This window comes from Magnolia sinica, chromosome 5 (genome assembly GCF_029962835.1).
Source record: "Magnolia sinica isolate HGM2019 chromosome 5, MsV1, whole genome shotgun sequence".
Taxonomy (NCBI): Eukaryota; Viridiplantae; Streptophyta; class Magnoliopsida; order Magnoliales; family Magnoliaceae; genus Magnolia; species Magnolia sinica.
The window spans coordinates 6,379,866-6,524,044 of NC_080577.1; the positions used below are offsets into that span (position 1 = coordinate 6,379,866).

At 39.7% G+C, this 144,179-nt stretch overlaps 7 protein-coding genes and 2 pseudogenes across 12 annotated transcripts; 2 read left to right on the forward strand and 7 right to left on the reverse strand.

Moving 5' to 3' along the window:
- Positions 1–607: 607 nt before the first annotated feature.
- On the reverse strand, positions 608–17,905 carry LOC131245269 (uncharacterized). Its single transcript, XM_058244606.1, has 14 exons — positions 17,623–17,905; positions 15,964–16,125; positions 11,935–12,000; positions 11,588–11,731; positions 11,313–11,426; positions 10,497–10,598; positions 10,197–10,382; positions 5,952–6,041; positions 5,731–5,865; positions 4,596–4,718; positions 4,393–4,478; positions 2,947–3,559; positions 2,769–2,846; positions 608–1,982 (listed from the first exon to the last, which is right to left on the reverse strand). The coding sequence occupies exons 1-14, from the start codon at positions 17,890–17,892 to the stop codon at positions 1,032–1,034; spliced, it is 3,120 nt and encodes a 1,039-aa protein (XP_058100589.1). The 5' UTR covers positions 17,893–17,905; the 3' UTR covers positions 608–1,031.
- Positions 17,906–28,187: 10,282 nt separating this feature from the next.
- Positions 28,188–30,479, reverse strand: LOC131245271 (trans-resveratrol di-O-methyltransferase-like; annotated as a pseudogene).
- Positions 30,480–38,481: 8,002 nt separating this feature from the next.
- LOC131246903 (uncharacterized) lies at positions 38,482–42,141 on the forward strand. Its single transcript, XM_058247370.1, has 6 exons — positions 38,482–38,610; positions 38,724–38,893; positions 39,346–39,431; positions 39,597–39,646; positions 40,094–40,098; positions 41,738–42,141. Exons 1-6 carry the CDS (start codon positions 38,498–38,500, stop codon positions 42,139–42,141), a joined length of 828 nt encoding a protein of 275 aa, XP_058103353.1. The 5' UTR covers positions 38,482–38,497.
- Positions 42,142–54,202: 12,061 nt separating this feature from the next.
- LOC131245272 (trans-resveratrol di-O-methyltransferase-like) lies at positions 54,203–57,594 on the reverse strand (annotated as a pseudogene).
- A 17,911-nt stretch (positions 57,595–75,505) lies between these two features.
- On the reverse strand, positions 75,506–80,561 carry LOC131246904 (trans-resveratrol di-O-methyltransferase-like). Its single transcript, XM_058247371.1, has 3 exons — positions 80,526–80,561; positions 78,092–79,033; positions 75,506–76,359 (listed from the first exon to the last, which is right to left on the reverse strand). The coding sequence occupies exons 1-3, from the start codon at positions 80,559–80,561 to the stop codon at positions 76,057–76,059; spliced, it is 1,281 nt and encodes a 426-aa protein (XP_058103354.1). The 3' UTR covers positions 75,506–76,056.
- A 2,946-nt stretch (positions 80,562–83,507) lies between these two features.
- On the reverse strand, positions 83,508–85,384 carry LOC131246905 (NAC transcription factor 29-like). The gene is made up of 3 exons (XM_058247372.1): positions 85,216–85,384; positions 84,593–84,885; positions 83,508–83,990 (listed from the first exon to the last, which is right to left on the reverse strand). Exons 1-3 carry the CDS (start codon positions 85,382–85,384, stop codon positions 83,508–83,510), a joined length of 945 nt encoding a protein of 314 aa, XP_058103355.1.
- A 14,703-nt stretch (positions 85,385–100,087) lies between these two features.
- LOC131245273 (uncharacterized) lies at positions 100,088–114,216 on the reverse strand. Of its 6 annotated transcripts, none has more exons than XM_058244613.1 (2): positions 113,352–114,216; positions 100,088–100,344 (listed from the first exon to the last, which is right to left on the reverse strand). In XM_058244613.1, exon 1 carries the CDS (start codon positions 114,045–114,047, stop codon positions 113,379–113,381), a length of 669 nt encoding a protein of 222 aa, XP_058100596.1. In that variant the 5' UTR covers positions 114,048–114,216; the 3' UTR covers positions 100,088–100,344; positions 113,352–113,378. The 6 variants fall into 6 exon arrangements, with proteins under 6 accessions (XP_058100596.1, XP_058100593.1, XP_058100591.1 ...); XM_058244610.1 differs by lacking the exon at positions 100,088–100,344 and adding an exon at positions 100,484–101,260; XM_058244608.1 differs by lacking the exon at positions 100,088–100,344 and adding an exon at positions 100,484–101,311.
- On the forward strand, positions 100,772–101,823 carry LOC131245275 (homeobox-leucine zipper protein HOX20-like). Its single transcript, XM_058244614.1, has one exon. The coding sequence runs from the start codon at positions 100,772–100,774 to the stop codon at positions 101,276–101,278; it is 507 nt and encodes a 168-aa protein (XP_058100597.1). The 3' UTR covers positions 101,279–101,823.
- A 20,417-nt stretch (positions 114,217–134,633) lies between the features above and the next one.
- LOC131245276 (zinc finger protein MAGPIE-like) lies at positions 134,634–137,002 on the reverse strand. Its single transcript, XM_058244616.1, has 4 exons — positions 136,785–137,002; positions 136,548–136,686; positions 136,004–136,400; positions 134,634–135,791 (listed from the first exon to the last, which is right to left on the reverse strand). Exons 2-4 carry the CDS (start codon positions 136,660–136,662, stop codon positions 134,924–134,926), a joined length of 1,380 nt encoding a protein of 459 aa, XP_058100599.1. The 5' UTR covers positions 136,663–136,686; positions 136,785–137,002; the 3' UTR covers positions 134,634–134,923.
- Between the last annotated feature and the right edge of the window lie 7,177 nt (positions 137,003–144,179).

A 144,179-nucleotide genomic window follows, 5' to 3' on the forward strand; every position in this document is an offset into this window, starting at 1 on the left:
ACTAGAGCCAGGGTTCCCAAGGACCAGGGCCTGGCTAGGTAAACCCCTCCATAGATCTAATACTTGGTGACTCAACACAAAACTCGGCCGAGTCAACTCGACTCAGTGAGAACTCAACCCGAGTCACTTATTGGATTGGTGGACATCATTTTATTGTTAAAAATGAAAAAAATATCCAACAGTCCTATTTCCGTGAACAAGTGGTCCACGTTTCAAAGATTAGGATTGTTCAATCTAATTGATTTGATTTGAGTTAATATATGCCACCTGTATAAAGTTCTGCATGCCTGAGTATTATATAAGGCCTAAAATCAAAATAGAATCTGATAGGCAGTAGATTTGCCACATACAACATGGTGGGTCCCATGAACTTGGGTGTTTTTCTGGCTGGCATCAAACAGGAGCTTTCGACCCGACTTGCAATTTAAGCAGGTGGGTCCAAAATTTGGACCAGCTGGAATGGGTCCAGTCACAAAGTTTGAACCGATTATTCAATGGTTCGTGTTTGGGACGTACCAAAATCAACCACGCCCAACCCAACTCCGTTCTTTGAATTCGATCTGACCACAAACCCAACCCGTAATTAGTGAAATAGTTAATTACTACAGAGGCTAGAAGTGATTAATTAGTAATTACTACGAGTCTAGTAAAAATTGAGAATTTTACAGAGCTACTTATAATTTGAGGGTTGATTCAATGGGGCCCACGTACAATAAACAAGCAGGACGAGAAAAATAGGGTAGGAGTTGGACGAATAGCTGAATAGAAAGACATTTGAGCCATACATCAGGCAAGCCTCTCACTTGGTATGATCTTAGACACAAAATCCTCCTCCTACACATCGGTTGGGTGGGGTGTGTATATGATCTAGATCGTTGATCCTAATTGTTCTAACCATCGCCCTTTGCTTTGCCATGTTCATGAGCACATGTGCCAGTGGCACATAATCCAATCAACGGTCCCATTTACGGATGGAAATGGGTACCTAAGCAAATAAAGAATAATCCAGGGATCATCCTTTTGCAGAACTCTCATGCAGCCTTTCTTTGACTCTCCTTGTGAAAGTTTACAAAGAGTGGAGAAGGCTTATAAAGCATTCCTCCACCACATGTTGCTTTCGAGAAAATACTAAAACTATCTCTGGGACCATGACCAAGGACGAGCCCAGCACGAGGGGCAAGCCGCCCAGAAAAACGGTTAACTGGGCGCACGCTTAAGATACTTGCACTCAAGGAAGGGTGCAAATCCCGGCCCAACAGGCGTCGTGGATCCTTTGCTTCCCGTGTGAAGGGCTTGCTTTCCAATGTAGTTTCATTTGAAAAGATAGAGGTCATCTCCTGTTGAAGTGCATGTGATTTGCCTTGAGTGGATTGTAGCTGCAAAGACGAGGCTTCTGCTTCACAGTCAACTGCCACTCGAGTTGCTTGTTCGGTCTCGATTGGGCCCTTGAGAACCTGGTTCGTAGTTGCCCTCTGTTCATAGTTCGATTTCATTAGTGTCTCGCTGTCTTTTTCTCTATCTCCGACCTCTTCCTCCAACAGCTCAGCCTTCAAAACAGCATCTGATGTAGAGATGTGCAGCCTTACAGCTTCATCTATCAGCTCAGGCTTCTGTCTTTCTAGACTGTCGACATGCCTCTCAGCTCTGTCAATCTGTGCTGCTTTTTCCAATACCAGATGCTGAATGTCACTCTTTTCCTTTTGAGCACAGGCTGCTTCCGCCCGAGCTTTATCGGCCAGTTCGGTCACCCTTTTCACTTCATTTTCAGCAGTCCTGCACCTTTCTTTTGTTTCACTGAACCTCTTATACTGAGATTGGTACTGCTGCTCCAGGTGAATCTTTTCTTGCTTCAGCATCTGTGCCTCTTTCTCATGCGAATTAGCTGTAGCCTTGGCAGAATCTAACTTCTCATTCAACTCCTTGATTTCAAGTTTCAAGGTCGAAGTTTCCAGATCATTATTCTTCAGTTTCGACTCAGCAGCCTACAATATGTTAGCACCAATTATAAGAACACCAACTGTAACATCATAAAATTTTGATTTTCAAAGAGCCCATAAATTACGCAAACCTCACGTGTGTGGGGCATCCAAACTGTGCATCAGGTGGTCCGATCATGCAGATAACATGTACTGAATATTGGACCAGTCAAATTGACAGGAAGGCACATGTACAAAAATAAGGTCCAGTCTTAAGCAACGTCCATGTCGCCGGTTGAATGTATTGATGTATTTTATTGAGCCCTTAGCCGCTACAATACATTATTTACATACCAATACAATGCTACGCACTGCTTCAGTGTTTGTGTTTGTTTTTTTAATTATCTTTTTTTATTATTAATGCAAGGGAAAAAAAAACAAAAAACTTTCAAAGGGTAAAAAAATAAAATCCAGAAAGAACAGTTTAAAAGATTCTGGAAATTAAAATCTAATTTAACATGTATATCAAGATTATTCACCTAGAAGAATTTAATGCATATTGTTCAGATTCATCCAATTTGGACCAACAAATCACGATAATTCCTGATACAACAGGAAAAATTCCCTTATTTGAACACTGGATTTAGGAAGAATTGCCAACAGTCCACATCAACATACGTGAATGGCGTGGCAGATGAATGGACTAGTCTCATTTTTCAGCTAGGTCTTCCACATGGTGGGGCCCAACTGATGCACGGATTTGATGCCCGAGACAGGTGCAGGTGCAGAGAGGTGTCTGTTGGCTTGGCAAAACTCTACAAACTTAGAACAGACAGTGATGATAGATCTTACCTTCAACTCCAAACTCAGACCCGTTAGACAATCCTCAAGATCTTTTATCTTGGCTTGCTTATCCTTAATTTCCTCGTCCTGTCATTAGTTATTGAAAGTAATTTTAAAACAATTATTTGATGACCAAAATATTACACGAAAGCGGATGATAAAAGAAAAATGAGAACCAACACTTCACCTTTCCATTCATATTGGCTGAGAACTCTTCCCGCAGAGCATCTTCCCTCTTCTCTCTGTGTTCATTAGTGTGTTCCCGGATTCTCTCTGCCCTCTCCAAAGCTATTTTAGCTTCTGTCACAGCATTGTCGTATTTCTGCTTCCAATCCGAAGCCTCCACCTGAGCGAAGATGGCTTGTTCATGAGCAGCAGCTAGTGTTGCTTCAGCAACATTGACTCTGGATCTAAGAGCTGTTATTTCAGCATTCGCCAACTCTTCTTCAGCCTTCCATCTCAAAGAACTCTCCTGGTACTCTCTTTTCCATTCTGAGGATTCCAATTTAATAGCATCAAGAGCTTTCACTAGGCTCGAGCACCTTTCCTCCAATGAGTTGCACTGGTTCTGCAGATTAGACACATGGCTCCTATAGTCATCCATCATTTTATGCTTATCCTGGATGGCTTCCTCATTATGCCTCAAGTAGTCAGCTTTGTGCTTCTCACATGCCTCCAGTTGCTTTTCAAGCAATCCCAATTTGTCTTCCCTAGAGCAGTACTTCGACATAAGGGCACTCTTTTCTGATCTGTTTTGATCAAATTGCTTCTTGACAAGGTCGTGAATTGGTCCCTCCAAACTGAGAAAATTAATAGAATCAAATTAGAGGGTGCATAAGGAATTGATTGAGATCACTGTTTTAAATATCGATGATATCGGCCGATATGTCCCACGATATATCTTGTATCCCACCAGTGCGATATGAAACACACAAGTAGTGCAATATATCCCACATGTTCAATCTAGTGAGCATTTTTGAATTTTGATGCTCTTATTTTTTGTAATTCATGTTAAATTAGTGTTAAATTATTACAAATTCATGATTTTTCATGCTTTGCACGAAAAATCATGGATTGGGAGTTGCAATTTCGAGATTTGGAGAAGATGGGCCGAGTTTTGATTTTTTTTTAAAAAAAATCAAAATTTCCCAATTTCTCACAAATCATTTGCAATCTTTATGTTCAAACATCACATAAAAAATGTTTGTAACCTAATCTAGTGTTTCTTCTTTTGCTTTTGAATGTATTGTTTGTGTTTCTACACATCTTACATTTACAAATTATATGAATAGACATTTAATATACTTGCATCAATTCAGTTAGACAACGCATAGATTAGGACCCCATACAAAGAAAACCTATTATGTGTACTTGTTTTTTATAGTGTTTTGATTTATAAGTGTGTATTGATGTCTTTTTTAACAATCACCGAAGTTTCATCGAAAAATTCAACCAATTTCCCAATGTTTCCCCATGTTTCCAACAACAACAATGCATTACACGATACAACCAATATATCCCATGCGATAACTGATACGTGCCCATATCCCAAGAATGCGATACGTAACGCGATACTGATATTTCGAACATTGATCGAGATGATAAGCATGGACAACAGGATGATGAAGCTAACCTCCGTCGTAAAAAGGTGGCCAGTTTTTGCCATTTTCCTGGACCATGAGATGATGTTTCGTACTTCAAGATCAAACCACTCAAAACCTGAAGAGTAGAGAATATTTATATGACAAACTAACAATGGTAAGAATGCAATTATCCAAGGAAAAATACTTCATTAAAATCTAACATGGAGAATAGATATGATCAAAAATAGCTTACTCTGACAACATGACCAAATTTTGCCCCAGGAACATGACATGCTGCCTGCAACTTCCTTTCCATGCCTTGTATTGTGTTTGAACACATCAAATCAGCCTCCATAAAAGCATTCCTTTTGTAGTCCTATACCAGAGGCCAATCCAAATCAATAGTACCACAATGAATGCAAAACATTATTAGCCTCATGCATAATGCAAATGAAATCATAAGAAAGCATCATAATGTTCAAAAAGAAAGGCAAAGAAAATCCTAAATGGATAACTTTATTGGAGGTATAGTAGAATTATCTATTCATTCATACAGAACTTTCAGTGAGGTCTAAGTAGAATCATGAATAACTGTTTGAGCTAAAAGTTAGAAAGCTAACCAGATTACAATAAATCATAGTTCAGATGATAGAAAACTAGACTCAACTCGATGTTTAGCCAGGTCGGGTCAACTCAAAGGCAGGACCAAGTCTTTGCTTGACCCGACTCAATATTTAAATAATTAAATATAGAGCACATACAATGGGTGTAAAAATTAAAATTGTTGTAAATATCTATATTATTAAATACCCAATATAAGATGTAGCGGTGCCTTGTAGTGCGCTGGTAGTAGGTACACATGTTGAAGGAGAGGTTGCTTATTCGATTCTTTCTGGAGGCATACTCTGTTTCACAAAAGGTCATACAGCTAACTGGGCCACTGATTCGATCAAGTCACAACAAGTCGACCGAGTTTGCAAGCAACTCAGACAAATCTTGTAGTGTCCCGACTAAATCACACCCGTCAGCAAGTTTCCAAGAGACTCAGCTCAAAATATCCTCAAGTTGAGTTGACTCAGCCGAGTTTCAAGTTGACCCACCTACTGAGTTTCAAAAGACTGCATTCCGACTGCAGTGAAGTGATACCATAAACATCAAACCAAAAGCGTAAAGCAGTTGACATTCTTGCATTTCTCTAATTCTGCAAAACCTTATGTGCATTACATAGTTCATATAAAAGGAATCAACAATACATTTGTGGCTTGTGCATATGATATATGATCCTTTCCAATTCCCAACAAATCTTCGAAGCCTCTTGATATAACCAACATGGATTAGAGATTGCACAAAACAAAAGAACAATTCCAAAGAATGAACTAAGTCATCACCTCAAATGCCTTTCTGAAAAAAAATTGGAGAAGCTTTTCGTACTTACGCCGTGCTGAACCAACCCCTACGGCACTAGCACTAAACGCAGCTAGTGATTTTTGAACAGCATCCTCGTGGGTCTCTCTTAGAATAACCTAAACATGGTATATAAGTGTATCATGAATATTGTCAACAATTTTGTAAATAGTTACTGCAGAATGCAGACAGAAGTTATACTTACCTCATCAGGAGGCTTTGTGCGGTCAAAAGCAAACATATAAAGTTCAGTAGCTGATTGATACGCCCTCCGACATTCTGCTTCTTCAACACTCTGCGAAAGGGAAGTAACCGAATTATTCCATCTTAGTTGAAAACACAAAACCTTACACTAAGACAATTCGTTCACCATCATCATCATCATCTAAGCCTTATACCAACTAATTGGGGTTGGCTACATGAATCCTTTTCCAGCATTTCACTCTAGCAAAGGCCATAACTTCAGTTAAACTGTAGGTTATTGAGTCTGTTCTTACCACCTCCACCCACATCCTTTTGGGCCTTCCCCTTGCCCTTTTAGAGCCTTCAACTTGTACCAACTCACTCCTAACCGGTGCAACTCTTTATCTCGATTGCACATGACCAAACCATCTAAGTCTACTTTCCCTCATCTTATTCCCTATTAGTGCTACTCCTAAATTCCCTAGAATGCATTCATTTCTAATTCTATCCTTTTCTTGCCACTCATCCATCACGACATCCTCATTTCAGCTATGCTCATACTATGAACTTGTTCCTTAACTGTCATACATTTTGTTCCATAAAGCATGGCTGGTCTTATAGCTATCTTATAAAATTTCCCTTTCAGTTTGAGTGGTGCAACGCAATTGCATAAAACTCCAAAGGCAAATCTCCATTTCGTCCACCCACTTGAATTACATGGGTAACATCCTTCTCAATCTCTCCACTCTCATCAGCCCAAGATATCAAAAGTGTCCATTTTGGAAACTTTTTTTTTTGGGGGGGAAACTTTTTGGTCAGCAGTCTTAACTAATTATCTGTTCATCATATTTTTTATTTTTCATTTGTCAAGAAACAGTTGTACAGAGGTGTGGATTTGCAAGTGCAAAACAAACTACAAAACCTGTAATGTACACAATAGCATCTATATTTCCATCTATTAATGTCCAATTTCTGCAAAATACAAGGCTTCACTTCTAAATCTTAGCTTTTACAATTCCACAAGCTCCTCAATTCTCAACCAAATTAGAAGATTTTCACTTTCATTTTCATAGGATCGTAGAAAAATTATGAAGATTCCCGTGAATCCCATCTCAAAAAACACACAAGAAAGGGGATAATGAAAAAGCTCTCTGGAAACACGATCTGTAAGTTTTTCAACTTTAATAAAACCTTGTGATAATGTTCAGCGTATGCAACCTATATGGTAATGATCGTGGAAAAGCAGTGTCATGTTTCATTTCGTCCACTAGTGATGAGAGTATTGATTCGATGAAATATTAGCCTGGTACTGGTTAGATGTTTCAAATGTTTAACTCAAAACATTGCAGATGTAATGGATCATCAGGTGAATGAATATAGAATGCCAATCATTCGATTCTTTTTTTTATTGGTAACTTTTTAGGGGTTTCTACATCTGTATCTTTGATCTAGTATCACTCTAAACCAAGGTATTCAATAATGGTAACAGTGCAGCCGTTAAGATATGGGTTGGAACAGCTGTTATCGCCCATTAACGGCAAAAAATCAAACTGTCACAGGCTTGTATCAGCCCATTACAGACCATTTTTCCATAACGGACATTACAACCCCATATCACATAATGGGTCCCACTATTACTGTTACATAAAGGCCGTTACAACTCTTACATAACCTCTTTCGATTACCATGCTCTAAACATTTTAAAGCCTTACACCCCACAGTTCAGTCAAGAACAACCTCTGCTCTACATTCTTTCATTTATATTGTTTTATTTGTCAGTTACTTTTTCATTCCTTGAAACATTGTATAAAATTCATTCCCAAAACTTACAATATAATTAGTAAAGCATGATGCAATTTAACCTACAATGGCTGTGTCCCAGGTCTTGAGCTCGGATAGTATGGCAGTAATACATTCAACCACAAATAGGCAGTTTTTTAAATAGCTATGCTATGTAGTGTGCATCTTACACTATGTAGCACAATAGCTCATGAAAATAGCTTAAATCATGTGTAGCCTATGCTACATGATAATTTGCATACACTACATGTTACATAGATTATGCTACACGCTACGTGGCTCACATTACAAGTTATTTTTCACTACAACACTAAATTTTATTATTATTATTTTTTTTGAAAGGAAACTATAACAGTGTTTTCAATGATTTGTTACAGTTTTCTATTTTCAATAAAAATTAGTTAATCTATTCAATAATTTTAGTATATATAGTTGATCATTACCCTTTCCTATAACAATATTAATCAATTTCATTGCTCTTCTTTGCCTTTATACTTGATCATTACCCTTTCCTATTACTTTAGGTTGTGTTTGGTTGCACCAAATATCATGAAATTTTGTTAAATTTCATTATTAATCAGTCTAATTTGGTGCAGAATAGCATGAAATTGGTGCAACCAAAAGCAACCTTCATTAAAAATTTAGAAGTAGGTAAGGATATTTAAAACATTGCAAATAGGTAAGCATATTTATATATCATGTAGTATTTATTTGGAAAAATTAATTGAGTGATCTTGTTATTGTTCAAAATAGGGGTGGCAGTGGCGAGGCTACGGCCAGGTTGTGGTCGGCCTGAGCCTGGAACTAGTTCCATGAGCCCTGGTCCTACTTAAGCTTAAAAGGCCCTGGCCCTGGCCCTAATTGAGCTTAGAGGACCCTGGCCTTGTCCTTAGCTGTATAGGGCCTAGCGAGGGCCAACCTTGTAAGAGAGTCCATTAGCCCCACTAGTGGCAAAGAAGCAAACAAGTGGCTGCTAATGGGGAGTTATGTGACACTCAGCAGAGTGTGATGGTTATATAGATGCACTTTGAAATTATGCAAGTGTTAGGTATTAACTCATTCAAAACCTGCCAAATCAAGGGGCCCACTGAAGATAGGTTGTAATTCCAAAATCAGATTGGTTGACTGATCCTATCCTCTGATTCATGGACACGTTGTGAATTAGGACTGTCATCCATTTCAATTGTCAACTAAATGTGCACCAATCAGATAAATGATCAATTCCATGAAGATTTTGAGATATCATTCATCTAAACTGGAGCTCATTATTTGGATCAGTCAATTTAATCTACCTATATGCCCTGCTTCTAATTTCTTATTGCCTGATTATTTTTCCCATTACTAATTGCATAACTTTGTTACATGAAAGAAGGTAGGAGGCCACAAGCATGTATGACATAGTTCATGTATAGTCGTACACCTTTACACATGCATCTGGTTGGTTACATTATTTCGACACCTCGGAACAAATTTCAGGCCTATCAGCTAAATCATATTTACAGATATTTACAATATAAATTAATAATAATAATAATAATAAATGGAGGGCTAAGAAAACTTTAGGTAAAAAATTTTAAGCTGTTTTGATTTTTATAACATTGTGGCCCACTTGACAAAAGAAACAGTCTAAGGGGATCTAAATGGTGGACCCACGTTATGAACAGCTCAAATCTCATGTTGGATGCAATGCTGGCACAGTTTTCAAGGTAAACAGATTTTATAGACATATTGGCTTAAATACTCCTCTAGTCCTATTTGTATTGGAATTGGAGTCCACTTTGGGAACAGTGTATGATTGTGGGATCTCTGCCTAATGGGATATGAAATGCTTGAGGGAGCCTGCCCAGTGGGATATGAGATGTTGTGCCCATTTTCATGTAGATACATGACAATGTGGAACATTAGTGAAATCTGAGCTTTCCGTTAGATGGGCTACAATGTTTAAGTCATCTATCATATAAATCACAACATTCACAGATCAAGTGGCCCACAAAACACAACACAACCTGGAAGCTAGAAAAAGATTGTTTCATCCATGGCTCAGCTCATCTGATGAGTGAAATGGCCTGATCTTTTCGGCAAAAGATAAACTAACCATTCCGAACAAGCTAGAAGGTTCAGATCTATCATTTATGTTCCATATTGGAATGTTTGTCAGTATGCATGGGTAAGGCTCCGCTCCACACATGTCTAGATTATAGACTACCTGTACTGTAGTTATAATTAGCAATAAACTCAACAGGCCAGGTTGCGCAAGACAGGGCTGAGCTAATCATCATTGGCCCAGGCCTGGGCCTCAGGCCAAGTTTAGGGGCCCAGGCCTATATGATTTTGACCCTCACCCAGAATATTGACATACTTGAGCCCAAGATAATGCACCATTAATGCAAAATAATAACAGCACTGGAGAAAGAAATACATGGGAAAATGACAAACAACAACTATGAGCTATAGATACATCTCTAACCTGCCATGATGAAGATAACGTAGGCACTGCACCATTATTAATGGCATTCAGAAAAGATTGTGTGATTCCAGCAAGAACTGCACCTGTCATTACTGTAGCCCCTACTTGCTTAGGCCTGGTTCTCTCGAAAACATACTTGGTCAGTGCATTTAGGCCAGATCTAAACTCTGGCCGTAATTTGTCCAACTGCATAAGGAAAATTGAGATGCTTACATACTAATTAGAACTACATCCACAAAATGAGGGGAAAGCAGTTGAATAACAATATAGAACTATACAAGGAATTTTGTCTGAACTCACAGAGAATTGATCCAGTCGTTGGAGATCATTTTCCTTGTTTAAAGGTCGCACAAGGGTGAAGCATTCTCGATCAGGGAATAGAGCTCGGATAGATTCCCGAATCTGTCAGTCATTAATGTTCTAGAAAAATTAGCACCTCAACTAGGAAATATACATCAAAGAACAGAAAATGTACATCAGCAAACAGCATTGAAAGGAAAAAAAAGGTTGCCACCCCATCCAAAAGCATATTCTCCACAAGATATTGCTAACTCAAGTCAAGTGGTAGACTGAGTGAAAATACCTCATTTCAACGCCAAGGTCTTGGTATCAATTCCCTAGTGGGGGTGGCTAACAGTGGAGTGTGCACTGACAGTGGGTGTGTACTAACAAGCTAACAAAAAAAAAAAAAAAAAGTGCTTTGGGCCGGTTTACATGCAGGTGTTTCCAATTGAATTGGATATTATCAGCCCTATCCTGGAAGATTGGGATTTTCCTAACTTCCAAACAGGCCCTTAATAAGGCAAACAGATGTGGTATATACGTGCTGAGGAAACAGCGGAACCTAACCTTCCCTCAAATGGATAGTGGAGTAGATGCAACCGGAAAGGACAAAAACATGAGAACCATAGCAGTATCTTTTTTTCTTGCTTTTATTTGAAGGGCCAAACCATAACCAATGATAATAAATAGATGGGTAAATTCCAAATTGTATTATAAAGAACAAAATTTGGATCAAAACTAATCAGTGCACGTGCGTGCGCGCACACACACAATGTTATGTTCATTTGTTAATATTCTCAAATTAATAACCAATGAGGCGAATCCACATCGTACCTCATTTTTTGCTGATGTATCTTTTCCTCCTCCTTGCATTGGACTCAAAGCTAGCTCTAGGTAATCACGAGGAGTTACTTTCCTATTGTCTTCTGCTAGATCTAAATAGAAGTCCTAAAAGTGACAAAGTAAAATCTTATCAATCACCAAACTGAAAGATCCATGCTTTGCCCATAAGACAATAAATATAGTAAACAGAGATAGTTCTGAATAGTAAATACGAATTATTGATAATTTCATCGAAATAAAGATAAAGAGTATCAAAATATAATCACCCTCAAAAGCCAAACAAAGACTGGAGAGAACTGTGCAAGCTCAGATGCTGTGGCCCTTTCCCCAGACGCTCTAAGACGGATATGTTTAGTCATTTCAGTGACAAGAGAAAGGCGATCAAGTGCAGCTTCATCTATACCACCCATCTGATAAAAGAAAGGAAGACAAAAAAGGAAGGTAAAGCTGCATATCCAGTAAACCATGGCAACAAAGTGTTTGGTAGAAGATGGTTTTTAAAGAAAATAATAAGTATAAAACCAAAAGTTAAAAAATAATGATTCAAAAATATGTTCCAGATGCAATGCTCTCCAAGATGAACAAGAAAGCCATGGAGATGAAATATTCCAACCTGGTTATAGATAAACATGCTTGATAACACAACAGCCAAGGAGAATATCTTGGTGCTGTATGTTCCCTGTCAAGAGAAACAGAATTCGGTAAAACAATTCAGTAACAGAATAAGTGGTGTAATAATGAAATTTACTCATTAGTGTACAGAGTAGAAGACAGATACAGCCTCAAAGATTATGAGTGAAAATGGAATCATACAACAAAGAAATCAATGACCGAATACAGTTTCAATTAAGAGTCACCTTGATATCATTGAATAGTATGCTGATGGCTGATGCCTCTATAGGCTGGGTAGCAGAAATCTTTAGGATGACCTTAGGGGTCATCTGGATGCATGTATTGGGGTATCCACATAGAAGTCCATCTCCATGGATCTTTAAATCCTGGACATGGACTTATGTTGATATTGTTGAGTTTGGAACTTTGGATACATAGATAGGGGTGTCCATGGATTCCGACATTTTGTGTTTGGATGAGACCTCCCAGATGGCCTTATCCTGATAAGAAATTCAACAGTGTACCACAGGAGCATATACAAAAGACGCATGATGTGGCTCATGTGCCAAGGGTCAACATGGCACACATTTTTTTTACACACACTCACACCCACGCACACCACAATGGGTCCTTGAACCCATGACCTCTGCGTTGAAACTCTTGAGAGTCTACCACTGATCCATGAGTAGAGAGTCTACCAACATGGCATACATGCGCAAGATGCTGGCCCTGTAGTAAGTGGATCCTAAAATGTGAACTTCGCTCTCTCCTGACATACTAGCAATGTGCCGTTGGGTTGCATCTTCCTGAGTACAGTTGCAGTAGAGATGTGGAGTATAGATCATTATCGTGGAAGCTTTTATTCCAACCTCCCAGATGGACACCAAGATATTCAATTTGTGGACATCCCTGTCCAATGGACACCCCCATCATAAGGGACCATGCAGCCGTCCACTGGAAAGCTCCCTTGGACATGGACAACTAGGTTTTAAGTGGAGCTTTCCACACATCTGAACTACCCCTTAGAGAAGTCTTCAATCAAGGAGGATTGCATGAAAAATACATATTGAGAACTGACCTATGTAACTTATGGAGACCCTGAAAAGCCTAACATGCCAATACAACTGTATGGATATATAATGATATCCAGTGATATTTAACACTTTCTTTAATTGTACTTGGTACATGCATAAGATACAGAAAAAAAAATGTATCTAGACAACTAAAATTGTATTGAGAGATATGAGAAGTATCTAACACTAACAAAATACATGAAGACAAGATAAAGTTAAGGATATCCCTAACAGAAGTGTCAACATGTGTCCGGCACACATCTTTTTTTATTAAGAAAATAGTGTCCTTGTTACATAAGATATAACAAATATATACGATTTCAATATCGAAACTGTCACTCATCCCTTAACATACAAAATATACACCAGACCACCATGCTCACAGTTGCTTCCTTGAGAATTGAGACAGTGCATGCTCATGGGATCTCATAATTTTCTTTGATGAAGGATGGATTTTAGGAAATGATGAGCATATTACATCGAAAATGAAAAGGCCTTTGAGCGAGTGGGATTCTTGTTAGGGTACAGGAAGGAGATATGATTTTGGGAAGATAGGTGGGCGGGGAATCAAAAATTGAGTACACTATTTCCCCATTTTTAGCATGTATTGCCTCGGATCCAAACATTTTGGTTGAGAGGTGCTATTACTCTCATGGCGAGGAAGTTATTTGGGCTCCAAACTTGTAGAAGGAATTTGATCGATGATGAGGTGGAAGAATTGCTAAGGTTGCTGGATTTCGTCTCAAATTGTCTTCCTTTAATCTCAGAGGAAGATGCTTTAGCATGGCTTATCAGAAAATCCGGAAAATTTTTGGTGAAATCCTTCCATTTGAGATTAGATGTGGTTAGTTTTCTGCAAGGTGAGTATTATACAGCGTATGTTTGGCATTATGGTGCTCCATCCAAGGTGGCAGCATTTGCATGGTTGGCGGGAAGAAAAAAAGTTTTCACAGTCAACAATCTACAAAGATGCAGTATGATAAATCCTAATGTGTGTCTATTATGCTATAGAGATGAGGAGTTGATTGACCATTTATTTATCAAATGTCTTTTTGCATTAAAGATGTGGTAGGGTTTCTCACTTTATTTGGAGTTGCATGGGTTATTCCAAGATCGATTGATCAGTTTCTTTTGGCTTGGCATGGAGGGGGTAAAAGCAAGGTCGGGAAACAGCTATGGCACTTATGTTTATTAGCAAGTCTTTGGAACATTTAGCTGGAGAGAAATAGTCACTGCTTTAAAAACCAAAGAAGTCATCTTCTGGAAGTTTTTAATAGGGCAAAAATGAATGTAATCGAATGGGCGCATGCAACTAATGTGTTATCTGCTGCTCATTTTCCAGTTAGACGGTCAAAGTTGTAGAGTATTAACTTCTTTGTTTTCTTTTGTTTTTCACTTCTTTTGTATTTTTTGGCCTTTGGCCATTTCTCAATAAATGTTATTATCGCCTCAAAACATATTACGTCCAAAATGAAAAGATCTTCAATCTTGGATGTGAGAATGAAGCAGTACATGACTAAAGAATCATGCTCCCTTATTGAAAGTATTTTGTTTTGTGCTTTTACTTGGGCTTTTGCTGATGTGCAACGATCATGCAGACATGTCTACCTGTTGCAACTTCCAAGTAGTGGATTGAAAAAGATCAGCGGTGCTCCTTATATACGGTATCGTATAACTTCATGCCCTTAAAATAATCAGGCCTGTTGAGTGCTTATTTAAGATTATTTTAATCTTCAATGTACCCAAGAGTCAATCATAAATTACCTGAGCTCTAATGAATTCCCTAAAATGCTTTAGCTGGCTAGGAGAGTTGTTCCTCGTGCAAAATTTTAAAACCACATGACAAGTTTAATTGAACTTCTATTGCTGGTTATCTTTTCAAGAAGAGAAGGCATAGTAAGAGACCATAAATGCTACTTTGCATCTTCTTGGACAACCCCCATACCTCTTGCTGGATATGGAACCGCAAAAAGTAGGGTTGGACTGTGCTGTCTTATTATAGGTACTAAATTCTTGGACAGATTAGCATATCGGCTGTTAACCATGAGGACATTGATTGATTATTACAGTTCTTAGAAACAGATTCCCATGTTTGTGTTATGATACCTCATCATGAAACACTTTTTTCAGGTCGGAATCATATGTACTTGACCCACTAATATAAAGATCAAGTGGTGCAAGAGATACACCATCCCACATGTGGATCAAGTTGCTCGCACATATGGGACCAGTGTGTCCCACATGTGGGCCTGCATGAGCACGTATGGGACCCCTTGCTCAGACACATAATAACTTAAGTACTAGTGTTTATTTGCTTTGATTATTTTCCTTTAAGCATTGCAATGACCAAGCATTGTAAGCCATAATAAAATAAGAAAGGTAGGTTTTTACTCTTTTTATTAGTATAATAAGCAAGGATGGTATATATATGCACAACCTTAGGTTGAAAGTTTGTAAAGGGTTTCCAGTTGTCCAAGTACGCCAAATAGTTCAGCAAACCAAAGCATTGATATTATGGGCCCCACTTATCCCTCCCTCCTCTCCCTATGTGTGAATGAGCGTGTATCTTTTGGATGTTAAGACTACTACCACAGATGCCAGTAAGGCAGACACATGAACCAAGGAATATAGGACAGGATAAGACATTTTAAAGTATTTAAATGTGATTTAAAATCCTGAACATGATGCATTGTCCATCAAATATCTCTGATGACTGCATAAGAAAACATCAAGCCAATCACTACATTCCGTTAATCCTGAATATCAAACTCACATAAAAGAGTATGGATCATGTCATGCAAGGAATTAATGGTCAAATGGCAGCAACCAAGCAAACAGAAACATCACAGACACAAAAGCAAAACAGTGCTTTCAAATAACCCTGAAAGGAATACCAAAGGAAAAAACCTGAAAAATCACCACTACTACATTCTTATGTGAAAAGGTATGAAGCAAACCGTTTGATCATAAGCATCAATTCCTTCACTGTCCAAGAACAAAAGATAGTACTCAGTCCCATCAAGAGCAGTCTGCTTTAGTGGCACGCTCCACATCCAAAGCCCTTTAGTGCACGGTCGGTGTGTGGATGCAACCTGAAATCCATTACTCCTCCCTAAAAGCTACCGCAAAACCAAGCAAGAAGTAAGCTCAAATAAAAGAGAAAAACAGTATTGCAACTCATATGCATTGGATGGTTTGGCAACTTAATTACAAGAATCCAATTTCACAAAAAGGAAATGGTGAAAATGGCAGTGTGTGTGAAAAGAGTACATGAGCTATGCTCCTGCAGACTACCAGTTGTGAATCTAGCAGTTGTAACACCATGTATACACGTCTTTTGCATATCTGTTGCATATAGCTGTCATTGTATATCTGTAACTGCACATGCCTACAGTACGTGGATAGTACCCTGTATACATATACAATTCATATCAATGCCAAGGATAAGATGTGTCCTCCATTTCATGGTATCAGAGGTCAAATCTGGTCCATTGATCCTACCAAGCAATAAGGGCTGTTCTGCTGTCAGATCTTGACTCTTACCCCTCCTCTTCTCTGCAACCGCAGCACACAACGCCGCTCAATCCCAGCTTCATTTCCAACAGAACCCACCTCAGCTAACTATCACCTCTGCAATTCCAACTCTCTGCAACTCCAGGATCTGGATATCCATTGCTTGCAGCCCTTGCACTGCCAAATGCTGGCGTTTGCATCACTAACTCACTGAATTGCAGCCCTTCCCCTGTTGCGCACTGCCATTTCCAGAACCCATCTTAACGGATTTCACACAACATCATCTGGAGAATTCTCGCCACTGTTATTGCAGCATTTCAGACACAGCCAGGGAAGACGACCCAATCCCTGCTGGAACAGCAGTCATGCTGGATCCTGCAGCTGTTGTTCCAGCCCCCACCTGCCTGTTCACCTTCCATTGTAGATCATGTACTCTTTTCACAGCAAGATCATTTTTTATTCAGAACAATGGAGATCCCTTAATTGCAGTTTGACGCATTTCAACTTGGAAATTAAACCAATGGAAATTAAGGTGGGACTAATCATGGTTTCGCTATTTTAATATATACCGAATTGGCTTTATTGACATTGTTCTCAATTGAACATACAAGGACCACCTTAGAGAGTGTTTGGAAGTAGCTTGGGAATTCTAGGCAAACAAAATCCCATTTTGGTCCAGGAAAAGGGTAAAAATTGATATTCCCTCCATTCAATTTCCATTTTCTGTGTCGCCCCAAACACTCAATCAAATACCAAGTCATCCCACTGGCATGCAGAACCAAATAGAGATTATGAGAGCACTCCCAAAAATACTACCTTAGGGTGTATTTGGTTGCACCAAATATCATGAAATTTCATGATATTTTGACCAACTTAGACTGATTACTCATGAAATTTCACGATATATGGAGTAACCAAATGCACCCTTAGATGCTTAGATTTGTCTTAATGTTTGCAATGCTTAAACATATAATCACCACTTCTACACTAATTGCAAGAATACCTTTGACGAAAAAAAAAAAAACAAGATAACAACAAACATAATTGAATAACAGAAACCCGACAATGCGATTATGGAATTAGAGAAAGAGGGATTAGCAGACCTGATTCAAGAGGAAGCTCTTGCCTTGGCGGGCCCGACCACAGACAGAGACGACACCAATGGGACCTTTGATGAGCTGGAGCTCCGCGATGGCTTCCGGGTCCATACAGAACTTCCCATTCTCGTCACAGTAGACGAAATGAAGAGGACGGGCGGGGCCCACAGAGAGGCTGGAAGGAGAAGGGATAGGGTTTCGTGGGAGGGTTTGGGAAGAAGAGCTCATGTTCTTCGAGGCTGTGGAGGAGCCTCGGAACCCTAACATCTGCATCATCTCTCTCTCTCTCTCTCTCCTCTGTTCTTGCTTGATTGGAGAAAAAAAAGGAACGTCGGAAAGGACGTTTTCAAAATGAGCGAGGGAAGGCTGAGTTCGTTTTGTTTCCGTCGCGATTAACAACTCATTTTGTGTTGCTACCCACATAGGCCCATGCTGCAATGTTCCAATTATTTAAACCGTCCATATTCTCGATACTACCATAGAAAACCTATGACCCCATAAGCACTCTTCATTGATGATAGCATCCTGATTTGTAGATTTAAATTCGACCTACTGAAATGTTTTTATTTCTTTTTTGTAAAGTCGTCTACATAGATTGAAGGTTACAATCATCCATACCACATAATTTTTCTTAAAATGGCCTTTATATCATAGATTCCAGAACATGGACGGTTCAGATTATTTTCCTACTCATCAAGTGGGCCTCTGAGGCGGAAACACACGCTGGAATCTTAGTTGCGACGGAGGCAAATCGAAATCGTCCGCTTGTGGCTTTATGAGCGAGTAAATGTTACTGCGATTCGCGTGAATCGCCGCAAATGTGCCAATTTGGCGCAGGTCCAAGAGATCGTGTCAATCGTTAGCTCTTTTTTTTTTTTTTTTTTCCTTTTAAACGCACGCACACACACCCCCACACACTCACACCGTAGTGGAATTTCACCACCTATGGGTATTCGAACCCTTGACCCGGTGTTGAAACTCCCGAGAGTCTACCACCGGAGCAAGACTCGTGTCAATCGTTAGCTAGGTAGCCACTGGAACTCCCTGGAACATAATCAAGCTAGTCCACTGGTCAGGTGGGCCATCAAAAGATATGTACACGTGTAGCCCTCCAGGTAGGTGGACCATCCTAATTTATGGAACATCGGACGTTCCCAATAAAGCCTTGGTATCGTTTACTGCGCTATGTTGTAACGTCTATGATATTCATCCATTTACGTCTCACGTAAATCATCGGAGCTCAGCTAGGGCTAGTGCTACGAGGACCCGACGTGATGCCTGTATTTTACTCCAACTGATCATCCATTTCAGTTACAAGCCCAATACATGAAGCAGCAGTGAAAATAATTTTCACCATTGAAACCTTCTTATGACCCACCGTGATGTTTATTTGTTATCTAAGTTGTTCATAAGACCACATAAACCAGCATGAGAGGAAACACAAATAATTCCAAACTTCTTTAGCTCCTAAGAAACTTTCAACAGCAAGAATTTAATCGTACTATATGGTCCATTTGAAGTTTGGAATAGAAGAGTACCCAATCCGTGTCCCCAATCTCGTACAACGAGAAAGTGGATAGGACAAACTCAGTACTAACAGGGGCTAGGACACTGTGATGTACCTGTTTTATTTATACCATCTATGTATTTATTTTTTCATATTATCTCGGAGTATGAGCTCCAAAAATGAAATAAATCCAAAGCTCAAATGAATCATAAATTGGAGATTGAATGGTGCCCAAAGCTCAAATGAATCATAAATTGGAGATTGAATGCTCACCATTAGAAACGTCTTAGTAATTGATGAAGTTTTGATTAAGTTAATAATTGTCTTCCCTTCATCTAAGTATATATAACCTCATGAAGAGGTTGTATGGCAAAAAAAACATCACAGTGAGCTTTGCGAAGGTTTCATAGGTGGGTCTCTATGGACGCTGGATCCCAGGAGGGGACTGATTTGAGCTTCCACACGTGCCGATCTCAGGGGCTTCTTTGCAGTAGTGGGTGCTTGAGAAGGGTGTTGTATATGGCTGGAGTCGCGACTGGCCAATTATTCCGATTCCACAGTCGACTGGACACTATAAATACACTTAAGAGAGAGAATATGAAGGTTCTTAATCTTAATATAACTCATTTATATCGACGGTCGAATATTTGAGATGAAGATCGCGGTTACAAAGAAGAAAGGCACCCCATTATGCCCGTACAACCATATGGTCCTTCATAAGATTAAATTATCTTTTAGTATTAGTTCTGGTTCTTGCATGTAGATGATGCAGTGGTGTGTAACACAAATAAACACAAGTTTCTGATTGGCATGATCTACTCTGTTGTTATGTCACAGAGTATATGTTTATACTAATTGGGGTGCATGGATGCTTATATATGCAATGCGATGCGTATGATGTAATGGAGTACCATGTGATATGAGGTGTTAAATGGAACGCTTATGATAGGCTTCAATTTGGGCTAGATAAATCCGTCATAACTCCTCCACTTGTCAAAACATGAACGAATCGACTATGATTTCTAATAGGCAGGATTCAATTATATCGGTAAACTACAAAACATACACCCAGATTGATTAGGTGTAAGATGCAATGCTATGCTAAGTTGATGAATCTGACGAGTAGGGGTTAAGAAGAGAATATGTGTTACATAATGCTAACGCTGGGTTGGATAAAGCTGATCAGGGATTGGATGATTGAATGGATGGATGTGTCGCAATGATGGGATCGAGTGGCTTGGATTGGACTTGGTTGGTTTGAGAGGCTACGATTAAGGTTGAGCTAGATCAAACTAGGGATGGACTCTTTTTTCCACTCCCACTATCCTTAGTAGAAAAAAATGTTGCTAAGATGGCTAAGGAGGCTTGTTGCTTTCTCTTGAAGTATGATTTGATTATCCAAATAGAAGGTTTGTAGGCTAGTTATAGCTCCCAAACTTGATTTTTCTATAATTTCTAATAAGTTTAGGGTTAAAACCAGATTGAGCGGTTGAGATTCCACATTGCCACGTGACACAATCCGGATAGCTAAATTGCTTGGCAAAAGTATGATTTCCGGACAAATGGGTAAACCTTTACATAATACCCATACAAATAAAGGTTGTAAAAGGGAGGTTTGGCACTCTTGGAGAGCTCCCTTTTAAATCAGAAAAGGTGTCATGTGTCGGGTGGCAGCTAGGCCACAAGTTGTCTCCTGCTTTGGCAAGGGATTTCCCACATGTGCGAGGAAGTTTTGGCTACAGTGAGGTTTGCTTGTTGTCTGGGCTATGGATAACTATCAGGCCTATGGGCTTAGGTTTTGGGCTGGTTTAAGGGTTGGGTTGACTAGTTGATTTGACTAAGTTTCACTCCGAGAGTTGACTCGAAATGACTTAGTGAGTTGACTAGGCAAGCTAAGTTTCGGGAAAACCAGGGTTTAGGTTTATAGGGCTCTCTGGTTTTGGATTAGGGCTTGATTTTTGGGTTTGGATTGGGGTTTAGCCATCAAATCAAATCACATTTGTCCAGTCCTAATTGACTTGTTAGCTTGGGGTGGGGTGTCTATAATGTCATTATTACCACTACTTTAGTTCACTTTAGCTTCGATCTATCTTTTTTTGAGCTCTTGATGGATAAATGGCATTGATAAAACACATACATCATAGCGGGCCCCACAAAGTCCCTACCATGACCAAGTCCATCCTTATAGGGACACGATGAAATCTGCTAGCATCATGCTGTATGTGGAAGCGGATTGCATCCTGCTTGTGTCTAAAGGGAATCTGTCTATGTAGGGGTTCTGTGGGGCCCACAGTGATGTATGGGTTTTATTTTTGTTGTTCATCCATTTTTTTCAGATAATTTTAAGATATGAGATGAAAAATAAGACAATCCAAGGCTCAAGTACAATACCATAAGAATTAGCTGTGATAATAACACCCACTGTTGACACCTTTGTGGGGCCACGAGGATGTTTATTTGCCATCGAACTTATTCATAAGGTCGTAGGCCCGAATAAATGAAGACTACACCAAAAATGTCATTTAGGAATGGTTTTAAACCGTTCCTAAATTCCTTAGGAACAGTTTTAAATCGAAAAAAAAAAAAAAAAAAAAAAAACAGAAAAAACTAGAAAAGAAATTACCAATTTAGAAAGTTATATCAAAATCCTACAAAATAGGAAAGTTAGATTAATGTTTAAAATTAGAGGAAACAAAATCCAAAAAATAAAAATAGAAAGTTAACTTCTAAAAATAGAAAACCTAAACCTAATCTTAACCTATTTCTAAAACTAGTCAATTTCAGAAAAATATAACCGTCAGTCCCCGGCAACGGCGCCAAAAACTTGTTCACACCCTAAGTATAGGGTTGTGATGTAGTAATAAACTCGGTAAGACCAAGGTTGAATCCACAGGGACTGAAACCTGGATGTAATCTGAAAATAACCAGAACTAGAACTAGAATAAGATGAAATCTAAATCAGGGGTAAATAGGAGAATAATGATGAATAATCAATTAAAACTTGTGTAAATCAAAGGTAGGGAACTAGGGTGCCATAGATCTACTTGTAGAGATCAGGGAGATCTACGCTTGATTCATGAATTCAACTGGATTTCGAGTCTCATCTTCATCTAGTTGGAAGATATATCACTAAAGCTCGATCTGAACTTCCTTTGATCTAGCTAGTTTTTAAAAGATAAGACAGATGTAAATTAGAATGGATTCCATCACCAAACCATGCCCATGAGATAAAGTAAACAACAGAAATAAATCAATCTACAGCCAATCTAAGAGATGTATGAATGTTAGGAAGGATTCTATCATCCAACCATGTCCAAGGGGTGATGGTGAAAAATAGGGCTTCCTAACTACATAATCACAATAATAAAAAGGAAATACTTAAAGCCATCACAAATCTATTATAATTTAAGTCGCAACAAACCATTAAAAACTAAAGGTATTCCTTAAAATCAAACCAAGATCAACATCACTTTGGTAATGAATCAAAGCCGTAGAGTCTTCTCATCACGCGATAAGCTTCACCTCTTAGCCCTACATGCTTGGACCAGATCTCGCAAAAATCATAACAAAAAGACGGTCAATAATATAAAATTTAAAAAAAAAAAACAATAAAACTATTCTCTCTCTCTCTCATGACGTTTCAGGGCTGACTTCCATTACTGGATTGATCCCCTCTCTTTTATATAGAACCGGCAAGGTCGGCTGAAGAGCTTTCAAAGTAGAGAGGCGGCGTGCACAAAAAGGAGCGAAAACATCCTGCTTTTAAACTCAGTTTGCTCTACTGATTGTCCAATTATTTCAAAACTGACACCATGGATAGAGTTAAGACCAACCTTTCAAGAGGTTGAACAGTCTGGATCATCCATCCGATCCTCTCTACAGACGTGTAGCAGCCCGGAAAATTCGGGCGATTTCCGAACTCGCGGTACCTGCGTAACCCATACGTAGGGGAGCTGTGCTGAAGCTTGGTGGGGCTCACTTCGATTTTATATCGAGAAATCTATGCCGTCCACCCCATTACTATCTAAATTTCGGTCAGGAATGGTGTGATTCCGTTCAGATTCGGTGTGGTCCACGGAGTTCTTCTTGCATTGTCCATCTTCCGTTTGAACGGTTGAAAACCGGATCCCCGCTGCTTCTTAGAAATTGTCCACCTAGATCTTGGTCAGTGGACCTGTAAAAATATAATGGACGGTCCGGATTGGACAGATGAATCGTGATAGTGGCCCACAACAAAGGACCGCAACCCTCTGTTCGACGTTCGCAGCGGCAGAAAACAGGGATTTAAATCCCTTTTGGAAAGGATCGGTCAAAGCTTCTGTTGACCGATCCTTTAGGTGCAGTGTTCATCTAGTGAACTTATACTGTGCACACGCACCATGTAATGTGGGTCCCACCTTGATGTATATAGAAATCCGCTCCGACCATGCGTTTTTCCACCTTATTTAAGAGGTTAAAACCAAAATTGAAGTATATTCAGATACCAAGTGGTTCCCATTTTGATGATCTATGGGTGATTTGTCCATTGGGCCACTTTTACAGGGATCTGGGGGCTGAAATTCGATGTGTACGGTTAATTTATAGTCCTCAAATCATATCTGAATTTTTGAGCCGAATGGATGGTGGGAAACCTATTTGCATTTTAGATGATTTTTAGTCCTCTTTAATGTGACTGACTTGATTTTCTTGGGTTTTTGGTGTGTAAATTTATCGATCTTAGCCCTCTAAAGTCCGTCCTTTGCCTTGGTGATCCTTGAGCATTAAATCCATGCCTTTAGCACCCTTTTTCAGTCTAAGCTCGTAAATTCACCCTGCAACAAAAACATGATTAAAATAGGCTGTTAAGTATTATCATGTACGTAAAATTATGTAATAATTGGGGTCTAATATGCAATATTTGACCATCAACAACACACTCTTCATCTCTCCAATCGTGTAGAATCCACTGCAATCCATTGTTGTGATTGTTAATAATCCTTTCTTGGCCATGTTTAGGATTTGGGTGGTTGGGATGATTTGAAGAGAGAGGGTCCAGTGTTATCAGTGTTATCTTGATCATTAGGCATTCAATATGGTTTACGAAATCTGGACCTTTCATCAGGTGGGGCATTTATCCAAATTCAGAATCTGCTGGGTGATCATAGCTTTTAATTAGGCAAAAGTGGTCAATCAATCAATGGCTAATATCATCTGATTCTGATTCCGACGTGGTAATTATTAAAGATAAATGATCAGGTACTTAAGCTTACCATACTGCCCGTTTCTCCCACCAATGTGTTTCATGTGCAGGAAATCCGGGACATATGGGAAAGGTTGTCCTGATCATCATAATATAACTTGTAATTAAAATCAGGCCAGGCTGTAAGTGGGCCGAAATGAAATAAATGAACAGACGACCATCTGATTCATCGTACAGGGTTTACTCTACAGCATGAATGGATCAACGTTAATTATTTTGACATTAGGCGTTCTACACATGAGGCCAACCTTTTGCACAGACTGGATTTCCTTAAACATGTGACCCATCGGCAAAAAACATGCTGCGTATTTTGAACCATTTACCTTACACAATGCACAAAACTAGATGAACCATCCCAATCTATCCTTCACCTGGTCTAGTGTGCTGTGGACAGATGACTCTACAATACAGTAATAAAGGAGAGTGACTATCTTGGCCAATTGCTAGGGCTGTCAACGGCCGGCTTCGTTCTGTCCAACACCAGCCCAAAATTATTTTGGCAAACCCAAGCCAGGCCCACTTCCGGCTCATGTAAAAAGATGAAAGAAAACAAAAACCATAACCATTGCCATGAAGGGCCCACACTACACTTTATATGCTCATAACCGGTTGGTCTGGCTCATGACCACTTACACATGCTAAATGTTTAGAAATAAGATGCGGGAATTAAAATTCAAATAAAAATCTCAAGTTATTTCAATTCAAATAAATGAAAAAAGAAATTTGCATATCCGATTCAAAATAATCATATTAATTAATCATTTACTTCTTGTATCATCCATGTATAATAGAATGCGGATGACTCATAATGCCAAATATTATTTCAAAAGACTTATGTAAGTACTTTTATTAAATACTATATATGCCTTTATCTCATATATCCATTTTAAATGAACGGTTGATAAGAATACATAAGCTTCTTCATTATTAATTAATATAATATATATAAGAGCTTTGCTAAGCACACACATGTTGTCCAAGAAAGCTTGTGCACATCCATGCATGCAAGGTTTAATCCATCTGCTATCTTGATCCGACCTTTCTGCATGTTTTTTCGAAAACAAAATCTGGTCCAATTAGGATGTGGGTCCTAATATCGGAAATGAGTGGATAAGTTAGGAAACTTCAACTAAATTTTTTAAAGCTAAACATTTGTTTATGCAAACTGTGGCCCACCTGACCATTGGATCAATTTGATTCTTGGGATAGGGCATCAATATATTGTTGTGGCATCCACCCACAACTCTTTGATGTGGCCCACCCAAGTCATGGATTGAATGGATTTTGAGGCCCATGGCCCACTATGGAAGGGTGCACTAATCGATGGTATTGATATCCGGCATACATCATGGTGGGGCCCACCAAGGTTTACCTTATGTTCCTTTTCCACACACACCCAGGGCAGATAGGCCTAAAATTGTTCAAACAATTAAAAGTACGCCCAGACCGTCCCATGGGCCTAGAAGAAGGAATACGCAAACCTTGGCTAAATACGTGCCTAGCCCAATAGCCCATAGGCCGGCCTGACACATTGACAACCCTACCGGTAGCAAAGTTAATTATCGGTCAGTACACCCTGATCCATAGCTCAAGTGGTAGACTGAGTGAAAGATACCTCGTTTCAACACTCGGATCTTGGTATCAATTCCCTGGTGGGGGTAGCTAGGGTGGCTAACACTGAAGTGTGAACAGACCGTGGGTGTACTAACAAGCTAACAAAAAAAAAGTTCCAACGGTACATTAGGACAGTCCAATTCTGAGCTCGGGACAGGTGGAGGCTTGGGCCAACGTGATGTATGAATTCTATCCAGACTGTCCATCTTTTTTTTTTCTTTTTTTTTTAATATCATTTTAGAACACTGGATAAAAAATAAAGGAGATCCAAGGCTTAAATGCACCACACGGTGGGGATTAAATTCTTACCGACCATATAAGTTTTGGATGAAGATGATATTTATTTTTTCACTTCATCCAGGTGTATATGACCATATCAACAGGTTAGGATAGAAAATAAACAATACAATAGACCCTAAGAATGTTTCAATGGTGGAAGTCATTAGCACTGCTGCTTCCTTTGGTGTAATTCACTTGAGCCTTGGATCTGCCTCAATTTTGGTACAGAATTCTAAAATGATATGAAAAAATCGATGGCCGGTGCAGATAGAATTCATAAATCACAGTAGCCCCTCAGTGGCCCCCTGGGCCTCCGCCAGTCCTGGGTTCCTAACAGTTGGTGGTAAGTACCTAATCGGTGCCCCAGCTCCTGTGCTACCCAGACATCGATTGTCTGTCAGGCTATGAAACTTCGTAGACAATTAAAGAATATTTATAGAAGAAATATATTCCATTTTGCTTAGAAACTCTCAAGACATGATTTAGGACAGATGATACATTTTCCTGAAGGGGCAGACTACAGTTTACATTTTCCACCTCTTATTAAACAGTGGCAACTCAAACACCATACAAGCGAGCATGTTTACTCTAATCCAAGGCATCCAATTCGTGGGCTCCATGGTGGGGGAACATAACTCAAAAAACACATTGATAAAGCTATCCTAGTTGCCCAGTTGGTGGCAATTAAACATACGGTAAAAGAAAATGGTCCACCCTCCAAGTTGAACTAGAAAAATCATATTGTAAGATCATCCAATCAATCTAATTTCAGGCTATGCACATTCATCATACAAGCAAGCTGTTCTGTATTCATTATAATATGGTCATAAAAGTCAATATGTATAAGCAATGGCCATGAACGTTACGTAATACAGGGCAGTTAGTTTTTTGGGATCGTATCGACCGCTACGAGAGACGTAACAACCATTATGGGGCATAACGGTTGTTACCATTGTAACAGTTGAAAACATGCCACTTTTTCTATTTATATCTATTTTCTCCTCTCTTTTTTCAACTTTTCTCATTTCAAAACTTTCCTTAGATTATCATATAGCATATTTCGATCAATCTTACTATAATTTTTAGTATTAAAACCTTATATTGAGGCGATTTGTGCAAATAGAAGCTCTGAGGGCCATTGAAAAAAAAAATTAAAAAAAAAGAACTTAAATTTATGTATTTTTTTAATTTCTAATTTTAATGCTTGATTGTGATGTGTAAATATTGGAAACACATACCATGTTCGTAAATTCACTAGACAACCATATACAACACTCTTAACAAAGCGTGGACCATTGCGCTATCATAAACATATTCTAAACAAAATCTGAATATATATTTGGAATATTTACCCCATATGAAGAGTCTTATAGTTGAGTGATTTTAAACTCATGCTAGCTTCTGTTAATTAGATTTATTCATATACTTTAATTATTTAGATGGAGTTAAAGTTTTAATTATTATTTTCATCACTTTTTTATATGACTTACTTTTGGGATATCTATGATGTACAAAATGACGTGAAACTAGTTCCATTTGAAAGCCTATTAAATTAACTCTCTAACGAGTTCAAAAGAATGAGATTAGAACATCATATAATTAAGTTATGCCTGATCTATATGATGTACATGGTTTTGTTAAGATTAAGGGGTATCTTATCATTTCCAATATTTTGTTGAAATTGATGGTTAAAATTAGAAATTACAAAAGATAAGGAAGAGTTTAGATTAATTGGCGTTAGGATTTACTATAAATACGTTTATTGCATTGTAATTGAATATAATGCTAACATAAGCCACCCCTTGTAACCTTTGATGGGAATCATAATTATTAGAAATGTTCCCAACAATTTCACAATAATCCAAATTGTTCATCGATGGATCGAGTGTGCCTCACCATGCATTGGTCATGTCAAGAAGGGAGAGAGTAAAATCACCCAACAATCCTAACTACAAATTCCATTTCATAGAATAAGAGACTAGCATTAAACACGTACACAGAAATAGAGGACCATATATCTCCCACAAGCCCAATGCATAAACACCACTTAATTATAAATCCAAAGGGTCTTCTTAATTCAAGAATCACTTGAACTAGCAACAAACTAAACAACTGCAAAGAATCAGATAATTATGGATAGACCTCGATAATGGACCTCATTCCAAGGACAGGTGAAATCTTGTAGTGAGTGAAACCAGCATCAATGAAGATTTTATGCCATTCGTGCTCGCCCCTCTCCTTGCCGCCTGAGAGAACCAACATCGATAGATCGAAGCAGAACTGTGTCTCAGTCGACTTGTGATCGCCATTTTTCATGTTCATGACCATATCCAGTATAATTACCTTCCCACCCTCTTCTTTAGAAGGGATCGCATCCTTGCACCGTCTAAGAATCTTCACGCACTCTTCATCACTCCAATCATGTAGAATCCACTGTAATCAATTATCGTGATTGTTAAGCACCCCTTGTTGGCCATGATTTAATAATTAGATGAATGGGATGATATGAAGAGAGAGGGTCCAATTCTACCAATGTTATCTTGATCATTAGACATTCAACTTGGTTTGAGTTTATGAAATCTGGACCTTTCATCTGGTGGGCTTTATCCAAAATCAGAAGCTGCTAGGCCATCGTAGCTTCCGATTGGAGGAGCATTGATGACTGATAGACGGGTTGTTTCGTTCTATTGATGACTAATATCATCTGATTGTGATTTCTGACATGGCAATGATTAAAGAGAAATGATGAGGTAATTAAGCTTACCGTACTACATTTTTCTCCCACCAATGTGTTTCATATGTGCAAGAAATCCGGACCATATGGGAAGGTTGTCGTTATCATAATATCACTTGTAATTAAAATCAAGCCAAGCAGTAACTGGGCCACACAATGAAATAAAATGAACAGCCGATCATCTGATCCATCAATCAAGGTTTACCCTATTGCATGACTGGATCATTGCTATTTTGACATTACGCATTCTAAATGACGTGGTCAACCTTTTGAACGGATTGGATTTCCTTAAACAATCCATTGACAGAAAAGCATGCACCGTACGTACAGTGACCCTATGATCCTAGGCCAAATTTATAATTTAAACCATCTATTTGTTTGGACGAATAGGAGACTCTAAAAAGTGTTTCTAAATCTAGGAATCTCATTCTGATAGGGACCACCAACTGAAAATGGTTAAATATAAGGCCCACCAACATATGATTTAGTGGTCCCAACTACTAACATCAGTCAGTCAGTATATCAGACGCTCATTTAGACTGCTTGCTGTAGTGGAACATTCCACTTTGGAATAGTAAACTACAAGTAAAACAAGTATACCTTGAGGAAAACTGCATCCGCACAAGGAATGGACTCAAACATATCCCCTCCAATCATATCTACGTTCTTACTCTTTGGCATGCTCGCAATCACGTGTGGGAGATCAAACATGGTGCACTTCACGTGTGGGAACGCATTGGCGATAGCTCTGGTGGCAGTTCCTGTGCAGCCTCCGACATCGACCAATGATCGCAACCCTTGGAAGACCAGACCGCACTCTTTAACAACTATGCTCATGGCTATGTGAGTATCGCTAGCCATGGCATCATTAAATAAGTTACGATGCTTAGGGCTCTCCGCCAAGTAGTCCCACACGTCCATACCATACCGTGTGCGGTCTTGAAGGCTGTTGGATCATCCCCTACGAGCCAAGTGCTCAAGAAATGCCACGGCATTACTACAACTGGATCTAGCGTCCCCAGCAAAAACGCCGACATGCATGTCGCAGTGTCCTTCAACAGGAGCCTAGAAGGTGGTGCCAGCACATATCCTTCTTCATCTCCTCCTTGATCACCGTTGATTTTTTGTAAGGAAAAGAAGCCCGAGTGGACCAACAAACGCATGATGCGGCCCACATGAGCCGCTCTATCGGGAGCGATCGAAATTGCGGCCACCAGCTGGGAGAGAGTCATGGGACGGCCATAGCTGTGAACGATGTCTGGTATGCCTAGTTGAACGGCACACTTGAGGGACGTGGAAGTAATGAAGTTAAGCACATGGTTCCATATATGGGCTTGGGCTTTCAACACCTCATTGGCCTCATCTCCTTGCATGACCGCCATCGCCATCGCCATCGCTAACACACGTCTCAAACTACTGAGTTGTTCTTCCCTCTTCCTTTAGTGTAACTCACGTTCAAGTTCTGCCTGTTGACGCACCCACGCATACCCATATATAAAGATAGCATACAATGCTCGGGCAGAGAGTTTATACAGCATGCTTTGGCTTTCAGCTAGCACAAGCAAGGCCAGTGATTCAGCAATCCAAACCGATGGAATTCACCATGGATAGCATCTGCCCATGATTTGAAGATCCTAGCTATAAAATATTGATTGAATGTGAATATTTCTTAGTCATCTATTTTTGGGCACCTATCGAATGGTTAGGATATTACAATCTTTGAGATATTTCGCGCATGCTAACTCTACGATGATGCATGCAATATCAACGGCTAAGATAAATGAAATATCTGTCCCGGTTGTACAAAGTGAAGTTGTACCAACAAACTTTGTGCACGAGAATTGCGTGATATATCGTGAATGCGACAGGGGCCTTGCGGGTAAATGTCACGCAACGCAAGTATTGCATCTAACCACGGAAGGGAAGAAATAAAAACCCTGACCTTAATAGTAGCAGCAGCAACAGAGAGACACTACAACAAATTATGGCTTAGCCGACTGATGGGCTTACCCTTTGCCCGCAGCCCGTTTTAACGGCTGCGGGCAAAGGGACCTTTTCTATTAAACAAAAAAAAAAAAAAAAAAAAAAAAACATAAATGCCTATCCATTTGCGCAGTGTCTCCCTATCTCCCTCGTGTTTATCTTCTTTCCTTTTTTTTTTTTCCTTCTTGCAACACCCGGCAGCAGCGATAAAGGTGAAAGCTCTGGAATTTTTCTCCGACCCGCTCCCTCGATTCTCTCAGAAAACCCTACTACCGATTTTCCATCTCTATCTCTCTCTCTCTCACTTTAAATGCTGGAGGAGAGAGCTCTCGTTTGGATTCGCAGATCTCAACGAGCTCACGTTTTCAAAGGCGGACCCGTTTGGTTATCGCGTTCGCATCGGATCTAGGGTTTGTTTTACTTTCTCGCTTCCCGTTTTATCGATTTAAGGTAAGAGCAAACGCAATCTTTTCGATCTCGTCTTCCCGCATTGTAAGGTTAGGGTTTCATCGACCTGCATTATGTTTTCTAAGGTTTTTTGAGTCACATTTGTGTTCTGCAACGATTTTTTGGGGGTTTCTGGTGCTGCATTTTGATGTTGAGATCGTTTCATAGGATTTAAAAAAATAAAATAAAATAAATTTTGTCTGATGTTTTTCATTTGTGCTTTGATGATGTAGATCTTTTGAATATTAATTAATTTATTTTTAAAAATTTTCTTTTAATTGAGGGATTTGAAATTTCTGGGGAGGAGATCGTTTTTTGGTGTAGTTCTTTGATTGGGAGGAAAAACAGAGAAATTGAAAAAAGAAGGGAGTCATGTAGTGGTCTAAGCTAATAAATTTTTTCTTGAATGTTTTTCCCTTCTTTTTGGTTTTTTCATCACTGCATGTGACTGATGCCTATCGTGTGTTTTTCCCCTTGTGATTTGGTTGTTCGATGCATTTACTATGTAATATTTTTTTCACTTACGTCAGGTTTCTTGATTTCTCCTTCCCCTTTTTGGATGGATCAGTGCCTTTTTTTTGAATTAGATTGAGGACCAAACTGCGTTTTTTCTGATCAACCAACTGTGCTTATTTGAATTAGATTGGGGACCAAACTGCATTCTTTCTGGTCAACCAACAGTAAAGGCGGGATTCAGCTTTTACTCGTGTGGATTGATCATCTCATTGGCTTCATAATGTATCTGTCCTAAGTGGGATTCTATAGCAGAGACACTTGATGGTGGGCCAATTAGATTGACAGACAACAAAAAGGTTTCAAATGGCCTTTTTGCCCTATGGAGCCATCATGTAGCTGCTTGGTTTCATCAATCAGATCTATTTCTGTTCAGCAGCTACTTCAGCAGTTGAAACTGATTGAAGCCAGTCTTGAATTGGGAGAGCTTTATGTGTGGTTGCTGTTTCAAAAATAATAGAAAAGGCATTGTCTTTTATGTATTTTCTTTCTTTCTTTCGTTTTTTCTTTGATGTGCTTAAAAACCTCTGTGCTTTTTTTTTTTTTTTATAACAGAACTATGTTTTCTAGATCTAGTTGCTATTGGTACTCAATATCCATTGAATTAAATGCTGACAATCCAATCAATGGATCATCTTATTGAAGGGCCTGGCCAGAATATTGCACCAATCAGATGATTCTTAATTCCTACAGTCAATGGAATTTTATTTTGCCCCTAATTTTTCCTAGACCGTCCGATAGTAGTTTTTTTTTTCTTCCTTGGATTGATATCTATAGGCTAGTAATCAGATGTGTAACATGACGTTTGTGCAACTTGATGTGATCATTGATTGAATGCTATGGATCTCTCAAACTTGTGAGTGTGGCTGCTAATCCTTGTTCTTTAGTGTAACTTTTCCAAGCATTTATTCAAGACTGGTAAGTGGCACGTTCAGTGCCCAGCACTGTATGAAATTTACATGCAATGAGTGTTATGCATGCCCTTTTCATAAGTTTTCAAATTCTAATTTTGATAAAAGCACAACAGTGATTAGGGAGGAAAAAATTACCTACCTTACCATGAAAAGATTGAAAGAGAAATAAATGATTACGGAGAGTGAAAAGATTGTAACATGTATCTCTTTAATAGAATCCTAAAATTTTTAGGAACATTTTAGAAAACAACAGCCATGTTTACTTGTGTTACTACAAGACCATTTTGAAAAGGAAACACAAAATTTATCAATTTTTCAACAAAATATTGAAATGAAAGAACAAAAGATAGAGGACTGGAAGAGTGCTAACCTTTCTGATACGGTTGGTTGCGAGCATTGAAACTATGAATCCAGAGAAATCATGTACTTGTATAAATTGAAGTTATAGGAATAAGGGAAACGGGATGTGTACAACATAGTAAATCGTGCCTTTTGGACCCTAGAGGGGGTGACAGTTTGAATTTTGGAACCTTATTTAAGGAAGACATTAACTCTTCTGAGTTTTTTTTTTTATTGGCATAGACCTCTATAGATTAGTGACACTGCAAGAAAGTGGGCCATTACCGACTCTTTTTTTTGCCGATGACCAATACGTACTGCGGGCAAAGGTAAGAATTGTTGGGCTTCGTGTGGCTGTTGACGATAGAACTGAAATGCAGATGAACTGTTTGATCCTTGGCCCCAAGATATATAGCATACTCATTTTCAGTTTGTGTAATGTTCTGTGATCTAGACTGTTTGTCAGCTGGGCCCCACTTTGGAAGGACCATTGCTTGAAAAATTCTCCCGGATAGGACCATCCTAAGTTCAATAATTTGGCCTGCAAAGTGACAGTTTAGAAGTGAAATGCGGCAATGGTCCACATTCGGCTTTCAATCTGGGAGGGTTGGGAAGTGTAGTCCATCCACAGCAGGTCACATACCCAAGAATATATAAAGCATGCTTGAGTTTTCAAGTTAAGCTTCCTTTATTTCAGGTATCGTCAGATTTCAAGGAGTGGTGTTCACTCCCCAAGTATAGGGTTGTGATGTAGTAATAAACTCGGTAAGACCGAGGTCGAATCCCAAGGGACTGATACCTGTACGTTATCTGAAACCAAGTAGAACTAGAACTAGACTAAGATGTGATCTAAACCAAATAGAATTTAAGGAATAATTTGTGGAATAATTATCTAATAACTTAAGGAATTCAAAGGAAGGAAACTAGGGATTCAGAGGATCCACTTGTAGGGATCAGGGAGATCTTATGCCTGCATCAATGTTTATGGAATTTAAACTGAACTTACTTGATCTGGTTTTCAAGAGATGAAAGGTATATGAATTAGAATGGATTCCATCATCTAACCATGCCCAGGAGACAAAGCAAACAACAGGATTAAACTAATTACCAACCAATCAACAGTGCATGAAAGTTAGGAAGGGTACCATCATCTAACCATGCCCAGGAGACGATAGTGAACAACAGGGCTTCCTGACGTCATAAACATAAAAAAAAAAGGAAAAAAAAATATTCAAAGCCATTGTAGACCCATTGTAATTTCAGTCACAAAAGACCATTAAAGACTAAAAAAAACATTCCTTCTGACTGAACCATACTCAAAGTAGTTCAACAAATTAAATCAAAGGCATAAAAATAGAGTCTCCCATCTCACTACAAGCTTCACCTCTTAGCCCTAGCTAAGAGGTTTAGCCAGACATGGATGGCTGATTCTCTTAAAAATAAATCAAACAAAATAAAATAATCAGAAAAAGAAAAACAAACTCTCTATCTTCTCTCTCTCTCTCTCCCTTGCAATCGTCCAAGCCGAGCATGATCTTCCTCCCACGACTCCCCCTCTCTTTTCTCTTTTTCTTTCTTTTATAGGCTAAAAGGCCGTCGGCTCGGAGAGAGCGGAAACTCCTCACACACGCTGCTGGAGTTGGAACCGTCTTCGCAGTCCGAATCGTAGCAGGAATCGAATTCTTACGCTGTTTTTCCGGTGGGGCCCATTCTTGAATTCAGACAGGAGATCCACTCCGTTCACCGGATTCTCTTCGAAATTTCGACCGGAGATGGTCGGTTTTGGATTAGATTCAGCGTGACCCATGGAAGAGATCAGCTGTAACAGTTGTAAGACAGTCCGTTTGTGATCATTGAAACCAGCACCTGTGCATGTATGAGTGCATAAAGACAACATGGGCTTGGCTAGAGCGAGCCCCTCTGTATGATGGGCGGTTAAGATCGGACATCTGATCATCTCCAGTGGGCCAGGACGATTCGGAACGTCCGGTTTTTCCGGACCGAGAAACAGAGTAGCGTCATTGACGCTGTGATGATAGTGGAGCCCACTTCACTGTTGTTTTGAGAAATCCAAGCCGTCCATTGGATTTAGGACGAAGAACCGTTCGGGAAGGGACAGTTTCAGTTTGATTTTGGTGTGGCCCACAAGCCGGTTCAGTCCACCGTCCATCTTCCATTTTGAACTGCCAGGAACCCATCCGTACTGTTTCTAGGAATTTTGTCACCTAGGGCTTGGTAATAGGGACCATAGGAATATGATGGACGGTCCAGATCACTGATTTTGATGATTGGTGAGGCCCACTACACAAAAACGGACGGACAGCGTCCGTCCGCTGTTCTCCGTGTGCGAGATGGATCGGGTCAGCGGCGCTGACCGATCGTTTCGATTCAGTGCACATCGAGTACACTTATGCACTGTGCACTGGCGATGTTAATGGGGTCCACTCGTGATGTATCTATATAATCCTCTCCGTCCATCTTCTTCTCCTTTTAATTTAAGACGTTGAGTCCAAAATTGAAGTGCATCCAGAGATCAGGTGGGCCCCATATCACTGTTTTGGTGACTGATCTGTCAGTTGTGCCACTTTCAGAGGCATCCAATGGCTGAAATTTTACGTGTACAATTAATTTATGGCCCTCAAGCCATGTATGAATTTTTGAGCCAAACAGATGATGGAAACCCAGTGATCTTGCATTTTGGCTGACTTTTAGGCCGCTTGAGCTTCAGTTTCTCAATTTCCGCGGACCCCTGGTATGAAATTTCGTTGATCTTGGTCCCCTGGAGTCCGTCTCTTGCCTTGGTGCATTCTGAACATTAATTCCATGCTTTTAGCATCTCGATTCAGTCCCAGCTCGCAATTCCACCTTGCAACAGAAACATGATTAAAATGGGCTATTAAACGGTACTATGTTCATAAGTCCAGGCAATAACTAGGTCTGATATGCAATATTTGACCCTCAACAAGTGGGGCCTAAGACTGGATATGAGCTCAAGTTTTTTGCTGATTTATTTGGGCTTATCAGGCCAAAATCTCTTTGAAATTCGTGTGTGTGTGTGTGTGTGTGTGTGTGTGTGTGTGTGTGTGTCACCATCAATGTAGAGATTTAGTTTATGTGTGTGGTCTCTTTACCTTTATTTCCTGAAAACTTGGCTGAGGAGAAGTCTTGTGCTCAACTATGGCTATTATGATTGGATCTGCCCATTTTTGGTTTTTCCTTTGTAATAGGGGACTTCACTTCTTTATATTTTACTGCGTCGATGCTTGTCCATTTCTCTGCACCCAACAATCCTGTATGCAGCTCATATAAAGATGATTTTTTATTTTTTCTTTCTAATTGTTTAGCACATTTCATTTTGGTTAACTTGTCATCTGAAGCTTACAGTTCAAGTTCTGTGATATTCTTACATTTGCAACTTCTTTTACTTTGACTTCTTTATTACTTATATATGCAATTTCTTATTTTCATTTTTTTGATAAGTATTATTGTTTAACACATTTTTTTAAATCATCTTCTCCACTAAACTTTCCTTTAATTGAGTACTAGTCCCCACCAAACTTTCCTTTATGTTCCTATCTCAGGCTAAAAGAAAAGAATGGCCAATTGAGAAGCTGAGGAAGTTTGAGGTCCCCAAAGCTCCAAAATATATTTTCCTATCATTTGTCTAATGGGACATGCACCAATACACTCTGCCAACACTCTTATGTAACCTGTCTTGCTGCAGCAGGAAAAAAATGTAATTTCTATCTCAAAATCCTCAAGCAAATTTCATTTATTTTTTATATTAGTTTCATTTGATAGCATACGAAAGACACGTCTCTTCAATTTATACATTTTCTTGTGGAAGGTCTTTTCTTGTTTGACAGGGAACTTTATTAACACAAGGATCTCTAAAAACATGTTTTCCCAATCTGAGCTACAATCAGATTATAGGACACTTTTTTTTGCCCTTATGTTTGTCATCCTCTGCTCAATGAATTGTTCTTTTGCATTAGAAGACTCACCAAATTCTAGTTATAAATGCAGTTGGAAAGAGACTACGAGGGTGTGTATTCACCTTTAAATAAATCATAAAAAAATATATTCTGAAATGGTTTTCATTCATTTTCTCACAAATCCTCTCAAGAGTAGGCAAAATAGAGAAAAGACCCATTTCAAATTTTTTTTTTTTTTTTGAAACAAATGGTCTTTTTTTGGGTGAGAAGGAAACTCGTTGGTCTTTTCTGTTATGCATCATCTCAAACAAAATTGCATTTACTTGATACATTAGTCTGGGTATCAACCTTGCCACTGCAGATGTTATCATTCTCTATGAAAGTGATTGGTACATTTTCCATTTTGCTTTGCTAGTAGCATTTTAAATTGGTATTTTTTACTGTCTGGCTCCATCTCTCTTATGTATATGCCAGTTTTTCCAGGTTGAGAGAAAAATCAATTTGGTTTATGGTGGTGGAAGGAAGTGTAGGCTAATGGGTCTAATTTCTCATGCTGTTTTTAATGATGGATGCCATGCTCTTGGGTATATATGTTTTTCATTGATCTAATTTTTTGTAGAAAAATAATGCCGCCTAGATGCCTAGCGGTGTTGATAGCAATCAGGTTGTAGACCTTTATCCACTATGCATGAATCTCTTGATGTTCAAAACCATTTATTTGTAGGTTACCACACACATCCTAACAATCCAATTATTTGCTCGTTGTGAAGCTGAAGTAAGAGGCATAACATTGTTGTCATTTTTGAAAATAAGGGGTAGTTGTTCATACAGAAATTGTTTGCTGCAATCAAAATACAGAAATCGTCATCATCCTCCATGGCATGACCCATCCACCTCCACATGGCATAAATGTATATATGGAGATTCTTACATGCAACCTGAACCATCCAAATCATGAGGACTCTTTTAAATCCTGGATTTCAAATCCTCAAAAGGGCCTCTTTTAAAATTCAAGAGAAAAGGAGTGCAGAAAATCCTGAATTTTCAATCTTCTTCAACTGTCATCATTGAAGATTATTGTTGGTTCTTGTTTTAGTGTACAATTTTAGTGCTCTTATCTATGAGCTGGATTTCATAATGCATTGAAGATTATTGGCTGGTTCTTGTTTTTCTTTTTTACAGTTTAGTGCTCTTTTACACAATAAAACAATGTTAGTCTTTTTGTGAGTAAATCTCCGTATCCTTATAAATTTTGAATCATTTTGGTGATTCAGATGCTGATATCGTGAAACAAATGGTGGATGGGCGCCACTCAGAAGATCTTTCATTGGATGATCTTAAACATTTGATGTGGCTGCCATCAAATGAGGGCATTCCATGCAACTGAAAATTTCTTTGGATGGCAAAGATCATCTGAAAGAAGAGATGGCACTGAGACGTGTCCCAATCCATGATGGGTCCACTAGAACAACTGTTCAGATGATCAAAAGGTGGGACCCATCTGTACTATTCCTGGGTAGAGCATAATGCATACCATCTTCCTTGTCAATTTTATGCTTGTTGATTTGTGCTGAACAGGTCTCCCCTTCTCTTCTGTGAGCAGGTATAATAAAACACTCTTAGGCGATAAATTGGGGAAGTTCCCAGCTCCCTTCTTGATGAATACTATTCATTTTGGCATGCAAGCCATTTTATCCAAGGCCATCGTGCGATTCTGGTCTCAAAAGTTGCAACCTAGTGTAAAAATGTCATGGAGGGATTACTTTCTCAAAGGTTTTCCATTATCTCTGCTTCCCATTGCCTGTGTTTTCTGATCTATATTTTTTCATTATCATGAATTACTTAAGAACTATCTATATATATGTTTTCAAGAAGCTGGCGGAGACAGTGCAGTGTGTGTGGGTGATCCAGGGTTCAAACCCTAGTAGTGTTACCTTTCAAAAAGAAAAATGTTTTCAATAAGCAGATGCTTGGCTTTGCCTTTTTTCGTACTCAGGTTTTGAATTTGAGTTTATGTTTTCCTACCTTCACATTACCTTTTTTGGGTTTACCATTGTTAGCATGCATGAGCACTTATGGGTAACTTATATCTGTGCTCCTATGTATCTCTCTTATTGATGAAAACATGCTTTAGCCTTTAAAGAAATACCGTATCACTACTCTGGAGGAGCTGTCAGGTATTGAGGCCAGTTGCCTGATGCAAAGATGTGCTTTCTCTTTTACAGTTGTACCAACGGCTATTGGAACAGCGCTGGATATAAACCTGAGTAATGTCTCCCTTGTTTTCATCTCTGTCACATTTGCCACTATGGTCAGTTGTCTTTTTCTTCTTTGTAGTAATTTTTGTTATGATGACCGACCTTCTTTTGAATAGAATTGTCCTTTCTGCTATGTATGTTGTACACATTACTTATGAAATAACAAGATTCCCAACATAAAAGTGATTATTTATCCTATATGCTCCTTTCTTTTGCAGTGTAAATCCACCTCTCCAATATTTCTCCTTCTGTATGCTTTTGCATTCAAGTGAGTCTCTATTTGTATGACCTCCGTAAATGATATGATTGTTCCATTTGCAGTCTGCTTATGAAAATCCTGCCATGCAAAAGTTTCCTGTATTTAATTTCATTACCATTCAAAAAAAGGAGTTTCCTGTATGTCTTAAAACCTTTAGGTAGTTGGAGGCATTGAGACAACAGACTAAAGTAATTTTTACTGTTTCTTGTTTAATCTTTTTTAGAGTACAATTTGTCTCACTGTAAGGCTATTTTTACGACTATCATGCTACTATCAGGATTCAGAACTTGATAGATACATGTTTTCATATTTATATCGATCCTCTTTTGTTACTTTGATTTATTTAAGTAATTGGATGAAGATGTTACTTGATGTATGAGTCTTCTCCTTGTGGTTTCTTTTCCTGTTTTGTCAAATCTATGGATTTATGGGGGGTTGGAATTGGTAAATCCACAGGTTCTGTAAATCTTGACTATAAAACAAGTTGAGGAGATTTGAAATCTGTGGATTTCACTAATCCATGATCCTGATCCCTCACCCAAAACAACTTAATATGCATAATCAACCTTCATAGGCTTCCTGGTCTTGTTTGCAGATTAGATTAGGCTTTTAGGCCCATGACATGGAGATGCAGCTTTTGCGTCCTGAGTCCATGACTTGGAGATACCAGTTTCTCCAAATGGTTAAACAGCAACAATTTGCATTCTACAACTAGAATCTTCCAATCCATGGGAACTTTTGGTTCATTGGCTAACCATGACCAGGCCTAACATATTAATGGATTGTATCACTAAACCATGGCCCTACTTGCATAAACTAAAAACCCAAATGTGCTGTATTTAAAAACCAAGTTGAAAAATTGGTGGGAACACATCACACTTAAAGTCCTTTAAAGAAGAAGAACATGTATGTTTTCCTCATTAGAGAGTTAAAACTACAATTCATGCATTAATTTTGAATTCTTTCCTCTCTAGCTTTTCTTAATATACAGATGAAGGCATTGCCTTCTTTTTTTGTGATTGGTTCATATTTAAAGATCCTTCTGGTGTTGTTGTTACAACCCAGGCTGAAAATGTAAAGATTCTTCTTTTGTGGGTCACAGATATCTGATGTGGTTGATTAGGAAGTCTGCAAGGTAGATGAAAAGTTCAAGGAAGGAAGTCATGTTCGAGTTCGTGTTCTTGGCTTTAGGCATCTATAAGGATTGACAATGGATGTTTTAAAGGTAAACTAGTTTATTTTCCCCTAGAATAGCAAAAAGTGTGTTTGGTCCGGTCCCATCCACTATTGATCCATTAGATCAGCATTTTGGATTATCTACATGGACCCCACTTCTCCAAAATCAATGGTCATAGTATTACTCTAGATAAAAAAGTTATATTTTTGTTTTGTTTTTTGTCTATTTTCTGACGTAGACCTTGAATCTTTTCTTTTTTGTTTTTGTGTGTGTATGTAGTGTTTCTAATTGTCTTACAAATTCCCTGCTTTATCTTTAAACAAGTGACACTGGCACACTTCCTTTTCTCTGCCATTATTACATTATGTCAAGGTAAATTCAAGACGGATCTGTGTTTTACATGTCACAGCCACTTAGAACACAATGAATGGTGATTTAGAGTGTGAGCTAATTTTAACTGCTAACTGGTGCTGATGCCTTTTACTGCTACACAACTCACCAAAGATCGACAGAAGAAACCAATCCCTTGGAAACAATGGCAATCATTGGCAACAAGGAGATCATTGACATTAACCAAGGTATGTCACCTTTTCTTTTCTTTTTCTTTTTTTTTTTTAACTTTTTGATAAGAAAGAATTTCACCGTGGCTACGGATTGTTGGTGGCCATGACTTCTATAGCTACGGATATAAACCGTAGTAATGTTTTCAAGAGCGTCCTAGGCTTCGGATTTTAACCGTAGCTTCTGATTATGTAGCGGCGGCCACCACAACTGTCAGCAAAGGTCCTGACTACCGGTAAAGCCTTTACCGACTGAGGCTTTACCGGCTGTTTGCTGACCGCGGGCAAAGTATTTGCCGGCGGTTTTCTGGGTCTTTGCCAGCGGTTTTGGCCGCCGGTAAAGTCCATTTTTCTTGTAGTGAGTTAGAGGCGGCGAGAACAGTGAAGACGTTTCCCCTCACGACTTCGTGAAAGCTTACTCAGCTCATCTCAAGGGTTCCGGAAAGGTTGAGCTTCCTCACTGGACCGATATCGTTAAAACTGCCACATTCAAGGAGCTTGCTCCATATGACCCGGATTGGTATTACGTCAGAGCCGCTTCCATCGCAAGGAAGATCTATCTGAGGCAGGGTATTGGAGTTGGTGGTTTCCAGAAGATTTATGGTGGGCGTAAGAGAAATGGGGCTCGTCCACCACATTTCTGCAAGAGCAGCGGTTCCATTCCTCGTCACATCCTTCAACAGTTGCAGAACATGAACATAATTGACATTGATCCAAAAGGCGGGAGGAGAATTACGTCGAGTGGTCAGTGTGATCTTGATCGGTGACATTTGGGCATGTCGTTGAGTCCCGGTCGGATTGTCGTTGCTCCTTGAGTCCACATTTGGGCATGCGTGCTCATGCTTTTGGACAGGTAGCTATTTTTCGAGCATAATTTTGTAGGGTTGTTTTCAGATTTAGTGGGGGATGTTGTTATCAAAGGATTTCAGTTTTTTAGTTATATTTTTTTTTTGGATGAAACATGGTTTTGGAATAGGATTTTTGTTATTGAAGCTTTAAGGAATCACATCCTTGCATGTCAAACATGGTTTTAGGATTTTTGTCATATCTAAAAAAAAATAAAATAGTATTGCATCTAACCCGTCTGCAAGGGGAAGCCGATTGCATCCGAACCCACTCGGACAATAATCCATGTCCGACCAGGGGCTCCTGTGGGCCCACCGTAATATATCTGTTTATCCAAGCCATCCATCCATTTTCTCAGTACATTTTAATAAATGAGCCAAAAATGAGGCAGATCCATGCCCATGTTTTTTGCACAGATTGAAAGCACCAAAGAACAAGGTCAAGATACTCCACATCAAGAGCTTTTGTATTTCTTTCTTTACTCCATCTCTGTGAGGCCCATCACATAAATAGTCCGCATCATTGAAAGATAATCCTAGATCCAAAGGACAAAGTACCCACGTATCTTGTAGCAATACCTTGGGTGCATTCCAGCAAACTGCCAGATGTATTTTCGTGTGAATAACGGCAGGTTAGAATTGACCGGTTGAAAGTATATTCTAGGAATGTTCCATCCATGATGGGCCATCAGATTAATACCCAGGATAGAACAACTACCATGGCCCCAGGGCTAAAAACTAAGCTGTCAGGTTGGGCTGAGGATGGAGGCAGAAGATAAGTTAGCCTATATTTATGAGGATTTAATGTTAGAGCTACATGATAAGTGAGGTCATTGCCCTTTTTGGTTATGCCCACCTGAAAAACTCGTATCGTTCTCCATATGAATATATTCTTCAGTTGTGTCTTTTTTTTTTTTTTTTAAAGGCTAGGAACAAGCAAGGAACTCGGCCTTAATATTATAAAGTATTAAGTTGCCCACTGAACACGGTATCTGGTTTTCATTAATTGTCTTTCATTATTTTCTTAATTGAATATTGCCTAATGTTAAGCCGCACACCACAAGTTGTGCCATTTTAAAGAGTACTTATTTGATACTATGGCAGTGTGATGGTTAATACACATGCACAAAGTAGCTAGATACAGGTGGCATTATCTCCTTGTAAATTACATGAGCCACCGTTGTTAGGTTTTAATCCTTACTGTTACATGTTTTTCATATAACCATCTCATGAATAGCTGGTTGGCTAATTTAGTAAGTCTGGAGTTGTTAGTCTTTTTAACGATATAAATGGGGGGAGTGGATTATCCCTTGTAACAATTTAGTGGGTGATACCCTGACCGTGGGCCACACCTTGATGAGTGTCTTATATATCCACACGTCCACCCGTTTTTCCATATCATTTTAGGATGTGATCCCAAAAATTAAGCAGATCCAAATCTCAAGTGGACCCCACCACCAGAAACAGTGGTGATTGATTCCCACCACTAAAAACTACCCAGGGTCCACTGTAATGTTTATTTTTCCATCCAACCTGTTGATAAGGTTATAAAAACCTAGATGAAATGAAAATACGAAGATCAGCTTGATCCAAAACTTTTGTGGCCCACAATAAGTTTTTAATGGTCAATGACCACAATTTCCATTGGTGCGGTCCACCTGGGATTTGGATCTGCTTAATTTTTTGGATCAAGCTGTTAAATGAGATCAGAAAATGGATGGACAGCATGGATATATACCACATTCATCAAGGTGGGCCCCATACGGTCTAAATAACACCCACTAATATGTTACCAGGTTAAAACCTAATCCACTCCCATTAATTGGGGGTCAAATTTTGGAATGTTTAATTTAATTTTAGTCATATTCCACGTGTACTACAACTTATCGGTGCCTGATCAATGACTATCACACTCAACACGAGAATCATAGTTTTTCTTCTCTTATAAATTACACAGCCTCTCCAAAGGTACGAGGAAACAAGTTATGTTTTAATATTATTAAGATTTTTGATTCATGTATCCAAGTTTTCTTGTATTATTTTTGTGGATACTTTTTTCAATTAAAGAATTCATCTAAAAAAGACATCGACTAAAATACCTGAAATACAAATCATGTGGGATGAGCTATGGGGGCATTGAATCTTTTTGCTGAAACTGGACCATTGGATTTTTCATTTAACCGTCAACTAATGCACATGAATAGGCTGGTTAGCTAATTTAGTAAGTGTGAAGTTGTTGGTCTTTTGGTCCATATAAATTGCATGCCTGCCGAATTTTGGATGGTTTAATTTGTATGCCACATGTACAACTTAACAGGGGCGTGGATTGCATACTGACATCGTCAATAGTAATGTCGCAATTGGACAGTACTTTGTGGGCCCCACATTGATGAACATATTTTATTCATGCCACCCATCCATTTTGTATTATTATCATTTTAAGACACAAGTCCAAAATAGAGGCACAAGTGGAGCGCACCACATGAAAACATTGGGGACTGAATGCTCACCTTCTTAAGGCTTACTGTAATGTTTATTTTTCGTTCAACATGATAAATAGTTCATGAAGACCTGGATGAAGGTAAAACACGAATTTCTGCTGGATCCAAAACTTTTGTGGCCTCTAAGAAGTTTGGAATGGTGGGCCTTCAATCACCATTGTTTCTAACTTTCTGTGGTGTGGTACATAATCTTTTGATATTCCACATTTTAGGGCATGATTTTTGGGCTCACACACAAAAATGATTTGGAAAAATGGATGGACATCATGGATAAAACACAAACAACATGGCAGGGCTCATGGAGCACCGTCCAGTTAGTGAGCCACGTGCTGGTAGGCAAACCCCGAGCAGTGACTATTACGCTGCTCGAGAATCATAGTTTCTCTTCGTACAAATTAATAATTCATTTGCAGAGAGAGAGAGAGAGAGAGAGAGAGAGAGAGAGAGAGAGAGAGAGAGAGAGAGAGAGAGAGAGAGAGAGATTGACTAAGACGCCTGAAATACAAATCGTGTGAGGAAAGAAAGCGGATACAGAGAGAGAGAGAGAGAGAGAGAGAGAGAGAGAGAGAGAGAGAGAGAGAGAGAGAGAGAGACTTTGACTCAGATGCCTGAAATACAAGTCATGTGAGTAAAGAAAGCGGATTGTGTCCTACCGTCCAGGTAGGGGCTCTGTGGGGCCGACCATGATGTTTGGGTTTTATCCACGCCCTCATTGTGGGTGGAACATATATAGGCTAGAATTAACTTACTTTCTCATCTGTAATGTAGTCCAAATTACAATTACTTCATCCTATTTACAAAATATTACCTGTATTACTTTCCTCACTTCAATTATAAACAGTATTAATAGAATTTCTTAGTTAGTTGGGTAATAAATCTTTCTTACCTTATCTAGGGTGGCAATGGGTTAACTGGCCCGACCAGCTTACTTTTCTTAAATGGTTCAAGCTAGAAATTGGACCAGTTTAAGTAAATGGACTAGAATCGGGTTGAGCCCTTACTGACCTGGCCTTCTCATATAAGTTATCCATGGATTGCGCACCAGCCTGACCCGGCTCAACCCAAAGCCTAAAATAAAATAAAAAAAAGAAAAATACAGATGATTTTTCTTTATATGTAATTACTTATCCATTGTTTAGCGCTGGTATCATATTCCATTCTTAAACCTGAATTGGGTCACAGCAGGTTGGCTGAGTCCGAACCATTTACAGTTAAATGAATCAAGTCGGGCTTGATGAATTTTAAGTGGGCCTGATTAGATAAGAGGTTAATGGATAGTGGATCAGGTTTGAGTAATTGAGAAACACTTGAGAGAGGGATGCCCACCCATAATTGTAAATGGGGCCCACCATCCCTTCATCTGCCTAGGATGATGGGGTATGCAAATAACCAGGCAATTTTGTACATCAGGTGGGCCCTACTGAAAACAAGTGTGGGAGTTCCCTCCCTAATGTTTCCCTTACTGTGGCCCACCTGAATCATAAATTAGCCTAATTTTAGTACCTGAACCTAACATGATGTGACGCATATGATGGTTAGAGTGGATGTCAACAACACATCATGGTGAAGTCCACCCTATTTGGCATATTTGGTGCCCGCGAGTCTCTACCGTTCCTCAATCTGCTTCCATAGAAGAGGAAAATATTACAAAGTAATCACCCCAAATGCAGATGAAAGCATTACTAAAGACAGATAAAAGGATTCGTAACCACATCTCACACCAACCAGGTCCGACTAACCTAATGGATGGATTCGATCTCTTATGTATGTGCCATGTAAGCACGTGTGTAGCATGTCCCTGAGCTTTAGTGCACACGTGTGTGTGTGTGCGCTTAGCAAAGTTATTAATTTCATTTTATCACGGTATTCTAGTTTCCATCTCCTTTCTCAAAATAAGGGTAGGTCATTTTGGTCCTCATTAGTAGGTTTAGAGGCACATTTTCGTAAATATAAAAATTAAAGGGTGTTATTTATTTATTTATTTATTTTAAACTTTGCTATTTGTGAGAAAATTTCGGGTAAAATTCTCATATATAAATTGGAACATGATTGCATGAGAGTATATATTAAAAAAAAAAAAAAAAAACTAAAAATATAATATCTTAAATAATTAGTTGATCCAGTTATTCAAAATTTAATTTAATTTTTTATTTTTCTTATTCGTCCCACGTTTTAGGTAGGGCTTTCAATGGCAGGGCTCAGACCAGGCAAAATAAAATTTTAGAATAGTCTAGCCGTTTCGGTTCAAAATTCGGCCGAAGTTATTCCCATGCTCGGTCCATTGACAGCCCTGGTTTTAGGTGCGTCTTTAAGGCCTGTTGAGATAGGAAATTACCATAGCAATGTATAAGTACATCTCACACCAATGAAGTCCGACTAACCTAATGGATGGATTAGATCTCCTACGTATGTGCCATGGAGGCACATGTGTAGCATGTACTCGAGCTTTAGTCTACACCCATGTTTGTTTAGCAAAGCTCTTAATTTCATTTTATCACGTTTCTGGCTTCCGTCTACTTTCTCAAAATAAAGGTGGGTCATTTTGTTCCTCATTAGCAGGTTCAGAGTTACGTTTTTCATAAATATGAAATTAAAGGTTTTTTTTTTTTTTTTTTCTTTTGAAAAATTGACAATTGTGAGGGTTTTTTTAGGTTAAGATCCAATATATAAATCGGCACATGATTGCATGAGAGTTTATATTAAAAAATAACTAAAAATAAATTTAATATTTTAAATAATTAGTTGACAAGTTATTCAAAATCTAATTTTTTATTTTTTTATTTTCTTATTCATCCAATAGTTTAGGTATAGGCAAAATAAAATTTTAGAGTAGGTCTAACCTTACACTTCAAAACCAAATGCGGCAATCGTTGATACACATCCAAATATTTTCAAGAGATAGGTAAACAAATTTGTAGTCATTGCACTTTCCAATTGCATTATCATGAAAATCTCAAATTCAAATAGATACGTCAATCTATAAATTTGATATCTAACATTGAAATAATAGAAAATTTCCATCATTACAATTTTATTGTTGATAAACCAAATATAATAATCATAAATGAAATGTAGATGTTTTAAAGCCACAGATAAAAAATTTGTAAGCCGTTAGGGAGCCTAGAGTTTGTTGATAAACCAAATTTTATTGTTGGTTTTTTTTTTTTTTTAAAAAAAAAAATGGTAAAAGTGCACAAGTGAAACAATAGGTGCACTAGCGGCCCACATAAGGAGAAGTGAACCAACCAATTGAGAGAGGGTTGTTGGACGGCCATGATTGTTGACAATGTTCAGTGTGCCCAACTTAACAGGACTCTTGAGAGACATTAAATTTGTGAAGTGAACCAATATCTTCATAGGTGGGCTCGGGCTTGAAATTGCCCATGGACTCTTTCATAGGTGGGTTCGGGCTTGAAGTTGCCCATGGACTCCCTTCCCTCTTATGGGCTCCGCCACTAACTTATATCTTCAGCTCCTGCATGCCCGCGCATGCATGTTTGTACATGGCAAAATAAACCTAGTTATGTGAGCATGGAAAACTTTGATGCTCTGGCAGAGTGTGATAGATGGTACACGGGCTTAGAGAAATTACTTAGAAATTGCATGTTTGGCGTATGGTTATTCAAGTTAGCTTGTCCAAATTTTTATTTTAAAATTTTTCCCAATTTAGATGTATTCTGAAACAAAACTTAATTACGCTTTTTCCTGATTATCTTACTATCATATTAATGTAAATTTATTGGACAAATAAAATGAAAAATTAAAAAATTAAAAAATTCAATGGGCATGGTAAGTTCATATCTTGTAGGAAAAATATTTAAGAATCTCTATCCAAGACAAATATTTAAGATTCTCACATCAAGGGTAATCTATTTGGTCTAGTATAGCTTGAGATTAAACTATTTATAATAAACCGATTGAGTGTACAAGTGAGTAATTTATTTAGGCAGGTTTTTAGTATAATTAGAAGGTCCTAATTTGATGTTTGTGATAATCATAGGCCATGATCGGATAGGTTTAATGTAGTTTTGAGGATTAATTTTGGATTAGTTTATATATGCATAAGTGGTCTTATGATTATAAGTGGTAAGAACGAACGCGCGCGCATGTGTGTGTGTGTGTGTGTGTGTGTGTGTGTGTAACTATTAATTGCACAACTCAATGGCTAATACTAAATAGATTGATCATGTATATCAATGGTCACAACTTGTGGAGATTGATAGATGCTTGGATGCATGAATGAATAGATGAATCTATATATGTATGTTGAATGCAAGTGTTTTGTGTATTGATGTAGGGAAGGGTGTGATGAAGAGGATTACCATCTGCCTCAAGTGTGCAAAACCTTAAATCCATGGAAAAAAAAATTAATTTTTATTAATCAATAATGTCTAACATGCATTTCTCTATTACACTACTAAATAAGAAAAAATAAAACCCTAATTCATATTTATCAAAAATAGTAAAATTTTAATATTAATAAAAGTCCTAATTCTAACAAAACTCTTCTAAAGTCTAATTTTTAAAAATAAAAAAGTCCAGATAAATCTTATTAGAAGAGTTCTAACATGATTAGAAGTTATTTTAAAAAATGGATGGAAATCTAAAACTCTAAAAAGAAGAAAGTATGAAAAAAAAAAAAAAATCAAAATTACTAAAAATATTATTTTTTTCTAAAAATTAATGGAATTACTATTTTTTTTTTTTTTTTGAAATTCTTGTTTTCGAATTGGAAGCCTGCATTTTCTTGCGAAACGGATGAACGCAATCCCCAGTTGACTTGTTCTAGTCAAAATTCATAAGTCGTGCACCCCGTAAACCATACATGAGACACAATAGTTTTAAGAGTATAAAGGGTGTTCAAAGTTGCATTTTGCGGCCATGTGTTATATCCTTAATTCATAAGTGCTTTAGAGAATTAGTCAAATTCTCATAAGAAGTGTCATCACCTCCACACTCATATAGCTGAATTTATCAAGAGTGTCTCTATAACAATTATCACCCTACCTTAAAGGCTATAAATTTATTAAGGGATATATCCAACCTTAACTTATTACAAAGATTTACATTACTAATATTGTAGAGAGGGACTTGGAAAAATAATTTTTTTTCTCCTAAATTCTTTTGTAATACATTTCCATTAGGAATCACATGAAAACTTGTTTTTTCCTATTAAACATAATTCTGGGGATCTCCAGTCCTTAAGTTGGATTACTATTTCCAGTGACTCATTTTTCTATGGGCTTAAGTCTCATCTTCCTCGATGTTTTTCAGACTCTCCTTAGCTAGGCTTTTGGTTAAGGGATCCATTATGTTCTCATTAGATCTAATAAAGTATAGAGTTATTGCACTATTTTTCAGTAGTTGTCTCATACAACCATGCTTCGGATGAGCTTGTCTGGATTTACCATTATAATACTTGTTATTAGCTCTTCTTATATTAGTCATGCTATCACAATGAATGGATATGAAGGTACTGGTTTCACCCAAAAAATTATATTAATTAATAATTTTTTAATTCATTTTGCCTCCTTATCTACTGTTGCCAAACCCACCAATTCAGATTCCATGGTGGAATGAGAAATACAAGTTTGCTTTTTGTATTTTTATGAGACAACTCCACCTACCAAGGTAAAGATATAGTGATGTAGAGCGGGTCGTGGACAATTACATGGCCAGGATGGATCAGAAAAGGCCCGGTCGACGACAGAAGTGATCCAGAGCATCGAACCTTAAATCGGGCGTATCTTGCAATCTGGAATGAGTTATCTGACGTAAAATATATGATTTTGGGGTAGAACGAGCTACTGAAGCCAACCAACCCCGCTACGCCGGGTTGCGCAGCCCCAAATTGCGAAAAATCTCTGGATTGACGGTCGTTTCTCTGTTTTAATTTCGTTTTTACTATAAATAGTAAGTTTTAGTTTGATTATAACTCTTCATCCGTCGGGCTTTAGGAGTTGTGCCCAACGTGAAAAGAGCTTAGAATAATTAGGAGAACGGGTTGGTGAAGCCAAATAGGACACTTACTATTTTTGGCCGAAAACCTTGCGCACTAGTAGACATCACGACCGTCTATAAATAGTAACTTTACTATTTATAGTAAGTCGCGGATTCTAAGACTTTGAGTTGTAGTTTGATTCTAATTTCTTTCCCATTGCTTGGTACCCCTATTTAAAGGGTTGTAAACTTGTTTTTATTCATCAATTAATCAATTTCGAATTTATTAGAATTTATTTCTATTTTCTTGCTTTCTTTCCTTGTGGATTCGAGAAGTCTTTGTGAGGAGTCCAGAGAAGCTCCGTGGATTCGGAGTAGTTATCCTTGAGGAAGACGGTGATTGTCCTCATCACGTTCATCCCTGCGTCATATGGTCACTAGTAGATTTAAAATCTTCTACACTTGGATTTCAATCTGCATCACTATATCCTTCAATCACAACTGGGTATCTTTGTTATTGTTTACCAAGATCTCATATCCTTTTGACATACCTAAATAACAAGTATATTGCATTCCAATCCATGTAACTCAGATTATTAAAATATCTATTTAATTTACTCACTATAAAGGCTATGTTTGGTCTAGTGCAATTCATATCGTAAGTTAGACTACCAATGATAATGGCATATTCAGTTTGAGATACTTATTCACCACTATTTTTCTTTGGTTCTATGTGGGGATTGCTGACAAGGTGACAGGATTTTACTAGACAAAGCAACGATGTTACTGGACAAAGTGATAAGGTTTTACTAGCAAAGTGATCGGGTTCTATTAGATAAAGTGATGGGGTTGTCAAATAAAGTAAATGGGGTTTCACTAGCAACGTGATAGGTTTGACTGATAAAGAAATGCGGTTTCATTAGAACAAGAGAGAAGGTTAGACAAAACAATGACATGATTTCACTGGACAAAGTGATTGGGTTCCACTAAACAAAATAACGTGATTTCACTAGAACAAAATAAATAACTTGTCCACGTAGAAAAACAAACAGGGTGTACTTAATATCTTGAATGCACCTGGGGTTGGATCCTTACTCATACTTTGGTGGTAGACTCACAAGAGTTTCAACACATGGTTATGGGTTAGAGTACCCATTAGGGTGGGAGTGTGTGGGTGTGTGTGGGGTGTGAGTGTGTGTGTAAAAATTAAAATAAAAAATAAAAAATAAAAGAAAAGAGAAGATAAAAGTGCACCTGGAGGGCTTTTTAGCGTTCCTCAAAATTTTAGTATTTTAGTTTGTGATATTTTTAAATTAAAATAATATTGCTAGATATGTAAATAACTGTCCACATATAAAAGAAAAATAACCTGTGTACACTTGTACCTTTAGTGCACCCAAGGTGCATTTTAGCATTCCTCAAAAGTTTGTATTTTATCTTGTTATAATTTGAATTTAAAATAATATTGCTAGAAGTATAGACAACCAATAGCAATTATATAAGTTGGATCGTGATTTCACGAGAGTTTATATTAAAAACAAAAATAATTAAAAATAAATTTAATATTCCAAATAATGGTTTTTTATTTTATTTTTATTTTTAAATTCATGCAACGCTTTAGGTAGGGCAGTCAGTGGGCGAGGCAAAATATCCCATACCGAACAAATCAAAATCCGGGCCAAGCCCAACTCCGGCCCGCTGGTTGACAGCCCTTGTTTTTGGTGGATATTTGAGGAGTCCAGAGCATGGTGTGATTACATATCCTTTTTCAACTACTCCTTAATCACCGTTGATTTTTGCATCGCAAGGATGTCCAATTGGAGCAACGGGTGCACTACCAACCCACACAAGGGGAAGTGAAGCAGCCAATTCAGAAAAGGGTCGTTGGACGGCCATGATTATGGATGATGTCCAATGTGCCCAGCTAAGCAGTACTCTTGAGAGATGGAATTTGCTAAGTAAAACCAATGGTTACATGGGTGGGCTGGAGCTTACAATAGCCCATGGATTTCCTCCCGTCAGATAAGCTCCACCACTAACTCAAGGGCCCGATTGGTTACTACCTCACCAAGACCTAGCTAGGGACGGACGGTCCCCTGTCAGGGAATCTGTGGGGCCCACCATGATATATATGTTTTATCTACGCAGTCTATTTATTATGAAAGATCATTTTAGGGGCATGAGCCTAAATAGAAGGAAGATTAAAGGTTCAAGTGGACCACACAACAGAAATCAGTGGGGATTGAAATCTTACTGTTGAAAACTTCTTTGGGGCATAGAAGTCAAAGAAGTTTGGGATCAAGTTGATATTTATGCTTGCCCTCAATACAGGTCTATGCGATTGCGACCTTATAAAAAGGTTGAATGGCAAATAAACATCACGGTGGCCCTAGGAAGTTTCAACCGTAGGAATTCAATTCCCACTGCTTCCTGTCGTGTGGCGCACTTGAGCTTTTAATCTGCCTTCTTTTTGGACTATGCCTTAAAATGATCCGTCAAAATGGATGGACTGCATTGATAAAACATATACACCACAGTGGGCCCCACAGATCCACTAACAGGACCGTCCGTCTCTAGCAGGTCCTGGTGGAGTAGTACACTTGTACCCAGTCCGCTCCCCTAACCACATACATTATACATATAGTCGCCCGCGCGCAAACTTTACATGAGATAGCTAATCCTACACGATAGGTGCAGCAACAGGTTGGACGCCACTTCGGTGGATCACCGGATCCACCTAAACTGTGAGGCCACTTTGATGTATATGCCTTATATCCGTTCCGTCCATCCATTTCGACAGCTCATTTTATGCTATGATACCAAAAAATGTAGCAGATTCAAATCTCATGTGGACCACGCAACAGGAAAAGGAGGTGATTGAACTTTGTGGAGACCATAAAAGTTGTGGATCCAGCTGATATTTATGTGGTCTTTCATTCAGGTGTATGTGAACTTTATCAACGGGTTGGATGGAAAATAAATATTATCACGGTGGGCTGCACAATCAGGGATCCATCGTATGTGGATGTTTCCCGGTGTACTTTGCTGCTCTCCGGAATTGAAGACAAGACTTTCCACTTTGATATTATGTTAAACGGACACTTTCTCTAAAGCTCAGCCATTAGATGATGGTATATCAATGCTTATGCATATTTTGTACAGCAATATTACTATTTCAACTAAGTTAAAAGTTTGTGCTCTCAGTACTTTATGGAAAATAATAAAAAGCTTTTGATAAAATTAAGGAATATTTTATCATTTTTAATAAAATATTGAAGTTGATTTTTAAGATTAAAAGTTATGAAAGATAGTAGAGAATTTAGATTAATCAATGTTAGCATTTACTATAAATATGTTAGGATTTACTTTAAATATTGTAACTGAATATGATGCAAACATAAGCCACCTTTTGTAACCTTTGATTGGAAGCATCATTATTAGCAACCCCCAACAATTTCAAAGTAATCTGAACTGTTCATCCAGTGTGCCTCACCATGCATTGGCCATTTCCAAGAAGAGAAAAACATAAACAAAAATGAATCTCCCAACAATTCCAACCACAAATTCCATTACGGATGAAACACGTACACAAACATAGAGGCCCATTTCATAAGCCCAGTACATAGACACCATTTAATAAATCCACGCATAGGTGTTCTTAATTCTAGAATTAGCTGAACTAGCAACAAAATAAACACTGCAAACCATCAAATAATTATGGATAGACCTCGATAATGGACCGCACACCAAGGATGGGTGTAATCGTGTAGTGAGTGAAACCAGCTTCGATGAAGATCTTTCGCCATTCATGTTCTTTCCTCTCCTTCCCGCTAGCGAGAACCATCATCATTAGATTGAAGAAGAGCTGTGTCTCCGTCAACTTGTAATCGCCATTGTTCATGTTCACGATAATGTCCAGTATAATCACCTTCCCTCCCTCTTCTTTTGAAGGGATTGCTTCCTTGCATCGTCTCAGTATCTTCACACACTCTTCGTCACTCCAATCGTGTAGAATCAACTGCAGTCCATTGTCGTGATTGTTAATTACCTTTGTTTGCCACAAGTTAGGATTTGGATGGATGTGATGATTTGAAGAAAGAGGGCTCAGTGCTATTAGTGTTAGCTTCGTCATTAGGCATTCAAAGTTTTGGTATGTGTGGTCTGTGCTTATGAAATCTGTACCTTCCATCTGGTGAGGTTTATCATCGATAGGGTGTAGACCAAAATCAGAAGCTATTGGATGACCATAACTTCTGATTGGATGGCCAAGAGATTAGCAGTTGGGAAAGAGTCCAGACAAAGGTTGACATTTATTAAGCAAAAACTCCTCTAATTGATGGCTAATATCATCCAATTGGGAATTCTGACATAAAAATAGAAATAGTAAGGTATTGCCCCGGTACCACAAGTAGAGCTGGGCATAGAGTCAAGTCGAGTCAAACCAAGTTAGGGCTAACTCGACTCGATCTAGTTTTGAAATAGGCCTGACCCGAACTCGACTCGACTCGTTACCAAGTCCAGCATGCCGACTTGATCTGAGTCCAGGTCTTGCCTGGACTACTCCGGACCGAGTCCGACCTGGTCAAAAGTACTGAGTCAAGTCGAGTTGGCACCAAATCAGGGAGAGAGAGAGAGAGAGAGAGAGAGAGAGAGAGAGAGAGAGAGAGAGAGAGAGAGAGAGAGAGAGAGAGAGAGCAGGGTGGTGATGGTGGAGGGTGGTTGTCGGGCTTGGAAGAGGAGAAGGATGGGGAAGAGAGAGACTTTGGAATCGAGTCGGGATCGGATTCGAGTGTGGCGGATAGGGTTAGATATACTTAGAAATTAGGATTTTTTATTATATCTATATACTCAAATTCGAGTTGAGATGGGTTTCGAATCGAGTCGAGTTTGACTGGATCAAGTTTCGGGTCAAGTCAGGTCGAGTTACTAGATAACTCGGACTCGACTCGATTTGCGTTCGAATTGGGCAAAGCCTACTCGGTTCGGATCGAGTCAAGTCTGAAAGAGTCGGACAAGTCGAGTCAAGCGAGTCAAGTCATCACTTGCCCAACTCTAACCGTAAGCTCATCATGCTGCACCGCATTGAGGTGACACCACAAAACCAATCATCTCTTCCTCATGTTTTGACAACTTGTAATAGAAATTCCTTGAATCCAAATATATAAATGCATTGAAATTTTATAGTATATTTTCAAGAATTTAAATTTAATTATTAAATTAAATTTAATATCCTTAATTAATGTACATATGTGACCTTTAACAAAATAATTATAGTAAACTCCATGCATTGAAATATATATTTGGTTAAAATTGATAAAATCCAACCTCAAATGGGCAAGAGTCGTAAGATTACAAACGGGTGACTTGCTAATGTTTCTTAACCATTGTTAGTATTTGACTATTTAGATCATTCTGTTAACATAATTTTAGTAACATGGTTGATAATTAGTTTGTTTTAAAATATCGTTAGCATGTTACATGTACAATAAATTAATAGCCTATTAACAGTTTTGTTACACGTGTGACTCTTATGCCATTAAAAGGAAGGAAAAAACCATTTAATTTAGAATTAAGTAAGGACGTGGAAACAGTTTATTTCAAATGCCTTCCTACACAATCAAATACCTTTTGAATTCTGAATTGATTCAAATTCACGTTGCCGGACAACCCCCTAGCATCAAAGAGTCCAATTGACAAATCTGAACAGATCATATGGTGGGCCACCATGTGAAAATCACACTAATCAGACAATTCGAAACACTTAACTAATGTCTTATGAATTGGTCAGACAGGATGACTTATAAAATTAGGCCAAATCTATAATTTAAACCCTCCATTGTTGGAATATAGGAGACTGAATATTCCAAAATCTCCTTCTTCTTCTTTTTTTTTGGGTCCACTCTTTCCTGAGAAGGTGGGCCGGAATCTCATCCGGCAAGTGCATAAGTATTCTCGCCGTGGGTAACACCAACTAAAAATGGTTAGATACAAGGCCCACCAACATATGTGATGGTGACAGTCGTCATTCAAGCTCAGACGGCGGCCATTTAGATTGCTTATTGTAATGGAATATTCCACTCTGAAATAGTAAACTGTAAGGAATATGAAATACCTTGAGGAAAACTGCATCTGCATAAGGGATGGACTCAAACATGTTCCCTCCAACCATATCTATGTTCTGATTCTTCGGCACGCTTGCAACCACGTGTGGTTGATCAAACACGGTACACTTCACGTGTGGGAACGACTCCGCAATGGCCCCGGCAGCAGTGTCCGTACCACCCCCTACATCAACCAATGACCGCAACCCTTGGAAGACCGTACTGCACTCTTTAAGGCGAGCATCGCTGGCCATGGCCTCATTAAAGAAGTTGTTAAGATCAGGGTTCTGGGCCATGCAGTCCCACACGCCCGTCCCGTGCACAACATGAAAGGGCGTTGGATCGTCCCCTAAGAACCAAGTGTTCAAGAAGTGTCATGGCGTTACTAGAACTGGGTCTAACACCATCAACAAAAATGGCGAAATGCACGTAGCTGTGTCCTTCAAGAGGAGCCTAGAAGAAGGTGTGAGCACATAACCTTCTTTGTCTCCTCCTTGATCCTCGTTGATTTCTTGTACAGCGAAGAAACCCGAGTGGACCAACAAACGCATGAGGCGGCCCTCATGAGCCGCTCTAGTGGGAGCGATCGAAAGCGCGGCCACCAGCTGGGAGAGAGTCATGGGACAGCCATGGCTGATGCCAAGTTGAACGGCACACTTGAGGGACATGGAATTAATGAAGTTAAACAAATGGTTCCATACATGGGCTTGGGCTTTCAACACCTCATTGGCCTCTTCTCCTTGCATAAGCACCATGGCTCACTCACTTCGCAAACTACTGATTTTATTTTATTTTATTTTTTCCTTTTTACTTTCCTCTTCCTTTGAGAACTCACGTTTCAAGCTCTGCCTGGGAACGTACCCACGCACGCCATATATATAGAGGGAGCACGGAATACTCCGGCAGAGAGTTTGTATAGCATGATTTTGGTTTCAGCTAGTACAAGCAAGGCAGGTGATTCAGAAATCCAAACCGTTGATATCTTGGATAGCATCTCCACTATGATTGGAAGATCCTAGCTCTAGAATATTTGGCCTTTTTTGGTTGAATATGAAGCTTTCTTGTATTTTCTTTCTTAACCATCTATTTTATAGACACCTGTCGAATTGTTTGCAAACTACAATCTTAGAGATATTTGGTGCATGCTAACTCCTTGATGGGGTCTACAATATCAACGGCATAGATCAATGAACTAGCTGCACCGGTTGTACCAGTACAAACTGTGCACGAGCATTGTATTACACACGGTGTATGCGAGAGGCATGTTATTGATGATATGTCATTCACGTGTTACATCCAAACACACAAAAGCGTGTTATGGGATACGATGATCACCAAATCACCCCAAATTATTACTTAAAGCGTGACACTAATCACGTTTTTGTTTTTGTTTTTTTTTTTTTTTCGGAATCATCTACAACATCTGCTTTTAAGCGGCAGGTAAAACGCCCACGCTGTGCCTGTTGGACACAGTGATGGTTTTGTGCAAATCCAAAACCGTACTAGCTGTGTGTCCAAGATCCGTGTGAGCTAGCTGTGCTGGTAGATTTTTTCTAAGTTGAGATTATAATAGCTGTGTTAAATCTAATAGCTGTGTTAAGATTTTATTAAGATTTTTTCTGAATTTTTTTCTTTCTTTAGCTGCCCCTAGGATGAATCTAGACAGGGATAAATCAGTCATTTCACCTAAGTAGAAAAGCCTATAAAAGGGACCACTGTAATCGTTCAAATTTATTCCAATACAGCAGCAGTTCTCTTTTCCTCTTTTTTTCAAAGTTTTAGTTTTTGTTTCATGGTGGCTGCAGCCACACGTCAGCAGAAAGCTGGGTTTTAGACCCAACAAAGTGGTATCAAAGCCGCTGTTCCTTGGGCCTCATTAGTAAGAAGCAGGTCCCCTGCACTTCTTGTTTTGGGTCTGGCAATACCCAACAACAAGTAGCAGCATTTTCAGCAACAATAACAGGCAAATGAGCAGCAGCCTTCATCTGCAACCAATTTTCAAAATTATTCAGTTTGTTCTGTGAAAACAACATCTGATTTTTGAGTGTTTGCAAGAACGTCACCTGCACCAGTTACTTCTCCTTGTTTTGTTTTTGAAAAACCCAACAAACTTGTTTTGGTTTTGAAAAACCCAACAAGCAAAAAAACAAAATCATCCGTTAGGAGGAGGCTGAACTACATTTCTTCTTCGTCATTTCTTTTTGCTGTCCAGATTTTTTCCTTGTTAAATCTGTCAAGCCTACTATCTAGGTTTTGTTTGAAACGTCACTTGTGGTGGGCCCATAACCCACAGGTCCCAGTTTTTTTTTCTAGAAAAAGTTTCCGGCAAAAATCTCTTTTCAAAAAAATCAGATTGTAGCAAAAAAATCTGTTTAAAAAAAAAATCAGATTGAAAAAGATCTGTTTTTTCAAAAAATTCAGATTGCAGCAAAAAAAGCTGTTTTAAAAAAAATCAGATTTTAGCCAAAAAAAATCTGTTTAAAAAAATATTCAGATTTCTATTTCATCCATCTCCCTTCATTTTTCAAAAAAGAAACAGTCATTCCTTTAAAAAAAATAGAAAAGATGGCTAGCATAATCCAGCCGCAGGTTCTTAAGTTGTCAAAGGACAACTATGAAAAATAGTGCATTCAAATGAAGGCATTGTTCAGGTCACAAGAACTATGGGAGATCGTCACCGATGGGTATGAAGAACCCACTATGGAAGAAGAAGCCACCTTCACCAATAAAGAAAAGATCGCTCTAAAAAATCAAAAGAAGAGAGACAATAAGGCTTTGTTTCTCCTCTATCAAGGGTTGGATGAATCGACCTTCGAAAAGATTGCTGAAGCAATATCAAGCAAGTAAGCATGGGATACCCTTGGCACCATCTTCAAGGGTGTAAATAGAATGAAGCGGGTTTGCCTTCAAACATTAAGAGCCGAGTTTGAAGCGATTCACATGAAGGAATGTGAGAATATCACTGATTATTTTTCACGTTTGCTTGTAATTGTCAATAATTTGAAAAGAAATGGTGAAAAGATTGAAGATGTCCGAGTTATTGAAAAGATACTTCGATCCCTCACAACCAAGTTTGAGCATGTGGTTGTGGCGATCGAAGAATCAAAAGATATCGAGAAACTCTCCATTAAGGAGTTGATGGGATCGTTGCAAGTTCATGAGCAACGAATGCAGAAGAATGCCAGTTCCATGCCGATGGAACAAACTTTAGAATCAAGATTGACTCTGAATAATAACAATAGTGGATGTGGAAGTTTACAACGTGGTGAATGTTTTGCTAACAATCGTGCAAGAGGCAGAGGGCGTGGATACTAACAAAGCCATGACTAAAACTAGTAGAAAAATACCAATTTCTGTGGAAGAGGAAATGGTAGAGGTAGATCTATGCGTGGACGAGGAAGTACAAAGAACATCCAATGTCATAACTGCAACAAGCTTGACCTCTATGCATTTGGTTACTGGAGCAAGCCGATGACTCAAGACGAGCTATCCAACTATGCCAAACCATCAGGCCATGAACAAGAAAGCTCTACACTTCTCCTTGCACAAGAGAAAGGTAGTGATCAACATGATGTATGGTATCTCAACACGGGTGTAAGTAATTACATGTGCGGCGACAAGAAACTCTTTGTAGAACTCACAGAAGGAGTTCATGGCGAGGTAACGTTTGGAGACTCATCAAAAACGCCAGTGAAAGGTAAAGGTAATATCAAAATCTTTCAGAAGAATGGTGTTTCAAACTATATCTCTAATGTATACTACGTACCCAATATGAAAAGTAACATACTGAGTCTCGGATAATTCCTCAAAAAAGGATTTGTCATACACATTGAGAACTCTTCTCTTTCCATAAGAGATATGCATGGATGTTTGATTGTAAAAGTCCAGATGACGAAGAATCGTATGTTTCCTCTCCATATAAATACAATGCTTGAGAAGTGTTTTTATGGAAAAGCAAAGAATGATTCCTAAATGTGGCATCTTCGCTTTGGCCATCTAAATTTCAGTGGCCTGAAACTTCTGTCCTCATCAAGCATGGTGCATGGCTTGCCTACTATTGAAACTCTAGAACACGTGTGTGAGACGTGCACACTTGGGAAACAACAAAGGAACTCCTTTCCGAGTGGAGTATCCTGAAGAGCAAGAGAACCATTGCAGTTGGTTTACACTGACATATGTGGACCATTAGAGCCAATCTCTCTTGGAGGTAATAAATACTTTATTTCCTTCATTGACGATTTTAGTAGAAAATTGTGGGTGTATGTAATCAAAGAGAAGTCTGCTGCTTTTACTATTTTTAAAATTTTTAAGGCCCTTGTTGAAAAAGAAAGTGGTCTTAAAATCAAAACCCTCCGATCTGACAGAGGTGGGGAGTACACCTCAAATGTTTTTCAAGAATATTGCAGGGAACATGGCATTAAGCAACAACACACTGCAGCGTACACGCCACAACAAAATGAAATTACGGAACGGAAGAACCGCACTATCCTCGATATGACGAAGACCATGTTGAAGGAGAAAAGTTTGATAAAGAATTTCTGGGCAGAGGCAGTTGCATGTATTGCCTATCTACTTAATAGGTGTCCGACCAAGAGTGTTATATTCCGGACACTGCAGGAAGCATGGAGTGGATACAAGCCGAGTGTGGCGCACCTTAAGATCTTTGGGTGTGTCGCCTATGCTTACGTTCCAGAAGCGAGAAGGAAAAAGCTTGATGATCGTGGCGAGAAGTGCATCTTCATCGGCTACAGCGAAGAGTCAAAGGCATACAAGTTCTACAACCCACTAACCAATAAGCTGGTGGTGAGTAGAGATGTGGTATTTTGTGAGGAAAATGCATGAAAATGGAACAAGGGAAACTCGGCTAAAGAAAAGCAGGTCGAGGTCGAAGAATACAAAAAAGAGAGACATGAGAAGTAAGAGCAGACACCCACATCACCCCCTTCGGATCGCAGAAGTTCAGAAGTATGCTCCATCTCTCCTGGGAGTACTTAATTAAATTAGAATTCATCCAGCACATCTTCATCCGATTCTCCTTCACCCTTAGCTCTTATTAAAATGAAAAGCCTCAACGACATATATGCAGAAACTGAGGAAGTGAATTTACTTTGCCTGTATGCGAACCATGAGCCTCTCACATTCGAGGAAGTTATGAATGAAGAATGTTGGAGAAAAGCTATGGAAGAAGAGATTCATGCCATCGAGAAGAATCGAACATGGGAGTTGACCTCACTCCCTAAAAGTCAGAAGACCATTGGTCTTAAATGGGTGTACAAAATCAAGCGGAATGCCGATGGTAAGATTGAACGATATAAAGCAAGGCTCGTAGCAAAAGGTTACAAACAGAAATATGGGGTAGACTATGAAGAAGTTTTCGCCCCAGTTGCTCGCCTTGATATTGTAAGAATGATTATCTCCCTTGTAGCTCATCACAGTTGGATGATTTACCAACTGGATGTGAAATCTGCATTCCTAAATGGGGTACTCGAATAAGAAGTATACATTGACCAACTTGAAGGTTTTGTCATGCAAGGGGAGGAACACAAGGTGTATCGGCTGAAGAAAGCCCTGTATGGGTTGAAGCAAGCTCCTCATGCTTGGAATGCACGGATCGACGGTTATCTTCAAGAGAATGGTTTCGTCAAATGTCCATATGAGCATGCCATCTACACAAAGAAGAATGCCCGTGGTGATATGCTTATCGCTTGTTTATATGTTGATGATCTGCTGTTCACTGGGAACAGCCAGGCGATGTTTGAAGAATTCAAGCAGGCTATGTTTAAGGAATTCGAGATGACTGATGGTGGATATGCAATATTCGACCCTCAACAATGAGCAAGGGTTAACACATAACACCCAAGTTTTAGGCCACACAAGCCAAGGATCCACACAAGGAACCTCACCAGTTTATGCTCCCATGAGCAAAGGTCAACACACAGCACTCGCGTTTTAGACCACACAGGTCAAAGACCTACACAAGGACCTAAGAGTTTATGCTCTTCACAGAGCAAGTGTCAACACAAAACACACCCACGTATACTCCCGCCGGAGGCCTCTTATGAGGACTTACAAGGGGTGAGAAACACCCTAGACCCAATCTTATACAAGGAATGATCACAAGGGTCCTCTGGACTCTAATGACTTACAAATAAGTAGATGAGCCTCATTCAGCGAGTTGATGAAGATCTCCTCCTTTGATGACGAAGAATCTTCAGCTCCCTTGAACCGCAACTCAGAAGATGTACCAATATAAGGCGACGGGTTGAGTCAATGATGGAATCCTACTCTATTAACTGTTTCCCTATAAGGGAGATAGAGCGATTCCAATCATCTATGCATTCAAGGCATCCCAGCTAAATGATTTGCCATTAAGGTAGTAGCTGTAGGATCCTTGAATACGGAAGTTCATTCCCCAATCCACTTTATTGAATGTTAATGATGAGGGTGGATTGGAGGATGAACTTACATGAGAGAAGAGGCTTAGGGTATATGATCTAGGGTTAAACACATAAAAGCACTCTCTATTTTCTCTACAAACAACCAAGGGCAAGCTCTCATAAATAGGCAAAAGGTACTAATGGATATAAAACGATTACATTTTTGACAGAGTTCGATATCATCGAGTAGGGTCGATATCATCAATCGTATACTCTCAATAGCATCGACTGGCCACTTGATGACACGAACTCAACTGTCAAACACTTTTGAAACCTTTTGCCAACTGGTCAAGGGAATCGATCGTGCGTCGATGTCATCGGATTTCGAACTCTGATTTCATCGACACGAGGTTCAATTCCTCGACATTTGAAAATGTGAGAGCACTTGCCTTTGAAATATTTCAGGTATATGATATGATTGAGCATCACTCGATATCATCGGAATTTGAATATCGATGATATCGAAGGCAGTGTCGATTCATCGATAATTCTAAGGATTCTTTAAGCTTGCTGGACAGTTTATGTCCACTTTTAATGACATCAACCTTGCCTCGATATGATCGATATTTGAATATCAATTTTATCGAGTGGCTCTCGATCTAAGAAAAATAACCTGAAAACTTGCTGGATAGATTTGTGTCCCAATCTGATATCATCGAAGGGCTTTCGATATCATCGAGATTTGAATTCCAAAGATATCGAGGAGCTCTTCGATATATCGAGGATTACATGTTTTGCTTTAGCAGTGCTTTGGACACAATAGAACAAATGTCGATTTTATCGAGTCGGTTTGATGGACTCAAGATTCAAACTTCGATGATATCGATGAGTCCATCGATCTATTGATAATTCAGTCCAGATATTTTTGTGGTTGCTGGACATCTCAGGTCCTCATTTCGATAAGATCGAGTGAGCTTCGAGGACATCGACAACATAATTCGATTTCATCGAACCACTTGTCAATAAATCGACAAAGGTAGAAAACTTAAGATTTTCCTGAAGTTTGAAAAAGTTTTCTAGCCGAAAACCCTAAGGTGTTCTATTCAATTTTAAGAGTTTTATTTACCTGGTGTTTGGGACATGGGGATGTGAGGTTAAGTTTTACCTGTGACGAGTTCGGGCACACATCCAGTTGAGGCAGACGCTTGATCAATTTTTCTATGGGGCTCCTTTATCTTGCTGACTTAATGCTCACGCTAATTGACATATCAGGGCACTTTCAGCAGCAAGTTAGGGTTTAGGGTGACCGGAATAGGGGCGTCCGGCAGGCAGTAGCGCTTGTTTGGGCGGGAGAGGGGGGTAGGGTAAGAAGAGGGAATGGTAAAAAATATTTTCGACTTAAAACATAACATTATTACCGATGAAAATTTTCGTTGGTGATAGTTTTCACAATTCATCGGTAAAATGATTCAAAAATATTTGGGCCCACCCGTGCTCTATCAGCCCCATCCACTCTGTATATATGTTTTTAAATATACTTATTAGCTACACCAAAAATAAAAATTACAACTCAACATTCATAATCAACAACATAAAGTGAAATAATATGTTCACCGTTCATTTTATCCGACGATGTATCTATTTCGTCGGTAAAAAGCTCTTTTACCGGCGATTTTTTCGTCAGTAAAAAGTTCATTTACCAACGATATTGTATAACGTCGGTAAAAATAGCCTCTCCATCATTAGAAAGGACAGCAAGGGATCTTTTGCCGACAAACCATTTGGTTCGTAGGGAAAAATTACATTTACCGACGAAATAATCATCGAGAAAATAGTTTTCACCGACAATACATAATGTCGTTGGGAAAAATTTTCAGGCCATTGTTGTAAATGGTGGCGGGAACATCTTTGGTCGTGGTGAGAATCTTTTGCCGACGAAATATGATTTCGTTGGAAAAAGTCATGTTTTCCGACGAAATTGATTTCGTCGGAAATAAGTTCATCGGTAAAAGGCCAATTTCTTATAGTGTCTATTTCATTTTTGGGTTCAAGCCATGAAGCGATGTGGAAAAACGGATGGACGACATAAATATAGAATACATAAATCAAGGTGGGTCTGATGGTAAGGACCTCCACTCCCTTCGCCAACTCAGGATCTAGTGTGAATTGCTGGTCATTGAGGCCTGCAGGCTAAGATGGTCCAATTAACTGAACCATCCATCTTCTCATTTCTATCATTATGCTTAGAAATGAATGTGAGCTTTTGAAAATTTTCTTTCCATTGTTCAACGTATGGTGACAAACACAATCATTCTTTCCATGTAAATTTCTTTGTAGTTGCCCTTATAGCATAATCTACGGCATGGATAATGCTAATCATGTAGGCCTCAACTCATGTAGTATTAGTGAAAAAAGAAGAAGAAGAGAACGTTTGTTAGATCGTAACTGGTCATATCCTCGATAGGGAAATGACCAGACTTCTAGCCATCTTGCCTTCCTTTCTGCCCCTTGGAGGTCTTCAAGGCTGCCAAAAAATAAAAATAATGACTTGCACGGCCCCAGCGGGGCTGGAACTCTAGTTTTTTTTTTTTTTTTTTTAATTTTATTTTATTTTAAACACACACACACCCACACACACACTCACGCTACAGGGATTTCACCACCTATGAAAGGTACTTGAACCCTTGACCAGGTGTTGAAACTCCTTGGAGTCTACCACCCCAGCAATAGTAAGGACCCAGTATTGGAACTCTAGTTCTCAATGGAGTAGGCTTGTACAAAGGCCCATCAGGGTCAGGCTACACTATTAACTTATAGGGATGGGTAGAGTTGTACACGAGCTGAACCGAGTTGAGCTTGGCCTAGCTCGGCTCGGCTCAGCCAGCAAGCTACCTTAGCTTGAACTCAACTTCGCTTGGTTCTTGAGCTTGAATGGTCAGCTCAGCTTGGCTCGGACAGCAACTCTCCATTAAAACAGTGTGGGCCACACCACATACAAAAGTTAAGATGGGTTACCCTCCATTAAAACATTCATAATTATTTTTTGGGCCCACCGAGATGTTGTTCATAAATCCAGCCCATCCATTATGTGTGTCCCACTTGGATGAGGGGTCAGACCAAGTTTCAGATGCATCCAAATTGCAGGTGGGCCCCACCAAGTCCTTTTATATGTTTTAGGCATGTCTTCACATGATTTTGGATGGTATGGCCCACTTGAGTTCTTAATACAACTGATTTTTGGAATATCCTATAATTTAAAGGGGACCCATCAAATACACAGTTTTGATGTTCGACACATATCACGGTGGGGCCCACACAGCTCGACCTCATGGGAAGTTCCCATGAGCTCGACCACATAGAACCTTTTCCCTTTATTTACATATATAAACATTTATGAAATGTTCATAAATGTTTATACTAAGTGAACTCGTTCCGTGCTGAGTCGAGCGAGTTAACCGAGCTAACTCGGTTCGTGTACAGCTCTAGGGATGGGGCCCACCTTTAAATAGAGGGCCATACATAAATGGAGCAGCAGGTGTAGGTTTCTGTCTCTGGACGCCTACAGCCCTGTCCAGACCCATTTGTTGACACCCAGCACTTTATACACGTGGGGCCTACTGCTTGGTGATCGAATTTGTTCACATGATGGATCTCTTTGGATGAAAGATGCCATAGAATTCTACGTTTGGATACCCCACAAGATTAATGAATGGCTGATATTAAAATATAACATTGATGACCCGCACTAAGTAAAAAAAAGGGCAAATTATCAGAGGGTTGGGATATTTCATTCTAAGAAATTTGTGGACATCTCCCATTCATTCATGGTAGTACTACCGGGACCCATAGCTCAACAGCTTGGACCGGGACCCATGCATACTACACCAACACCGTGTTATGTAATACGTTTGCTGATCAGCAGGAACCTATAATTCCTCCCCTTGGGGCAGAGGCTCCAACCCAGGTCCAGGGGATGAGTTCTAGAGATCGGGTGGCCATGGTTCATACATTGGGTGGGGAAAAAGTTGAGTTTTAACGCAATCACTATCTCCATGGATTAATGGATACATATCTCGACAACCCAATAAGCAAAGATCTATGAGTTAAGACTTTTATTTTAGTATTTTATTATTTATATCCTATCGTATCTTTATGAATTGGACAAAACTTTGATATTTTATTTAAAAATTGAATATAGTACGTAGTACCTTAATTGATAAAATAATAAAGCATTATTTAAATAATGACTTGGTATTGCATATTTGCATTAGCATGATACTTAAAGGCATCAACAAGGCCCCAACAAGACAAGCCGTGGAGCATGTGGTTTAATTTAATCTAAAGCTAAAAACCTTTAGGCAGTCTTCAAATGCTGCCAAGCCGCTTAGAAGAAAAGAGTGCCTTCAAACACATCCCACTTTGAACCTGTCCCCAGCGGAAGATAATGATCTAACCATCTGATTTTGGAAAGATGATCTGTCCACTAGATACATGCCAATTAATGTCACATATATGGGTTAACATCCATTCCATTTTCCGTTGGGCGATGTGATAGGTGAGGCCCAATGTTCTTGTGCAGCCCACATGAAAGTACAGTTTGCACATCTTTGTCTTTATTTTAACAAAGATATAGGGGTCGTGTCCCCACTTAAAAAAATAATAATAAATTAATTAATTAAAATAAAAAAATCAATCGCTAGTGACCTGCCACCAGCCAATGGCTAGTAGTTGGTGCTCTGTGGGACCCACCATGATGTATGTCTTTCATCTATGACATCCATCCATTTTTCCAGATCATTTCATGGTATGAGGCCAAAAATGAGCTAGATCCAAATCTCTAGTGGACCACACAGTATGGACTGAATGCCCACCATTAAAAACTTCATCGAGCCCACAGGTTGTATGCATGTCGAATAAACATTACAGTGGGCCTTCAGAGATTTTTAATGGTGGAGATTCAATCACTACTGTTTTCTCGTGGTGTGGTCCACCTGCAATTTATATCTGCCTCATTTTTTAGAACAGATCCTAAAAATGATCTATAAAAATGGTATGGACGATAATGGATGGAACACATACATCATGGTGGGGTCCACATAGCACCGACCACTAGCCACCTGACTAATAGCAGCGTCACTAACCAAACCAGGTAAAGTCTTGCTCAATTGGCCTAGTATACTAGCCCGGTCATTTGACAAGATATGTCGACTTATTTTTGAGCCAGAATGTGTTGCAATATGATATATAAGGGCTTTCACGGTTGGATCTGAGGATTTTCCAATGATCCAAACCGTTGATATAATGGGCCTCATCTTGGAAAAGGGTACAAGAAAATTCTCATGTTGAAATATTTTAGCTATTTGATCGTTCACAGTTTATTGACAAGCCTTATTAAATATAAAAGAATCAAATTATCTAATCTTGAAATGCTGCAAACCTATTGAATTTTTGTCTTTGCCCTATCCCTTATGACGCCCATCATTTTCACGTGCAAATCCAAAGGGTAAAATACCTACGTCTCGCAACACCTGCCGGATACGTTCCAGCCAACCACCTGTGTGAATCACGCCTTGCAATGTTACAATCATTTCGTTCTCGCTGTGTGAATCACACCTTACAATCATTTCGTCCTCTACGTAGATATGACCCATATTTTCATTTATTATTTATTTTAAGAGGCCGAGTCCTCTGTTCACTCAAGAACTTAGTTTCTAGATGTTGGGCCCATGATTCCTCCATGCAAGCTAGCTATCATCCTATGGACGATTCCCCAAAATATTCCAGATTAAAAGATACTAACCATTGAATTTTTTGTTTCCTCCACTGAGCTTTATATATATATATATATATATATATATATATATATATATATATATATATATATATATATATATATATATATATATATGAGAAATGCTCACACACAACTAGTTGGACACTCTATTTTTGACCAACTAGTTAGCATTCAATGAGAGGAAATTCCTAATTATGAGCATCTCTCTCTCTCTCTCTCTCTCTCTCTCTCTCTCTCTCTCTCTCTCTCTCTCTATATATATATATATATATATATATATATATATATAACACTATTTTTAATGAAGCTCACAACAAGCAAGGAAAGAATATCGACCTGAGAGGATACCCTGAGAATGGTCCATCCATGATAGAGGCCATCAGATGAATGGATTAGATAGACCAACCATGGCCCCAGTGCTAGAAACTAAGTTACTCTGAACAAGCAGGGGACACAGCCTCATTAATATTTAATTAGTTCCTCACTGAACTCCATCTGGTTTTCATTTCTTGTCTTTTCCTATTTTTCTTAATTAAATATTGTTGAATATTAAGCCGTCCACAATAAATTGTGCCATTTTTTTTAGAATTATTTGATATTATATGGCAGAGTATGACAGTTAATACACACAAGTTAGCATTACCTCAAACTTTTTATATCCATGCCGATTGCAATGTGTAAAGATGAAAGAGAGAAAGAAATATTTGATTGAATTGTTGTATATTTCGTATTGAGCTTTACAAATAAATAGATGTACAATGAACTATGTATGGAAAAATATATTTGATTGAGTTCTAAAAATAATCTAATTACAGATTTTGTGCAAGTCTTGATTTTGTGTATGGTAAGAAATCTGTCAATACTCCCCCTCAAGTTGGCGCATGGAGGTCCGTAATGCCCAACTTGTGTGAAAAATGATAAAAAAGTTCATGTCCTAAAGCTTTGGTAAAGATATCGGCAACTTGCTCACTAGAAGAAGTGTGGACAGCTTTGAGGAGGCCCGAGCGAATTTTGTCGCGAATAATATGACAATCAATCTCAATTGTTTGGTACGCTCAGGAAACACAGGATTGTGTGCAATATATAGTGCAGATTGATTGTCACAATGTAGAGTGAATGGCTCGGAATGAGAGACACCAAGATCAGTGAGAAGTTGTTTCAAATAAGTGAGTTCACAGGTTGTGACGGTCATGGCTCAATATTCAGCTTTAGCGGAAGAGCGAGCAACTGTATTCTGCTTCTTGGTGCGCCATGAGATCGGACTGGTGCCTAACTGAATAAAGTAACCGGTGGTGGAGCGGCCGGTGGTGGGATAGCTGACCCAATCAGAATCTGTATAAGCTGTAACATGTGTACTGTTGGATGAAGGAAAGAAGATGCCTTGGCCGGGGCAGCCTTTGATGTAGCGGAGAATTCTGGTAGCTGCAGTCATGTGGGGGACCCGAGGAGCATGCATGAATTGACTAAGTGTGTTAACTGCATAAACAATGTCTGGTCTGGTGATGGTCAGATAGATGAGACGGCCAACAAGGTGATGATAAAGGCCAGGATCAGGGAGAAGGTCGTCATCTTGAGTATTAAGCTTCAAATGTTGCTCCATAGGAAAAAGAGTAGTCCGTACACCAAGTTGTCCACTGTCAGAGAGAATGTCGAGAGCATATTTGCGTTGATTAAGAAAGATGTCTTTGGGAAAGCGAGCAACTTCGAGTCCAAGAAAGTACTTCAAGGAACCAAGGTCCTTTGTCTTGAAGTGAGTGGAGAGAATTTTTTTAAAAAGCTCAATTTGAGAGATGTCGTTACCAGCAACCAGGATGTCATCAACGTAAACAAGGACAACAGTGATGCTGGTGGAAGTGATGAGAGTGAACAAAGAATGATCCGCCTGAGACTAATGAAAACCAGCATCAAGAAGCACAGAGGTTAGTTTAAAAAACTAGTTTCGAGAGGCTTGTTTGAGGCCATAGAGGGATTTTCTGAGGCGACAGACACGGGTCTCCCCTGGAGGACAATATCCAGGTGGTGGTGTCATGTAAACTTCTTCATCAAAATCACCATACAAGAAGGCATTGTTGACGTCAAGCTGATGAATAATCCAATTTTTGGTAGCTGCAACTGCCAGTAAGCAACGGACCGTGGTCATTTTGGCGATCGAAGCAAAAGTTTCATGGTAATCAAGTCCTTTAACCTGAGTGTATCCTTTAGCAACGAGCCGAGCTTTGTACCTCTCGATGGATCGGTCGGCTTTGAGTTTGGTTTTGAAAACCCATTTGCACCCAATGGGTTTCTTACCAAGAGGAAGAGGCTCAAGAGTCCAGGTGGAATTATCCTCTAAAGCATGAAGCTCAGCAGACATAGCCTCGCGCCAGTGAGAGTGGTGGATAGCATCAGAATAGCATGGGGGGTCAGTACAGGAGGTAAGAGTAGTCAAATAAGTAATATGTGAGAGGAAAAATAGGAATATGAAAGAAAAGCAGACAATGGGTGAGCAGTACCTGAAGCCGGTGAAGCAGGTGTAGATGCCGTGGGCTCTGCATGTAAGGTGGGACAGATATAGTCATGAAGGTAGGCAGGTTGAATAATGGTGCGGCGAGGGCGAGGATCTGGTGGAGATATGTTTGATAAGGTCGTGGGGGTCGGGGAATCAGGAAAGTCAGGGGACTCAGGAAAGTTAGGAGAGGTCGGGGAATCAGGAGAAGGAGACATAATAGATTCAGTGACGGGAAGAGGAATGATAGGAGCGGGAAGGGAAGGAGTGTCAGGAAGATCTTGAAAAGAGAATGTTTGTTCGTGGAAGGTGACATCTCGAGAGTAGAAGACGGATTGAGTATCGAGGTTGTAGAGCTTGTAAGCTTTATGTGTGCTTAGGTAGCCAAGAAAGACACATTTAGTGGCATGGGGAGAAAATTTGTCGCAGTGAGCGCTGAGGGTTTGTGCATAACAAAGATATCCGAATACCCGAAGATAATCATAGTTTGGAGGTTTGTTGAGCAGAATTTCAAAAGGTGATTTAGTTTGGAGAGTGCGACTAGGGGTGCGATTGATGAGATAGGCTGCGGTGAGGACACAATCACCCCAAAAAGGTAGAGGTAAGTATGCTTGAAAACAAAGGCTGCGGGCAACGTTTAGAAGGTGCCGGTTTTTACGTTCCGCAATGCCATTTTGTTGAGGAGTTTCGACACAGGTACGTTCGTGAATGATGTCGTGATTGTGTGGGTATGTTTGAAATTGATGGGAAAGAAATTCTTGTCCATTATCAGTTCTAATAATTTTGATTGTGGTGTTAAACTGATTGTAGACAAGAGCGAAGAAGTGCATTAAATGGATGTAAGCCTCAGATTTAAAACGCATAAGATATACCTATGTGGTGCAAGAAAAATCATCAATAATTGTGAGAAAATAATGAGCACCACATAAAGATATGGTGTGATAACCCACCCAAATATCACAAAAGATATGATTAAAATGAGAATCACTTTTATTGACATAATTGAAAAAAATGTAATCTTGTATGCTTAGAACGAGCACAAACATCACATTCAGAAAGAGTACAAGGAGAATTAAAAATACTGGGAATATTAAAACTGGAGGGATGTCCTAGACGTTGATGTCATAGGGTTTTATTAGCAGTAGATTGAGCAGCAAAAATGACAGGAGGGTCGGGGCGGTATAGGTAGAGCCTGTTGCATAGATCACCGGCTCCAATCGGCTTCATCGATTGAGGGTCCTGAAATAAATAAGTGTTAGAGGAAAAAGAGATAACACAAGAATTATGAAGGACAATTTGAAAAACTGAGAATAAATTAAAGGACAGAAGTAGAACATAGAAAACGTGTTTTAATTTGAGAGAAGGGGAGAGAATGCTATCTTGTCCTGTTGGAAGCCGAATGTAGTGAGGGGAGGGAAGAGGCTTCAAATCGGCAAAAGTATCGCGTTGGTGGCAGATGTAGTGGCTCGCACCACTGTCCACCACCTAATGGAGGCGCCGATTGAAGGAAAAATCAGATGAGGAGAAGAGGTTACCAGCGAAATTTATAGGGGATGGATCATTTGGAGGTTGCGACGGTGCGAGGAGGCTGAGAACTTTTGATACAACTCCGGTGACAATCTAGGGACCGGACTTGAAGTGGATGGAGTGAGAGAGACCAGATTTGCAAACGACGAAGGTTGCCCTAAGATGGACGGCCGTGATTTGTTGGTGCGAGGCGCTCGGCTTGGAGGGTACCCGATGATGGTCTAGCAACGTTCACGAGTGTGGCCATCTTTGTCACATGCTGTGCACTTCAGAGGGGGTCATAAGCGAGCAGTGGTGCGAGTAAAGATGGTGGGTTGTTGTTGTCGGTCATGCCAGAATGGGTTGATCTTTTTAGGCTCTGATACCATATAAAAATGAAAGAGACTAAAGAAATATTTGATTGAATTATTGTATATTTCATATTGAGCTTTACAAATAAATAGATGTACAATGAGCTATATATGGAAAAATATATTTGATTGAGTTCTAAAAATAATCTAATTACAGATTTTGTGCAAGTCTTGATTTTGTGCATGTATGGTAAGAAATCTGTCAATACAATGAATGGTTATGAACCTAATCCATAAGCCTTCCTTGATGTAGGCAGCATTTGGATGAAGTCAATATCCGCTACTGCTTTCATACTACTTGCAATCAAACAATTCAACTTTCTATGGCGCCGTGTTCGTGTTCAGCTCCAAAAAAAAAAAAAAAAAAAAAAAAAACAATTCAACTACCCAGATTTTCAGGGAATCATGTATTTGTTGGTTTTTATGCTAGATGACCATGATCGAGATCGTGTGACGAGTGGCCCACCTTAGACCCCACATGAGGAGTCTTGTGGTTGCTTGATAGTAAACTCATATAGTTTCTTTTAAATTTTCTCATACTCATTTGTTATTTAGGCTGAGTTAATGTTTTAATTACTATTTTGGTTTACTCACTTTTAGGATTTGATCAATGGTGTGCAAAACGATGAGAAACTAGTTCTTTTGAAAGCTTGTTAAATTAATTTTCCAATGAGCCCATGACCATGCAATTCAAACATCATTTGATTAAGTGATCATGCTCGATTTTTGAAGACATATATGCTTTCAATAAAATTAAAGGGTATTCTATCATTTTCAATATTTGGTTGAAATTGATAGTTAAGATTAGAAGTTATGAAAGATAATGATGAATTTAGATTAATTAGTATGAGGATTTACTATAATTACTCTTATTGCATTGTTCTCTGTTGTGAGAGAGTTGATGCAATTCTTTGTGCTTAATTTGGGGTCTTTTGCCATTGGTCATCCTATGGGATGGGTGGGCTGAATACAACATGGCTCGGTTTGAAGACAAAAGCTCGAACCCCGTCTGGAGTCATCCTTAATTATAACCAAAGGCAGGTTAAGAGCTATTGGAGGCTCAATGTTGATGGCTCGGGATTGCTCCCTCCCTCTCCATTCAAATTTTGGGTGTTCCTGTGGCCCATGTGGCCCATCCGAGAAAGAAAGAGGCAGTTTGTATGAAGTGGATTCTGACTGTGAGAGATGGTTTAAACTCAATGTTGATGGCTCATCTAAGTAAGAGCGGTTTTTAAGGGATTTCTAGATCCCTTAAATTCTGTAAAACAGCCAAAACTTTTTATTCAAGTATCATCATAAAGCGCATGACCTATCGATTTTTATGTAACGGTGCATTCAAGGTCAACCAACTTGCTATGTCAACTGAAAAAAGTCGATTTCGCAAGAAAATGCATGTCTTCAAAGTTAAAATCAAGATTTTAGAACACACACACACACACACACACACACACACACACACACACACACACACACACACTTCTTTTTTTTTGCAAATTTTATATTCATCACATCTCCCGATTTTCATCTTTTTCTTAAAAGTTGCTTGCGATAATATTAGGAATGCTTGGTAAGGTCTTATTATCATTTCTATTTTTGACAAATTTAGTCAACTAGGAAGATTTTACTATTTCAAGTAATTTCTACTCGACTTAGGGCCCATTTGGATACCACCAAATAAGTTACTTTTTCTACTTACAATAGTATAGGTAACTTATTCCAGATAAGGAAGTTTGGTTTATGATTAGTTATAAGTAATTTTTTTTTTTACTTAAAAGTACTTAATCACTTCAATTAAACTGTATGTATCCTTAGGGAATAATCTCACCTCAAAAGGGGTGGGTACACCCTATATATATATATATATATATATATAATGTTGTAGAAAAGAGGGATAGGAGAAATGAAAGAGAGGTGGCATAAGTAACTTATCTTAAGCAACTTACAATCTAAATGCCCCTTAAGGTTTTGGTCATTTATATAAGTGATGTAATCGAATAATCTTATATTATTATACAATAAAATATTTGAATTTCTCTCTCTTACTTCTCGTGGACTCAAAAACTTACCGTATATATTTAAGGTCTTGATTATTTGAGGAAGACAGTGATCTTCTTTTTGTCACTTCGTACTCTTCCATTTGTCTCCGCTGGTGCCCCTGAGTGAGGCGGTGTCATCTCTTGTGGTTGGGTTTTTGTTGGTGGATTTTTTTTCTTTCCTTTTTGCTGTCCTTCGTGCAGGTAGTAGTTTTTTCTAGAGGTTGATGTGTGCCCTTTAGCTGTTATGTATTGTATTGGTTTTAGGTCAGCTGGTCCATATGATAGGTGCGGCCATTTATTTCTGTTAGGCCCACCGAAAGTTTCTTTTGTAATTTTTCTACCCTTCAATAAATTTCTGGTGGTGTGTTACCACCTTCCTTTAAATAAAATAAAATGAACAGTGTTAACATACTCCACCCTTGTAACCTTTAACTGGAAGCGTACTAACACCCAACAATATCCCGATAATCTGAACTGTTCATCCACTGTGACTAACCATACATTGGCCATTTCAAAAAAGAGAGAGAAAAAAAAAAAACACCCTACAATCCTAACCACAAATTCTATTTTATAGAATAACACTAGGATTAAACACGTCCACAAACATAGATGATCATCACTCGCAAGCCCAATACATAGACACCATTTGATAAATCCAAAGGTGTTCTTATTCTAGAATTAATACTCAAACTAGCAACAAGCTAAACACTGCAAACCATCAAATAATTACGGATAGACCTCAATAATGGACCGCGTACCAAGGACAGGTGTAATCTTGTAGTGAGTGAAACCAGCATCAATGAACATCTTTCGCCATTCGTGCTCCTCCCTCTCCTTCCCGCAAAGGAGAACCAGCAACATCAGATCAAAATAGAGCTGCATCTCCGTCGTCTTGTAATCGTCCTTGTTCATGTTCACAACCATGTCCAGTATAATCACCTTCCCACCCTCTTCTTCAGAAGATATCGCTTCCTTGCACCTTCTCAGTATTTTCACGCAGTCTTCGTCACTCCAGTCGTGTAAAATCCACTGCAGTTCATTGTCGTGATTGTTAATTACCCCTTGTTGGCCACAATTTAAGATTTGGATACATGGGATGATTTGAAGAGAGAGGTTCCAGTTCTATAAGTATTAGCTTGGTCATTAGGCATTCAAAGTTGGTATGTGTGGTCTTCGCTTATGATATCTGTACCTTCCATCTGGCGAACTTTATGATGGATAGGGAAACGGATTGGATACTTCCCATGCCACCCGCCAATGGCTGGTGATGGGTGCTCTGTGGGCCCCGTCATGATATCTGTGCTTCATCCATGCCGTCCATATATTTTTCTAGATCATTTTATGGTATGAAAACAAAAATGAATTATATCCCAATCTCAAGTAGACCACATTACAGGAAACAGTGTTGAATGAACGTTGACCATTAAAAACTTTTTGGGGGCCATAAAAGTTTTGGATCAAGATGATCTTTTTCCCCCCTTAATCTGGGTCTGTATGACCTAATCAACAGATTGGATGTCAAATAAACAGTACAGTGGGCCTTGGGAGTATTTTAATGGTGGATATCCAATTACTATTGTTTTCCTGTGGTGTGGTCCACCTGATTTTTATATCCCTCTAATTTTTGGGATCAAACCTAAAATGATCTGTAAAAATGGATGAACGTAATGGATGAAAAATATACATCATGGTGGGGGCCCACATAGCACCGACCACCGGCTACCGTTATGGTGGCAGGGGGAGTAGCCAATCCGTTTCCCAAGGATAGGGTGTAGTCCAAAATCAGCTGTTGGATGACCATAGCTTCTGATTGGATGACAGAGAGATGAGGAGGTAGGAAAAGGGTCCAGACAAGCCATGAACGAAGGGGATTGCCCGGTGACGCCAACACTACCGATGTCCCTAGTGACGGGACTCCACATGCACATAATGATGTATGTATTTTATCCACGCCGTCTATCCATTTATTCAAATCATTATAGAGCATGAATCCAAAATTGAAGCATATCCAACGCTCAAGTGGGCCACACCATTAAAATAAGTGAACATCGGACAATCTGCCCCATCATAAAGAGCTTAGCCTGCACCATAAATGGATCAGCCTTATTTTGACATTATATATGTTCTTCCACAGTTCATCTGAAGGCCAATGATCAGATTACTAGGATCATGTGATGGATGTGTATTTTGAACCATTTACCATACATAACTTGGGAAAGGAGATGGATCGTCCCGATTTATCCGTCATCTGGCCAGGGCTGCTGTGGAAAGAAGACTCCACCATAATCCGGTGACACGGGAGAGCCACCATCATCTACCCCACCGGTATATAGATTATATATAGAGTGAGCAATATATATTAGTTATATATGGAGCTTTTTGTTGCATCAGAGAATCCAATTGACTGATCTAAACTGTTCATTAGGTGGGACATACGTTTCTCAAGTCCCCATGTAAAAAAGCAAACCAATCAGATTATTGTAAACACTCAATCAAAGGAGACTGAATATTCCAAAATCTCCTTTTCTCCAGTCCTTCCTCAGAAAGCGAGCTAGAATCTCATCCTGCATGTGCATATAGGGTTTGTAATCGTAGGTAATAACAACTAAAAATGGTTAGATATAAGGCCCACCAATATATATGGTGGCGGTCCCATGCTACTAACAGTCGTCAGTCAAGATCAGACGGCCATTCAGATTGCTTATTGCATGTAGTGGAATATTCCAGTCTGAAATAGTAGACAGTAAGGAATACTAAATACCTTGAGGAAAACTGCATCCGCAGAAGGGATGGACTCGAACATGTCCCCTCCAACCATATCAATGTCATTACTCATTGGCACGCTTGCAATCACGTGTGGTTGATCAAACACGGTGCACTTCACGTGTGGGAATGAGTTGGCGATGGCCCTGGCAGAAGCTCCTGTGCCACCCCCAACATCGAACAACGACCGCAACCCTTGGAAGACCGAACTGCACTCTTTAACAATAATGCTCATGGCTAGCCGAGCATCGCTAGCCATGGCTTCGTTAAAGAAGTTGTTAAGCTCAGGGCTCTGGGCCATAAAATCCCACATGCCCGCCTTGTGTGCAATATGGAAGGGTGATCGATCGTCCCCTACGAACCAAGTGCTCAAGAAATGCCATGGGGTTACTAGAACTGGGTCTAGCATCATCATCAGAAACGGCGAAATGCACGTTGTTGTGTCCTTCAATAGGAGCCTAGAAGAAGGTGTTAGTACATACCCTTCTTCATCTCCTCCTTGATCATTGTTGATTTTTTGTATGGCGAAAAACCCTGAGTGGACCATCAAACGCATGAGGCGGCTCACATGGGCCGTTCTAGTAGGAGCAATCGAAAGCGTGGCCACCAGCTCGGAGAGCGTCATGGGATGGCCATGGTTGTGGACTATGTCGGGTATGCCAAGTTGAACGGTACACTTGAGGGACATGGAATTAACGAAGTTAAACACATGGTTCCATACATGGGCTTGGGCTTTCAACACCTCATGGGTCTCATCTCCTTGCAAGAGCGCCATCGCTAACTCACGTTTCAAACTACTGATTTTCTTTTTCTTTTTTACTCTTCCCTTTCGTAACTCACGTTTTAAGCTCTGCTTGTGAACGTAATTACGCACACCTATATATAGAGGTAAGATACAATGCTGCGGCAGAGAGTTTATACAGCATGCTTTGGCTTTCAGCTAGTACAAGCAAGACCGGTGATTCAACAATCTAAACCGTTGATACAAATGGACCTCACCCTGGATAGCATCCATCCTATGATTGGAACATCCTAGCTCTAGCATATTTGGCTTTTTTTGGTTGAATGTGAACCTTTCTTGTATTATCTTTCTTAACCATTTATTTTTGGGCACATATCGAATGCTTAGGATAGTAAAATCTTTGAGATATTTCGTGCATAATAACTCCACGATAAGGTCTACAATATCAACGGCTTAGATCAACGAACTAGCTTTCTCAGTTGTACCAGTACAAACTTTGTGCACGACCATTGTACCGTACTTGGAAGGGGATTGGCTGGTGTGCCACACATCAGCTATATACGTGTCGTGCGAAGACGAGCGCTGGCGCTCCTCGACCTTTGAGTTGTACGAACGGTTCAAAATAAATCAAAGTTACATGGCCCCACAATGATGTATTTATTATATTCACACCGTTCATCCGTTTTTAGAATACTAGTTAAAAAAAACAATAATATCCAAATATCAACCGGGCCATACCACAGATAGTGATAATGATTTTAACGGTTACAATTTTCGTAAGGCACACCATAACGTTTATTTTCCATACAATATGTTCATAAGGTCACAAAGACCTGGATGAAGAGGAAAAACAAATTATATTGATCCAAAACTTCTGAACCCGAAAAGGGTTTCGATGGTAGACGTTCAATCCCCCACTGGTTTTTTCATTTTGATCCATTTGATCGTTATATCTGCCTTATTTTTCGATTAACGACTTAATGCGAGCTCTCAAAATGGATGGATCGTTTGGATATAACACATACCTCATGATGGGACCCACAGAATTTGCTGACGTCAATACATCAGCTATATAGCTGGTGTGTGTACGTCAGCCAATCCGCTCCATCGTACTTCGCCAATCCGTGAGGCATCTTTGGGAACAGCTAATGCCGACGTCTGATGCACTTATCACGTGTAATCGGTCTAGAAGATTCGCCCCACGACGCCTATATATGTGACGACAAAATCATGCACATGAGCACAGCAGCGTGGCAGTGGATTTCGGACGCGGATTTCCTGCGAAAGACTTCCTCGTCAAGGATGCAAGGTGGGGTCCACCGTTATGTTTACGAGAAATCCAACGCGTCCATTCATTTTTTAAGTTCAATTTAGGACACGCGACTAAAAATGAAGAGCATCCAAATTCAAGTGAGCCACACGAGATGAAATAGTGGAAAAGGAATGACTACCGTTGAAACTTTTCTAAGGCTCCATCTTGATATTTATATGCCATCCAAACGGTTTATAAGGTCATTTTCACAAAGATGGAGTGAAATCACCACAACTTTAGACTGATACAAAACTTCCGTGGTCATATAAATATTTTAATCGCGGTCACTAAATCCTCACGTTTTCCTCCCGTGTGGCCTTTTAGAATTTTTTATCCAAACTTACTTTTAGTCAGATGTACTAAAATGAGCGAACTTACTCCGAAAGGCTTTATTCCATTATCACGGTAACCCATCCGCGGATTGAGTACTTACAGCATCGGAAGCGAGGTGCTATGTGGGCTCAACATTACATTTGTATCCCATCCACGCCATCCATCCATTTTTTCAGATTATTATATATTATGTGCCTCAAAATGAGGCAAATCCAAATATCATATCGACCACACCACTGGAAAGAGTAGTGATTGAACACTCGCCATTAAAATTTTCCAGGGCCATGGATAACTTGCTTGTGCAACGCACCGTGGGCCTTACCATGATGTATGTGTTTTGTCCACACCGGCCATCCATTTTTTCAGATCATCTCAGGGCATGAGCCCAAAAATAAGGCACATTCAGAGCTCAAGTGAACCACACCATAGAAAATAGGGGGGAATTGAATGCTTACAGTTTAAAACTTCTTGGGAGCCGCAAACGATTTGAATCCATCTGAAATTTGTGTTTACCTTCCATTTAGGTCTATGTGACCTTATCATGAGTAGGTTGCACGACGAATAACATCACTGTGGGGCACCATAGGAAGGTTTCAATGGTGGACAATATTTTTCTTTTTTGGTGTTGTATGGATCTAGTGATTTTTAAAGTCTACCTGACCTTATGAGCACGTTGGATGACCAATAAATATCACTGCAGCCTATAGGAAGGCTTCAATGGTGGACGTCACTCTCCCTTTTTTGTGTTGTTTGGATCTACTTATTTTTGGGCTCAAGCTTTTTTAGTTTTTCTTTTTTAAATATACACCCTCACACCCACATACATCACATGGTATTCGAACCCCATGACCTCAATGTCCAAGGGGTTTACAACCGAGCCATGAGTAGGGACCCATGGTGTGGAAAAATGGTTGGACGGTGGGATAAAACACATACATCATAGTGGGCCCACAGACCTTTGACACTATCTAGCTAGTGGCTATTGGGGTCACTAGCCAACCCTCGTCCACCACCCAACAAGGAGATGCAGATTGGGAACTACCACCTGCATGGGTGTCCTTTCACCAATGTATGGTCTACTTGAGCCTTAGATCTCATGCCTTAATTTTTAGCTCATACCCTAAAATGATATGGCAAAATGTAGAAATGTAAACGAACCGAATTGAGTTGAGTTTGGCCTAGCTCGGCGCAGGCAACCCTAGCTCAAACTTGGCTCGGCTCAGTCTTCAAGCTTGATTGGCCAGTTTGGCTAGGCTTGATCAGCAGCGGGCCAGCTCGAGCTGAGCTTGAGCTCGATCTCTTGAGACAAGTTCAAGTTCAAGCCTACGAGTTGAGTTCAAGGTTAGGTTTTAGGGTTTTTAATATATATACATATGATATAATTTATTTAAATATATAAATATGTATAAAATATTTATATTTAGTGAACCCAATCTGAGTCAAATTATCGATTCGAATAAAATCAAGTTTTGAGCCAAGCCAAGTCAAGCTCAGCCTACCTCAGACTCAATTCAAAATTTTTTCAAGCCCAAAAAAGCAGCTCGACTCAACTTGAAACTGGGTACAGGTTGAGTCAAGTCAAGCTTTTCTTAGTTAAACCAAGCAAGACTGAGCTAACTCGATTCATGTATAACTCTAGCAAAATGGTTAGATGTTGAGCATAGAACCCATACATTATAGTGGCCTGATAACCCCTACCTAAGCCAAGCTCGGGATAGGAAGGAAAAACACACAGTTTGTCCATTTTGGCAACTCATTTTAAGGCCTAAACCCCTCGAGCCGAGCGATTTAACCAAGCTAACTCGATTCATGTATAACTCTAATAAAATTGTTAAATGTTGAGCATAGAACCCATACATTATCGTGGCCCCTCATAGCCCCTGCCTATGCCAAGCTGGGATAGGCGGGGAAAACACAATGTTTGTCCATTTTGGCAACTCATTTTAAGGCCAGAGCCCCTTGAGCCGAGCGAATTAACCAAGCTAACTTGATTCATGTATAACTCAAGCCAAATGGTTAGATGTTGAGCATAGAACCCGTATATTATAGTGGCCCCTCAGGTCCCCTCCCTATGCCAAGCTTGGGATGGGCGGGGAAAACACACTGTTTGTCCATTTTGGCCACTCATTTCAATGGTTGGCGTCGTCATTTTTATTGTACTTTCATGTGGTTTGGTTGACTTGAGCTTGGGATCTGCTCCATTTTTGGGCTCATGCCCTAAAATGAGTCAGTAAAATGGATGAATGGTGTGAATATAAAAATATGCATCATGGTGGGCCCCACAGTGTGTTGGCTCACCACCCAATCCACCTCCCAGTCTAGGTTAGACATGACCTCAAAAATTGGGCAAACCAAAACTCAAGTGGCCCACAACATAGAAACAATGTGGACAGGGACGCCCCACCATTGAAACCTTCTTGAGCCCACGCAAGTCTTGTTTGAGTTTGATATTATAGTGTGGTGGGTCTCTCTTATGAATGAATTACATGGAATGTAAATATCATGGGAGCCAAGCAGGTTTCATTAATTGTGGGCCACCCAAACCCAAATTTTCTATAGTACTTAACCTTATTTTTGGTTCACATACTAACATAAGGCATCTCAATTGATGGATGGAGTGGATGGTACATAGACATCATGGTATATATTCCATGGAGTGTTTTATTGCTCGGGAAGTCCACAGAGAACCCCACCATGTGCAGCTGCACAGCAAGGGCAACTGTAGAAGTTTGTGTAAGATCCAAGAGGTTAGCAAGTCCATGTGGACTCGGCTCTTAACATATCAAGGCCCAACACATGAGAACACGTACTCAAAACATCATTTTTACAAAGGTTTGAACATTCTTCTAATTGCTTTGCTACATTTTACACATTTTGTACATACTAATATTTCCCCATCTAATTTCTCCCCATACACTCTCATTTATCATCTTTGAAGCTAAGTAATCAAACGTTAAAACGTCTTTGATACACTATTTACATGGCCCACTTTATCTCCTCCCTTCATTTCTGACCTCCAATAAAGAACTAGGTGATGAAATCCGAAAAGCAAGAGGCTATGGAGGTTGAATCAGTGGGAGATTGTTCTTTCATGTTTCCACTAATATTCAATCTCTTAGTGGGTGGTGGGGACATCACAAGATCATCTAAACCACCCAAAGAGAGTGTCCACCTGATCGAATCCGGTATATTCTGGACGGAGGAAATGAGCTGGGGTTGTGGGCCATTGTCATCTCCATGTGAAACAACGTTCGGATTTGAGACTTTCGTGAGCCCTTGGTAGCTTGTGCTATCACATATATGAGGTACCCGATCTTGTGAAACCATGAGGTCGGCCAGCACTCGATAATCGATCCCTTCAAAGAAATCTTCTCTCTTTCTCGCAAGCTGCTTCTCCATGCTTTGATTATCGAGGGAAACGGAGCAAGGTTGGTAATTCTCATAATTCTCTGTAATTTGTAATGGTATGTTGTTCTTACGGCGAACTCGGCAAAGGACCCAATCATCCAACTGAAAAATAATAATAATAATAATGATAACAACAACAGAATGATAGAAGATGGAGTAAACTAAATTAAAAAATGGTGCATGTGTGATGTTTGGACCATTCAATCACGATCACACGATTGGTGATGGGAGATGGTGTCATGGGTCCCAAGAGGTGTGGGCCCACTTGAGGAAACCGTCACGGTAATACACTGAATATTAGGTGTATACACCATCCACAAAATAATTCATCTCGTAAAATTTGAAAACATATTGCATGGTAACTTTAACATACAACGTTTTTATTTACAGCTCATGTGTCACTACTGTGGGACATCTGACCCGTGAAAAGGGTGGACCATACTATGAAGATCACATAGAGTGAGAATCTGGTGGGCACACATACATTTGAGTCCGAACATGAGCTTTACACTGATTTCATTGGTGTCGCCCACCTGATAAATGGATCATCCTCGTTTTCATCCCATGTGATCTTTATGATGCGGCCCACCTTTTTCACGGCTCAGATGTTACACACAGCTGACACAGGGCTATTTGTAGAACGTTGTATGTTGGTAAAACACAACTTTGTGTGTGAAAATTTCTTAATTGAAAATGAAACTCACTCTCATGGAACCCTTGAGCTTTTGTGAGCCAGCGTTGTTGTTGTTGTCTAGGAGTCTATATTCATGCATCAGCCAGTCAGTTTTGATTCCTCTCGGAGGGCGGCCTCTATAAAAGATCAGACCTTTCTTCACTCCGAGACACTGTGACCCACCGGATACCAGGATTGGTTTATCCGTACCAGTGGCTTTCCAATAGCCAGATGCAGCCGCTCTATTCGGTCGGCCCCCGTTTGGGTATTTCCGATCTCTTGGGGTGAAGAAGAACCACTCGCTCTCCCCAAAGAAAGCCTTGCCTGAGGAACAACAACAAGAAGTACAAGTGCTATCAATGCATCTGGACCCCAAATAGATGGGATGAGGCTCTGATGATTGACTATGACAATTTTCATTGTTACAAAGAGATACACCAACAATCAGTATACATGCTAATCACCACTTTAGGTAATGATCACAAACGTTAAAGATGAGTGGGATTCGCATATATACTCAAACTAGGCCCATATGGCGTATATGTGTGTACACAATCTCTCTCTCTCTCTCTCTCTCTCTCTCTCTCTCATAGAGAGAGAGAGAAAGATGTGGATGTGGGTTATTATATGAGTAAGAAGAAAGAAGAGAAGCACCAGGGAGATCCCATGGATTGAACTTGTAGAGGTCGATGTCTGCTATGATAGATAGAAGGGGAGTTTGGGAAGAAGAGACCTTCTTCCTCAAGTAATGAACGATGAGTTCTTGATCCGTTGGATGGAATCTGAAACCTGGTGGGAGCAGTATTTCATTTATTATATTCATCACTAATTCTTCAATAACACCACTTTGCTTCTTTTTCTTTCTTTTCTTTTCCTGAGGAAAGAGAGACAGGCGAGAAAAGAGATGGAGATTAGGTGTGAAATCTTGGAGAGACCACCTTTTTATAATAACTCTTCCAACGAAGCCTTGTGTCTCGTAGTGCATGGTCTCTATATTCCATGTCCAAGCTAGCTTCTCTTCATGCAAAAAGAGTAGTCTTTTTTTTTCAGGGATTTTTATAAAATACGACGTACTTCATTCATGTCATGCAGCTCACATTCCAGTAACTTTTCTAAAATGCGTTTTTACTAACGGCTCATTTTGATTGAAGTTGCTTTACACGAGCTATTTATACCTAATCTAATGTAGCCAAACATGATTTCTCCTTATTCAGCCAATAAGTATGTATAAGTGATTTCCAACATCACATAAACACTTATCCATCGATTATGTTTGTCTACCCTTAATATCCACACCGTTCATCATGTGCGGCCAACCTTTGAATTGCCTTAGCCCTGTATTCAATGCGAGTCATCCATCAAAGTAAACCATATACATTGTGAGGCCCACCTTCAATGCGGGCTATCCATCAAGTCAGACGTTGGATGTGGGCCGTCCATCATGCAGGGCCTAATTTCAAAGTGGGCATCCATTATGTAAGGCCTGCCTTGATTGTGGGTCATTCATCATTAAGGGCAGCCTTTCATATGAACAGGACCCATTGTGGGCCCACCTTGATATGGCCCATCCATCATATGAGGTCCACCATCAATGTTATTGTCCATCAATATAAAAAAACCCCTTCAATATCCACAACGTGGAACCACCTTTGATGTGTACTCGTACGGGCTCCACGGTGATAAGCCTGACGGAACTGATGTTGCATGGGTCTGACCAAATCCGCTCCCCACAGGGACATGGTTCCACCATCTGACCCAGCATACATGTGTTCAATCTGAGCCGTTCATTAGTGCAGTCCTTAAACATGCTACATACCAATAAAATCAGAGCTATAAATTTGTCAAGTAAGCCGGGCATCCATGTCGAATTTGAACCGTTTGACTCTTTTACTAAACATATGTTTTTCTCACACCGGTGTGGATCTGCCCGATCAGCGTACAATCGTTTTAGTCCGGGCATTTGCAGTGCACACAACCTGATGAATGGTTAAGATCTCTAGCATTCACGCCTCAACAGTGGGGAACCAGAGCCCGGATGGCAGCTGTGATGCGGATACAAAACAGATTTAGAAGAACATCGCATTTTCTAGTGCACAACGCCCTCATTTGCTCTCCCGACGTTTGCTACGATAAATCCACCTGTATGTTGATATAGGATGCGTCCTGCTGCGGTTTCCGTGGATCTGGATCCACCGAGGTGTGTGAGATCCCTGAGGTCCACCGTGATATACGCCTACGTGCCTTACATCAACACCATCCATCCGTTTTGAAAACTCATTTCACGGCATGATCTGGAAAATAAAGCAGATCCAAATCTTACGTGGATCATAATACAGGAAACAGTGGTAATCGACCATTAAAAACTTCTCGTAAGCCACAAAAGTTTTGGATCAAGCTGATATTTGTGTGATCTCTTCATCCATGTTTCTGTGACGTTATCAACAGGTTCGATGGAAAATAAACATTCTGGTGGCCCCCATGAAGTTTTTAATTGTGGGGATTCAATAAAGATTGTTTCCTGTGGTATGGTCCACAAAATATTTGGATCAGCTTCATTTTTGGGATCATCACTTAAAATGAGCTGTCAAAATGGATCTACAGCATGGATATAAACACATACATCACAGCAGCCCCACAGTTAGGGATCGGTGGATCCGGGGTTCCACCCAAACCGCGCCCTAGCCTTTTGGGTCTCGGTATCATCTTCCAACAGTCAGAACCACATATATGGCGGACCGCATCTGGATTGCGTACGATCAAAAAATAAAAATTCTTATATTGAATTATTTCAACATTTTCATCATTAAATTTTTTTTTTCTTTAAATGTTGACCTTTTCCGTACCTTAAAAAGATGATATATTTCAATCTAAGATTTTTTGTTTTTTATTTTTGGGTATCCCCCATCTCCACAGTGAGGCCCATCATATACATGGATTGGGTCATTGAAAACAACCCCAATCCAACGGCTACAGACTCCTGAAGTATCCTATTGCAGCACGAATTGCTTCATAAAGGCCCACACGCTGTACAGACAGCAACACGACAAATCTGCATGCATTGGAAATTTCCTACGAGATAGATACATGTGCACAACGGCGCTGTATCAGTTGCATAGGCTCTATCTTGAGTCACGATGAATCTAATATTTTCCCGCCATAGGATATCCTATCCACACAAAACGTGAGTCGCATCTTGGAAATCACCTGATAGAAAAATGAGGTAGATCCACGAGTTGGTTGGGAAACAATAGTCCACTAACCCATGTTTGATTCTGCATGATTTTCATAAAAAACTGACCATTAGGCAGGGCAAACCTTTTGAATGGATAGGATATTCTACACATGTGACACTTTGGCAGGAGACAAATGGCTGTATCATGACTTATTATACAGCCGCTGTATGTAATCAGGGAATTCATAAAGCTCCCACGTGTGTTTGTGTTTTGCTGAACGGGATGTTTGGGAGGCAATCTCATGCACGTGCGTGTATTTGTATGCGGATGAGAAGTTCTGTAGCGCAACTATGTTATCGTCCAACTAGCAAATGTGTCAAGCGTGTATGCCACATCCAACCCGTTCAAAAAGTCGGTCCCGTCAACAAGAACACCTAATAGAAATTTTAGGAAGATCCATTCATCATGCAATCCATGCTATAGAAAACAATTCACATCCACCGTTCTGAGAGAAAGCACGTATGTAGCCAGCCCGATCTTGCGTTGGTTGGTGATCTTCATGGTGGGCCCAATCTGTCGGACAGGTTGGATTTCATATAGAAATGACATGCCAGCAATTATACAATAGTTGGATGATAACAATATTGTCCAACTCGTTATATAGGACCGCGCCTCTCCTTCACGTACATTGATTATGTTTTCTTATGAAATATATTTATTTATTGATTTATCATAAACTAGCACTAGAAATCTACATGCAAGTTGTTGTTTGGAGTTGCTAAAAACTATGTATAGTGAAGAATATGAGACGGTTTTTAAACAAAACGGCATTTTGGGAATTAAAGGAAAGACACTCTCTTTTTTAAGTAAGTTATAGCTGCCTTTCAGGAAAAAAGAAAAAAAGAAAGAAAAGACAATTAAAGCAAAGCTCTGTATTAGATAACACCAGAAGAAGAATAGGTTGGCTGCAATAATTCCCTTATATGAATAGGTTGGGACAGGGGCCCTTTTAGATGGGATAATGCTTTGTTATCCAAGCCGTTGATCTGAACAGAGTTCAAAATGGCTGCCACGAAAATTTTAAATATTAAAAGACTATAAACTACACCCAAGTGGCTTACAAAATATTGCTTATAAATACTTCCCACATTGAAATGAAAAAAGTTGAGCAATTATAGGGTTGATCAATATTTAATTTAATTTTTTTTTCCTTTTTTAGGCAAAACATTCATCTATAGTACTGATCAGGTCAATCATATAAACGGATATGATCATTTAGACATGACCCCAAATCCAATGACCATAGTCTCATCATATAATGGACCATACTGTAGCAAACCCTTGGGGCCTGTTTGGGAGCGTGGATTTGGAAACCCTGGTTCAGAATTCCTTGGATTTGAAATGTAACGTTTGATGCCTTAAATTCAAAATCAACTTTAATCTAAAAGTAGGTATGCATAGTATATTCACAGTGGTTTGAATTTAATTACTAAATCAACTTTAATATATTTAATTAGTGAATATATGTAATGTTTGACACAGTGATTTTAATAAGCCTACTGAAATATATTTTTTGCCCGAAAATGATGAAATTTCAAGTCTCAGATGGGCCACAAGCACAAGATTACGTCCGAGTGACTAACCAACGATTTTTAACCATTGATTTACATGAACAATGTTTGGATGGCGTTGATCATCATATAAAAGTAATTATAGTGATGTAATTGATAATCTAATTATTTTGGGATATCATTAGTCGGTCATGTGTCCAATAGATTAATAGTCTAGTGACACACATGTTACAAATGCAACTCTTGAAAAGATTTTAAATGTAATCCAAGCTTTCACCATGGATTTCAAGCCCCCGGTTTGAGGGGATTTGATGAAACCCCTAGTTATTTTATAGTACTAAACAATTAGGGAATTTGAAACCCGAAACCCCTCAAATCCCTTCAAAGTCATGGTGCCAAGCCACCTCTTAAAAAAAAAAAAAAGAATTTAAGCCTTCTACACTCCTATTTCCTACATCTTACAAAGATTTCATTTCCCTCTTCCATCCGTGCATGCAATACCTGCCAATCGTTTAAAAGCTTGAAACGCATGCCAAACACCGAGTCTAGTCTCAACGCATCTTTGGGTGTTGGTATCGTTTACTTTGGAAATATTACTTTTGAATTTGAGATTATGTTTCAATGATCTAAGCCTTTTATATGATGGGCTCCACCTTGAATAGGAACAACCAGAGATCAAAACGTGTCCACACATCTTATGCTGGACACATGTCATGAAAGTATTGTACCGGAACTTGCCTCAGTAATGAACTCATGCATAACCATTACTATTGGATGTAATTACCTTTCTACACCACGGTGAGTAAAACCTAATATCATGAATTCCCGGGGGACTTTCTGTTGGTGGGCCATAAGTTACAAGCTCATAATAACTGGATAATCTTAACCTTTCAAGGTGACTGTCCACTTGCCTTCCTCAAATTTCCTCCAAAGGTATAGGATTCTCCAATCCACGTGTTTGGCTCCAACCCCTGCTAATATGTGGCCTATCAGGTGATCGGTTTGGATCTCATACAAGCATGCCACGTGTAGAAAGTACAGTAATGATCAGCAACTTCGATACATGCGTTTAACACCGTTATTTATCTCCTTGATCTGATTTAAGTTTCCTATAATGAATTTACAGGACAGGTAAACTTATTGCTATCCCATCAGTGCCTGAATTCGATTAGCTGAATGGGGCCCAACAACAAGTAGTAGCGAGTGGCCCCAAAGATCACAACCGTGTGATCGTGATCAGAGTCACTCTATGGTTGATAGATTCAATTCGGAGTAGGCTACGTGCCCAGAATTTCTTTCTCTATTTAAAGATTTCCTTTTTATCCATGGCACTATGACAAATATCTCCTAGATTTTGAAATATATCGTTGTATTTTGGCGGGAAAATTCTTCGAACTTTATTATCGTGATAATATTGCAAGATTAAAGATAGAAGGTTTTGATTTGTGGCCATTTATTGCGATTTTAACAAAGTTTTTAAAAGTTTAAATTCATTCAATTTACCCATGTTTTTAAATTATTATTTTATTTTCAGAAAGATTTTTCAGATAATATCGTAACAAAACATAAAAATTCACATGCCGGAAATTGCGGAGAATGATATTTGTCGTAATGATTTATGGAAAGCAACCCATAACAAGTTTTAGCTTTCAAATTTATCTTAAAAGACAGCATAAAACAAGCGAGCGGATTGCCTGTGACCCCGGTGCAGAGATATCTCTGTGCCCGGAGCTCTGTAGGGGTCCACAGAGATTTCCGTGACAAATCTATTCCGTCCATCTGTTTTTAAGGATCACAATAAGATAGGATTCTAAAAATCAGGAAGATCCAAAACTCAAGTGGACCACACCGACAAAACAGTGGGAGCAGAAATATCCACCGTTGAAACTTCCCTGGAGCTGACCATGATGTTTATATACCATCCAAACCGTTCATAAAATTATTACTACTCAGATATATCATCCTGATACAAAACTTCTGCCACCACTAAGCGTTCAATCCCCACCCTTTCTTGTGGTATGGCCCAAATGAGTTTTTGATCTGCCTGATTTTTAAAATTCTGTCCTAATGTAGTCTTTCAAAACAGGTGGACGGAGTGGATTTGTCACGAACATCTATATGGGCCCCACACAACCCCGGGCACAGAGACATATCTGTGCCCGGGGTGGCAGGCAATCCGCTCCCAAAACAAGAACCGCTCATTTTTTGCCTATGCACTGGACCAGGAAGGCCTGTCAGTCGTGAAATTTATGACACGTGGAGGTGGGAACAGTAGATCCAGACCATCCATATAATGGTCTCTACCCGTGATGGCCCACAGTTGAAAAATGCACAGAAATGGCCATCCTAATTACATGGACTGACGAGTCAATTATAATAAACGTACAGGATAAAAATGGAGAGAGACGATGGATAGCATAGTAATTTTGGTGTGATTTTCAACCAACCTACATCATTGGACAAGCCCATTGGTTGGACGGTCTGGATCCAATTCCCATCCGCTACATGGCAGGTACTGGCCACGTGTGCGACTTCCTGATACAGCTGTAATGGAATTTTTATTTTTGAAACCGTAATAGTAACAGGCGAGAGAAAAGGACAAGAAAGAGTTTCGTTAAGCCAATCAAGCATTTGGATACCGAATTACAGTGCAATTGACAATGTTTTGGACCCATTTCCTTATCAAGGATGCATAGGCGGCTCCGACAACATGGCCCACGATAATAGACCTCTCTGATTTTGATTTGTAGGGTAGATTTCATGGGCCCCACGTATATTAAACAAGAGAAAATTTTGATACTCTGGTAGAGTGTGATGGATGATACACAGGCAGTTGGAATTTACTTAAGAATTGAATACGTGGCATACAATCAACTCAAATTAAATGGTACAAATTACGTGTATAAGTTAATATATATCAAGAACAAAAAATTACGCTTACCTGATTATTTAAATGGTCATATTTAAACAAGCTAGTGTCCATGGAGTAGAGGCTGGGATTACCCAACTAATCTAATTTTTTGGACACTAACTTAGTGATGATGGGTTTCACAATCTAGTTGGTCGAATATGACTTAATATATGCCATGTGTACTATTTCTAAGTGCCTGCGTAGCAAGCGTTGTATGCAGCCAGAGTATCAAATAACTCCCCCAACAAACACCTAGGAGAGGAAATAAAGATGAAGTAATCCTACTAAAATAATAATAATAATAACAAAATAAAGATGAATTAATCCTACTATAAAACAAAAAAATAATAACAATTAAAAAAAAAAAGATTAAACTCCTCTATTAGCTTAGCACCATTTAAAAAAATTTATGGTACTCTTCTTCAACTGTCCACATGGCTCAGTTGTACAGCCATCAACAGCCTAAATATCTGAACCAACCAACTGTATGGAGCATGACCAAAAAATTACAAGGAGTAGATGATCATGGTAAACACCTGATTCAGCTTAAATGGACCACTCACTTTATTTTCTTCTAACCATTCATGTGGTAGCAGTTGACTGGATGGTTAGGATTTCTTCATCAATGCAATTTTAGAGAGCTCTGCCCGAGTGTCACATGTGAGAAATATGAATCACCACCATGTTTACAATGGTACTGAGGTATCCTGGATCACCTCCACAAAGAAATATATTTAATAGAAAGCTATAATAATTATTGGATGTGGATTGAGTGGTGACCTGCTATCATATATGTGCATGATAATACAATGTGGCTTAATTTGATTGGGCCAAATGCTGTTATCAGATATTAGAGAGTTGGGAAGCAAATTAACAGAGGCACGTCCGCATCCATCACAGCTCTCTGAGGCAACCATGATGTATGAGTTTCACCTACACTATTCATCGCTTTGCCAAAAGATTCAAAGCTCAAAGGGACCACTCCACACAAACAATAGGGATAATAACACCCGGGTCCTTGCTTTTGCTCCGGTGGCAGACTATTAGGAGTTTCAACACCTGGTCAAGGGTTCAACACTCATAGGCAGTGATCGAATCCCACTACGGTGTGAATGTGTGGCGGTGACGTTTAGATACCATTTAACTAGTTCATAAGGTCAGGCGAATTGGCCGATAAAGGAAAAACACAAATATGAGCTTGATTTAAAAACTTTGCGGCCTCAAAAAGTTGTCAATGACGAGGGTGATTAGCCCCACTCTCTCTTTGTGTGGCCTACTTGAACTTTGGATCCTGATAAAATGGATGGATGGCGAAGATAAACACATGTCACCACGTCAACACAATCCTACACTACACAATTCGAGCACGTACGTCTAGTATATGCTTTACCTGGCAATTTCCTCCAAATTGTCAAGACTATAGGAGCCGGAATCCATGGTGTGTGTGTTTTATCCATGGTGTTCACGGATCATTTTAAGCCACGAACCCAGAAATAAGGCAAATCAAAAGCTTAAATGGTCCACACCATAAAAAGTAGTTAGGATAATAACACTCAAAATGATGTCCGTTTTCCATCATCCGAAGATATGGATGAAGGGAAAACACAAACATAATCTGGATCCAAAGCTTTCGTGGCCTTAGGAAGTTTTCAATGGTAGATGTTTAATCCCTGTTATTTCCCTTGGTGTGAACTATTTGACCTTTGGAACTGTTTCATTTTGGGCTCATGTCTTGAAATGATATCGAAAAAAATAAGTGGACGGTGTGGATATAACACATATATTGTGATTGGCCATAGAGCTTAACCACGGCAACACAGTATTGACTTCGGCTGTACGTTGTATGCTACCCAAACCGAATCTACCTGAGTCATCACTGTAAGTGGCACGTGGTCTAATTAAATCCTGCCACCAGGTCTACTCACTCCGCATCGGACGCGCCGAAGCATTTGGCAGGAAGTTCCCGGGATCCTAGGTGGAACCCACTGTCATGTTTGTGATGAATCCACACCTTCCATCCGTTTTTCAAGTTAAATCTAGGTAATAAAATTAAAAACTAACAGGATCCAAGACTCAAGGGGCCACACGAGTGGAAAATGTGTGGATTGGTTAAACGCCGTTGAAACATGACTATGGCCACAAAACTTTGTATCAGGCTAAGAAATTTTAGTGTTTTCAGTTCATCCCAGTGGAAATGATCTTATTAAGTGTTTGGATGTCATATAAACATCAAGGTAGAGCCTGGGAAGTTTTCAACGGTAAGAATTTCCTTCCCCACTTTTTCCTAGCGTGTAGCCCACTTGAGTTTTGTATCCGGATAATTTTTGATCTCATGTCCCAATATCACCTCTAAAAACTTATGAACGGTTTGGATTTATTACAAACATCACGGTGGGCCCCACGAAGGCTTTTTCAGGAAATCTGCGTTGCTCCATGGTGGTTGCTGAACAGAATAACAAATAGAAAGAGACATCGCATGATTCGCATCCGGACATGCGCATCGGAGGGACCCGGATTGCGTAACTAGGAAGTCGCCACGCTATACCAGGGTGAGTAAACTTTGTGGGCTTACCATGACTTATTTATACTTATCCATTCCGTTCATCCGTTTTTCAACCTCATTTTCGGGCAAAACCCTAAAAATAAAGTATATCTAATGCTCAAGTGGACCACACTACGGGAAACAGTGGGAATAATAATGTCCACCGTTGAAACCTTCCTAGGGCTTGTCAGTAATGTTTATTCGTCATCCAACCTGTTCATAAGGTATCAAAGACCTGGATGAAGGGAAAACAGAATTATCAGCCTTCTCCCAAAACGTCCGTTGCCCCTGAGAAGTTATCAACGTTAGGTGTTCAATTCCTACTGTTCCTTGTGGTGTGGTCCACTTGAGCTTTGGATATGCTTTAATTTTGGGCTCATATGCTAAAATGAACTGAAAAAATGGATGGACGATGTGGATAATGACATATACATCACGGTGCGCCCCACATAGTGTACGCACCACGCTCCTCGGTACACAATCGGCGCATCTGGAATCTCCGAGGACTCACATCTCCTCCCGTAATATATGCGTGCGATCTTAGCCATACATTTAGATAAGCCCAATCTCGATATATTTTCTAACCCAAAAGACATTAGGACGGGTATTCATTGGGAGTGATATGGTATATGTTGAATCTGGACCGTTGAACCATCCATCATTTCATATACATTTCGCCCACCCAATGAGGAGACAAGATTGATTGTCTTGACAATTCGAATGCAACGTAGATCCTGCTAATTAGTATACCTGCATTTCCAATTCTGACAAGTGGGGCCATGTTTTCGTAATCCAGTACTTTACGACCCTTCCATTTGTGGCCCACAAATGAACGGTTAAGAAGGAAGACACGACACCACTGACATTTAAATGAAGAAGTCCAAAGATTGTGGCGTAAAGAGGAAAATGGCATCATAGTTGAAATCCGCATATTCTATGCAATACACCACATGCATGGCTTTTTAGTTCGGACACGTGGAGACCATGTTTCTGTAATCCAGACCATTGGTTGTTGTCCACATCAGCGTGAAAAGTATCGTTGATAAGACAATCTTATCCGTTCATTTTGAGGACACGGATAACAGAGTTAAAATAAGAGGAGGCCAGTTCCAAGCTCATTTTATAACGTTGTCTGTGGGGCCACCATGACGTTTCCATGACATCCACTCCGTCCATCATGTTCATCTCCCTGCCTTTGTCTTGGATCCGGAAATTCAGGCTGATTCGAATATCAAATGGGCCACACCATATAAAATCATGCCTAAAACCACCAACATGATGCAGTGTGGCCCAACTGAGTTTGGAATGCTTTTTTTCGCGTCCATCCATCTTGCGTTGCACTCGTCTCATGACATGGGGTGATTTTGAAACATGGCGTATGTTTGTCATCATGGCATGCAGCTCCTAGACCCAAATATCCATCCATTGAAAAGGCACCAGTCACAGTTTACAAAACAAATGTACGGCTCTAAAACACTTGGTTAATACTCTCTAACCCATTCACCAATCTCAGTACTGGAGCCTATTTTCTGAGTGGACTAAATTAATTTTAGGAAAAACATGATCAGGCCAATTGGATGGTTAAGATGATACATCAACAGTCCACATCAAATGCGAAGAAACCAAAGATTGGATGGGTAATAGCTCCCAATCCAGGGAAGTTTGGTGCCACAGCCCATCTAGATTCGATTCCCCATCAGATCAGTGGCTTAGATAACGCCAATTAGTCAACATGTCCCTAAGTGGAAGATCGTATAATTACTCTTCTTCAGCTTCACCTTTTATCACATGTAGCCCAAGCATTCATGTAGATCTTAGCCATCTAATCTTTAGTCTTTTTCTTTTAATAAATGCAATGTGACATTTAAAAAAAAAAAAAAAATCTGATATGCAAAGAAAATTATAAATTTCATAAAATGATTTTAAGAGCTTGTGAAACAAATAAGAACCCTAACTTTAATTAATTTATTTATTTCCTTTTTTAAAAAAAATGTCTATATCTTGGATTATGGTTTTACAAACATGACTTAATTAAAGATTGTCTATAAAAAAATTTTTACGGGTATGATCCGTCACTAGTGAGGCCCATCAATTCAACGGTCTGAATCATCGAGCAATGGCCGCCACTACTGCATAATCAGATTGATACGATTTTATTGGTTTGTAGATGGCCAACATATCCATCCTAGATTTACTGGGAGATGAGGATTTGGTACTTCCATTTCTAAATAAGATTGGTCCGATCAAAGCTATCCTGCTTTCAGGCCCGGATTGCTCTGAGCTGGGTTTCCTTCAGCAATGAGGGCCAGGATGGGCCAGGCCTACTTTTGAGTAAATAAAGGCTTAGGCCTGGTTACGATGCCGATAGTCCTACAATACTATCAATTGACTATAAGGGTTGTAATGAGCTGGGCAGCCTACCGGCCTGGCAAGCCCGTCCTGGCTTTGGACAATTAGCTTGGTGTATGGTCTGGGCTTGGCCCTGGCATATATGTCCCGATCAATGTTCGGATGACCCTAGGCTCAAGTAACTTTAGCCAGAGCCAGCCCAATGTTCAGTTGAACAACACATGCATCTTGCATGTAGACCGTTGGTTTCATTCTGAGTATCCATTTCCTTGAGTGTGTGTGGCCCACTTGATCAATGGATGGAATAGGAATGTTCACTTGGGAAATGAGGATTCTAATCAATTTTTGCCCAGTTGGGTCCAGACCCAACAAAAATTTGCCTTTGGGCTTGGGCTATTGTGATTGGTCAATGCCAGGTTTGGCCCTGAGGCAGTGCTAGCATATGGCCCTCCCCAAATCCAGCCCATTGCTGCCTCTAACAGACTGGGGAATAAAAGCCCAATAGCTTCGTCCCACTTGGTCAGTGGACAGCTTATAACAGTAGAGATGTGTTTCTACTGTCAATGGTCTAGGCCAAATATGTGCCATGACAACTCAATCCTCGAAGGCCTGTCTGGACGCACCCCCAAAAGAAGAATTTGATGCCTAAACGGTGTTTGGAGCAAAAACCCAGTTCACATCATGCATTTGGATGCACTTTTGCAAATCCTGTCTCATCTACTGCGTAGGTTAGATAGGTACCAAAAAGCAGACTCATGACCAAGCCTTTTGTAGCACATGTGCCAATGTGGCACGTGCAAGATCCATACCGTCGGCTTTCGCTTGCCAAGATGAAGTTTGGCCAGCTCTAAAACAACACAAGGATGCCTTATTTTCTAAGGAAAGTCATGGGATGGCTTGGCAATTAAACCCTACCTAAAACATGGCTGTTTGGATTTTAGCTGTTTATAGCCATTGATCACGGACATTCAACCTTAGTCAAATCACCACCGTTAGATGGTGCTCTTGGAAGTAAATGAAGATGCATGCATCTTTTCTGTATATATATTTTTAAAAAAGGGCCATACCTAATACCCAAGTTGGAGCTCGATAATGCTGACTTGCTATGTTTGGTTCGTCCATTTAATGGAAAATCATGGCCCACAAAAAGAACTAATCCCTTTCTGTTACCCAACTAACCAAGTGCATGAACACGACCGGAACTAGCATCGTCTAGATGAAATGGGTCATGCCACGTGGCAGCATCAGGGCCCGCAAGGAGCTTGTCATTGTTTCCCTCCAAACGACAGCACTTATCAAGCAAACGTATAGATTAGGGTTTTGGCCTGTGTGCTATATCATCCCATGCTCATCCCAACATCTTGCACACTGCGCTCGGCTATACACTTTCCATGAGTGAGGCCCACTTTTCAGTGATCCGAACCGTCTAAATGATTGGAAATGCTTTAGATGGCCCATGAAGGCATGGAAAATATCATAGCCCTTGAATCTGTCTAGAAACCATCAAATGGTTCAAATTCAACCAAACACAGAGAACTGAAGATTCAACTGCGTGAATTCTCCAATCTGGGGGACTATTTATGCATAGAGAGTATAAGATGGGCTCGCCCCATCATATCAACTGCATGGATCACTGAACCGTGGGCCACATTCGTATCATCTGAAAAACGAATCGTGCACCGTCAATGTATACCAGTTCTTTAGGTAGACCCCACAAGTTACCTCACCAGCTGACTTTAAGGTAAAAACTTTGCTACTCTGGCAGAGTGTGACGGATGATACGCAGGCACTGAGAAATAACTTAAGAAGTACAGGGAACCAACATAAGATTATTTGACTATTTGAGTATCGTATTGGTGGACATTCATCGGACGGTTGATAATGAAAAATATCCAATGGCCCTATTTCAACAAACAAGTGTCCACAAATTAGAATTTACAATCATTCAACCATTTCGATTTGGATACTGTCACGATCGTGGGTTTTAAGTTAATGTACGTCACATGGACAACTTTCGAGTCGTGTACATCAAGCGTCGTACTCTGACAGAGTAAACAAACTACCTCCACTGACTTTAACGAGATTGTGACATGGTTGTTAGCTCCTTTCTCTTTTGGACTTGGCTGGCCTCACCTGCGTAGGCTTTACGTAGGGAGGGCCTAGCTTGCGCTAACTGATCGCTGCATAGGGACAAACATGCATCAAATCCACTGTCCATCAGGTGAGCCATCACATTTTCACCATGGATCCTAAAAATTAGTTAAATCCATGACTTAAATGAGCCATACCATAGTGTGATCCGCGGAAAATCATGCCTAGGACTCCAAATTCACATTGTGTGGCCCCCACATGTCTTGGAATGTCCTGATTTTCAGGGAATCCATCCATCCTAGTGTGGCACATCAGATTAGTGGCTTTGGATGGAACATACACCATTTGCACTACACCAATAGAAACAGCTGAGATGGTCTAAAACTCGCTGACTCAACATGGCCGAGTCAACTCAATTCCGCGAGATTTTGATATATATATATATATATATATATATATATATATATATATATATTTCTCACTAAGTATACTACTTCTAACTATTTTAGATATCCAGTCATAAACATAATAATTATAATTATAATTGTTAAATATCAAGTCGAGTTGGCTCAACCTAACTCTTCAAGTTGACCCGACCAGGCTGAACATTTACTAGAGTTTTCAGTTTTTGAACTGTGGTGATCCCCCATCTCCTAGTTGTTTACCATCATAACCACGGTCTTAAGACTCGGATGAGTGCCATGCAACTCATCTGAGTCAACTCAGACAAGATGGGACCTAATTCAGATTGAGAACTGATTCACTCCCTGAGCCACCCCTGACTTGAACGAGACACGACTCGACCTGAGACCGAATGAGTCAACCCGAGTTGCGAGTCATTTAACCACTATCACAAGTAAGAAAGACGACGATGAAAGGAAATTGCTAGTGCCACATGAAGCTCACCACATCAAACATGGGCTAAATCATAAATCTGCATTGGTTTATATCCCTATTCACAGCCACAGTATTACAATTTTGGAAAAAAAAAAAAAAAACAATAACAATATCAACATTGGCAGACTTGGAAACTACAACAGTGAAACCAGTCATTTACCCATTTACCCAATGATGAAATTTCACTTTCAAATACGATGCAAAGTACAAAAAATCTCAAAGCCGATATTGTAGAAAGAGACTGATCACCTACAATCCATTTTTACAACCATTTCAACATTAGAAACAGAAAACCATAAGGCAAAAACAAATGGGTGGTAGTGGGCTGTGGGTGATCATTCCTCCTCTAGAAATAAAAATACAGATTTTTTTTATATATATATATATATAAAAAAGGTTTAGATCCAAGGACAAGGTATATTTTATTTAGAGTGTGCATATCCATTGCAACAGTAAGCAACTCAAAAAGGAAAATCTCAGATAAAACTGAAAAATATAAGCAATAATTCATCGATCGGATCCATCGCATGCGTAGGGCGCGCATGGGGTCCACATCACGTGAACAACACACGTTCATGTGACATTGACCCTCAACCCCCTTCCCCCCCTTCTCATCTTCCTTTGCAATAAAAACCATGCACTCTAAAAACCATACATCACTCCCCAACTTCCCCAAATGGCCTACTCAGAATCAGCCAACCACAAACACCAGCCCAGACGTAGCAAAAGACGACTTAGCCTAGAGCAGGTGAAGCTCTTGGAGTCGAGCTTCAACCATGAGAAGAAGCTTGAACCAGAGAGGAAGGTTCAGCTGGCCCGCGACCTGGGGCTTCAGCCCCGGCAAGTCGCAGTCTGGTACCAGAACAAACGCGCACGGTGGAAGACCCAGAGCCTCGAGCATGATTACCAGGCACTTCGGCTAAGGCTGGACAGCGTCTTGGCGGACAAAAGGTCACTCGAGAAAGAGGTGGAGAGACTTAGAAGGGAGTTGGAGAAGGCCCAAGAGATCCTGCGCCCGATTGGCCCACCCTTTTCTTCTTTCTCGCCGTCTTGTGATGAGGAGTGGAGTTCAAATCTGCACAGCGATGGGAAATGCACTGTGGAGCATGCAGGGTTGTTGCAAGCAGAGGAGCTCTACGCTTGTTTCATGGGTGTTGAGGATCAGCTACAGAAATTCAACTGACATTCTTTCTTTGCTCGTCCTTGCTCATTGTAGCTGATGATGATGATGACAATGAATGGCAGAGACTGCAGTTTGCAACTCAAAAGGAAAGTAATAATGTATTGTCGAGGTTTGTTAAGCCCATACCTGTATAAAAGTGGGCCCATCTACATGCCATCCCGCATGATCCAAGCAATCAATCAGGTCGGTCCCACTGCGTAGATGCCCACCACGCAGAAATCAGGCCAACCCACTGGCTGAACATGGTATGATGTCCCAACAAAAGGATGAGTTACGAAAACTTGGCTCATTGTCATGGACATCTCCATCTGTTTGGTAAACTGTACTTGACAGACACGATTTTTGGTCCTCTTCATGATGGGACCCATCTGATGGACATCTGGGATCATGCAAGTGGAACACGGTTGGCCTGTACATGGGCTCCCTTGTATACTCTTGCGGGCTTTAGCAAAGCTCTGTACTGTATGCAGATGAAGATTTTGTATATAGAGTGTTGGGAGTTGAGATGAAGGGAAATGAGAATATCATATACTTTCTTTGCATTAGTCAGAGGTGGTAATTTATCTAGGCATGTCTGTGCGTATCCTTGTCTTTCAAATGACAGTGTGCTGTTGAAAAAGCATAAAAAGAGAAGGGGAAAAAGAAGAAAGAACGAAAGAAAGAAAAAAAAAAAAGAGCTCCTCCATGAACTCTGATGTCAAAAATTCATCCAAACCCACACAGCTAATAAAGTCAATGCCTAAAACTAAATTGCTATCTTTAGCCATGCAAGTATAGATGAATTACCAGTCCTAATGCGCCCAGTCTGTATAAGTGCAGCCCACGGTTAGGTCATCCAGACCATTTAACTGACGGGCCTTGTAGGTTCAAGTCCCTAAGATGATAAACCAATGAGAATGCATGAATCCGATGCATCACGTGCTTCAATTTTGGGTAAATAACATGGAAGCATGATATGGCAAGATTGCTCAAATTTGACTGCAGGCAAGATATATGTCACTGTTTCACTATTACAGTTCAGTGCCTGATGATCACTACGTTCATCTTTGAAGAAGAAAAGCATTACAGTATCGGTGAATGCCATCTCAATTGAGATGGATTTTATTTAAATGTGACCCTCATCATGTGGTTCAAACTGTGAGCAGTTGACTAGTTCTGATACCAGTACTTTTTTTTTGGTTAGCTTGTTAGTACACACCCCACTGTTCTGATACCAGTACTTGTTTTATTGTTAGTGTACTCCTGAGGAGTACCATCCCTTGCACTGGTAAGAAAAATTGCAGACATGAAACTTCAACAGCCATAAGGAATTGCCTTTCTCCTTGGGTGTTCTGTTTTTTTTTTTTTTTCAAAGATGCTGTTCTTCTAATATTTTGATGATTCTTCTCCCATTACTGCGCTCCAGCAGGCAATTTCCGATCAAATCATGTTAAGGTTTGTTCTCATCCTTGATTTCTTTTGAATTTCCATATCATCGCGTTCACCGCCAGATTTGCAACACAAAGTTTGCCTCCAGTGTTTGGTATACCAACCTCAAAACAATTCGCTTTAGCAGGAAATTATACAAAAAGGTCTTGCTCTTTGTTGATCTTTAAAGAAACATCTTCAAAACCTTAAACAAGGGTTATTGTCATGCTTCCAACCTCAGAACAATTCATCTTTGCATTCTATGCTGTTACCAGTGTTTGGTATACCAACCTCAAAACAATTCATCTTTGCATTCTATGCTGGTATTCTTCAAGCTTTAAGAGGACCCCGATTCATGTCCAACACATCTCTGGTGTCATAGGATGGATAACGGAAAACTGCTTGCAATGTCAAAGATGCCGTTCAATTTTCTCATAAAAATGAACAAGTACCAGTTACATTTTTACATTCTTCTCAATCTTACTCAATAGGATAGCTAGAGTTAAGTTGCAGAAAACAAATTCTATAAGACGGGTCAAAATGGTTTAACCCCAAGTAAGATAAAAGTGGGTTAGCAAGAACTGAGGACAAGGATCTGGTCTCAGTAACAAGTACTCTTATTTTGTGTTCTACCGTTCATAAAGTTTCTGTGAACTCCAACTCAAATAGAACTCCAAAAACAGTATATCTCATCAGTGTCTCAACCCTTCACCTAGCAATTGTAATGCCTTCATTCTAAAGATACAAGCTGCCAACCATGCATGCACGATGCATCTCAAATTTCAGCAACTCTTATTCCATATAAAGAGAACAACTCCTGTAGGCCACAAATAAAACAGACGCTTTCATACTTTTTCACAGAGTAAACACTAACTACAGATTGTAACTGTGTGGCTATACAACCCATGCTACATTGCAACACTCAAAACCAAGTGTGTATCTCATCTGAGCTATGCTGGCAGCTATTGCTCTGACTTTTATTGAGAAGATGACAGTATCATTAAGCAACCAGCGAAGACACAAAACACAGACGAAGATAACCCTGCTGTCACTCCACTGCAGAACAAAAATGAAACCAGAACAGAAAAGCACAAGACCAGGAAAAAAAGAAGAAGAAGCAGAAGAAAGAAACAGGAACAAAAACACAAACAATGGACTGGAATACTGGCCATTCACCCAAGAACAAATGACTCCCAGTTACTTCCAAACTTGGCTACCAAGATTCCAGAGGATTGGCACATTCCCTATGTTCTAAGCAGCAAATGCTCTAACTTAGCCATCGGAACTGCAAATATCTAATCCTTCCCTATGTTTGACTGAGGCAGCTGCAGATCTGCATGTGATATAAAACCCATTTATGTTTTGAGAACTTAGGGCCTGATCGGTAGATGCCTGAAAATGAGTTTTATCTTATTTTTAGAGATCATATTTCTTTTTGGTAAGGATTATAATAAGCTGAATAACCAATAATCATGATCTCTAATATATAATTTTGAATAACTAAAATGAGATGAACAAATTTTTAGGCGTCCACCAAATACACCCTTAGTATACATAAAATGAATTTTTTTTATTTTTATTTTGTAAGAATTGAAGATTACAAGACTGTTTCATTTCATGAAAAGTGATGCAACTAAGAGTGATCATGATCAAGATATCCAATCAGTGGTAAGGATCCATGAAACTGTCTGATAAGTTAGTGTGCCCCACGTAGTTGTCTGATTGATCCACATGATGGTTCAATTAATCTATGGGCCCACAAGGTACATATTTTTTTACTATAGATATACTTAGTAGTTTTATATAATAGCAATACACACACACACACACACACACACAGAGAGAGAGAGATCATTTAGTAACATTCTATTGGTACCTACCCCTTTATTTTGTCATTTATTTTATGTGCCACATCCGAATGACAGGAAATTGATCCTATTAAGACCATACATTTAGCTTCAAATGTGCCCAAGATCATGCAATTCTGACATGAATTGAGTGCATTATGGTTGATTTAAGGGTTCTATGCTTGTGACAGGATTTAGGGTAATTTTAGTCATTATTAATATCAATAAAATAGATGGTTTAGAAATAATTGATGGCGAGGGTTAGAGTTAGGGCTGGGCCAGGGTTGGCTCTAGCCTGCCCTGGTCCCTAATCAAGCTGAAAAGACCTAGCCATGGCCCTACTCCTTTAGGACCAAGCCAAGCCAGGGCCGGCCCCTTAAGATCAACTGGGTCAAAACTTGGACCAATCCACTCATTAGGTGGGCCATAGAAGTACATTCATTCAAACCATATGTATCCTTTGATTTCAATGGTGTCACTTGCTAGTAGTGCACCACCCTGATTTTCACACTCTGAGTTTTACGTTGTTACCCACATTTGGCTAAGATGTTTGACGCAAGACATAAACTACTTTAGGGCCAATAGTTTGGGTCGGTCCATGCCATTCATCATGGCCCGGGTGTGGATTTCAGGCCCGGGACCAGCACTCGGCCAAGTTTAAGTGGCCACGCTGCTCAGCCCATTACCACCCCTAGTTGGATTAGAGTTCTTTTGCATTGCAGAAAGTAAATATTTGTAAAGACTCCTTAAAAGGAAAATAATTATTAATAAGAATAAAATAACAGTCATAACAGTTACAACGGTTACACCCATGTTCCTGTATGGTTAGAACAGTTATTTTATTATTAATAATTATTTTCCTATTACTCCTTTTATGAAGATTTACCCAAGACAAAAAAAAAAAAAAAAAAAAAAAGACTCCTTTGCAAAGGAATGTGCAATTCTGAATGTAAGGAAAGAACATAGTTTTTTTTTTAATTTATTTTTATTTTTTATTACTGTAATCTTGTTTTCAACTAATTTTGGGGGTGTGGTGCTGACGTAGGTGCTGGAAAGTACACTTAGTAGACTTAATCGCTTGGTCACATGCAACAGAGACCAAGATCTGTGCCAGTCAAGAGTGAGTTGGAACAAGTTGAAGGCACTAAAAGGGCAAGGGGAAGGCCCAAAAGGACATGGGTGGAGGTATTAGGAAAAGACTTGATAACCTGCAGTATAACTTATAGCCCTTGATTGAGTGGGATAGTGGAACAGGATTCATGTAGTCGACACCAATTAGTTGGGATCAGGCTTAGATGATGTTGATGATGATCTCACTTAGGTGCAGATTCAACTGGAAGTTCCAGGTTTGATGCAATTTCAAACTCAAAACTTCAAACTACATATTAACATGTGTTGCATTGAATCATCTAACCTAACACTAAATAGATAAGTAACTAATATGGCTTTCTTGGATGAAATGCAAATGAATATTGACTACAGAACAATATCAACACTTAATGCATAGCAACAATAAATTGCGATAATCCCTCAAACTTTCAATGGCAAGCCAAGTTGGGATGTTTTTCAAAATTTTAAGCTCTCCCAAGTTCCAATTTCATCAAAATTTTCAAGAAAGAAACATAAAAAAGTATCACATTAAAAGAGTGTTTTATGCCATTTTACATGATTTGAGTGCATTTTATCATATCTTCTATTGCTAATTCACTGCACTGGTGGATGTGTGGGGTCCAGGGGCTGATCACGCTCTCATCTAATAAACAAGTCCACCAGCCTAAAATGGATAATAAAAATATTATAACAAATGAATTATTGCTAATAAACAACAAAGGTGGGGTTGAGTGTTCACTGATCCAGACCATATAGTCACAATAATAATAATGGAGTAATACATTAAAAAAAAAAAGGATTACTTAATATAAAAAATAAATCACAATGGTGGACAAGCTCTAGCTTTCAAAAAAAAATAAAAAAAACGGACATGAAAGAATCCCAGTATATAAGCATGATGCAACATTTAAATGCAAAATGAGCACACCTGTTCAAATGCGATTGGAGGGGGTTCTCTCTGAGAGATTTACATCGTATTCATATCAATCTGTTCATTGCATTACTAACACAAACATGCTAAGATTTATATATATATATATATATATATATATAAGTATGATTTATAACTTGGCAGGCTGTATGCGATGCACAGTTGTAACATAACCAAACTGGAGTATGATGCTTATCCGATACCGTTACATTCCCAAATATATGTAGCTTTCACCCTATATACTTGGCATTGAGAAAGAATTTCTGAATGTTTATTGCCAACAAGAAGGTCACAAAAGCCAAAGTAAAACTGAATAATTACCCCCTCAAATAATGGGTTCAACCAATAGGAAAACATGAGTGCCTTCACAAACTCATTTCTCCTTATTTTGTCTCTCTTGAACGTGGTATGCTAAAACGGTTATGTAACAGTAAAAGTGGTAACCGTTACGCATTACGGCGCTGAAACGGCCATTATAAAAACTAAAAAAAAAAAAAAAAAAAAGGATGGCCCGTAACAGGCTAGAAACAGATTTTTTCAGGGAAAAAAAAAAGGCCATTGCGGCCACCGTTACCGTTATGGAATACCTTGCTATTGAATGATAAGTTTCCCAACCTATTGTGCCAATACTCTCTACAAAAATTATTATGTCAATAGGTCTGCTGATGGTCCGTCTATCTGCTTTGCCATTAGCCTCCCAAGAGATCTAGAAAAAGGAGAAAGAGCCGCCATCAGGTTAAGTCTCTAACTTCTTTGATGGGATCAGCTGACCTCAACAAATAGCTACTGCCACTGGCCCAAGATATCGCATTACAAGAGTCCCCCTCCAGGATAATAGGACCAGGAATAACTCGATAGCAGCCTCTCCTTAGTTACAGGCTCGTGGGTGGGGGTTGGGCTTTTTGTGGCTTGCAACCAGGTCATCCTTCAAAAAATAAAAATAAAATGAACTCTAATAGCTATTCTGCTGGCTTGACAGAGAGCAGCAGCTTCAGCATGATTGAAGTGTCCTATACCAATGAGCCATCCACAAGATCTCGACCATTACAGTCCTGAATGAGGCTCCTAACAGCTGCCGAGATAGGATTTCCCCAAGAGCATCTATCAAATTTTAGTTTATAGCTACCAAGAGCATGGGGATTCCAAGAAGCAGAAGATTTTTTTTGTTTTTTGTTTGTTTGTGCGTGTATGCGTGCGTGCGTGCGTGTGTTTTCTCCTCCAAGAAGCAGAAGATTTGAAGCACACCCACCCATTGACCAGTATCTCTTTCCATCCAGCTTCAAACAACACCTGAGAAATATACCTTTGAAGCTTTGATGCACTCTTGCCCGACATAACAACCATTCTGAATAGTTTCTTCACTACATACCCAGACGCATGAACCTTTCCTTCAAAAAAATTTCTTCTATTACATTCAAGCAATATCACCCACATACCTGCAAACAATGCCATAATCCACATATACAGACAATTATGGCCCCAAGCTAATGCAGCCCAACAGTCAATCATCTCACCACCAGAACTAGGGATAGTCCAAGCCATCCCAGATTTTGAAAACACTGCATCCAAATGCCTCAGGATATACCTTGATGTTGGTAACCAAGGAGGCCACAGATGATTCCTCATCTTAAAAAATTCTCCTGTTCTTTCCAAATTCCCCACATTATGGTATGGGGCAATGTCTTCCACATAACTTTGCCTCATGGCATGAAGGGACTGTTACTCCATCCTTTCATGGCTAAAGAGCCCCAATTGACTTCAAATAAGGCAAAAAACTTGTCCAGAACTTCAAAGCTACCTTGCACCTTATGAAAAGATGATCCACTGATCCTAATTCCTTTTGCACATCATGCAAATAGTTGGGCCATCCCAATTGAGTTTTGGAGATTACCTAAAATAAGCATTTTGTTCGAGACCACCATCCACATAAAGGCCTTCACCCTCTGCAAAGCATCAGGTTCCCACACTTTTGACCAAATTCGGTCAGTAATGCTTTGCTGGCATAAAGCCCTAAGATACTATTTTGTTGAAAAAGAACCATTGGGAAATGGGGACCAAACCATTTCTTGTTTTATTAAAAGGAAAATGTGCTGACCTATGCGAAAGGTCAAGAAGCTCGCCACCATCACTATATCAGAATTTTAAGATTCCTACAAAAATGAATTGAACACACCACAATTTGTCCAACTATTTCATAGGATTTTTCTCTTTCTCATTGTGACATGGGTAAAGTCAAGGATTTTTTTTATTTTTTATTTTTTGTTGCTAAGATGCTATCCTCAACCCACACATCCTCCCAAATTTGAATCCTTTTTGCACTTACCACCTTGAACCTAACCTCCATTGCTAGCATGGTGTGCCGTAAAGGCCGTTACAGGGCCGTAAAGGCCGTTACATAAAGGTAACGGTGGCAACCGTTACGAGTTACGGGGTCGTACGGCCGTAACAGCCGTTATGGAAAAAAATGACCTGTAATTGCTGTTAACAGCACATTACGTCCCCTATAAAGGCCATAACAGCCCCGTAATTGTCTGTTATGGGGCAGATACACGTTTTCCATACTTTTTAATCAACATTATGGGACAAATACAAGTTTTTCAGGATTTTTTTTTCCAAAAAAAAAAAGAAAAGAAAGAGAGAGAGAGACCGTAACGGCTGTTACGGGGGCTGTAACAGCCGTTACGACCTATATTGTAAAGGTAATGGTCATGGCCGTTACGGCCACCGTTACCGTTATAGAACACCTTGATTGCTAGAGATGAGCTCAACCCTCTTGTTGTAGTCAGTGTTTGAAATATCGGTATCGTGTTACGTATCACATTCTTGGGATACAAATATGTATCGGTTATCGCATGGGATATATTAGTTGTATCGTGTAATGTATCGCTGTTGTTAGAAAAATGGGGAAACATTGGGAATTTGGTTGAATTTTTTGGTGATTGTTAAAAAAGACATCAATAGACACTTATAAATCAAAACATTATAAAAAACAAGTACACATAATAGGTTTTCTTTATATGGGGTCCTAATCTATGTGTTGTTTAACTGAATTGATGCAAGTAAGTTCAATGTCTATTCATATAATTTATAAATGTAAGAAGATGTGTGGAAACACAACAATACATTCAAAAGCAAAAGAAGAATCACTAGATTAGATTACATACATGTTTGATTTGATGTTTGGACACAAAGATTACGAACGATTTCTGAGAAATTGGGAATTTTTGATTTATTTTTTTTTCAGTTTTCCGCAACTCGGCCTATATCCTTCAAATCTCAAAATTGAAGCTCTCAATTCATGATTTTTCATGCAAAACATGAAAAATAATGGATTTGTAACAATTTGATACTAATTTAACATGATTTACAGAAAATAAAAGGATTGAAATTCGAAAATGCTAATCAGATCGAACATGTGGGATATATCGCACTACTTGTGCGTTTCGCATCGCACTATGGTATACAAGATATATCGTGGGATATATCGGCCGATATCGTCGATATTTAAAACACTGGTTGTAGTCACCAAAACTCACAGTAGCCTCCCATATAAGGGCAACATTTCCTCTAGAAATCTGACACCCCCTAGGTACCAACCTCTTTCCGATTCCCTGCACTTGGTTATGATCATGTTTCTCCATAAGAGCATTATTTACCAAACGGCCACCACAATTTTGCTGAGAGCGCCCATTCCACCCCTTTATCCAACCGATTCCAATACCTCCTTCCTTTAACTGTTGTACTCATTCTTTCAGAAGGTGATATTTGCATCTTTCCCTACGACCTTCACATATAAAGTCCCTTTGTATTTTTTTCAATTTGTTCATCACTTGGATCATCATTTTAGAAATGGAGAGATAGCATGTTGTTAGATGAAAGAGTTGATTCCATGAGAGTAATTTAGCCTCCGAAGGATAGATACATTTTCTTTCAAGATGCTAGTTTTCATCTCAAATCTTTCAACCCTTGGCTTCCAACTCACATATGCCTGCAGATTAGACCTGAAAGGTAGCGGAAGATATTTCACTGGAAGAGACATTGCCTACGTCCTAAAGAATTGGCCAGCTCCTCCAATAGGGTTTAATGTAATCCTATTCCCAAGATGGCACTTCTATTAAAGTTGACCTCGAGCACAAAAGCCCAAACACCATTGCGAAACATCTCATAATCATTTTAGTAATCCGAACTCATAAGTGGATTCGCAGAAAAAGATGATACTATGCAAATTGAAAATTAAAGATTGGGACACCTGGGACACCGATACAGAAACCGCGAAAGATATTCAAATTTGAAATGGTGACTGGTGATGATTGGTTTACTAAAGCTTTCAATAAGAATGGGGAAGAGAAATGATGATAAAGGATTACCATGGCAGAGTCCTCACAAGTTTTTGAAGAAACCTTTTGGGGGACCCATTTAGTAGAATGGAAAAATGAAGGAACATGATCCAGGCGTCAATCCATCTTCTCCCTTTCATACCAAATCTGATATTTACAACCCATTTTTCAAACCATTTTATGCTTAAAATATAAGATATCTTCAAGGGAAAATTGGAAATAAAAGTACTGAAGGCAAGAAAAAATCAGTTGTGGTGTACAATGGGTTGTAGCCTCGTAGGTGATGATTCCTCATTAATTAATAGATTGATCCTACATGAATGTCGCATGCATAGCACACAAAGACAAAACATGAAATTGGGTGCAAGGGAGTTTTCTCCAAGGAGTTACAATATTATTTTACTATTTTACATAGAGGCCATGATATTTTTGTAATACACAAGAAATGGCCAAAATGAAAAATCCATCATTAAAACTATTGACCAGATCAAGTCATTTAAGGAGAACATGCAAATACCAACACATAGTTACAAGAAAGTGCTCGAGGGAATTTGGTCTTTCTGCATTTCTACATGTCAATTTTTTTGCCAACAGCAACCTTTGGCAAGTAGCATTGGATGAACCCAATGGTATGTGATCCAAGTAAATCAGATTATGACGGCCAGTTTGCTTCCCATACAAGATGGAAATGCATTTCATCCCAGCTAAGGGCATCTATAGGAAATTTCACAGGGTATTATAGCTCCTACAGAACCTATACCCAAAGTCGAATCTCCGACCTTTCTGCATGCCACTTCATATTAAATCACGTTTATTTATAAAATAAATACACAACGTGGATCCTTACTCAACTTAATCCATATGATAAGCACAGACTTGGGATACAATTCATATCAAGTTATAAAATCCCTCCCACCCCACCCACCCAAGGTATTAGAAAACCGCTACGTAACAGCTATTACATAACAGTAACGGTGGGAACCTTTATGCATTACGGGGCCATAATAGCCGTTACAAAAAAGAAGAAGAAGAAGAAGCCTGTAACAGCCCTGTAATGGCCCATTATGGGACCAATCCAGTTATTAAAAAAAAAAAAAACAGCCCATATCGTAATGGTAACAGCAGTTGCCGCCATTGCAGTTATTGAATACCCTCCTGCACCAGCCCCAGGCTATCTACTTGGACCTCCATTTTGAAACTTGTGAACAAAGTGTGTGCATGCCCTTGCCAATTGCAAACATCCCGCGGGAAAAAGAATTATAAGATTGTATGAGCCAAACAATCATATCACACCCGTGATTGTGAGCCACATGCCATATTTGAATCCCACAATCAGGGACATCCATCCATACATACACACAAACCATCCTATCATCCAAGACACAGAAGGTCTCATGTCCCATACAACATGCATAGAAGGTCCCATGTCCCATAAAACATGCACAAGGCACCACCTCAGACTCAACCACTGGCAGCAATGCACATGATGTATACTTAACTTCCCGAAAAGAATTCAAGTCAAAAAGTTGTGGATCTAACCCTTCAAGGGCTATAAACATACAGGAGGAGGAAATAAGCTCACAAGTTCCACACGTATTTCCTACGCATTCAGCTTGCAACTTGAGGGGATAATTGCATGCCAAGTGCAACTTGATCAAGGAGGGAACCAATTGCAATGAAGTTCAACATACCAGATTGAAAGTTCAATCATACAAGAGAAAAGATACAATGACTGTGAGCAAGCTCAACAATCATATCGTCTTATACTAGAGATCACCACCCCTCCCAACACAATTACCATAGAGAAGCAAGAGAATTTGTTCAAAAGAAAATATCATTCAACCATGTCTTATTCCATAGGGCCTTTGCTCTAATAATACTTATTTCCTATCATACAGATATATTTCCTAACATAGAAAAATGAAAAAGAACAAGAAAATTAGAAACAATCTAAAAAAGAAAATTGGGTCTTTTCTTGTGCATTCGTGTGGAGCATGCTAGTGTGGGGTGGGACGCGATTGCATCAATGCCAAAGTCACATTTCTTGCGGGGAATGGATAATCACTCAGTGCTGAACAAGTCTGATTATGATATAATTTCCACGACAATGGTGGAACCTCTTGACATACATTCCCCCTTTCTGCTCAAACATGCTATCCGCATGAATTTTTCTGACTCGAGCATACACTTATCTGTTTGCATTGACACCTAATCTTGAAATTCGAGTTATATCAGCGAATGTTTGATCACCCAAAACCCAAAATATAAATAATCAGAACCACACGATTTCCGTTCAGAAGCAAATTTGGGTGTATGTCCTTCTGTTCTGAATCTAGTCACTGGAATATATGAAATTCCACACCTAGATATTCTGAAATATGAAAGAAAAACCAGAGGAAATTCAAGAACTCTGCAGAATTCGGAATCACACACAAACCTACCTGAAGGCACTGCGGGTCGATTCCGCCTTACTTCTTCCTCAGTACAAACACGTCTGTCTCCTCATATGCGTACTCCGAATGAAGATGCTCATGCGGGACCTTCTCTACGTCAAAGGCCCTCTCACACATTTCCCAGAACAACTGGTGAGCCTCCGGCGATCTCAGCTGGTACCCGAGGAGGACGACGCCAGTGGGGGCCACGAGCGCCTCCATGGCGGAGACGAGGTGCGGAGCCGAGTCTTCGAGATAAACTACATCTGCAGCGATCACGAAATCGAACGGGGGGTTGAGGGCCGCCAGCTGTTTGTGGTTATTCCAGTAGAGCTGGGCGGTCTTGGGGGCCTTGGCGAAGGCGGGCTTGTTGTGCTTAAGGTTGCGCTTGAGGGCGGGCATGACGGGAGCGATGTCGGTCAGGACGATGTCGGTGAGGCCGAGGATGGAAAGGGCCATGCCGGTGGGCCCACAGCCGGCCCCTAGCTCGATGGCTCGCTTGTTGGGGAAATGGAGGAGCTGGGCGTAGGGATTTGGATTGGGGGCAGAAGGTGAGGTTGGAAGCCAACGGTCTATGAACTTGGCGAGGACGAGGGAGCACGGCCAGACGGAGGTGCCGACGTGCATCGAGCCGTTGTCTTGCTCGATGGAGAGGTGGGCATGGCCCACCTGGAGCTCGACGACGGGGGAGTCCTTGAATCGCATCCGGCTGTTGAAATGCCTCGCTCCTCCGTTTCTCTTCCTTTCCGTACGCGGATTCACGCCTGTAGAAGTTTACTACTTCTAGTGGGCCACCTGATCAACGGCTGCTAGCTCACCAAGTGCGAGCTCTTTCCTAGAAGAGTTCATTTCATATCTCCCGGGACTCTGGATACGGGCTCTTGGGCCTACTACACGTTTGAGTGGTCCTGCGATTGGAATCGTCAATGCGTGTATTCTGCGCTACACGGCGGTCGTGGGAAACTCAGCACAACGGGCCGTGAAACATGTTCGCCCCGTCTCAGGAAGGCTTAATAGACAGGAATCCGGATCCTCTGTTACACAAGCAGAGATTTTCTACTCGTTGAAATGTGATTGCTCAGCACTGCCGTATGAAATGGCGCGGATTAGGTACTTAACCCCGACCGTCCCGAGATAGGGACAAGCTAGGGCTCTTGGGCCACTGTGATATATGGATTTTATCCACACTGTCCATGCATTTTTTCCATGTAATTTTAGGCAGGGGTCACAAAAATCAGGCAGATGTAAGGTTCAAATGGGCCACACCACAGGAAGCAGTGGGGTTAATGACACCTATCTTTGAAAACTTCCTAAAGCCCACCGTGATATTTATTTTTAATCCAAACTGTTCATAAGATCATAATATTTATTTTTAATCCAACCTGTTCATAAGATCATACAAACTTGGACGAAGGTAAAACAGAATATCAGCTTGATCCAAAACTAATGTGGTGCCCAAGAAGTTTTGAACTATAAGCGTTTGATCCCCATCTCCACTTGAGAATCGGATTTACCTCGTTTTTATGCCCCGAGCCTAAAATGACAGGGAGAAATGCATGTACCGTGTGAATAAAATCCATACATCACTGTGGCCCTCGAAGCCCTAGCCTGTCCCCATCTTGGGATGGAGAAGTAACTATTCAGCCCGGTGCAAGAAGGGCGCAGTTATGATGTGGCCCAATCACCTTGCAACAAGCAAGGTAGCAAGCACAGGATATGAACTCTTTTAAAATGCCTACATTGTCACATGTGGTAGCAGATTGGCTGGTGTGCAACACGCCACAGACCAAGCTGGTGTGGCTACTTGTCGTGTGAAGACGACTAGTGACATTTCTCGCTCCGAGTTGCATTAACGGCTCGAAGAAGATCAAAGTTACATGGACCCCACAATTATATATTTATTATATCCACAACCTTCACAGATGATTTTAGAGCATGAGCACAAAGATTAGGGCCAACTTGGGAGCTTGGATTTGGAACCCCTTGCATTTGGAACTCCCTGGCTCTCGAATCCTCCCATTATGTTTGGCAGCTGGAATTTAGAATTCTCTCTAATCCAAAAGTAATTATACATAGCATATTTACAAGGTTTGAATTTAATTACTAAATCAACTTTAATATTTCTAATTAGTGAATTTAATTACTAAATTAATTTTAATATCTCTAATTAGTGTATGTATGTAATATTTGACACTGATTAGGTCTCGGATGAGCCACAAGTTTCAACAACCTCTAATCCAAAAGTAGTTATACATAGCATATTTACAAGGTTTGAATATAATTACTAAATCAACTTTAATATTTCTAATTAGTGAATTTAATTACTAAATTAATTTTAATATCTCTAATATGTATGTAATATTTGACACAATGATTAAGTCTCGGATGGGCCACAAGTTTCAACCACCCTCCCCACCCCCCCCCCCCCCCAAAACAAAAAATCCAAGGTGCCAAACAATCCCTTAGTCCCATCAAAAGCTCAAGTAGACCACTACAAATAGCAGTGGGATAATGATTCTCACCATTAAAATACTCGTAGGGCCCACCATAATGTTTATTTTCCATCTAATCTACCAAACGATCCCTTAGTCCCATCAAAAGCTCAAGTAGACCACTACAAATAGCAGTGGGATAATGATTCTCACCATTAAAATACTCGTAGGGCCCACTATAATATTTATTTTCCATCTAATCTATTCATAAGGTCACACGGACCTAGATGACAATGGTAAAAAAAATCATATTAATCCAAAACTTATATGACTCCCAAAAAGATTTCAATGGTAGACACTTAATATCCCTGTTTTACAGTGTGGTTCACTTGATATTTGGATAGCCTTAAGATAAGCTCACCAAATGGATGAACAGTTAGGATAAAACACATACTTGGTGAGGTCAACACACCAGCCGGATTAGTGGTGTATGGTACACCAGCCAATCGGCTTCTGCCACATGCGGCCGCTTCTACATATGCCTCTATCAATAAGATTTGGCTACATCATCACTGCCTCCATTTAATACTGTTGTGCTAACAAAGTTAACGATGACATGGACCAATCACATTGCAACAAGCAGCAAAATCACTGCTTGTGGCAAGCCGGCATGTGACAATGTAGGCACTTAAAAAATGGTTGTGACAGACAATTGGCTAGACATATGTGATGGAAAACTATTGAGAATAAAATTTTCTAATCTTGCTCTACCTTTCTATAGTTATATGCTATTACTAATACTAGTATATAAGGATATAGCTTATTGGCCTCTGCCCGTGTTGATATGATGGCCATGATAAATTATTTATAAGAAAAATCCTCTGAGCCAGAAGATCCTAGCCATCAAATTGCTGACCACACTGACCTTAGATCATAGCATTTTGTTCATCGAACCGTTCGGTCCACTCAATTTGCTGGGTTAGTACTTTTCCAGGTGGAGAACTTTGAGAAGGCAATCTTGAGGGCTTCAAATAGCCTATTTGACCCTAAATGTAGGAATGAAAACCCGAGCATCTAGTGGAATTGTCATGGGTTAATCATCCTGGAAACTTGAATACACTAATTATAATAATTACATAATGATTATTTCTATATTGGAAGTAGGATTCTAAATTTAGAAAAACCTATTTGAATAGTTGACGCAAGGGAGGATGTGAGGTCCAGCATCATCTTTCTCACGAGGATAACTATTCCGAATCCACGGAACTTCTTTGGACTCCTCACAGAGACTTCTCGAATCCACAAGGAAAGAAAACAAGAAAATAGAAATAAATTCTAATAAATTCAAAATTGATTGATTAATGAATAAAAATGAGTTCACAACCCTTTAAATAGGGGTACCAAGCAATGAGAGAGAAATCAGAATCAAACTACGACTAAAACTCCTAGAATTCACGACTTACTATAAATAGTAAACTTATTATTTATAGACAGTCGTGATTTCTACTAGTGCGCAAGGTTTTTGGCCAAAAATAGTAAGTGTCCTATTTGGCTTCACCAAGTTGTTCTCCTAATTATTCTAAGCTCTTTTCGCATTGGCAACAACTCCTAAAGGCCAACGAATGAAGAGTTTTAATCAAACTAAAACTTACTATTTATAGTAAAAAAGAAATTAAAATAGGGAAATGACCGTCGATCTGGCGGTATTTCACAAATCTGTCTTGCACAACTCGGCATAACAGGGTTAGTTGGCTAAAGTAGCTTGTTCTATCCCAAAATCATATATTTTATGTCCGATAACTCATCCTGGATTATGAGATACGCCTGATTTAAGGTTCGACGGTCCGGATCACTTCTGTCGTCAACTGGGCCTTTTCTAATCCATCTTAGCCATGTAACTGTCCGCGACCCTCTCTACATCAGTCTCTTCCACTTCAAAAGAACTCTTCCTCGAGTTCTCGTCTTGCTTTGGTTAATGATACTCAGTCAGGTCCACGACGTTGAAAGTCCGTGAGATCATCATGTCATTTGGAAGATCAACAACGTAAGCATTATCATTAATCTTTCGAATGATTGGTACCAGTCTAATTTTCTTATTTTTCAACTTGTTGTACATTTCGGTCGAAAATCTTTCTTTGCGCAGATGGACCATTACCTGGTCGCCCACTTCGAACACCTTTTTCGCCGATACTTGTCCACTTGGTCCTTATACTTTTCGTTCGAGGCATGTAGCTTAGTCTGTACCTCCGCATGAATGCTCATGATTATGTCTGTCATATGTTTTGCTGTAATGCTCATGCCTGAGAGCTTGGTCAGAAGGACTAAGTCAAGTGTGTGGCGATGTATTCGTTCGTAAATAACTTAGAACGGGAATTTTCCTGTTGAGCAGTTCACTATATTGTTGAATGCAAACTCCGCTTAAGACAATGCTAAATCTCACTGCTTCAGTTTTTCTCCTGAAATACATCGAAGGAGGTTTTCCAACATGTGATTCACAACCTCGGTCTGCTCGTCAGTCTATAGGTAATAGGCACTACTGAACTGAAGTCATGTATCGAATTGAGTCCACAAAGTTCACCAAAAGTGGCTAATGAACTTTGTGTCACAATCAGAAGTAATAATCTTGGGAACCCCATGTAGCCGCATAACTTCTCTGAAGAATAGATTCGTCACGTGTGTTGCATCGAGTCTTCTTGTATGGAATAAAGTGCGTCATCTTGGAGAAATGATCTACTACCACGAATACTGAATCCATGTCGCATTGTGTTCATGGGAGACCAAGCACAAAGTCCATAGATAAATCCTTCCAGGGGTCGTCAGACACGGGTAACGGGAAATAAAGGCCCATATTATGAGATTGCCCCTTAGAAGTCTGACAAATATAACATTGGATTGTCTTTCCCACATCACGTACTAATTGCAGCCAGTAATACTGCATTTCCACAAAAGCTCACGTTTTGTCTCACCCAAGGTGTCCACCAAGGCTACCTTCATATAGCTCTTGGATTATCTGTTCCTTAACGAACTTTTGGGGATACACAGTCGATTCCCCTTGAAAAGAAACCCGTCTTGCATATGTAAGTTGTCGCGGTGACTTTCTTAGCATCTAACTTATGCATCCTTGAAGTCGTCGTCATTGGCATAAATGTCCTTGAGGCGCTCGAACCCGACAACCTCATTGCTCATAGTGACTAACAAAGTTGCACGGCGACTCAGCGCATCAGCCACTTTATTTTGTTGCCCAGACTTATGTTTTAGCATGAACATGAATTCCTGCAAAAACGAGATCCATCTAGCATGCGCACGGTTAATGTTAGCTTCGCTATTACTAAATTTGAGAACTTGATGATCCGTGTAAAGTATGAATTCCCTTTGAATCAAATAATGTCGTCAGTGTCGCAGTGCCTGGACCACTGCGTACAACTCGATCTCATATGTAGACCACTTCTTGCGTGCATCGCTAAGTTTCTATAACGTCCTGAAAATTTTCGTACTAGTCAAAGCGAGTTGACCGAACTATTTGGAATTAGCGGACTTAGGACACTTGTGACCTAATCACCGCTCCTGCCCAAAACCATAACATGCAAGGCCACAAACGAGGCTAGATCAAATTATCAACCCAAACCCAAGATAAACGCCGAGGACCAAATTCCTCCTGAGGGTGACCCGACACACTGTTTCGGTTATAAGACGGGTATCACCAGCCCATTGGGCCCAAAATCCTAGAAAGGCATATGCCTTAGCAGGCTTGACGCCGATCGTGAGTTTTAAGTCAAGACGGTGCCCAGAAACCGCTCAACTTGGGTCCACCGACTAGATGTATAACGAACGCAAATAACCAACATAACAAACCCAAAACTTAAGAAAGGACTAGCACCTCATTCGATTACGAAATTGAGGAGTTTGGAGCATCAGATGTTAGCCAAATTTGAAACCCCCATCAGGGTCATTGCCTTAGCCAGATCTGTAAAAGCTAGGGTCCAACTAACGATGGGACACCGTTAAATAGCAAACAGGGCCCTCAAGGTCCGTCTATATGCCTAATCACTGGTTCGCAACGTCCTGTGACGTATCCACTATCGAGATGCATATCCCTATGCACGGATTACCTTGTGTACCTCCCCTCATAACCCTACTGACCTAAACGGACCCCTATAGGGTTAATATGGGAGACCAAGTGTCATTGGGGTCATTTGCATCCAAATAGGAACTATAAGAACCCCATTTTCTCACACCCTTCTCCCTTACACGAATTTTTTGTTTGACCTAAGGGGCTTCTAAGGGAAGAAGCAAAGGAAAGAGAATGGAAGGTAGGGAGAGTGAGGGGCTAACCGAGGAGAACTGATTTCCTCTTCTTTGGGAGGACTCTGTGCCATAACTGGGAACTCTTTCAGGTTCCCTAGAATCACAAAAAAGTGAGATCCGACCCTTGACCCAAACTCAAGGTTAATTGAGTTTTCTCTTTCCAAATTTCCTTATAAACTCCATATGTTGGATAGGTTCTGACGCCCTCCGCCGAACTCTATCTTTGAAAATGCTAAGGGAGGGAGACTCGTCGCAAAGGTGCAGACTATTGATTTTAAGTTACCTTTTATTGACCCCTGAGGGTCCAGATAGTGATTGTGGGTCGTGAGCTACCCTTATAAATTAGCTACGCCATCTTACCTTTAAACGAGTTACCATTTGTTTGTTTCGATTAATCTATTGCAGTCCACATGTTTGATGAAATGCCTCATGATTTTCATTTAAGTTTTTGCTATTGGTTACATATTCGATGATTACATAAATGTGTAAACCCACTGATGTTCATGTGTTCGACAAAATGCCTGTGTGGGATTGACAATAACATTATGCTAGAGTATCATAGTGATTAACCGCCTGAATTAAGGAGCGACTTGATCCAAGCTGGCCGCATTTGACTTGTTTGATTGACTTGGGTTGAACTTAAACGGTTGATAGTAGTCGGACTACACGGAACACTTGTACCAATGTTGGTCGAGCTAAAGTGCCCTAAGTCAACCGAATAAGCTTGAGAGTCGACGAATTTGCTCAAAAATCCTGGATTGCAATAACTTCAAATAGAACCTAGAGTACCCACGTTACTACTGAATGAGTCTACTTTAAATCGCAACAGAGAAGAATCCGCAAGACTCATGAGCCGGGCATGGTGGTATGGGACACCGTGTCCGAGCTGTCGGCTTACGTTGGGGCGACGAGCCTTTCTGTAATGGCCAATGAGCAAATCAAGGAAGTCGTGAATCAGACATTCCAAACCACAACGATACCGCGACCGTCTCACGTGCGTGTATGAGTGACGACTCCTACATAAAACATGAACGACCTCCACTCGTCGATGGGTCGTCTAACCCTGTGCGTCCAGATGTGTCATCCAGGTCCATAGTGATCTGTTGGGCCGGTTGGTCGGGCCAGTGTTAGCCTCTTATCGATGGGGGAACTGTCGCATGGGTCATGAACTCGATGTTGGGTTTTGAGACGCAGGTAAGAAGTGTTTTCTGCCACTCTAAGCTCACAAACTGGTTGAGACCAAATATAAGATGAGGGTACTTTAGTTTCCCCCGAACCACGGGGTGAATAAAATTAATTAAATGCTTGGCTAGTAATTCAAATTCATTGCATTGCACTAGTTTGGAGTATACTCATGTTATGACTTATTTTTTTTGAAACTGTTGCTTCCCTGAATATCCTTACCTATACTGATTAGATTGATAACATGCGTAACTCATTGTTAATAGTACCACTGAGTTGATCACTCACTCCCATTCTGGGATGATATTTTAAAACACCAACCAGACGATTCCATAGATGCAGGTACCACTGAGGCAAACACACTCGAAGACGCGTATACAGACCAGGAGGTGGAATTCTCATTCTTCCAGCTTTCTGACGGACCGACTTAGACGATATATCACTTGATTTTAGGCATCTATGTTTGGACTTGGATGCCTTATTCTTTTGGACATTTTTGAGAGCTTTAGATGTATATTGGGCCTGGTTGTAGGCCCGTATCCCGACTCGATGTATAGGACATACTCAACCTACTCTCTTTCCCTTAACTATGATCATTTTGTAATCCATTACTTATTTATATGTAATCACTTAGATGCTTGATCATTATATGATGAGTCCTCGAATGAACTTCCTGCCTAAAGGGGCGAGATTAACGTTCAGGATCTCGGGAGCCGAGTATTACACGGCTTACGATATTTCAGGACGTTACAGTTTCTCACTGCAGAAGGCTACTGACTACCTTTTTAAGACAAAACTCTCTCAATCCCGACATATGAGACATCATATTCGACTTCAAACAGTTTGTCGAAGTTGGAAAATACAAGAACTGGGTCGTGGATAACTTGCGCTTAATTTTGGTAAAGCTCCTGTCGGCTTCATCAGTCCACTGAAACTGTCATTTCTTCATGTAATATATGATTAGTGATACAATGGTACTAAAATTTTTTACAAACCGAAGATAGAATGTCACCAGTCCATAAAAACTTTGCACTTCGTGAATATTTGTGGGAATCGACCATTTTCTGATTGCCTTCAGCTTTTCCTCATCCACCCGAATTCCCGTGGATGTTACGACAAAACTCAAAAACAACAAGCTATCACTCATGAAGTTGCACTTTTTAAAATTAAGATACCATTTATTTTCAGTGAGCACTTGAAAGACCTTCTTGAAGTGTTCCATATGAGTGGTTTCATCTTAACTGTATATCAAAATATCATCGAAATAAACTACAACGAACCACCCAATGAAAGGTTTTAGAACTTGGTTCATCAATCTCATGAATGTGCGAGGCGCGTTCGAAAGACCGAAGGGCATAACCATCCATTCGTACAATCCTTCTTTGGTCTTAAAGGCCGTCTTCCACTCATCACATAGGTATATTCGAATCTGATAGTAGCCGCTTCTCAGATCCGATTAAGAGAATAATTTCGCGCCTTCAAGCCTGTCCAACATATCGTCTAGTTGTGGTATGGGAAACCTATATTTTATGGTGATTTTGTTGATGGCCTGGCTGTCGACACACATACGCCAACTCCCATCTTTCTTAGGAGTTAATAAAGCAGGTACGACACATGGACTTATGCTTTTTCGGATGAGACTCTTACGGATCAATTTCTTCACTTGCCCTTGCAGAATTTTACACTCTTTTGGACTCATCCGATAGTGAGGACGATTTGGTAAGCTAGACCCAGGGACAAAGTCGATATGGTGTAAGATATCTCGTATGAGAGGTAATCCATCGGGAAAGTCGTCAGGCCAAATTTCTTTAAACTCATACAGTAAGGGTTTTAGTTCATTAGGGATGTTGGTGGGATCGAGTTTTTTTCCTTTCACGATTAATGCATAGGCTTATCCTGTTTCGTTAGATTCCTCCACAAAGTCTCATATGATTAAGAGAAAATGACCCTCCACTTTAGAAGTTTCAGGTGGTCTCTCTGGATCCATAGGAGCCAATATGGTCTTCCGGCCGTCCTCAATGAAGATATATATATTATCTAGCTTTTTATGAGTGGTGTCATGGTTAGATTGTCAGGGTCGACCGAGTAGTATGTGACATGCTTTCATGTCAATCACATCGCATACTACTTCATCCTTATAATGTTTGCCAATTGAAAATGATATGGTGCACTGTTCAGTTACCTTGGTTTCACTGACCTTCTTGATTTAACCAATCATACATGGGGAGGGATGACGCTCCATTTTCAATTGCAATTTTTCTACCATTACCCTGAAGATGATATTATCGTTGCTTCCGCTATTGATGATCATATTACAAATTTTTTGATTCATCGTACACCTAATTCGGAAGATGTTATGTCGTTGTGGGTGTACTTCTTTCTTTGGCACATACAATAGTCACCTCACGACGAGTGATTCGCCATGATCTTGCTGAACCCAACCTGACTCATTCGCCTCGTATTCTGTGGTGTGCTCTGGTTCCTCGATACATGGATCATCGTAGGAGTCTTCAGCACTACCATCATTGATGGTGAGGTTTGTTACTTGTCGCTGGGGACAAGTATTTAATAGGTGACCCGGTTGGCCACAACGAAAGTACAAGTATTTAATAGGTGACCCAGTTGGCCACAACGAAAGTATAAGTATTTAATAGGTGACCCGGTTGGCCACAATGAAAGTAATGGTTTTTCCTTGGCCGAGCATAGGGGTTGGGATCCTACTTGGGCCAACCGCAGTCGATACGCCCCTTTGGGGCCTAGTTTGTCCGCTTTCTTGATCTTGGTTCATGAGTGTAGGGGGTTGAGTGTGTGCTCTTATGGGCTCATTCCCCTTGGGTTGTGAAGCTCCTTGAGGTGGACCTAACCGCAACGACCTTTGCGGCGGGATAGGTCCGTGTGTTAGGATGTTCAAGTTGCGCTTCCGCCCGAGTGGTCAACTTGATTGCATCATTCATCGTCCAAACAGACTACATCTGGACCCGATCCTGGATCGCTATATGCAATCCACAATTAAATCGGGTGACTTGCAGCAATTCAGTCTCGACCAAATTATTACGTACCGCCAAGCGGTAAAATTCTTTTATGTATTCTCTCACCGATTGACTACCCTGTCGACAATTTTGGTATTGTTGAAAAAATATCTGATCGTAGTCTAGGGAGGTATCGGGCACATAGTAGTTACTTCATCTGTTGCCATGTACGGATTGATGTTTTCATCTACTTGATTCATACGAGTTGCAGTTGTTCCCACCAAGCTGAAACTCTGCCCTTCAACTTGTAGGCCACAAGCTCGACCTTCTTTGCTTCAGGAATGTCGATATAGTTAAAGAATCACTCAACTTCATAAAGCCAATCGAGAAAATCCTCAATGTGTAGTTGGCTATTGAAGCTAGAAATATCAACCTGCATCTTGAATTTTTGATCTGTTCGATTTACTCGATCGCCGCCTTGTTTGGGGTGTTAGAAGATTATGTCGTTGATCTCCTCCTCGTTGGATTCTCCTTCCTCAGGAATGACCTTCGGATGTACTGCCGGTACTATCCAGCGATCAGAGTGATTACGAGTCTCCACAATTGATAGTGAAGGATTACCATTAGGAACACGGATCTACCCTAGGGCCCCACTATGCTATCCGCCAAGCAATTTGTCATGCGATCGATGGAAGCCTGCAGCCCTTACATGGCTTGTCTATTCTCTCGTTGTGCTGCTTCGAAAGTCATTAAAAGATGATTTCATGGAGCACCATCCATGGGATTGTTGCCCAACCCATCGTTAGAGGCCATCGATCCGAGGAAAAACCTCGCTTTGATACCAAACTGACGCAGGGGAGGACGTGAGGTTGAGCACCATCTTCCTCAAGAGAATAACTATTTCGAATCCACGAAATTTCTCTGAACTCCTCATAGAGACTTCTTGAATCTACGAGAAAAGAACACAATAAAATAGAAATAAATTCTAATAAATTCAAAATTGTTTGATTAATGAATAAAAATGAGTTCACAACCCTTTAAATAGGGGTACTAAGCAATGAGAGAGAAATCAGAATCAAACCACGACTAAAACTCCTAGAATTCGCGACTTACTATAAATAGTAAACGTACTATTTATAGACAGTCGTGATGTCTACTAGTGCGCAAGGTTTTTGGCCAAAAATAGTAAACGTCCTATTTGGCTTCACCAAGATGTTCTCCTAATTATTCTAAGCTCTTTTCGCGTTGGACACAACTCCTAAAGTCCAATAGATGAAGAGTTGTAATCAAACTAGTAAAAACGGAATTAAAATAGGGAAACGACCGTCGATCTAGCGGTATTTTGCAAATCCAGCTTGCATAGGGCGGCATAGTGGGGTTGGTTGGCTAAAATAGATCGTTCTACCCCAAAATTATATATTTTACGTCCGATAACTCATTTCGGATTGCGAGATACGCCTGATTTAAGGGCCAATGGTCTGAATCACTTCTGTCATCGACCGGGCCTTTTCTGATCCATCTTGGCCATGTAACTGTCCACGACCCTCTCTACATCAGTAGCAATTGGAAATGATCACCTCATTTCTAACGTTGGTGTTTATGGTAAATTAATTGAAGGGTACATACGATAATTGACATGAGAATGGTAATTTAATAGCTGAATTTTTAAACATCTTGCTCCAAACCTCTTTCCTTTGGAAGAGCCTTATCTCCTGGGGAATTCAAACTCTTGGACTTCAATATTCCCTTCTTGGTAATCAAATGAGATTGATTGTGAACTGCTATTATATATAGTGTTACACTCAGAATAGGAAATAAATTGTACAATTACGCAAAACAGTGCATGCTGTCAATCTAAGGATCTATTGATCAAGCCCCTATGTTTGATCATTGAACATGCTAAAAAGTGTCCATAGGGTTTACATGATTTTTTCGAATTATGTTGATCGATTGAACCTATCTAAAACTGTCTAGAGACCAATTTGTTTAATATAGGGTTCACTCGATTGATCGAGATCCCATATTTCTGCATAGATTGAAGACATTCAGGCAATACATGCAGAGTGATATGAGGCTATATTAGTGGTTAAAAAGCATTTGTATGTAGTTGAAGTGAAATAAATCAAATTAGATATACCTTTAGGCATTATAAATTAAAATAAACTTTTTTTTGTTAGCTTGTTAAGTACACCTCACTGTCAGTTCACACTTCGCTATTAGCCACCCCCACTAGGGAATTGATACCAAGACCTCAGTGTTGAAACGAGGTATCTTTCACTCAGTCTACCACTTGAGCTATGGATCAAGGTGTATAAATTAAAATAAACTTACTACGTACCTTTTTATAGGGAACAAAAGATGATCGTTGCTTGCCATCTCTCTTTTTTCTCTCAAATGGCCATCTAAGAGTTTCTAATATATGCACCAACGAAGCTTTCTTTGGACGTGGAACTATGTGAGGCTTTTTAAATTACATTTATAAAGTTATAAGCTTTTACCATGAAGCTTTTCTTGTCGTAGAAAGATTTCTTTAGTGTAATTATTAATTATAAATTATTTAAACTGCTAGCAACACCCACAATATAGTTACTTAACTACACATGAACTTAAATCAAGTTAAACCTCTCCAAGTTTGGATGTTTTTATATGCACACAGCATGAAAGAAAGTACATGATTACCTTATCTTATTTTATTTATACATATATCCTTATATGTACCACCTTAAAGTCCATCGGCCTAAGCCTATCATATCTCACGGTGATTATTGATTATCTATCTCATGGTGATTATTGATTATCTAAAAACAAATATGAATTGTTGACTTTACAAAACAACATATATGAATTATTTAATCAAAATTATATATATAATTAATTTAGCTGGTGATGTTAATTAATTATTTCCATTCTTAATATAAGGTTAAACCCATGTGCAGGTCATTGAGCTTTTGTTTAAAATCTAAACACTTAAAAAAATACAATCAACCACTCAACTTACCATGATCCACCCAAAAAGCTTAAGTATTAGTAAATCAAAACAATCAATCAAATGCCCACTAAAATGACAGATCCTCTCAAAATTTAAGGATAATCATAACATGCATAGAAAGTGCAAACTAATATTAAATGGTTAAACTTCCTAAATTCAATCAACGTGCATACACGCATTACGGCGTGAGTGTGTGGGGGTGTGTGCGCGTGTGAAAAAAAGAAAAACGTGTAGCGCGCACACACTTCCATATGCATGGGAGACAATGTTCCATGATAGATGCTATATGCATAACAGTTAAACAATGCATGGTGACCCATGGATTAAGCTTTGGTGTGGCCCACCTGAGTTGATACTGAACGCTTCCAAAACGCTACTGAAGTGACGTGGTGAAATTCAGTTGGTTGAATGCCGTGAGCATGTTCCCTCACAATTAATGCTCTTTTGCTTTGGAGTTCCGTTAGACAGCTCTCTCCATTTGCCTGTGCACACACTCGGCCAAATGACGGCTAAACGTTATTTTCAACCCACTTCTTTTCTTCGCTCCCCTAATGAAATAACATCACCACTTTCCATGGGTGCCACCATGATGTATGTATTGTATCCACACCATCCATTCATTTCGTGATATCGTTTTAAGGCATAATGCAAAGAGTGATAAAGATCCAAATTTCAAGTGCACCCCAACATAGAAAACAATAGAAATTAAATGCCTACCATTAAAACCTCTTTGGGCCACAACAGCTTTCAATCAAGCTAATGTTTATGCCTTACCTTATTCTAGCTTATAAAAAGGTTGGATCTCAGATAAACATCATGGTCGGCCCAAGGAAGGTTTCAACAGTAGCAGTCACCTCCTACTATTTTCTGTGGTGGGGTCCACTTGAACTTTGGATCTGCTTAATTCTTTTGTCAGTCCCTAAAATGATCTCTCCAAATGGATGGATGGTGTGGATACAACACATACATCATGGTGAGCCCAAAGAACACGGTGACGTGACATCGGTAGCAAGAATAGTTACCGTCTGGTTCAGTAGCCAACCGGCGCCCCAACTCTATTTAATTTAAAGAATTAAAAGTCCCATCGTCCGCAAATCACAAAAATGCGGTCACATGAGTATTAAAAGTAGTAACATGTCTAGGTGGCACCCCACCATAATGTTTTTGATAAATCTATCCCGGCCATCAGTTTTTCTAGATTATGTTACAACATAGACCTAGCAATGATATTGATCCAAACTTCTAGTGGGCCACACGATAGGAAAAGCTGAGGATTAAGCTTCTGCCCTTGAAATATTCAAGTTTCCACAAAAGCTTTGGATTATGTTAATGTTTTTATAATTTCAGTTCATCCTAGTAGGAATGACCTCATAAACTATATGGATGACATATATACATCATGGTAGACCCAGGAAATTTTCAACCACAGAATTCCCCCACTTACTGTTTCCAAGCCCTACGGCCCACATGAGTTTTAGATCTGCCTCATTTTTTAGCCTACATTATCATATGGTATGAAAAAAATGATGGACAGAGTGAATTTCTCACAAACATCGTTGTGTGCCCCACCTAGCTTGCCATGGAAGGAAAGTCACGCGGATGGCTTTGGCCGCAGTTGGAAACGGATTGGAAAGGAAGCTGGTTGGCTTCTGAACCAGACGGATGTTACGTCACCAAGTTCTTTGGGCCCACCATGATGTATGTGTTTTATCCACACCATCCATCCATTTGGAGAGATCATTTTAAGGAGTAAATAAAAGAATTAGGCAGATCCAAAGTTTAAGTGGATCTCACCTTAGAAAACAGTGAGAGGTGACAGTCACCGTTGAAACCTTCCTGGAGCCGACCATGATGTTTATTTGAGATCCAATCTTTTTATAAGTTGAAAAAGACATGGAATAAGGTAAGGCATAAATATTGACTTGATCAAAAGCTTCTGTGGCCCAGAGAGGTTTTAATGGCAAGCATTCAATCTCCATTGTTTTCTACAAGGGGGTGGACTTGAATTTTGAATCTTTCTCCATTGTTTTTTACAGTAGGGTGCACTTGATTTCAAACTCCATTGTTTTCTACAGTGGGGTACACTTGGATTATGCGCTAAAATGATATCACGAAATAGATGGACGGTGTGGATACAATACATACATTATGGTGGCGCCCATGAAAAGTGGTGACGTCACTTCAGCAGGAGAGCACAGGGGGAAAAAAAATACTTGAAAATAAAGTTTACCATTACGTGGTCGAGCGCTTGCACCGGCAAACAGAGACAGACATTTAAATGGAACTCCAGGTAAAAGAGCATTAATTATAAGGAAACTTGCCGTCAGTATTTCACCACGTCACTTCAATAGCATTTTGGCCTGAAGGGTTCGGTATGCGCGCGGATTGCATACTACCCTCGCCCGTCCCAGCTCTGAACGGACAGTTCCGTGGGCGGGCCTACCGTGATGTATCTGTACATGCAAATTGTTAATCCCTTTTCTAATATTATTTTAAGGCATGAACACAAAAATGAGGCATATCCAACGCTCAAGTGAACCACACCAAATAATAAGCATAGTTGCGTTAAAATGCACAAAACATTAAATGTCAATTGCATTAAATGCAAGAGTCATCTGTAGTTTGGCCCATTTGATCGTTGGATATACTTTATTTTTGTTTTAATGCTTAAAATAATACGTGAAAAGATATAGAGAGTTTGGATGCAAAGATACATCAGGGTGTGCCTGCCTACAGATCTGCCCGTTCGGAGCTAGGGTCGGGCGGGGGTAGTACGGAATCCGCGTCCTGCCGTATGCACGTGTATATGATAAATAACTGTAGTGATTGCGCAATTCTCACCTTCCGTTAGCTTTGAGTTCTAATGGCTCAACGTGGACCGCTGATCTATTTATTCTATTCAAACCTCACTTTATAACGGATGGCTAAGACAGAGCAATCCCCTGGGTACCTGGCCCATACGCGTGATGGCCCACCAGAATAACAGTTCAGTACCACTGTTTGTTGGAATGGTTGGTACTGCGTACGAAATCCAAACCGCCCAAATGGCAGGAACCACCTTAGATGGATTATAGATAGAAGACCTCACAATTCAACGTCACCGATATGACCTTTCCATCATTCCTTGCGTTTGCTAATTTCGCACGAGTGTGAAGCCCAGCCCAACCTAGCCCATCAGCATGCATCCACACGTGACAATATAGGCCACGTGTGCAACGTCGAAGCTTTCCATTTATTTGGAGATAATGCCTTAAAAAAGATCAGACAGTTTCACTTGAATGGTTCCCAATGTACAAAGTAATTTAACCTTTAGAAAATATCATGGTTTTTATGCCTGAGGAACTTAACAGTGTGGCCCACCTGATGGAGAGATCTGATCTCTCACACGTGTTTCATGTTGGCACTTGCGCAACTTATCTTCCACCTTACACGTGTCAATGGAGCATTGAAATGGAACTGTCCATTGTGTAGCCCCTACTGTATATGGTCCACGATAACGCTAGTTGGATGATTCTAGTCATATATTAACTCCTATCCATTTTCCTGCTGAAATTAAAGACCATTTAACAATCCTGTTTACACAGTCAATTTTGAGGACAGTGATCTGATGCCTATGATCATCCAATCGGTGCCGTTTTTCCTCTTTATGGACGGTGCGGATTCACCATATCATAGCACGTGTACGGTGGAAGGTATGTTGAGTGAAAGCCCGGTGAAGTGGGCCCTTCCAACAATTTCTCTGTAAGGAGCTCGATCTCGCTGGTTCCCTTCAGAATTCCACATGACAAATTAAAATCCGTGACACGCTGCAAATCAATGACACGTGGGAAATTAGTGACGTGGCCCACTCATATCTGTCGTGCTAGAACATGAAGAGATGTTTCTCACCCAAGCATAACACACGTGGCACCTTCACAGGTGGATCCAATCCGTCCATTCGGTGGTCCTACCCTTAGATGGTCCTTGGTCGAAAATCACGTCAGTCCTTCCTGTTGAACCCATTTCATCACCATCCATTTCAAAGGCCAGAATCGACATGGATAGGATCACCCATTCAGTCTGGTTTTCAACTATAGTACGTTCACGGTGAGGTCCCACGAGATGGACGGTCTGGATCGACGTCTCCCAGTCATGCCACAAGTCATGAAACCCCGCGGCTTCACTGGTTAATGCACGCGTCCGAAAGACCATAACTTACTGCCGTTTGTACACTATTCGCGCGACACCCTGTCCATCTACATGCGTGCGTCATATCTGGGCCGCTAATCAGCCCAGTCAACTGATATGTCAGCCACACATACAAAAGAAAGAAGCAAAGTTCAGAAAAATATTGATCTCCAACGGTCTATATTCAAAGTACATGTGTGACCCACCTGATAAGTGGCTCTTCTTCACTGAGGCCACCAACTGATCAGTGGCCCAGATCTTGTACAAATGAGCCACATTGGCACGTGCAGTGAATCCTGGCCAATCATCTCATACATGGAGAAGTAACAGAAATTGAATGAGCTGGCATGCAAGACGGACGGACGGACGGCGTGGATATAAAACACTACATCACGGTGGGCCCCCACAGTCTCGGAACCACCTAATCCGCGTCCTACCACCACTGGGGTTGTCAGCCTTTCATCCCAAAAGCAATCGAAGATAAAAAGAAAAAGGAAAAGGCTTATTACAGTTTATTACCTCATAATGGAAAAACAAAAATACGATCAAACGCAATTGCACATGAATGCCTGGAAGAAACGATGAGGGGTTATTTCACAGGCTTAATCAGCACGTATGACACCTTTTTTTCCGTTTGGGTGTGAAAACAAAAGATACATCTATTGTACATTTTCATCCCTACAAAATAAATAGGGATATATAAGGCAGCAACAAATGGTTAGTTTTGCCTCCTTTTTTTGGCCTTTTCTGAATCTTCATAGAGGAGCAAGTTTTCTCCTATGATGGCAAGCCTGTGATCTCTCGCGTCTCTAATACGGCACATGCGGCTTGAATTTCTTCGAGCTTGGTCCGACTTGACTTGACCACCATGCTACCTTAGTTTGAACTTGGATCAGCTCGGTCCTTGATCCTGACTAGGCTGTTCGGATTGAACAGCAGCTGGCCAACTCGAGCCAAGTTCAAATCGAGCTTGTTCTCAATCTTTTGAGCCGAGTTCTGAGTTTGAACCTAAAAGCTGAGTTAAAGTCTATATATATATATATATATATATATACACACACACACTAAGTGATCTTGATCCGGGTCAAACCGAGTCAAGTTCTGAGTTGACTTGAGTCAAGTTCAGTCTAGCTCAAACTTGGCTTGGACTGTACTCGGCTTGTAATTTTTTCAAGCTTAAAAACTCAGCTTGAACCCAATTTCAAGCTGAGTTGAGTCGTACTTTTTCAAGTTAAGCCAAACGAGTTAACCGAGCTAACTTGGTTCATGTCCAGCTTTAGTTTCACGAACAAGCCACAGTGCTGGGTAGCTGCCTACTGGTTTACTTAGGCAAACCGAGAGCCAAGAGGGTGTAACTTTCATGAGATTCACTGTTCATCAGGTGCACTGCTTCATTAATTTAACCATTGAAACTAAAAATCACGATCAATCAAAACTCCTGCATATCAATATGAAAGCATTACCCAAAATTTTCCATATTCTAAAATTCAGGTGGGCCGTAGGATTTGAATTTACAGCTTTTTGGTACAAATTGTTTGGGTAGCCCAACAGGGTTGAATCATCTTGATTTTTAAGATGAAGGCCCAAAAAGGAGTGAAGTACGTAGTGGACAACATAGAATGTTAAGTCGTTTTTCCCACATTAGTGAAAGTAACTTGGTAGGTACCTCGGGCGACCTACCAAGTGTTTGTGCATGTAGCGCTATGGCCATCATGTGACATCTCATGGAGCCCACAGACAGAGATATGATTTTATTTTTCTTTAGAGTTAAGTGTGGACCATTGATAAATTTCATTTCAATTTCTACATTTATCTACACACAGTAATGGTCCGAATCCACCTGTCCAATGTATGTTTCGATCACAATGATCCGGCGATGCGGCCTTCCAATTAAGTATTTGGAAAATGGATGATAAAACATGTCCCACTATTCCTTTCATGGGCAACTTAAACAAATGCCTTTGATCTTATAACGCGGCGAATTTGGGGCCATGAGTAATCCGAAGTGGATAGACCCACTACCCCAATTATGTTACCTGGTTGGCCAAACCCCCATGTTTAACATTCCAAATCGCACAATCTAGATCCTAGGGCATTCTCAATCCGGGTTGCTATTCTTATCATCCGGAAAATACAATTTTCCATTTCTATCATTGATGAAGTTGTAATGAAAATTTTATATTGAAATTCAGAGATTTATACTTTGAATCATGTAATAGTCAGCATATAACATGATTCCATACGTGTATGCTCTAAAATAATAACATTCTTGTCGTTTCATATATAAATTATAATATCGATTTCTTATGAGAAATGCTCCCGTGCTCTAAGAGCACTATAACTTATAAAGCTACTAGTGGCATTGGGTCACTTGCACAGTCCAATCAATCCATTTGAACTGTCCATTAAGTCCACTGCATCCATAACAGATTTTATAGGCTACTATGCAAAAGTCACTTTGATAGTTAAATGATCTTACTTTACGTAGTCATCCTTCTTCCAGGCCATGGATGGGATGGTTAGGGTTACCTAACAAAAGAGATTTTCCTGATATAAGCAATCTATGACAGCCCTTAATATATATCCAGATTGAATTTTGATTGACTTATTTTTGTGTAAACAATCTTGCCTGTTTATAGTAAAGGTTAGTGATTAGATGGTTATGATTGTCAGATGAGTGTGATTTTCCTTTATTTTATTTTATTTTTATTTTTTTGAAAGGTGTGATATTTACACTGTAGTCCATGAAATATGTGTTGTAACTAACGGATAGTCTAAATCAGTTGACTGAACAAAGTGTTCAAAAACAACTAACTGGGAGCACTGTACCTTATAGTGCTCTGCACCAGAGCAACTCATGATACAGGTAACATTGCACCATCTAATGGTTCACAAACATCGTAGATGGGGCCCACCTAGGTCCCACAGAAAACCATCTATGGGAGTGACCCACGTTATCTTAGCTCTAGGGTATCATGTATGGGAAGAAGTAGCATATTGCGTGCCCATTCCTGTACAACGTACCAGAGTCATGGGATTCAGACAATCTTGCATTATCCAATGGTTTATAAACATGTATGTGGGCTCAACTGGGTCCCACGGAAGAACTTGTCCTGGATCATTGCTCTGGAGATTTTTATGAAAGCTAGGCATGCGATTCTATCAAATGGCTAATATATCCTACTTGAAATGTTCAAAAAATCGGTTAATGAAAAAAAACGGCTAGAAACAGGATAGAGATGAAGCATTGCAATAATAGAGATGAGAAAAGAGGGTTCTTTCTCACTGCCTCCCACCCATCACTTCATTTCAAAAGGATAGCTTTAAAGGCCCATCAGAATATGCACGAATCTGCTACACATCTGCATAAAACCTCAGTATTTTCTTTTATAACACAGCTTTTAGGCTTTTAGCTCGCTTTCAAGCACTCACCTCCACTTCTCCTCCTTCTCTACAAAGCTTCCAAATAACATCATCTCTCCATGCTCCTCAGCTTTATTACTGCTTTGCCTCCCATTGAGGCCCACCACCACAGATTCATATCCAGCCGTTGATCGAAGATGGACAAAGAGTTTGAACCCCAACACCTAAGAAATCCCTAGTTTGCCCTCCTTCTTGATCATCCTTACGTGTGTTTTGCCGCTTTGACGGATACATCTGTGTCTGGTTCGATGCGGAGAGATCATTTAAGGAGTTCTCTAGATCATGACCGAAACCTGGGGCAATTGGGTTTGGACCCATGATCCCATTGTACCTGTTTACACCTTGAAGATGAGGGTTGTCGCACTTCATCCCAAACGTCCCAAGGAAAGATGAATCGGATGAAGTTACGCCAATCTGGGCGGCTTTTTGTAACAAGGCAGTCGCCGACATGTCAGTCGGTGTGGGGTGGTGGTGGTGGTGGTGTTGGGTGCTGTACAAGGAAGGAGCACTTACAAGGTGAGGGCTGCCAGCTTCCTTCATATTGCCTGATGTTAGCGATGTGCTTGTAAGTTCTCCTGAGTTCAACGACGAGAGCTTGCTCCCATACACCCAATTCAGTTGATAATCTGTTTGTTGATGACTTGAACATGAAGCGAATGGATCTACATACATGGCTCCTGAATTCGCAGGACCGATTTGATGTAATTCTGAGAGATTATTGCTTAAGGTTTCACTGTCCTGAGGCCCTTGGCCCATCCACAGAGAGAGCCCGCCTCTACTTTGATCGATAGCCTGGTTGTTGTTCGTGATTGGCTTGAATATAGAAGGGAAATGTTGCACCATGTTCGGCTTTATCGAACTACTGATGAAATGAACATTGCCAGCGCCCATCTGGTTATTCATGTTTGATGCAGCTGAAACTCTTGCAGTTTCTTCTGCTAAGGCATCACAGAAGGCCCTGTGAGTGATGAAGCTATCTCTCCTGATATTCAACAACAAACCCAACAAAAATGAGAGAGAGAGAGAGGTGTAATCTTCTCCATGTTACAATCAATTGGGAAACTAATAAGCATGAATTACAATTTCCTTGCTTTGGTTTTCTTTATTTTCATTAGTTTGTATTGATTAGCTAAAAATCTCATAATCTTAAACAACCATTTGTAGAAATTCATTTCAGCTATGGTTGTAACATACCTTGAGAACAAAGTCCCACAATCGCATCGATACTCTCGTGTGCCGCATGTCTTCGAATGCGCTTTCCAATCTGACTGCACAGCATACCTCTTTGAGCACTTCTCACACTTCCACTTCTTCTCTCCATGCTTCCTACAAAAATGCTTCTTGATGCCGGTTAGATCTCCGAGAGCCCTGGATGGGTGGTGGTGCACACAGCTCTTTTCTGGGCACACATAAACGCGCTTTCTCGGCTCTTTGGTGCTCCTCTGCCTAAGCTTCCATGGAAGGTTATGCCCTCGACGGTGCAGTTGGAGGTTTTGGTCTCTTTGAAAACCTTTCCCACATATCTCACACAAGAATCTGTTGGTGGCCATGAGAGTCTTCGGAGATAAGGCGATGACCTCTGCATCTGGATCTGTAACACCCACATGAAATCATGAAAAAGGAAGAAGATGCATGCATATACCAATAAAAGATATAGATACCAAGAAAAGGATAAAAGCTTTGCTTTGAGAAGAAAAATAAGAGAAAGGAAGAGAAGGGTTTTATTTTTCTAATTTGCCTGGAGTTCCTGGTAGGTTTCTCTTCCTCTTCGTTAAAGGAGGATTGGAATCCCCACATGGTTTCTGAGAGAAAGCTGATCTTGTGACTGCTTCTCCAGCCATCTCACCCAACATCACACCTTGTAAGGTTCTTTTGATCTATACACCAGAAGATGAAAGGAAAAGAAAAAATAATAATAATAAGGAGAGGAAATGAAGATGCAATCGAAAGCAACAAGACATGAATTGGTAGGTACCTTTGGCTTGGTCTGGTCCTAATAACATTCACTTAGAAATAAATCGTTGGATGATGGAACTCTAATCCGCACATACAAATAGATGGCTGGATGATTCCAACTCTCTCTCTCTCTCTCTCTCTCTCTCTCCCTATATGCACATAAAGAAATAGGATGTTGGGTGATTAGAATCTCTACCTCTCTCTCTCTTGCTCTCAAGAGCTGCTTTTTCTCGGAAAAAGAAAATAGTTGTTTTTTAAGGGAGGCGGTGAAAAGTTAAAGGAGGGGAGGTTGAAGAGAGAGAGAGAGAGGGCAAAGGTGCATGATGACACATATGATGAGGTCGGAAGAAAGCGAGTCTGTATGCCTTTACCATTTGGAATGATTATCCCATTATTTGCTGCTTTTTGATATTTCCTCTCCATCTCTCCCCCCCACACCAAGTATTTCAGTCTTGGTGCAATGCATCCGGATGTACATTACTCATTGGATCTTAGGTAATTTTTCTACCATCCAAACCGTTTATACCATAAGTATCACTTTGGATGGGGATACCCAAAAAGTATAATCTCTTAGGTTGGAAAATTTTAACCATTTTGTTAGGTTTCTCTTTTACTTTGATATGGACGGTGAAAGTAATCTTTGAATTATCCAAAGTTTAATATGTTTAAATCTTGAAAATATTTTGGCTTTCTCTCATCGATGGTATGGATCATCTTATAAACGGCTTGGATAATTAAAAATAATTTCTATCCAACCGCTTTATACAAAGGCTTATCATACTTCACTACATCGGGATGTATTCTAGCGAAACCTCCTCCGTATTTTAATATAGGAAAATTTAACAGGAACAAGAGAAAACCTAGACTGCTTGCCACTTTCTTTGGTTTTCAACTTAGGTAATCGATTAGCTTTCATACACGTGGCAAATGTTTGTGATATCTCGAAGCGATCATCTGGTGGGATCCACCTTGGATGATATACACCCCATAATTCATGTTGATTAGGCAATCATAGCGCTTGGATTGAAAGATTTTTTTTATAAAAACAAGTGGATATGGTCATAGAAGATTGGTTGAATTTTTAATAACCGTCCATTTAAACTTCCCTAAATGTCGTCTAATACAATGGGTAGGATTGCCTGATGAATGTGATCTTGAGGACATGACCCACCCAATCAAATCTCATAAACTTGCCGCGGTTGTACTGAAAGGCAATCCTTCGTAGGTTGAGCTAAAGAAAGTATAAACATTAGAAGAGTCATTTAATACTCTTGCAGAGAGTGATGCTTGATATATAGGCGAGGTTGTACACGTGGCAGATATTAATTAACTCAAGTTAGACCGTCCAAATTATGAAATTCGCTATAATTAGCCTCAATCCCAAAGTTAGATTGGTTACACATTTTAACCTCCGATTCCTGCACATCAACTATCAAACTCTTCCAGAGTATCAAAGTTCTTCTATGTAATACATACCCTCTCTCCGTCCAGATAATATACAGATATTCCATTCTACACAAAAAGCCTAACCTCTAGCTTTACTAATTAAAAAGTCGCTGTATATATGCATTTCCCAAAAAGATTTCCAAGATCCTTTTCCCATCCACATGCAGAGACACGTACCAGCATGCCACATATGTGCACAATCCAAGCTCTCTCTCTGGTGTGCCCCACTTTTATAATTTCGATCTTCTGGCATAAAAATCAGGCCGTTTAACTTCTCCAGTGGGCCATGTCGTACACAGAAAATGGATGGCTGGATGAAAAAGAGTGTCACCCGTCCATTTGTTTGTAGTACACTGTGACCCACCTGAGAAGTGAAATGTGCCTAATTTTAGGCCAAGAAGATCCAAATAATGTGGCCCACTTGAAGCAAAGCTCGGATCACACGATCTGTGGGCCACACAGCCCTGTGTGGTTGACACCTGGGTGTGGATGGGCAGAGAAATATCTACATTTCCATAGTTCTAAATCGAGTGACCAAAATATCCTCAATCATTATTTTCTTTTATCAGATGAACCCACTCCTAATAACTTATATACTCCTAAGATATTTTAAATTATCAAAAATGCCCTCCAAAAAAGGCTAAAATGATCAAAATGGTCTTTTCAAATGCCCAAAATGACCATGACTTTTTTGTTTATCTCATGGACTGTTTTATTTTTGCGCTATTTGTTACTTAGTTTGTAAGTTTTTTGGAGAATGTTAAAGTCAGCCTAGTATTTCTGAGGAAATATTAAATTTCGTTTGCTTGATATGCTAAGTTTTTGGAGGAAATGTAGGAAAAGTTTAAAATTTTGGATGAAAAATTAAGAAATGGAATTCCTAGGTTAATGTAAAAACTAATAAAAAAGTGCAAATTAAACTTTATATATATATAAAAAAATAAGGAAAATATTAAGCCGAGAAATATAAAAGCTAGACCTAATTTTTATTGTTAAAGTTGAATTAGTATTTTCCAAGGACATATTAAATTTTATTTGCTCAGTATACCTAGTTCCCGAAGGAAATTTGGGAGAAGTTTAAAATGTAAGATTTTTATTAGGTGGCCTTTAAATGATCAATGTTTTTAATATTGATCTGACCATTGGATATTTAAATTGAGCATATGTAATGGGGGTGGTGCACTTAGACTGTATTATGTATTCGCAGTACTTCAAGAGTTTTTTAGTGCCTTAGGTTTTTCGTTTTCAAATTGGAGTTGAAAAATAAAATTCTTAGAGAATGTGAAAACATCAACTAAAAAGTATGAATTAAACTTAATTTTTTTATAAAAAAAATAGAAACTTTTTAAGTTGAAAAATATAAAAACTATCAATCAAATATCCTTTTAAGCAAGTTAGCCATATGAAGCGAAACAAAACTATAGTAACGATACGGCCAGTCTGGTCAATTAAAAAGTAAAAAAGATTGTACTTCTCTTTTTTCACATGTGAAAACAAAATTTACCAATTTACCACGCCTAGGTGACTTGGAGAAAAGTACTGCAGAGACCATTTTTCTGCTTCCACATGCATGATGCATGGGACGGCCAGCTACTGATTCATCCGTTTACCCCTCAACATGTTGAAAATTACACACACATGCCCCTCTAGCTAAACAAGCTGTGGTTAAAAGAACCTCTAATACATGGTTATTAATGTTATGGCCCAAGTAATAATGGTTAAGATCATGTTCCAAACCTTAGTGAAAAAATTTACACTGTATGTAAGCTTGCTAATCCAACTATAATACTGTATATGTGTGACACAGTTGTATCGCACCACCTCATATATGATTTTAGATGAATCACAACTGAGTGGGGTCCACTGGTACTCCCGATCACACTATCTAACCCTTAGGGCAATCCAAACTGTTGATCAATAAGGACCACCTTATAAAATTCTTACATTTCCATCTCTCACTTTGTATCCGAGCTGCTTCAATCATCGGAAACAATAGCCCGATCTCTGAAAGTTGATTTAATGGGCCTTGCAGTTCTACTTCACTCCTATCCGAGGCCACTGCACCTGCGTCCATTGCCGCTGGATGCCAAGAGCGTCACCTCTATGAGCTCCGTATAACACATGTGGAAAATTGCCTAAATACCTAGGAGCAATGTGAATGTGTCTCATGCATTTGGATCTGCCTGCAACATGAAAAATGTACGCGAAATCCAGGTCCTTCATTGATGGGCCCCACTGCATAACTACACTAGTCCAAAACTCAGGCCAGTCATCGCTTACCATTGGAGGTGGGACAGGCACTCATGTTGAATGTGAACCTTTCGCATTTATAGTTTTGAGAACTGACCACTTACAGGCAATGTACCATAACTTGTGGCATCGTACGTACCATCTTTCTTGAAACATGTCTAACATGAAAAAGGTAGGCCGCACACTGAAGATCCCCTTGGACAGAAATCAGACCGACAGTGATCAGGTGAGCCACGCCTTTTCATTAAAGGACAGTCGACCATCTGATTCACCATACAGTAGTGATGCCCCGATTGAGTGGATCAGCTTGATTTTCGATAAAGGGTGATTTTCGTAGTGGGGACCAGACGTTTTAATGGTACGGATGTTGGTGGTGGGGAGGACTGTACAGCACCACAAGTTCTACGGTTGCCTGTATGTGGTAAGATCTCTATAGTTTAACCATCTTTTGTTTTGCACATATTGGCCCACTATATGAGTGGACTGGATTGAGTTTGAGATGGAACGCATATGCCTGTTGAATGGCTGGGATCTTGCACATGAGAGAGAGAGGTGTTGTGACTCGGCATTAACTCGGAATGACCCAGTTCGTCTCAATCAAACATAAGTAATAACTGAAGGAGTAAAAATGTAAAATTCAAAACTAACCGAAAGATGACTCACTTCTTGCTTTTGCTTTTTCTCTTTGCAAAAGTAGAAAACATGTCATTGCCAATTGCCTGAGTCAACTTGTTCCGAGTCTTAAGTCCTTTTGCACAGCGTATTTCACACACATGCTTCCTCAGTTACAACAACGTGGTTAGCAAGTTTATACAAATCCACTTCCTATAACTCATGAAACGATCTCCTACTTTAGCTCCTCTTACTCAAGATAGTGACATATTAATCTCATTTAAACAAAAGCTGAGTAAAATCTCTGCTTTTCTACACATCGTATGTGCCCAAACCGAACCCATGCGTGAAATCCAGTCCATTAGTCAAATGGGGTCCATTGTGAAAATGCACTAAATAAAAACCAAACTCATCCGTTCATCAGGTGGGTCACACATATATGCTGAATATTCATCACTTGTAACATTTTCGTAGCACCCACCTTACGAATCAACTCGCCTGACTTTTCTCCCTCAACATGTGGGGTCCGCTCGATGTGGAGTCTGGATCTATCACATGTGCGCTGACCTATCCCGTGCACTGCAGAGAAAACCATCAATCTCACACGAGCGAGCCACGTCAGCATTGCACATTAAAATAAAGGTGAGGGTCATGCCTGCCAATAAAAGAAAGGAATATTTTTTTGTTCTCATTTTTTGCAATGGTGGGGTCTCTCTCTGTGAAATATGTCAATGATATGTTATTTATTTCCTCTTTATAAAGTGAAAAACGCTTTCAATTAAAGTTCGGCAACTCATATTTGCTTAAATTGTAATCTTTGCTTTTGTGAAACACACACGTAGGTACTACCTATGTAATTGATTGCACGGAATTTTGATGTCCCAAGCCGAATTTTCGGTGGGCCATGTGTTTGACAGCCGTTTGATAGAAAAAGATCACATGGGTGTTGAAAATAACTCACAGCCAAGTTCGGTGTAAGTGATCCCACATGATCAGTCCTCGTAAGGAACGTATATGATAAAGAAATAGACAGGAGGTTGGTATATAACCTTTGATTCCGTTTCCATGCTCCATGCACGTGTTCAAGCATCGAGGTTGCAAACCTCCGAAGGAAACGACGCCAGAAAGAACAGGAAAGGAATAGTTGTCCCAGAATGCCACGTCAGCTTCATTGACCAGATCTCAGACTACACCAGTCATTGTTTGTAATGTCTTGCGAGATATGCGATTTGTCTCGTCTGTCGCGCCGCTGGGGGCCACATCTGAGATGGTCTGATGATCGGGACCGTCCAGCTTCTGAATTATATGCTACTATAGTTATCGTGGGAGACTTGCATTGAATGGATGATTCTGATCATCAATATGCGTAGAGGAATTTATACATTAAGAAGGCGATTTCCAATGGTACGCATCTACTTCAAAATCGACAGCTAGGATCGTTGTTGTAAGTGTGATAGTGGGGTTATGGTTTGTTTATGATATCACCCAGAAGATGGACGGTTCAAATCATCAGAACAACTCAACATCTGGCCCCAGTGGGACGACATATGCCAGAGACAAGACGAACTCGTACAGGATTGTTGTGTTCTTTCTTTCCTGGCGTTTTTTTTGGTTATAATGATACGGTTTGGATCATATACATCAAACATACAGTATATAAGCTATCGTATGGTGGCGATGAGATGGGGTACTGACTGCTAGAGAGGTGTGGGAACCATCCAAGTGTTATTTCCTCAAGACAGATGATGCGGTAGAAAATGATGGGCCACATGCGTTACTCTTGTCTTGTGTCGACCACACAAGGATAGGAAATGCGTATATATTCAGAATCTTCGCCTCTATAACACACATGACTAACACATGACTAAAGCTGTATTCCAACTGAATTAGCTCGATTAACTCAGTCAAGTCGATTAGGAAAAGCTCGACTCAGTTTGAAATTGAGTTCGAGCTAAGTTTGAGCTAATTTTTTGAGCTCGAAAATTTTTTGAGCCAAGTCTTAAGTTAGATTGAGTTTGACATGACTCAGCTCAGAACTTGACTCGGTTTGAATCAATTCAACTCAGTTCGGGTTTACTAAATATAAATATTTTATAAATATTTATATATTTAAATAAATTATATGTATTATATATATTAAAAACTCTAAAATCTAAATTTGAACTTAGCTCGTAGGTTCAAACTCGAACTTAGCTCGAAAGAGCAAGTTCAGGCTCGGCTCGAGTTGGTCCAAGCTACTGACCGAGCCAAGCTGAGTAGGCCAGTCAAGGTTGAGGATCAAGTTGAGTCGAGTTCGAGCTGGGGTAGCTTGCTAGTTGAGCCGAGCAGCTTGACTCAGTTCAGCTCATGTACAACTCTACACATGATAGATTTATTTTATTATTCTTCGAAATAGTTCACTCGACGCCCATAATATCGGGATGGAATAGATCGTCCATTAGGTTGGGCCTTTTTATACCTGTTTTTGGTGCTTTGATGTAGGCTAATTAAAGGCTACCATGTGTCAACACTATGAAACCAAAATGGCATAAGACATACATTTGAGAGTATCATTGCTCATATTTCCCTTGGCAATACATATTCTACCATAAATACAGAGGCACAAGCCCAAATGCATGCCTTTTGGAGAGTGAATTGTCACATGTAACTTGGTCACGATTATTGTACTCATACTCGTTTTGGGTGCATTAATGTGGACCAATAAATTACTAGCATGGGTCCACAATATGAGACTACAGCAGGCGTAAAATATACTCTCATTCGAGAGTATCATTGATCACATTTCCTTGGCAATACGTATTACGTATTCTGCCATAAAATGCAAAGGCACAACCCCGAATGCTTGCCTTTTGGAGAGTGAATTGTCACATGCAACTTGGTCACGATTATCGTACTCATTAATGAGGCAACATGCCTACCACGTCTATAAGAAATCCACCAAAAAATAGATCTTATCACAAATTTGGTGATGATCTCGTCGATGAGACTGCTCTTACAATCATTTCAAAATGGGAGATCTTTCCAGAAATGTACGGAGAGACTATAATATTTCAGAAGATTCTGAAGATCCAAAAATTGGACCAATGTACAAGCGAACCCAGCCGCG

Excerpts from the sequence above, each read along its gene's own strand:
- LOC131245269 (XM_058244606.1), bottom strand. The coding sequence starts at position 17,892 with ATGATGCAGATGTTAGGGTTCCGAGGCTCCTCCACAGCCTCGAAGAAC. Across the intron at positions 16,126-17,622 it reads AGAGCTTCCTCTTGAATCAG|CTTTTAGGGAGGAGTAATGG; the intron begins GTCTGCTAATCC and ends GTTTTGCGGTAG. Across the intron at positions 10,383-10,496 it reads AACGACTGGATCAATTCTCT|TTGGACAAATTACGGCCAGA; the intron begins GTGAGTTCAGAC and ends TTCCTTATGCAG.
- LOC131246903 (XM_058247370.1), top strand. The coding sequence starts at position 38,498 with ATGCAACTGAAAATTTCTTTGGATGGCAAAGATCATCTGAAAGAAGAG. Across the intron at positions 38,894-39,345 it reads GAGGGATTACTTTCTCAAAG|TTGTACCAACGGCTATTGGA; the intron begins GTTTTCCATTAT and ends TCTCTTTTACAG. Across the intron at positions 39,432-39,596 it reads CTGTCACATTTGCCACTATG|TGTAAATCCACCTCTCCAAT; the intron begins GTCAGTTGTCTT and ends TTTCTTTTGCAG.
- LOC131246904 (XM_058247371.1), bottom strand. The coding sequence starts at position 80,561 with ATGGGTTACCGTGATAATGGAATAAAGCCTTTCGGA. Across the intron at positions 79,034-80,525 it reads ATGGAATAAAGCCTTTCGGA|CTGAAAGCCAAAGCATGCTG; the intron begins GTAAGTTCGCTC and ends TGCTTGTACTAG. Across the intron at positions 76,360-78,091 it reads CGGATGCAGTTTTCCTCAAG|TGGATTTTACACGACTGGAG; the intron begins GTATTTAGTATT and ends AATGAACTGCAG.
- LOC131246905 (XM_058247372.1), bottom strand. The coding sequence starts at position 85,384 with ATGAATATAATAAATGAAATACTGCTCCCACCAGGTTTCAGATTCCAT. Across the intron at positions 84,886-85,215 it reads CAATCCATGGGATCTCCCTG|GCAAGGCTTTCTTTGGGGAG; the intron begins GTGCTTCTCTTC and ends GTTGTTCCTCAG. Across the intron at positions 83,991-84,592 it reads AGCTCAAGGGTTCCATGAGA|TTGGATGATTGGGTCCTTTG; the intron begins GTGAGTTTCATT and ends ATTATTTTTCAG.
- LOC131245275 (XM_058244614.1), top strand. The coding sequence starts at position 100,772 with ATGGCCTACTCAGAATCAGCCAACCACAAACACCAGCCCAGACGTAGC.
- LOC131245273 (XM_058244613.1), bottom strand. The coding sequence starts at position 114,047 with ATGCGATTCAAGGACTCCCCCGTCGTCGAGCTCCAGGTGGGCCATGCC.
- LOC131245276 (XM_058244616.1), bottom strand. The coding sequence starts at position 136,662 with ATGTTGGGTGAGATGGCTGGAGAAGCAGTCACAAGATCAGCTTTCTCT. Across the intron at positions 136,401-136,547 it reads AAACCTACCAGGAACTCCAG|ATCCAGATGCAGAGGTCATC; the intron begins GCAAATTAGAAA and ends TGGGTGTTACAG. Across the intron at positions 135,792-136,003 it reads TGTGGGACTTTGTTCTCAAG|GAGAGATAGCTTCATCACTC; the intron begins GTATGTTACAAC and ends GTTGAATATCAG.